The following is a 144179-nucleotide window of genomic DNA, read 5'->3' as shown; positions in this document are numbered from 1 at the left end:
CTTTGGCAGCACAAATTGCAAACTTTTTCAGTCTATTAAATTACCTGACTCATTTTTGACTGGTTTCTGCATGCTAGACTAAAAGTAGAGTTAACAAAGTCTTGGCTTTAAACAGAAAAATGAAGTCATAGTCTGGCCAGTCTATGAAACCCCCAACTCAGGAATCATGTTCTCCACAAGATACACTCTGCCTGCTGCTTCCATTGTTTGGAGAAGGGATGAGCCAGCCTCTTCTACACACATATGACCTTTTGTAGTTGTTCTTATAAAGTCCCCCATGCACCATAGATAGCTCTTGGCCAAATAAACAATTGTTAGCTGCCAGTAGCTATCTTTACCGCCTCCTCTATGCACAAGAGCATTTGGCTCTGCTCCTGTGTTCTCTATGAAAGAGCTTCTTACAGAAACCTCTGGTGGCAACTTACTTCTCTTAAGGACCCTTTACATTTAGCGATGCACCAGTGATCCCGACCACACAGGCAGATCTCACAGCGATGCAGCAGCGATACAGCGGTCGTTACTTACCTTTCAGACGCGGCGATCCTGACGTCCTCCTGTCCGCGTCCACGCGTCGCTCGTCGGCGCCAGCAGGAAGCCAGCAGGAAGCGCCCGACGAGAAATGGAGCTGCGCGATCAGCGATGGACAGCGGGGGAGCCGGTTGGAGGTAAGTATCACGCTAGCGATATCGCTGTTGCGTCACCAAATCGGTGATGCTTTAGCGATATTGTTAGCGATATCGCTATGTGTAAAACCCCCTTTAGAAACAAGAGGATCAGCAGTCAGGAGAGGGTCAGGAGGTCCCCATATATACTCGTCTGATTCCAACAATTCTCTCAAATTCGGTCAACATTAGCCTAATGTATATGTGGGCCTTTAGACCAATGCTTTGTTCTTCAAGAGTGCAACTGGGAGTTAAAGGGAACCTGTCACCTCTTTTTGCCGCTAGAAGATGCAGCCACTGCCTTTCAGGGCTTATCCACAGCATTCTATAATGCTGACCTGCAAGATAAGAAAAGTAAGTTTTATTATACTCACCCAGGTGGGTGGTTTGATGCGGTCCAGTCCCCATGGGTGTCGCAGGTCCGGGTCCTGCGCCTCCCATCTTAATGCAATGTCGTCCTCCTGCTTGCTTTGTATCACGCTCCTGCGCAGGTGTACTGATCTGCCCTGTTGAGATCACTTTTCCCAAAGTGGTATTCCAGTCAAATATTCCACCTGGAATTCTGTAAACATCTTCTTAGGTCCATCGGAGCACCACCAACAATGCCTGCCGGGCTGAGCTGGACAGATTCCCATTGCACCTAGCTGTCCTGAAGAGGGTGCTGTCCTTCCAGGCTCACCTACAGAGTAGCAACCCAAGCTCCCATCATCATAAAGCCATGCTACATTTAGGTGGTCCCCACAAAAAAGGACCCCTGGAACAATTCACTCAAACCCAACCTGACCGATCCATCAACCAAAGCTACCTGACAAAAGCCAGAATCAGGAAGATAGTAGATGAGGGGCAGTAGAGGTATGTCAATGACTGGCAGAACAAGATCAGCAGCTCTCAGAAACTGACCATGTACCAGAGTCTACAGAGAGACTACAGACTGGCTTCATATCTGAAGAAACTCTCGAACCACAGAGACTGCAAGATCCTGAGCCGGTATTGACTCAGTGCCCACAATCTGGCCATCAGGGTCGACCGACACAGACAGAGCTACAAGCCCAGGGAAGACAGACTGTGCCTACACTGTGACCTGGAGGCTCTGGAGGATGAGACTCACTTCCTGCTACACTGCACCAAATACTCAGAAGTGAGGGACACTCATCTCAGGAGACTATCTGATCTCTTCCCGGATTTCAGCTCCATGAAGGAGGAAGAGAAAACATATATCCTGCTGAGGAAGAAGAAAGCGCGGTGGAGATAGCAGCACAATATGTAAGCGCATGCCATAGGCTGCAAGAAAGACAGCCATGATATGCCATGGACTTCCTTAGCCCCCACCCTGTGCCCCATTCATCATTCCTACAGTCCCCTCCCATTATCCCCACAGTCCCTACTTCCTATTTCCTACTGTACGAGTGCTTTCGCAAAACCAACGTTTATTTGGTCCTGCCAATAAAGCTTCTTGAATTGAATAAATACCAGGATTGGGGACTTGTATATCAGGATGGGAGACATAAATACTAGGAAAGAGCCCAGGATGGGGGACATATCTACAAGGATCAAGGAAATATTTAGTAGGATGAGAGACATATACACCAGGATTGGGGACATGTATAATAAGGATTGAGAACATATACACCATGATGAAGGAAATATATAGCAGGATGGGGGACATATATACCATGAAGGGGACTCATATATGCCAGGATTAGGGGACATATACACTAGAAAGGGGCCCATGATTAGGGACATGTATATACTACAAAGGGGCACAGGATTAGGGGCATATATTCCAGGAAGGGGACCAGAGTGGGGGATATATATACCAGGATGAGGTTCATATATACCAGGAATGGGCCCCGGATTAGGGACATTAGCACAGGATGGGTGACAAACATGTATACATCTGACCAACATGCAGTAGGGGCTAAGGTACAAATTTTGCTCCAAATCTCATCGGACTCTAATTACATCACTGCTCCTCAGATTTACTGTTCTGCGTGAAAAAAAGTCTTTGACAAGCTCACCAGAAAGTCAATCTAGAAGGAGCTGATTTTCCAGTATAAAAAGGACAGCGTTATCATAAAATAAAGATTACTAAACCTGCACTTACTCAGTTACTTATTGAGCTGCAATAAGGCAGAGCCTGAAAGGTCACTTTAATTTTTGGCAATGTGGCCTCCTGAACTATATGATTGTCCCTGGCGTAGACTGAGATAAAAGGCTCCAAAAGACTAGAATGATATGCCACAGGCTATGTTTTCATCATGTTAGATCATACAGATAAAGGGAACTTGTCATGTAGAACATGCTGTCTGACAGCGTGCTATAGAGAAGGAAAAGCTGAGCAGAATGATTCATAACATTTTGAAAGATGATAATAATATTAATTATAATCTTTATTTATATAGCGCCAACATATTCCGCAGCGCTTTACAAATTAACAGTTTCAAACACAACAGTCAGAGGTAACAATTTTAACAATAATACAATGATTAAAGCAACATAAGACACCCCTGCTCCTGAGAGCTTACAATCTACAATGAGGTGGGGGAGATGCAGAGTACAGGTGTGTATTTACAGTGGTGTATTTACAATGATGGTCCGGCCATCATGAGGGAGTGGGGGATAGATAGAGATAGTGAATGGGCAACTCACGCACACTTACACATAAAATTATTATTATTATTATTATTATTATTATTATTATTATTTATTTATTGTTATAGCGCCATTTATTCCATGGCGCTTTACAAGTAAGGAGGGGTATACATAAAAACAAGTACAATAATGTTAAACAATACAAGTCATAACTGGTACAGGAGGAGAGAGGACCCTGCCCGCGAGGGCTCACAATCTACAAGGGATGGGTGATAATACAGTAGGCGAGGGTAGAGCTGGTCGTGCAGCGGTTTGGTCGATCGGTGGTTACTGCAGGTTGTAGGCTTGTCGGAAGAGGTGAGTCTTCAGGCTCTTTTTGAAGGTTTCGATGGTAGGTGAGAGTCTGATATGTTGTGGTAGAGTGTTCCAGAGTAGGGGTGATGCGCGAGAGAAATCTTGTATGCGATTGTGGGAAGAGGAGATAAGAGGGGAGTAGAGAAGGAGATCTTGTGAGGATCGGAGGTTGCGTGCAGGAAAGTACCGGGAGACGAGGTCACAGATGTATGGAGGAGACAGGTTGTGGATGGCTTTGTATGTCATGGTTAGGGTTTTGTAATGGAGTCTCTGGGCAATTGGGAGCCAGTGAAGGGATTGACAGAGAGGAGAAGCTGGGGAATAGCGGGGGGACAGGTGGATTAGTCGGGCAGCAGAGTTTAGAATAGATTGGAGGGGTGCGAGAGTGTTTGAGGGGAGGCCACAGAGCAGGAGGTTGCAGTAGTCAAGGCGAGAGATGATGAGGGCATGGACTAGGGTTTTTGCAGATTCTTGGGTGAGGAATGAACGGATTCGTGAAATATTTTTGAGTTGAAGTCGGCAGGAAGTGGAAAGGGCTTGGATATGTGGTTTGAAGGAGAGATTAGTGTCAAGGATTACTCCGAGGCAGCGAGCTTGTGGGACTGGGGAGAGTGGGCAGTCATTTACTGTAATTGATAGGTTCGTAGGGGGGGTCACATGAGATGGGGGAAAGATGATGAATTCCGTTTTGTCCATGTTGAGTTTCAGAAATCTAGCGGAGAAGAAGGATGAAATAGTGGACAGACATTGAGGGATTCTGGTTAGTAGGGAGGTGATATCTGGTCCAGAGATGTAGATTTGTGTGTCATCAGCGTAGAGATGATACTGAAAGCCATGAGATTCTATGAGCTGTCCCAGGCCAAAGGTATAAATAGAGAACAGCAGGGGCCCAAGGACTGAACCTTGTGGGACTCCGACAGATAGGGGGCGAGGTGAGGAGGTGGTGTGTGAGTGGGAGACGCTGAATGTCCGGTCTGTTAGGTATGATGAGATCCAGGATAGGGCCAAGTCTGTGATGCCGAGGGATGAGAGGGTCTGTAATAATAGGGAATGGTCCACTGTGTCAAAGGCAGCCGACAGGTCCAGGAGGAGGAGGACAGAGTAGTGTCGCTTGCTCTTGGCGGTTAAGAGGTCATTGGTGACCTTAGTAAGGGCAGTTTCAGTGGAGTGGTGTGACCGGAAGCCAGATTGTAAGCGGTCGAAGAGGGAGCAAGAAGAGAGATGGGAGGACAGTTCAAGGTAGACGTGTTGTTCCAGTAGCTTGGAGGCGTAGGGGAGAAGTGATATAGGGCGATAGCTAGATACAGAGGATGGGTCAAGAGAGGGCTTTTTGAGGATAGGTGTGATGGAGGCATGTTTAAAGCTTGAGGGGAAAACACCAGTTGTTAGTGATAGGTTGAAGAGATGGGTTAGGGTTGGGATGAAGACTGTGGTCAGGTTTGGTATGAAGTGGGATGGGATCGGGTCGAGTGCACAGGTGGTGAGATGTGATCTTGAGAGTAGAGTGGAGAGTCGATCTTCTGTAATGGTGGAGAAGTTGGTTTTGAAGGTGGAGGGCTGGGAAGTCGGGAGGAAGGGTTCTGGGGGTTGTTGACCAAAACTTTCTCTGATGTTATCAATCTTCTGCTTGAAGAATGAGGCAAAGTCTTCAGCTGAGATGAGTGGGGAGGGAGGAGGTGCTGGGGGGCGGAGGAGAGAATTGAAGGTGTTGAATAACTGTTTAGGGTTGTGAGACAGGGAGGATATGAGAGATGAGAAGTAGGTTTGTTTAGCTGTGGCGAGTGTGGTCTTGAAAGTAGTGAGGGACTGTTTGAATGCGATGAAGTGCTCGTTGGAGTGGGATCTTTTCCATCTGCGCTCAGCAGCCCTGGAAGCGCGCCTCAGCTCTTTGGTCAGGCTGGTGTGCCAGGGCTGTCTGTTGATTTTGCGAGCTTTGGTATGTGTAAGTGGGGCAGCGGATTCCAAAGCTACAGCTATTGTGGTGTTATATAGAGCGGCAGCGTCATCCGCATTGTGTAAGGAACTTATATCTGTGAGAGGGAGAAGGGATTCAGAGAATGAGTGTAGGTCAAGGTGTTTAAGATTTCTGCGAGGGTGTGAAAGTTTGTGGAGTGGGGATTGTAGACATGGAGTGAAGAGGGAAGAGAATGTGAGAAGGTTGTGGTCAGAGAGAGGAAGAGGTGAGTTAGAGAGGTTAGATAGGGAGCAGAGGCGGGTGAAGATGAGGTCCAGTGTGTGGCCATCTTTGTGGGTGGCTGTAGAAGACCATTGAGTGAGGCCGAAGGAGGAAGTGAGAGATAGGAGTTTAGTGGCAGCTGAGAGGGAAGTGTCAATGGGGATGTTGAAGTCGCCCATGATGATAGTAGGGATGTCCGCAGAAAGGAAATGAAGTAACCAGGTGGTGAAGTGGTCAAAGAAGGTGGTGGCTGGCCCTGGGGGGCGGTAGATGACAGCCAGCTAGAGGTTGGAGGGGGAGTAGATGCGCACAGAGTGCACCTCAAAGGAAGGGAGGGTAACAGAGGGTGGCAGTGGGATTGGGGTGAAGGAGCAGGTATCTGACAGGAGAAAACCAACTCCTCCACCATGTTTGCTGCTGGGGCGGGGGGTGTGAGAAAGGTGGAAGCCACCATATGAAAGTGCAGCAGGAGAGGCTGTGTCAGAAGGGGTGAGCCAGGTTTCGGTGATGGCGAGAAAGGAAAGTTTGGTAGTAACAAAAAGATCATGGATGTAGGAAAGCTTGTTGCAGACAGAGCGAGCGTTCCACAGAGCTCCTGTTAGTGGGACTGGGGAAGCGGGGGCTGGGTGAATGGGTATAAGGTTGGAGAGGTTACGGAAGGTTGTGATAGAGCGTGGATGGGAGGTAGAAATGACTGTGGGAATGTGGTGAGGAGGACCAGGATTTGGGGAGATATCACCAGCAGTGAGAAGGAGCAGAGAAAGTGTTAGCAGGTGGGAGCAGGAGAGGGCATGAGGGGGCTGTCTGTGTTTGGAGACAGAGGATTGTATGGTAAGGAACAATTTTGAGGCAGAGGTGAGGTGGATGGGGAGGATTGAAGAAGAGATGAACAGTTCCTTACTAGGAGTAGGGATTAGGGGAATTAGCAGAAAGTGAAGGATTATAGGGGTGAAAGTGAAAACAAACAGAAACATTGTTTTCAGTGACTGTGTACAGTTACCTTCAGTTCCCTTCTGGTTGTATTCTGGTTTTAATTCTTAAATTAATCTTCACACTTCTAGACCACACTTGTAGGAATCACACTGCAGACTGAAGTCTTTATGCAGACTTGTGCTCTGCAATATATGTACAACTAAGTGCAGTCAGGTGTGAAGCAGAGAGGAGTGGTCTCTACTCTTCTTGGTCAGACAATTAAGAGTGGACCAGATGCATATGATCAAGCCAGAGCAAACAAGGTCATAAATAACACTGGGGTAAGCTGGGGTTAGCTGAAAGGCATACCATGTGAATGCTAGGTGCAGAGGCAAGTCTATGTGCAAAGCTGGGTGATGCACTGTGTGCCCTTCATAGACAGACAGCAGGAGAGCAGGGTGGATGGACATACCATGTGAATGCTAGGTGCAGAGGCAAGTCTATGTGCAAAGCTGGGTGATGCACTGTGTGCCCTTCATAGACAGACAGCAGGAGAGCAGGAGAGCTGGGTGGATGGACATACCATGTGAATGCTAGGTGCAGAGGCAAGTCTATGTGCAAAGCTGGGTTATGCACTGTGTGCCCTTCATAGACAGACAGCAGGAGAGCAGGGTGGATGGACATACCATGTGAATGCTAGGTGCAGAGGCAAGTCTATGTGCAAAGCTGGGTGATGCACTGTGTGCCATTCATAGACAGACAGCAGGAGAGCTGGGTGGATGGACATACCATGTGAATGCTAGGTGCAGAGGCAAGTCTATGTGCAAAGCTGGGTGATGCACTGTGTGCCCTTCATAGACAGACAGCAGGAGAGCAGGGTGGATGGACATACCATGTGAATGCTAGGTGCAGAGGCAAGTCTATGTGCAAAGCTGGGTGATGCACTGTGTGCCCTTCATAGACAGACAGCAGGAGAGCAGGAGAGCTGGGTGGATGGACATACCATGTGAATGCTAGGTGCAGAGGCAAGTCTATGTGCAAAGCTGGGTGATGCACTGTGTGCCCTTCATAGACAGACAGCAGGAGAGCAGGAGAGCTGGGTGGATGGACATACCATGTGAATGCTAGGTGCAGAGGCAAGTCTATGTGCAAAGCTGGGTGATGCACTGTGTGCCCTTCATAGACAGACAGCAGGAGAGCAGGAGAGCTGGGTGGATGGACATACCTGTCGGAAGAATAGAGATGCTTGTTAGAGTGCGATGGTGGCAGGTAGCAGGGCACAGTCTGTATACATCCTTCTGGTTTTAATTCTTAAATTAATCTTCACACTTCTAGAACACACTTATAGAAATCACACTGCAGACTGAAGTCTTTATGCAGACTTGTGCTCTGCAATATATGTACAACTAAGTGCAGTCAGGTGTGAAGCAGAGAGGAGTGGTCTCTACTCTTCTTGGTCAGACAATTAAGAGTGGACCAGATGCATATGATCAAGCCAGAGCAAACAAGGTCATAAATAACACTGGGGTAAGCTGGGGTTAGCTGAAAGGCATACCATGTGAATGCTAGGTGCAGAGGCAAGTCTATGTGCAAAGCTGGGTGATGCACTGTGTGCCCTTCATAGACAGACAGCAGGAGAGCAGGAGAGCTGGGTGGATGGACATACCATGTGAATGCTAGGTGCAGAGGCAAGTCTATGTGCAAAGCTGAAATGACTTTCATTATGGAACGTGATAGGGTACTCTGAACAAATGTGTTTTGAGGGAGCGCCTAAAATTGTTCAAGTTGTGGCTGGTCCTAATTTCTTGGGGTAGAGCATTCCAGAGGCTTGGCGCAACGCGGGAGAAGTCTTGGAGTCGGGAGTGGGAGGTACGGATTAGTGCAGAGGTTAGTCAAAAGTCATTTGCAGAGCGCCGCGATCAGCTAGGTCGTTAGACAGAAAGGAGGGAGGAGATGTAATGGGGAGCTGCACCGTGGCGAGCTTTGTGGGTGAGAACAAGTACTTTGAATTGGATCCTATAATGAATGGGCAGCCAGTGTAGCGACTGGCGAAGAGCGGACACGTCTGAGTAACGATTAGCCAGATGGATGACCCTGGCTGCTGCATTAAGGATGGACTGGAGAGGGGAAAGTTGCGTGATGGGGAGGCCAATTAATAGAGAATTATAGTAGTCCAGGCGGGAGTGGATCAGGGCAACAGTGAGGGTTTTTGTTGTTTCCATGGTGAGAAAAGGGCGGATTCTAGAGATGTTCTTTAGGTGTAAGCGGTAGGAGCGGGCAAGAGATTGTATATGGGAGTGAAGGAGAGATTGTTGTCAAACATAACACCCAGACAGCGTGCTTGCTGCCGGGGTGTTATTATGGTGCCACCTACGGAGAGGGAAATGTCAGATTTAGGGACGTAGATGGCGGGTAAACGGCGGGAGTAGAAGAAGTTCAGTTTTGGAAATGTTGGGTTTCAGATAGAGAGCGAACATGATGTTGGAGACTGCGGACAGTCACTGGTGTTCTGTAGAACAGAGGGGGTAAGGTCAGGGGATGACATGGATAATTGTGTGTCATCAGCATAAAGATGGTACTGAAAGCCAAATCTGCTGATGGTCTGTCCAATTGGGGCCGTATAGAGGGAGAAGAGAAGGGGGCCAAGGAATGAGCCCTGAGGTACCCCAACAGTGAGAGGAAGAGAAAAGTGGAGCCAGTGAACAAGACTCCGATGGAGCGATCAGAAAGATAGGAAGAGAACTAGGAGAGAGCAGTGTCCTTAATGCCTAATGACTGGAGCCTAGAGAGTAGGAGATGTGGTCAACAGTGTTGAAAGCTGCAAAAAGGTCGAGAAGAATGAGCAGAGAGTGATCATCATTACTTTTAGTTGTCAGAAGGTCGTTGGTCACTTTGATTGATGAGTGCAGTTTCTGTCTAATGTAGGGGGAGGAAACCGGACTGTGAGGGGTCTAGGAGGGAGTGAGTGGAGAGGTAACGGGTAAGGCGGGAGTAAACCAGTCGCTCCAAAAGTTTAGAGATGAAGGGGAGATTGGAGACTGGTCTGAAGTTGTTTGTGCAGGATGGGTCTGTAAAGCACTGTGGTACATGATGGCGCTATATAAATGAGTAAAATAAATAAATAAATCAGACTTTGTAGAACTTTACATTTATTAACTGAATTTCCTACTCATCCTAGGCTTATGACTCCAGTTAGGGCACTACTCAGGGGCGTACCGTCAATAGTAGCAGACCACGCAGCTGCTATGGGGCCCGGACAGATGAGGGGGCCCAGATGGGTGAGGGGGTCCGCGACGGCCGCTGCGGTTTGGCAGCTGTGCTGACACAGTACTATCACCTTTAATTAAATGTAAGCGCCGGCCGCTGTATACCCCCTTGAAGCTCCCCTTTCCTTGTTTCCTGGTCAGCAGTTGGCTGAAGTCTCTGGCTGGATTTGCATAAGAACGCCACGCCTCCTGGCAGCCAGAGAGCAGCACACTTGCATTGCAGGAAGCAGAAAACATTCATGAGCCTCTCTCACTCAAGACGGTGAGCCCGGCTGGGGGTGGATTTTTTTTGTTAAATGTGTCCCCTCACTGTGCTGGCAGCCTGGCACTTTACATTTACAATGGCTCTGGCTGCACTTTGCACTTTATGGAGGGGGACCCGGCTGAATGCACTGTGGAGGGTGGAGGGGGCCATGCATGCACTGCAGGTGTGTGTGTGTGTGTTTACATATATATATATATATATATATACCACTGAGCCACCAATGATTTATTCTGCCTTGCTAAATGTCTGTGTTATATATATTGACAATCAATCAGCTACTTGTTGGCCAATAGCTGATAGCCCATTTTGGCATGTCTTATGCTCACAGGATGATCAGTATAGATTGTTTTGTGTGCATAGATTATTATTGTTCTCCGCAGCACATACTGGTTACAAAGAAGGATGTGTTACTGAGTGGGATTATTTTTAGGCCAGACTGAAAATCATTTTAGTGCAGTAGATATGAGTTCCTGGACAGTACTTGGACCCCTGTGCAGTATATATGAGTTCCTGGACAGTATTTGGGTCCCTGTGCAGTATATATGGGCTCCTGGACAGTATTTGGGCCCCTGTGCAGTATATATGGACTCCTGGACAGTATTTGGGCCCCTGTGCAGTATATATGAGTTCCTGGACAATACTTGGGCCCCTGTGCAGTATATATGGGCTCCTGGACAGTATTTGGGCCTCTGTGCAGTATATATGGGCTCCTGGACAGTATTTGGGCCCCTGTGCAGTACATATGGACTCCTGGACATTAGTTGGGCCCCAGTACAGTATGAGTTCCTGGACAGTATTTGGGCCTCTGTGCAGTATATATGGGCTCCTGGACAGTATTTGGGCCCCTGTGCAGTATATATGAGTTCCTGGACAGTATTTGGGCCCCTGTGCAGTATATATGGGCTCCTGGACAGTATTTGGGCCCCTGTGCAGTATATATGAGTTCCTGGACAGTACTTGGACCCCTGTGCAGTATATATGAGTTCCTGGACAGTATTTGGGCCCCTGTGCAGTATATATGAGTTCTTGGACAGTATTTGGGCCCCTGTGCAGTATATATGGGCTCCGGGACAGTATTTGGGCCCCTGTGCAGTATATATGGGCTCCTGGACAGTATTTGGGCCCCTGTGCAGTATATATGGGCTCCTGGACAGTATTTGGGCCCCTGTGCAGTATATATGAGCTCCAGGACAGTATTTGGGCCCCTGTGCAGTATATATGAGTTCCTGGACAGTATTTGGGCCCCTGTGCAGTATATATGAGTTCCTGGACAGTATTTGGGCCCCTGTGCAGTATATATGGGCTCCTGGACAGTATTTGGGCCCCTGTGCAGGATATATGAGTTCCTGGACAGTATTTGGGCCCCTGTGCAGTATATATGAGTTCCTGGACAGTATTTGGGCCCCTGTGCAATATATAAGGGCTGCTGGACAGTATTTGGGCCCCTGTGCAGTATATATGAGTTCCTGGACAGTATTTGGGCCCCTGTGCAGTATATATGAGCTCCAGGACAGTATTTGGGCCCCTGTGCAGTATATATGGGCTAATTGACAGTATTTGGGCCCCTGTGCAGTATATATGAGTTCCTGGGCAGTACTTGGGGCCCCTGTGCAGTATATATGGGCTCCTGGACAGTATTTGGGCCCCTGTGCAGTAAATATGAGCTCCTGGACAGTACTTGGGGCCCCTGTGCAGTATATATGGGCTGCTGGACAGTATTTGGGCCCCTGTGCAGTACATATGAGCTCCTGGACAGTATTTGGGCCCCTGTGTAGTATATATGGGCTCCTGGACAATATTTGGGCCCCTGTGCAGTATATATGGGCTCCTGGAGAGTATTTGGGCCCCTGTGCAGTATATATGGGCTCCTGGACAGTATTTGGGCCCCTGTGCAGTATATATGAGCTCCAGGACGGTATTTGGGCCCCTGTTCAGTTTATATGAGTTCCTGGACAGTATTTGGGCCCCTGTGCAGTATATATGAGTTCCTGGACAGTATTTGGGCCCCTGTGCAGTATATATGGGCTCCTGGACAGTATTTGGGCCCCTGTGCAGTATATATGAATTCCTGGACAGTATTTTGGCCCCTGTGCAGTATATATGAGCTCCTGGACAGTATTTGGGCCCCTGTGCAGTATATATGAGTTCCTGGACAGTATTTGGGCCCCTGTGCAGTATATATGAGTTCCTGGACAGTATTTGGCCCCTGTGCAGTATATATGAGTTCCTGGACAGTATTTGGGCCCCTGTGCAGTATATATGAGTTCCTGGACAGTATTTGGGCCCCTGTGCAGTATATATGAGTTCCTGGACAGTACTTGGACCCCTGTGCAGTATATATGAGTTCCTGGACAGTATTTGGGCCCCTGTGCAGTATATATGAGTTCCTGGACAGTATTTGGGCCCCTGTGCAGTATATATGGGCTCCTGGACAGTATTTGGGCCTCTGTTCAGTATATATGGGCTCCTGGACAGTATTTGGGCCCCTGTGCAGTACATATGGACTCCTGGACAGTATTTGGGCCCCAGTGCAGTATATATGAGTTCCTGGACAGTATTTGGGCCCCTGTGCAGTATATATGGGCTCCTGGACAGTATTTGGGCCTCTGTGCAGTATATATGGGCCCCTGGACAGTATTTGGGCCCCTGTGCAGTATATATGAGTTCCTGGACAGTACTTGGACCCCTGTGCAGTATATATGAGTTCAGGGACAGTATTTGGGGCCCTGTGCAGTATATATGAGTTCTTGGACAGTATTTGGGCCCCTGTGCAGTATATATGGGCTCCTGGACAGTATTTGGGCCCCTGTGCAGTATATATGGGCTCCTGGACAGTATTTGGGCCCCTGTGCAGTATATATGGGCTCCTGGACAGTATTTGGGCCCCTGTGCAGTATATATGAGCTCCAGGACAGTATTTGGGCCCCTGTGCAGTATATATGGGCTGCTGGACAGTATTTGGGCCCCTGTGCAGTATATATGAGTTCCTGGACAGTATTTGGGCCCCTGTGCAGTATATATGAGTTCCTGGACAGTATTTGGGCCCCTGTGCAATATATAAGGGCTCCTGGACAGTATTTGGGCCCCTGTGCAGTATATATGAGTTCCTGGACAGTATTTGGGCCCCTGTGCAATATATAAGGGCTTCTGGACAGTATTTGGGCCCCTATGCAGTATATATGAGTTCCTGGACAGTATTTGGGCCCCTGTGCAGTATATATGGGCTCCTGGACAGTATTTGGGCCCCTGTGCAGGATATATGAGTTCCTGGACAGTATTTGGGCCCCTGTGCAGTATATATGAGTTCCTGGACAGTATTTGGGCCCCTGTGCAATATATAAGGGCTGCTGGACAGTATTTGGGCCCCTGTGCAGTATATATGAGTTCCTGGACAGTATTTGGGCCCCTGTGCAGTATATATGAGCTCCAGGACAGTATTTGGGCCCCTGTGCAGTATATATGGGCTAATGGACAGTATTTGGGCCCCTGTGCAGTATATATGAGTTCCTGGGCAGTACTTGGGGCCCCTGTGCAGTATATATGGGCTCCTGGACAGTATTTGGGCCCCTGTGCAGTAAATATGAGCTCCTGGACAGTACTTGGGGCCCCTGTGCAGTATATATGGGCTGCTGGACAGTATTTGGGCCCCTGTGCAGTACATATGAGCTCCTGGACAGTATTTGGGCCCCTGTGTAGTATATATGGGCTCCTGGACAATATTTGGGCCCCTGTGCAGTATATATGGGCTCCTGGACAGTATTTGGGCCCCTGTGCAGTATATATGAGCTCCAGGACGGTATTTGGGCCCCTGTTCAGTTTATATGAGTTCCTGGACAGTATTTGGGCCCCTGTGCAGTATATATGAGTTCCTGGACAGTATTTGGGCCCCTGTGCAGTATATATGGGCTCCTGGACAGTATTTGGGCCCCTGTGCAGTATATATGAATTCCTGGACAGTATTTTGGCCCCTGTGCAGTATATATGAGCTCCTGGACAGTATTTGGGCCCCTGTGCAGTATATATGAGTTCCTGGACAGTATTTGGGCCCCTGTGCAGTATATATGAGTTCCTGGACAGTATTTGGCCCCTGTGCAGTATATATGAGTTCCTGGACAGTATTTGGGCCCCTGTGCAGTATATATGAGTTCCTGGACAGTATTTGGGCCCCTGTGCAGTATATATGAGTTCCTGGACAGTACTTGGACCCCTGTGCAGTATATATGAGTTCCTGGACAGTATTTGGGCCCCTGTGCAGTATATATGAGTTCCTGGACAGTATTTGGGCCCCTGTGCAGTATATATGGGCTCCTGGACAGTATTTGGGCCTCTGTTCAGTATATATGGGCTCCTGGACAGTATTTGGGCCCCTGTGCAGTACATATGGACTCCTGGACAGTATTTGGGCCCCAGTGCAGTATATATGAGTTCCTGGACAGTATTTGGGCCCCTGTGCAGTATATATGGGCTCCTGGACAGTATTTGGGCCTCTGTGCAGTATATATGGGCCCCTGGACAGTATTTGGGCCCCTGTGCAGTATATATGAGTTCCTGGACAGTACTTGGACCCCTGTGCAGTATATATGAGTTCAGGGACAGTATTTGGGCCTCTGTGCAGTATATATGAGTTCTTGGACAGTATTTGGGCCCCTGTGCAGTATATATGGGCTCCTGGACAGTATTTGGGCCCCTGTGCAGTATATATGGGCTCCTGGACAGTATTTGGGCCCCTGTGCAGTATATATGGGCTCCTGGACAGTATTTGGGCCCCTGTGCAGTATATATGAGCTCCAGGACAGTATTTGGGCCCCTGTGCAGTATATATGGGCTGCTGGACAGTATTTGGGCCCCTGTGCAGTATATATGAGTTCCTGGACAGTATTTGGGCCCCTGTGCAGTATATATGAGTTCCTGGACAGTATTTGGGCCCCTGTGCAATATATAAGGGCTCCTGGACAGTATTTGGGCCCCTGTGCAGTATATATGAGTTCCTGGACAGTATTTGGCCCCTGTGCAGTATATATGAGTTCCTGGACAGTATTTGGGCCCCTGTGCAGTATATATGAGTTCCTGGACAGTATTTGGGCCCCTGTGCAGTATATAGGAGTTCCTGGACAGTATTTGGGCCCCTGTGCAGTATATATGGGCTCCTGGACAGTATTTGGGCCCCTGTGCAGTATATATGGGCTCCTGGACAGTATTTGGGCCCCTGTGCAGTATATATGGGCTCCTGGACAGTATTTGGGCCCCTGTGCAGTATATATGAGCTCCAGGACAGTATTTGGGCCCCTGTGCAGTATATATGGGCTGCTGGACAGTATTTGGGCCCCTGTGCAGTATATATGAGTTCCTGGACAGTATTTGGGCCCCTGTGCAGTATATATGAGTTCCTGGACAGTATTTGGGCCCCTGTGCAATATATAAGGGCTCCTGGACAGTATTTGGGCCCCTGTGCAGTATATATGAGTTCCTGGACAGTATTTGGGCCCCTGTGCAGTATATATGAGCTCCAGGACAGTATTTGGGCCCCTGTGCAGTATATATGAGCTCCAGGACAGTATTTGGGCCAATGTGCAGTATAAATGGGCTGCTGGACAGTATTTGGGCCCCTGTGTAGTATATATGAGTTCCTGGGCAGTACTTGGGGCCCCTGTGCAGTACATATGGGCTCCTGGACAGGATTTGGGCCCCTGTGCAGTATATATGAGCTCCTGGACAGTACTTGGGGCCCCTGTGCAGTATATATGGGCTGCTGGACAGTATTTGGGCCCCTGTGCAGTATATATGAGCTCCAGGACAGTATTTGGGCCCCTGTGCAGTACATATGAGCTCCTGGACAGTATTTGGGCCCCTGTGTAGTATATATGGGCTCCTGGACAATATTTGGGCCCCTGTGCAGTATATATGGGCTCCTGGACAGTATTTGGGCCCCTGTGCAGTATATATGAGCTCCAGGACGGTATTTGGGCCCCTGTTCAGTTTATATGAGTTCCTGGACAGTATTTGGGCCCCTGTGCAGTATATATGAGTTCCTGGACAGTATTTGGGCCCCTGTGCAGTATATATGAGTTCCTGGAGAGTATTTGGCCCCCTGTGCAGTATATATGGGATCCTGGACAGTATTTGGGCCCCTGTGCAGTATATATGGGCTCCTGGAGAGTATTTGGGCCCCTGTGCAGTATATATGGGCTCCTGGACAGTATTTGGGCCCCTGTGTAGTATATATGGGCTCCTGGACAGTATTTGGGCCCCTGTGCAGTATATATGGACTCCTGGACAGTATTTGGGCCCCTGTGCAGTATATATGAGTTCCTGGACAGTATTTGGGCCCCTGTGCAGTATATATGGGCTCCTGGACAGTATTTGGGCCCCTGTGCAGTATATATGGGCTCCTGGACAGTATTTGGGCCCCTGTGCAGTATATATGAGCTCCAGGACAGTATTTGGGCCCCTGTGCAGTATATATGGGCTGCTGGACAGTATTTGGGCCCCTGTGCAGTATATATGAGTTCCTGGACAGTATTTGGGCCCCTGTGCAGTATATATGGGCTCCTGGACAGTATTTGGGCCCCTGTGCAGTATATATGGGCTCCTGGACAGTATTTGGGCCCCTGTGCAGTATATATGAGCTCCAGGACAGTATTTGGGCCCCTGTGCAGTATATATGGACTGCTGGACAGTATTTGGGCCCCTGTGCAGTATATATGAGTTCCTGGACAGTATTTGGGCCCCTGTGCAGTATATATGAGTTCCTGGACAGTATTTGGGCCCCTGTGCAATATATAAGGGCTCCTGTACAGTATTTGGGCCCCTGTGCAGTATATATGAATTCCTGGACAGTATTTGGGCCCCTGTGCAGTACATATGAGCTCCTGGACAGTATTTGGGCCACTTTGCAGTATATATGAATTCCTGGACAGTATTTGGGCCCCTGTGCAGTACATATGAGCTCCTGGACAGTATTTGGACACCTGTGCAGTATATATGAGCTCCTGAACAGTACTTGGACCCCTGTGCAGTATATATGAGTTCCTGGAGAGTATTTGGGCCCCTGTGCAGTATATATGAGTTCCTGGACAGTATTTGGGCCCCTGTGCAGTATATATGGGCTTCTGGAGAGTATTTGGGCCCCTGTGCAGTATATATGGACTCCTGGACAGTATTTGGGCCCCTGTGCAGTATATATGGGCTCCTGGACAGTATTTGGGCCCCTGTGTAGTATATATGGGCTCCTGGACAGTATTTGGGCCCCTGTGCAGTATATATGGACTCCTGGACAGTATTTGGGCCCCTGTGCAGTATATATGAGTTCCTGGACAGTATTTGGGCCCCTGTGCAGTATATATGGGCTCCTGGACAGTATTTGGGCCCCTGTGCAGTATATATGAGCTCCAGGACAGTATTTGGGCCCCTGTGCAGTATATATGGGCTTCTGGAGAGTATTTGGGCCCCTGTGCAGTATATATGGACTCCTGGACAGTATTTGGGCCCCTGTGCAGTATATATGGGTTCCTGGACAGTATTTGGGCCCCTGTGTAGTATATATGGGCTCCTGGACAGTATTTGGGCCCCTGTGCAGTATATATGAGCTCCTGGACAGTATTTGGGCCCCTGTGCAGTATATATGGGCTTCTGGAGAGTATTTGGGCCCCTGTGCAGTATATATGGACTCCTGGACAGTATTTGGGCCCCTGTGCAGTATATATGGGTTCCTGGACAGTATTTGGGCCCCTGTGTAGTATATATGGGCTCCTGGACAGTATTTGGGCCCCTGTGCAGTATATATGAGCTCCTGGACAGTATTTGGGCCCCTGTGCAGTATATATGAGTTCCTGGACAGTATTTGGGCCCCTGTGCAGTATATATGGGCTCCTGGACAGTATTTGGACCCCTGTGCAGTATATATGAGCTCCTGGACAGTATTTAGACCCCTGTGTAGTATATATGGGCTCCTGGACAGTATTTGGGCCCCTGTGCAGTATATATGAGTTCCTGGACAGTACTTGGGCCCCTGTGCAGTATATATGAGTTCCTGGACAGTACTTGGGCCCCTGTGCAGTATATATGAGTTCCTGGACAGCTCTTGGGCCCCTGTGTAGTATATATGGGCTCCTGGACAGTATTTGGGCCCCTGTGCAGTATATATGAGTTCCTGGACAGTTCTTGGGCCCCTGTGCAGTATATATGAGCTCCTTCCATTTTGACTTTTACAAGGAATATATCAAATTGGATGTAAGTGTTTTACTTTTTCTTTTACTCAAATGAGAAAAAAATCAAAGACTAGCTATAAAATTAATTGTTTGACCTATAACATGCATGCCTGGAGTTAAGAGCACCCATTCAGACTTTTGCTATGGGGCCCCATGATTTCTATGTACGCTCCTGGCGCTACTTACTTATTGACAGAGCATCAGAGATAGCTGTCACTCACAAAAAGGACCACCCAATGGACTCCTCTGCCCACAATGTGCAGGGATTTAAGTAAATTACAAACTCTACAGAATCTTTCCTCTTAAAACTACACTAACCTACTGAGTAAATATTGCTTTATAACATAAAATTGATAAATCATATTGCATCATTAATGTGACAGGTTCCCTAAGGTATGAAATGTATACTACACATAAGAGGTGATTACAAATAAGAGGGCATTATATGTTTTTGATGGTTGCATATGATGGATACATTATGTGAAGCACACATTTAGCTCTGGTGTAATTAAGAGTCAATTAACAGAAACATTTATTAAATGTGAAAGTCAAAATTTAGTGATGTGACTTTTTTTTGTAAAATCAACATCTGATATTCAACTAACTGCAATGTATTCCCTACATTTTCAAATTAATCTGCTGCCTTTGTCCTTATGTTTTATGCCCATTGTTTTGGTCTAAAGAATTAATTCTGTTTATCTTAAAATCTATCTGGGGTCTTGTTCGCATACTGGGTGTTTGCCACGTTTTTTTCTCTGCACTTTTTTTTTGCCACAGAAAAATACATTTTACAGTACCAGAAAAGTTCATCTAGATTTCTGAAATCTCGTGCATATGCTGATTCTTTTTTCTTGCGGCAGCATGGCGATTCTTTTAGTGTTTCTCACCCATTCAAATTAATGGAGAAAAATGCAAGCAAAAACACATCAAAAAATGCATAAAAACTCATAGTCTATAAGGGGCAGTCCTGGCAGGTATTACTGAAGACCTACCCAAAAGATAGGCCATCAAGATCAGATCGGTGGAATCCGACACCCACCAGCCAAATGTAAATGTTGATTGGATCTACTAAAAGCTGCATATTAGCTCCTAATCTCTTAGTAAAACACTCATTTATGATCTTTTCTGCAGCATAAAAGATCTTAGTTCTCGGCGGTGCACTGTCTTGTGTATACAGGACTAGTACTGTTGAGAAGTATGGCAGCTTTGCTCACTGAGCGGTCTACTTTGGTCTGTCTGTATAAAGGGGCATTCAAAGAACCGCTGATTGGTAAAAGTTTACCAATCGATGGTTGTATCATGCCGTTGGTCGATCTGTGTGAATGTAGCCTTAGAAGGCAGCGTTAGGCCGCATGTATATGTTGAGTAATTGGTGCGTTTTTTTACCTTAGTATTTGTCAGCCAAAACCAGGAGTGGAACAGACAGAGGAAAAGCATAATAGAAACACGTTACCACGTGGTCGTTGCCGAGGACTCTAGGGCAACGGTGTCCTGGCCTCCCCTCACATAGACATGACAGCTTCCTGTCAGCATACCTGCATCTCCATTCTTCTCAGGGCTTTCTGTAATGCGCTGCACGTTCTCTTCAGACAAAGTGGAACAAACAGAGTCACAGTCCTGTTCAACTTTAACAAAAACAGCTTTACTCATTTTTGTACATAGCACATCCATTTTCCTTACAGCGGTTGCCTCAGATTCTACTGTGCACAATTCTGTCACTTTCCCTATGCTCTCAATGCCTTTCTTCAGAATATCTCCGGGACGTCCCATCCCGTTCAGCATCACAGCATCCTCTCTGTCCAGCTTCACCATTTTTTGGAGTTTCCCTGTCTGTTTCGCACCAGACAAAAGGGCATCTGCCCACTTAGCAAACTGCCTCATAATGAGCGATCTGTGCTGCCGTACTGCTGCCAAATGTCTCACTACCATCTGTAGTGTAGTCATCTGCACTGCTATGTTCTATGCTGCTGTGAACTGTGCGGCTGTGTTCTGCGCCGCTGTGTTCTGCAGTGTTGTCATCTGTGGCTCTCAGGCCCTGGAAGGCTGGGCCCGTGTCTTTAACGTTACAGACCTGACTGCCCTGTCAGGGCACTCCTGCCCAACTGATTCAAATCTCAGATGTTCCTCAGCTTAACGCTGCATGCTCCCTGCGTCCCCTATCTTTATCACTGGGGGCGCAGGCCGTGCGCAGTATGCATTTGGCGGCGCATGCGCCTTTTTGACAGTGCGCCGGCGCAACCAAACTGCAGCAGGTTGCGTTTGGCGCAGGTCGGCGCACCGTCAAAAGGACGCATGCGCCGCCAAACGCATACTGCGCATGGCCTGCGCCCCCAGTGATAAAGATAGGGGACGCAGGGCGCATGCAGCGTCATGCGCCGGTAGGCGGAGCTACTGGCGGAGGCGCGGCAGGGGGCGGGGCTTAGCTGCGGCCGTGAGCAGGCCGTCGCTGCGCTCAAAAACGCTAGTGTGAAACTAGCCTAAGGTGTGCCACCCTAATACTTAGAGAGGACCACAGTGGAACATAAAAAGGGTATTGACCTGAGCTGCAGTCAATGCTTTTCATTCCTGGTGGACACCAATGCCCCTGCATAGGCAGACTACTACCATAGAGGGACGAGGTTTACCATATCAGAGGGAAGCATAGAAAGTTATTTTGGCTTGTGAACAATTTTTCTAAAAACCCTAACCTCTGTTTCACGGCATTGGTACCTCTGAGTAATGAAATAATGATTCATTCAAAACTTCATTGCTGTATACTTATAATTCAACTGTTTTCTCCAAGCCACGTAGCACATCGCCTGTCTTTGTGTTCACATCAATGGTTGTCAAGAATATCCCCAAATTTTGCCATTTAGTCCTAGGTACATGATGGCTTTCCACAGTTCTTATTCTATCTAGCCATTTTAACAGAAATTACGTCTTTTTAGCAGTCTAATCCAGAAAATGAACTGTAAAAGTTTTCTTAGAACATTTTCCAATGTAAGCAGTTCCACTACCAAAGCTGTTAAAGAGATTCTCATTTGCAAATAGTGGAAAGTAATAAACAAGTGTACAAAAGCTGTCCCTTGTGAGATCTGTCATTGAAATAACACAGTCAGGGGTGTGTGCCCTCCGAGCCAGGGAGACATCTCACTCTGCACATTGTCAGTAATATGCCAGCTCTGGTTCTGGCTGCACAAGGCTCACACAGTTTGTCTTTGTCTCCAGCTGTTCAATCACAGGTTATAGAATCTTAGATCCACATGTTTATACCGCTCGTCTATAACACATATGGATGTTTGATATTTACACCGCAGATAAGCACATGAGGTCAACTTCTTAGGTATTACTGCCTTAAAGGGGTTGTCCAGTCGAAATCGATAAATTTGCAGTCACTCTGAGTGACTTCAAATTTGTGAATTCCCCGTCGATAGAAAGCGAAAGTGTAGTACCCTGCGATGGCCACTATCAAAAGACGGCCAGTTCCTCAAGTGAGTACTCCAGTCAGTGCCCGCTGACACTTATAACAGCGGTTTCGGCGGGGCTGCCGGGCGTCAGTCCCCGACCGATCAGATATTCGCAGTTTGTGGGCGAAAACTTTTCTATGTGCTGCAACTAATCAAGATGTTTATTGAGGAAAACATCCAATGGCTTGGATATTTTTACCTTGTGTTACTTGCCAATATCATGGAGAGTTGCCTCAAGAAAGCATGGATTTAAAGGAGTGATGCATGGGATTCTATCACAAGAAATATTAAAATAATCTTTTTATTGGTGATTTCCCCAGTAACTAAGTCTGGTACATTAGTAGGCCAAGTTACAAGGGAATCACACCCTACTACCAACACGGCAGAGCTGACTGAGTCTGTGTCGACCTAACATCTCTTGCTCTTTCCCTGTAGATGTAGATTCAGTGATCACATGATCACTGGGTCCAGAGGAGGAAGCACTGTCAATGCTATTGCTTGCTATTCTGTTTACGCAAGCACTGTGTATACAAAGATCAAGAAGGTAAACATGGCAATAAAACATGTTTATCTGCTCCCTGACAATTCTGGCTGTGTCTGACAGCCGGCATCCCGCTCTCACAGCTGCACGATCTTGTATAAGCCGCATAGACAGCATTGTTATTTTAGAACATCAGTGCAGAGTACAATGAACAGTGCCCAGATGTTTACAGCTTATAGGCAATTCCGAAGTACCGTAGTTAAAGGGAAGGTAATATAATGTTATTAACTGGCAGATATAGGGTTACTCTGCAGGCTAATAGTGTTATGATGGTGCTAAGCCGCTGTTCTGAAAGTGCGTCACCCATGAAAACATTAACTTTATTCTTCCCAGTAAGCACCAACTTTCAATAACATAGGTGTGCCAGCATGGCTACAGTCATAGCTCTCTACACTGTGACAGACAGCTATAGGCACGGCCTAGTATTTTGACTAACAGCCACCTCTGTGTTGATGTACTGCTGAGCAAGCTGTCAGTCAAAGTGCTGGGTTATGCTGAGAGCCGTCATGCACAGTAAAGTGCAGTGGCGTAACTGCAAAGTTATGGGCCCCGGTGCAAACTTTCAAATGGGGGCACCCCCCCATGCCAAAATACACGCACATCTCCGCTTCATACACCTCGTACACGTGCGGCTCCGCTCCGCACACCTCGTACACACGTGGCTCCGCACACCTCATACACACGTGGCTCCGCACACCATGTACACACACGGCTCCGCTCCGTACACCTCGTACACACACTGCTCCACTCCGTACACCTCGTACACACACGGCTGCGCCCCGTACACCTCGTACACATACGGCTGCGCTCCGTACACCTCATACACACACGGCTCCGCTCCGTACACCTCGTACACACACGGCTCTGCTTCGTACACCTTGTACACGCACGGCTCTGCTCCGTACATCTCGTACACACACGGCTCCACTCCGTATACATTGTACACACGCGGTTCTGCTTCGTACACCTCGTACACGCACGGCTCCGCTCCATACACCTCGTATACACACGGTTCTGCTTCGTACACCTCGTACATGCATGGCTCCGCTCCGTACACCTCGTACACGCTCGGCCCCACTCCGTACACATTGTACATGCACGGCTCCGCTATGTACACATTGTACACACATGGCTCCGCTCCGTACACTTTGTACATGCACGGCTCCGCTCCGTACACATTGTACATGCACGGCTCCGCTCCGTGCACATTGTACACGCACGGCTGCACTCAGTACACATTGTACATACACGGCTGCACTCCGTATACATTGTACACACATGGCTGCGCTCCGTACACATTGTACACAAACGGCTGCGCTCCGTACACATACGGCTGCGCTCCGTACACATTGTACACACACGGCTGCGCTCCGTACACATTGTACACACATGGATCCACTCCTTACACATTGTACACCCACGACTCCGCTCCGTACACATTGTACATGCATGGCTCTGCTCCGTACACATTGTACACACGCGGCTCCGCTCCTTACACATTGTACACACGTGGCTCCGCTCCTTACACATTGTACACACGTGGCTCCGCTCCTTACACATTGTACACACACGACTCCGCTCCGTACACATTGTACATGCATGGCTCTGCTCCGTACACATTGTACACACGCGGCTCCGCTCCTTACACATTGTACACACGTGGCTCCGCTCCTTACACATTGTACACACGTGGCTCCGCTCCTTACACATTGTCCACACGCGGCTCCGCTCCTTACACATTGTACACGCATGGCTCCGCTCCGTACACATTGTACACGCATGGCTCTGCTCCTTACACATTGTACACACACTGCTCCGCTCCGTACACATTGTACACACACGGCTCCGCTCCGTACACATTGTACACACGCGACTCCGCTCCTTACACATTGTACACACGCGGCTCCGCTTCTTACACATTGTACACACGCGGCTCCGCTCTTTACACGTAAACATGCGGCTCCGCTCCGTACACCTCGTACACACATGGCTCCGCTCCGTACACCTCGTACACACACGGCTCCGCTCCATACACCTCGTACACACACGGCTCAGCTCCGTACACCTCGTACACACATGGCTCCGCTCCGTACACCTCATACACACACGGCTCCGCTTCGTACACCTCGTACACACACGGCTCTGCTTCGTACACCTTGAACACGCACACGGCTCTGCTCCGTACACCTCGTACATGCACGGCTCCACTCCGTACACATTGTACACTCACGGCTCCTCTACATACACATTGTACACGCATGGCTCCGCTCCGTACACATTGTACATGCACGGCTCCGCTCCGTACACATTGTACACGCACGGCTGCGCTCCGTGCACATTGTACACGCACGGCTGCGCTCCGTACACATTGTACACGCACGGCTGCGCTCCGTATACATTGTACACACATGGCTGCGCTCCGTACACATTGTACACAAATGGCTGCGCTCCGTACACATTGTACACAAATGGCTGCGCTCCGTACACATTGTACACACACGGCTGCGCTCCGTACACATTGTACACACACGGCTCCGCTCCTTACACATTGTACACACACGACTCCGCTCCGTACACATTGTACACGCATGGCTCCGCTCCTTACACATTGTACACACGGTTCCGCTCCGTACACATTGTACACACACGGCTCCGCTCCGTACACACTGTACACACGCGACTCCGCTCCTTACACATTGTACACACGCGGCTCCGCTTCTTACACATTGTACACACGCGGCTCCACTCCTTACACATTGTACACACACGACTCCGCTCCGTACACATTGTACACGCACGGCTGCGCTCCGTGCACATTGTACACACACGGCTGCGCTCCGTACACATTGTACACACACGGCTGCGCTCCGTACACATTGTACACACACGGCTGCGCTCCGTACACATTGTACACAAATGGCTGCGCTCCGTACACATTGTACACACACGGCTGCGCTCCGTACACATTGTACACACACGGCTCCGCTCCTTACACATTGTACACACACGACTCCGCTCCGTACACATTGTACACGCATGGCTCCGCTCCTTACACATTGTACACACGGTTCCGCTCCGTACACATTGTACACACACGGCTCCGCTCCGTACACACTGTACACACGCGACTCCGCTCCTTACACATTGTACACACCCGGCTCCGCTTCTTACACATTGTACACACGCGGCTCCACTCTTTACACATTGTACACACACGACTCCGCTCCGTACACATTGTACACGCATGGCTCCGCTCCGTACACATTGTACACGCACGGCTGCGCTCCGTGCACATTGTACACGCACGGCTGCGCTCCGTGCACATTGTACACGCACGGCTGCGCTCCGTACACATTGTACACGCACGGCTGCGCTCCGTATACATTGTACACACACGGCTGCGCTCCGTACACATTGTACACGCACGGCTGCACTCCGTATACATTGTACACACACGGCTGCGCTCCGTACACATTGTACACAAATGGCTGCGCTCCGTACACATTGTACACACACGGCTGCGCTCCGTACACATTGTACACACACGGCTCTACTCCTTACACATTGTACACACACGACTCCGCTCCGTACACATTGTACACGCATGGCTCCGCTCCTTACACATTGTACACACGGTTCCGCTCCGTACACATTGTACACACACGGCTCCGCTCCGTACACACTGTACACACGCGACTCCGCTCCTTACACATTGTACACACGCGGCTCCGCTTCTTACACATTGTACACACGCAGCTCCGCTCCTTACACATTGTACACACGCGGCTCCGCTACTTACACATTGTAAACATGCGGCTCCGCTCTGTACACATGTGGCTCCACTCCGTACACCTCGTACACACATGGCTCCGCTCCGTACACCTCGTACACACACGGCTCCGCTCAATACAGCTCGTACACACACGGCTCAGCTCCGTACACCTCGTACACACATGGCTCCGCTCCGTACAGCTTATACACACACGGCTCCGCTCCGTACACCTCATACACACACGGCTCTGCTTCGTACACCATGTACACGCACGGCTCTGCTCCGTACACCTCGTACACGCACGGCTCCACTCCGTACACATTGTACACACACGGTTCTGCTTCGTACACCTCGTACACGCACGGCTCCGCTCCGTACACCTTGTACACACACAGCTCTGCTCCATACACCTCGTACACATACGGTTCTGCTTCGTACACCTCATACATGCATGGCTCCGCTCCGTACACCTCGTGCACGCACGGCTCCGCTCCGTACACCTCGTACACGCACGGCTCCGCTCTGTACGCATTGTACACTCACGGCTCCGCTCCGTACACACTGTACACGCATGGCTCCGCTCCGTACACATTGTACATGCATGGCTCCGCTCCGTACACATTGTACACGCACGGCTCCGCTCCGTGCACATTGTACACACAGCTGCGCTCCGTGCACATTGTACACACAGCTGCGCTCCGTGCACATTGTACACACAGCTGCGCTCCGTACACATTGTACACACACGACTCCACTCCGTACACATTGTACATGCATGCCTCTGCTCCGTACACATTGTACACACACAGCTCCGCTCCTTACACATTGTACACACACGGCTCCGCTCCTTACATGTTGTAAACATGCGGCTCCGCTCTGTACACATGCGGCTCCGCTCCGTACACCTCGTACACACACGGCTCCGCTCCGTACACCTCGTACACACACGGCTCCGCTCCATACACCTCGTACACACGGCTCAGCTCTGTACACCTCGTACACACATGGCTCCGCTCCGTACACCTCATACACACACAGCTCTGCTACATCCACCCTAAAAAACCCCTCGACCTCACACATAAAGTACCCTCATCCAGCACTATGACAACCAGCACAGCAGAGTCCTGCAGACATGGAGGCTCCTGATCATGTGACCCCTGACTCCTCCCCTCCTGTGACCTGATCACAGGTCCTGTGCACACAGAACAGCTGCCTTTCCCCTGCACTCCATGTTCCATGTGACTGGTCACTAAGAGGGGTCGGCAGCAGGTCTCAACCTCCATCACCTGAGACACTGGGGGGTGGAGTGCAGAGCTCAGGGGGAGGGGAGGAATAACCGAGTCCATGCTGGAGGAGGAGGCGCAGGAGGTAATGGAAGCCCAGGTCCCACATGGCTGCTTCTTTGCTGGACTCGGTGGGCCCCCAATCACTCCGGGGCCCTGTCGCAGCTGCGACCCCTGCGACCTCAGTAGTTACTCCCCTGGTAAAGTGAACTATGACAGTAGCCACACTGACACGCTTGTATGACTGAAAGCCAGCGGCTCCTAGGACGAATAAACTTCCTTCTCTACCAAGTGCCGCACTTTCAGTATAGCAACAGAGCACCTTCTTAATGTGATTAACCTGCTGATTAACCCTATATCTACAGGTTAATACCATTGTCCTTCCTGACAGGTTCCCTTTAAGGCCCCCATAGACTTTAAGACAAGCTAACCATTGAATGTGAACAGGGGCTTCCAGAATTTCAAATGGCAGTTGATTTTGAGGAAGATAAGCATCAGGCAATTTGAATTCAAACACACTTATACTATTTTTCCTGGGGTGAGGCTGCTGCTTAGATTTCCAGAATTTAACTACAATCACATCATTTTAAGAAACAAGTAAGACTATAGACACCTTTTCCCCCTCATGTTTAAGGGACGTTTCACTCAGAGTTCTTTTCTGCTAGAAAAATCTGTTGTGGAAACCTAAAGTGTTTTTGGTACTTCTTTGGTACTGTTTTTATATGAGATATTTCTTTCTAATTCTGAGTAATTCAAATATTAAATGGGAACTGCACATTCAACAAACTATGTAATACATTTTATAAGAGAAATCTTCTTTCTTTTCCATATATAAGTCACTTCTTTCCAGGGAGCATAACTATAACTATAGTAGGGGCAGAGGTTGCATTGACACTGGGGCCTGGAACCAAGACGGGGCCGAAATGGCTCCTTTAACCCATATGAGAAGTCCATCATTAAGAAAGACCCATGATAATTGGGGGGCCCTGTTGGAGATTTTGCACTGGGTCCCACAAGTTTAAAGTCACACCACTGCTTCTTCCTCTCCACTCTGTCTCCTGAACTAACTATACACTCTGGAAAAAAAACAGCTCAAATATATCTTGTTCAAATAAGACAGATCGCCAGCTCCCAATGGTTTCATTGCACACATCCCATAATCATACTTTTCTATTGAGAGGGGAGAGTGAGGAGAAGTCAGGAGCAGAGAGAGGAAACAGGCAGAGGGAGACACAGAAAGGTTGTGCTGAACTTTCTAATATAAAGAGCTGGATTCACATCACTGATCACTACTGCTGTATAAATTGTGCTGCTTGTCTGTGTACTAAAGAAGAAATGAACAGGAATCCACCTCTGTGTATAGGTGACAGCATAGCAGCTAGTGTCCTCCCACTATCTCAGAGTGGATTGCAAATTAGAGATAGTAGGCATAAACGAAAATGCAGAATACAAGTGATAAAATGACCCAAAATACTGTTATTCCCCATGATTCTCATCGTCACACAATAAGAGAAAAAAGAATGGATCTACCTGTGGCAAAACATTTTTGTATGATGGACCACAACACCAGGGATATGAAATTACTGGTATTGAAAGGTAACTTCACATCTCAGAGAGAGAGAAGAGTCTGTGAGTATAAATTTATGACGACCTTTGACACTCTCAATGCTGGAATGAATGTGTTGCATGGATTTATGTCTTTTTACATCAATTAAGGAATTTGCTCCTAAGACCTTGTGGGGGCATCACAACACATTAGGAGACCCCAATCAGAGGACAATAAAACATCCGGACTCCTTATCTATGAACTGGAGCAATATTTATGTTTCTCCCTCTTCCATAATCATAATTCTGCTTCACTTCACTTGTCTCATCTATTGCATTTTTTCTGTGCTGTATTGTGCATAAATATGTGACCCTTCAGATTTTGTATTAGTCTAGCCTGATGAAGAGCCCTGAGTAGTCTCGAAAGCTTGCAATGTGTTACCATCTTTTCAGTTAGCCATTAAAAGGTATCAACCACTGAGGACTCTCAATTCTGAATATTTTTGTTATTCCCCATGAGCACTTTTGTTGAAATCAGTACAAAGTTTATTTAAAGCAAAATTTAAGTCTTTGGGTGGATTTTGGTATAGAATCTGCTCCAAAATCATTGTTAAAAATCTCTGTGTGAACATAGGCTAAAATTATTTAAATACAGTTTATAATTATGGGAATGTTTTTACCCAGTTGTTACCATTTTGTTCTGTGCCTTTTCCCTGCCTTGTCATTTGGTTCACATAGTCTTCTAATCATGTTCCTAGACTTTTCTCTTTGGCAGTTACAAGACTTCAGATAAGTGCCAATTAGATCACGGAATCAGTCTCCAGCTAATGATATCCAGACAATGTTAAACTGTCGGTAACATAAATGTGCAAGGAAATGGTTAGTTACATAGCCCTGTTCACATTTGTTCTTCAATAGCTGTAGGTACTGCTGTGATAACCGCTTTTGGGCTAGACTTGTTAAGAAATGCTAAGGATTAACTTTAGGAGTTTAACACATTAGCCAAATAAGATGTTCCATTGTGTGACGTCATTAACATTATAATGGATTTGAAATCCTTAGTTCAATTGAGAATTACATATAGTCCCAAAAATGGATGACCAGAGTAAATAGTAAGAGAGCCGTTCACCTTGAAGACAAAAATGTGCTGATTTTTAATCCAAAATATATTATCAAATAGTATCTCCGTAATTTTCAGGACTTTTTTTCTGTTTCTGAAAGGGATTGTCTGGCCTTAAGTTACAAGTCTGTAGTCACGTTATGTGACTGCAGACTTGTGAATCATCACATTGCATGCACTGCACGCTGTGAAGATTCTCCGGTGTCAGCACTGGGAGCGATATGTATACTTCCGGCCATAGGCGGATTATAATGAGAGCAATCTGGGCTACTGCCAGGGGCTCCGAGTGGGCCCATCACCAGATTACCCTTAATATAATATTTTGCCGCCATCTGCAGCACACATATCCCAGCAGGATTTCCTGGCTATGTGCTGCAGACTAAGCTGGGTCACATCACAGCTCCAGGGGAGCTCCCGTCACTTCTGCTGTGCCAGCGTGATGACGTCATCGCGCTAGTATGTACGCACTTGCCAGACCAGAAGTCGAGCCTCAGGGATCACAGCAGAGCACCAGGGGAACAGGAGCGAGGTGAGTATGTCTGCATGTCTTTTTTTAGTAACATATATACAGGAGGCTATATAGGGGCTCACATTGTAAACAGGAGGCTATACGGGGGGTCTCACTGTATATAGGAGGTTATGTGTGGGTTTATGCTGTATATAGGAGCCTATGTGTGGGCTCATGCTGTATTTAGGATGCTATATTGGGGCTCATACTGTATACAGGAGGCTATATAGGGGCTCACACTGTATACAGGAGGTTACATAGGGGATTACACTGTATTTAGGAGACTATACAGGGGCTCACACTGTATACAGGAGGCTATATAGGGGCTCACACTGTATACAGGAGGCTATATAGGGGCTCACATTGTATACAGGAGGCTATATGGGGCTAATACTGTATACAGGCAGCTATGTGCGGGCTCATACTGTATGTAGGTAGGTATGTGGGGGTTCATACAGTATGTAGGGGCTGTGTGTGGATTCATACTGTATGTAGAGATGTAGAGGGCTGTGTGGACTCATATTGTATGTAGGGGGCTATGTGGGGACATATTCCCTGGGCCTGTGAGCTGTTATTTTCATTGCAGTACGTCTTATGATCTTCTTTTCTTGTCCTGATTGAAAGAATTCCCTGATAAAACCCTGAATGATCAAAAGAGGATGGAAACGCGTAGGGAGAAGATGCCATTAAGCTAAGTACATACCTGTTCAGGCCATATAGGATATATATATATATATATATATAGGATAGCCCACCTCCATAGAAACATGACTATGAAGGAGATGGATGTTTTGTGGTTTTAATCGCACTGCCACTTGACCGGCCATTTATGAATTTATGATCTGATGGGGTATTCTTTGCGTGACATGACATCTTACAGTATATGTTTCTTATTGGACTATATTAGGTTTTTTTTTCTGGTCAGAGTGTTTAAAATTCTTGATTATACTGTATATATACTGCTCAAAAAAATAAAGGGAACACTTAACAACCCCTATAAAAGAGTGGTACTGCAGGGGGTGACCACAAACCATTTCTCTGTTCTTGTTAGGCATTGGGTTCCTACAGCTGCACAGCAGTAATACCAAGCTTTGCCTTCGGCAGTCTCCCATTCCTCTCCGGCCACAGTGGCGCCTGCTCAGTAGACTCGTCGATCCTGACACTCTGCTCACACCAGCATTGTGGGTTTGGTTGCTAATGCCACCTCTGGTCCAGCTATAGCAACGCATGCTGGTCAGCAGCGTACAACTCCAGGGACTAAGTCCCCCTTTTGGTCCACTGAGCATGCCCGTGGGACGATCTCTCATTGGAGATCGGAGGTCACATGTTCAGGTCCTTCTCCAGCTCGGATTGGACCATCAGGAAGGTCCCGGAAGGACGCTGCTATAAAAGGTTTGCATGGCCGCCCCGCCATGCGTTATGATAGACATTAGTTCTAAAGTTTATAGTGGTGTGTGTGATGATGGATGTATGAGACAGGTGAATGACTCATTAAGAAACCCCTTCCCTATGATACGTGTGGTAGTAGGGTTTAGAGATGTTAGGGCTGGCAGAACGCACCTAATTATAAAATAATAGTAGGTGCGTTCGCAGCCCGGGGTCCACCGTGCAGAGGTGGTACACTGCTGCTAAGTAATGGCGGAAGAATTAAGCTGTGTGAAACCAGTCACACGTGGGTTACGTCACCCAATGTGAACAGGGCAAACTCTGTTACTGCACAGAGCCGCACCACCGCTGAAAGTAGATGCCGGAGCCTGTTAACTCACAGAGCCCGGCCAAAAGCGCGCAGTGTACGGCCACAGAACTCTACCCCAAGGACATGGGGTTAGAGTCCTTCTAGGCCCACTGAACGCACGGCGTCGCAGCCGTGAGCGCCGCTATAGACGCTGGCTATGAAGCACATGCACTGAGGCGTGCCGAGTCCCTGGTGAGGCCAGATGCCTGACTCAACCTCAGACCTACCTATGCCTAAGCCTGGGCGCTAGCAGGCTAGGCTGCACAACACATGCGTACCAAGGGTAGGGGTTTCTTAATGAGTCATTCACCAGAGACATTCATACGTGCATACATCACTCACTCCACATAGTCTGTAAATACAGTCTATACTAGCGCATGAGCGAGCGGCCATGCGAACCTTTTATAGCCACAGGCGTCCGGGACCTTCCTGGCTTCTCGGATGGGCCAATCCGAACGCGAGCAGGACCTGAGCACGTGACCCTCGATCTCCAATGGGAGATCACTCCACGGGCATGCTCAGTGGCCCGACATGAGGACTTAATGTAGTCCCTGGAGAATCTCGCTGCTGAGCAGCATGCATTGTCATAGCTGTGCCAGAGGTGGCAGCAGCAAGCAAACCCACGGAGTTGGCCTGGGCAGAGCGCCAGGACCGACGAATCTGCTGAGCAGGCTCCACTGTGGCCGAAGAAGAATGGGAGACCACTGGGTGCAAGGCTCTGGATTCCTGCTGTGCAGTGGCAGGAACCCGATGCCTAACAAGAGGTTAGAGTCAGCACTTAGTACTGGCGCTGCAGTGCATTCAGCTCTCTCATCCGTGGGCGCCAGTCAGCACAGGCATCACATTACATGCTCAGAGCAGTAAGTTAATGCTTGCTGCACCCTGTGGCGTTTAACAGGGCACAGCATTCCTGAGGGAACTTTCCCTGGCTCCGCAGTAGCGGTTCCAGGTGCTAGTAAGTCTAGAGGGGCATGCTTCTCGTGTCTCAGAAGCAGTGTCTTGTGACCTCACTCTAGTGCTCCTCTAGCCATAGCCTGTGAGGTTTAACAGTGGCTACCTGCCGGTGTCAAGCGGGCACTTTACTACTTGCTGTCTGTTATTGTATAGCAGTATACCATCTCTGCACAGTGGACCCCGGGTGGTGATCACACCTTTTCATAATTTATATTTGGGGTGATCCACAAGCCCTAACAGTTGTCATCCTTTTTGGCTGTAGTTTTAGTCACTTTTGCATTTTGTCATTGCTCTCATATCATTCAGTGATATCTAGGATGTGTTATTGTGTAGTGTTCCCTTTATTTTTTTTTTGAGCAATATATATATATATATATATATATATATATGTATGTATGTATATATCCCTCAACCCACGAGTATCTATATTGTATATATTTATATATGTTCATTACATATTATCTGATCACCTAAAGATGAATCCTGGTCAGTCAGAGTAGTGGTCGGGCTACATAGGGGCAGTCAGCAAGAGCGGGGGCATCATGGCATTTCAACTAAAGGGGGTTTTGCACTAAGCGATATCGCTAGCAATATCGCTAAAACGTCACCGGTTTTGTGACGTTATAGCGATATTGCTAGCGATATCGCTATATGTGATACTTACCAACGACCCGCTCCCCCGCTGTCCATCGCTGATCGCGCGAGATTGAGCGGCTCCATTTCTCATCGTCAGCTTCCTGCCGGGCTTCCTGCTGTGTCAGACGAGCGACGCGTGGAGGCGGGCGGGAGGACGTCAGGATCGCTGTGTGTGAAAGGTGAGTATCGTGCGCTGCGTCACTGCTGCATCGCTGTGAGGTCTTTCTGTGTGAAAGCTCACTAGCGATCATTTAGCAATGCACCAGCGATCCTGACCGGGTCGGATCGCTGATGCATCGCTAAATGTAAAAGGGCCTTTAGGATGCCATCCTCTGCTGTCAGGAAGGGAATTGTGAAGGGCAAAACTAGTCCCTATTTTCCCTCATGTCTATTCTTTTTTTACATCACTGTTTTTCTCTGGAGATGTGTGTGCATTTATATCTTTTTTTGTTATGGTTTACATGTAAATGGGCCTCATAGATTGATCGCTTTGGTTGTTGATTGAGGGGGCTGTGTGGGGGCTCATATTGTATGTAGGGTGCTATGTGGTGGGTCATACTGTATATAGGGGGATGTCAGAATACTTAATTCTGCTCGGGCTTTCGGGCTTACATGCTACAGGATGGTGGGGAAGGAGAGAGTAGGTTGGTGGGTTGCAGCAGTTCCGGTGTTGGTTGAGGTGATATCTCCAGTAGTGGTGAGAAGGTACAGTAGCTGGGTCATTGCAGGCTGTAGACTTTCTTGAAGAGGTGGGTTGTCAGGTTCCATCTGAAGGATCTGAATGTGGTTGATAGTCGGACATGTTGGGGCAAAGAATTCCAGAGGATGGGGGTTATTCGGGAGAAGTCTTGGAGGCGGTTGGGTGTGGAGCGAATAAGTGTGGAGGAGAGGAGGTCTTGGGATGACCGTAGATTACGTGAGGGAAGGTATCGGGAGATTAGTTCAGAGACATATGGAGGAGACAGGTTATAGATGGCCTCAGGGGTGGATTAAGGGTAGCCAGGGCCCGGGGCAGTTCAGACTCTGTGGGCCCCCCTCGTCACGTGACGGGGGTCACGAATCGTAGAGCCACACTCTACATAGAGAATAATGGGGCCTCCAGCACCAACCTCCACCCGCAGAGCCGCACTCCACATAGAGAATAATGGAGCCTCCAGCACCGACCTCCACCTGCAGAGCCCCACTCCACATAGAGAATAATGGGGCCTCCAGCACCGACCTCCACCTGCAGAGCCCCACTCCACATAGAGAATAATGGGGCCTTCAGCACCGACCTCCACCCGCAGAGCCGCACTCCACATAGAGAATAATGGAGCCTCCAGCACCGACCTCCACCTGCAGAGCCGCACTCCACATAGAGAATAATGGGGCCTTCAGCACCGACCTCCACCCGCAGAGCCCCACTCCACTTAGAGAATAATGGAGCCTCCAGCACCGACCTCCACCTGCAGAGCCGCACTCCACATAGAGAATAATGGGGCCTCCAGCACCGACCTCCACCCGCAGAGCCCCACTCCACATAGAGAATAATGGAGCCTCCAGCACCGACCTCCACCCACACTCCACATAGAGAATAATGGGGCCTCCAGCACCGACCTCCACCCGCAGAGCCGCACTCCACATAGAGAATAATGGGGCCTCCAGCACCGACCTCCACCCGCAGAGCCGCACTCCACATAGAGAATAATGGAGCCTCCAGCACCGACCTCCACCCGCAGAGCCGCACTCCACATAGAGAATAATGGAGCCTCCAGCACCGACCTCCACCCGCACTCCACATAGAGAATAATGGAGCCTCCAGCACCGACCTCCACCCGCAGAGCCGCACTCCACATAGAGAATAATGGGGCCTCCAGCACCGACCTCCACCCGCAGAGCCGCACTCCACATAGAGAATAATGGAGCCTCCGGCACCGACCTCCACCCGCAGAGCCCCACTCCACATAGAGAATAATGGAGCCTCCAGCACCGACCTCCACCCGCAGAGCCGCACTCCACAGAGAATAATGCGGCCTCCAGCACCGACCTCCACCCGCAGAGCCGCACTCCACATAGAGAATAATGGGGCCTCCAGCACCGACCTCCACCCGCAGAGCCACACTCCACATAGAGAATAATGGAGCCTCCAGCACCGACCTCCACCTGCAGAGCCCCACTCCACATAGAGAATAATGGAGCCTCCAGCACCGACCTCCACCCGCAGAGCCGCACTCCATATAGAGAATAATGGAGCCTCCAGCACCGACCTCCACCCGCAGAGCCGCACTCCATATAGAGAATAATGGAGCCTCCAGCACCGACCTCCACCCGCAGAGCCGCACTCCACAGAGAGAATAATGGAGCCTCCAGCACCGACCTCCACCTGCAGAGCCACACTCCACATAGAGAATAATGGGGCCTCCAGCACCGACCTCCACCTGCAGAGCCCCACTCCACATAGAGAATAATGGGGCCTTCAGCACCGACCTCCACCCGCAGAGCCGCACTCCACGTAGAGAATAATGGGGCCTCCAGCACCGACCTCCACCTGCAGAGCCGCACTCCACATAGAGAATAATGGGGCCTTCAGCACCGACCTCCACCCGCAGAGCCCCACTCCACATAGAGAATAATGGAGCCTCCAGCACCGACCTCCACCTGCAGAGCCGCACTCCACATAGAGAATAATGGGGCCTCCAGCACCGACCTCCACCCGCAGAGCCCCACTCCACATAGAGAATAATGGGGCCTCCAGCACCGACCTCCACCTGCAGAGCCACACTCCATATAGAGAATAATGGAGCCTCCAGCACCGACCTCCACCCGCACTCCACATAGAGAATAATGGGGCCTCCAGCACCGACCTCCACCCGCAGAGCCGCACTCCACATAGAGAATAATGGGGCCTCCAGCACCGACCTCCACCCGCAGAGCCGCACTCCACATAGAGAATAATGGAGCCTCCAGCACCGACCTCCACCCGCAGAGCCGCACTCCACATAGAGAATAATGGAGCCTCCAGCACCGACCTCCACCCGCACTCCACATAGAGAATAATGGAGCCTCCAGCACCGACCTCCACCCGCAGAGCCGCACTCCACATAGAGAATAATGGGGCCTCCAGCACCGACCTCCACCCGCAGAGCCTCACTCCACATAGAGAATAATGGAGCCTCCGGCACCGACCTCCACCCGCAGAGCCCCACTCCACATAGAGAATAATGGAGCCTCCAGCACCGACCTCCACCCGCAGAGCCGCACTCCACAGAGAATAATGCGGCCTCCAGCACCGACCTCCACCCGCAGAGCCGCACTCCACATAGAGAATAATGGGGCCTCCAGCACCGACCTCCACCCGCAGAGCCACACTCCACATAGAGAATAATGGAGCCTCCAGCACCGACCTCCACCTGCAGAGCCGCACTCCACATAGAGAATAATGGAGCCTCCGGCACCGACCTCCACCCGCAGAGCCCCACTCCACATAGAGAATAATGGAGCCTCCAGCACCGACCTCCACCCGCAGAGCCGCACTCCACAGAGAATAATGCGGCCTCCAGCACCGACCTCCACCCGCAGAGCCGCACTCCACATAGAGAATAATGGGGCCTCCAGCACCGACCTCCACCCGCAGAGCCACACTCCACATAGAGAATAATGGAGCCTCCAGCACCGACCTCCACCTGCAGAGCCCCACTCCACATAGAGAATAATGGAGCCTCCAGCACCGACCTCCACCCGCAGAGCCGCACTCCATATAGAGAATAATGGAGCCTCCAGCACCGACCTCCACCCGCAGAGCCGCACTCCATATAGAGAATAATGGAGCCTCCAGCACCGACCTCCACAGAGAGAATAATGGAGCCTCCAGCACCGACCTCCACCTGCAGAGCCACACTCCACATAGAGAATAATGGGGCCTCCAGCACCGACCTCCACCCGCAGAGCCGCACTCCACATAGAGAATAATGGAGCCTCCAGCACCGACCTCCACCCGCACTCCACATAGAGAATAATGGAGCCTCCGGCACCGACCTCCACCCGCAGAGCCCCACTCCACATAGAGAATAATGGAGCCTCCAGCACCGACCTCCACCCGCAGAGCCGCACTCAACAGAGAATAATGCGGCCTCCAGCACCGACCTCCACCCGCAGAGCCGCACTCCACATAGAGAATAATGGGGCCTCCAGCACCGACCTCCACCCGCAGAGCCACACTCCACATAGAGAATAATGGAGCCTCCAGCACCGACCTCCACCCGCACTCCACATAGAGAATAATGGAGCCTCCAGCACCGACCTCCACCCGCAGAGCCGCACTCCACATAGAGAATAATGGAGCCTCCAGCACCGACCTCCACCCGCAGAGCCCCACTCCACATAGAGAATAATGGAGCCTCCAGCACCGACCTCCACCCGCAGAGCCGCACTCCACATAGAGAATAATGGAGCCTCCAGCACCGACCTCCACCCGCAGAGCCCCACTCCACATAGAGAATAATGGAGCCTCCAGCACCGACCTCCACCCGCAGAGCCGCACTCCACATAGAGAATAATGGAGCCTCCAGCACCGACCTCCACCCACAGAGCCGCACTCCACATAGAGAATAATGGAGCCTCCAGCACCGACCTCCACCCGCAGAGCCCCACTCCACATAGAGAATAATGGAGCCTCCAGCACCGACCTCCACCCGCAGAGCCGCACTCCACATAGAGAATAATGGAGCCTCCAGCACCGACCTCCACCCACAGAGCCGCACTCCACATAGAGAATAATGGAGCCTCCAGCACCGACCTCCACCCGCAGAGCCGCACTCCACATAGAGAATAATGGGGCCTCCAGCACCGACCTCCACCCGCAGAGCCGCACTCCACATAGAGAATAATGGGGCCTCCAGCACCGACCTCCACCCGCAAAGCCGCACTCCACATACATGGCTGCTCTCAGTGCTCTGTGCTGTGCGCACAGGACCTGTGATGAGGTCACAGGAGGGGAGGAGACAGGGGTCACATGATCGCAGGCCCTGACACCTTACCTCCTGTGATCTCATCACAAGCCTTTGCACGCTACCAGCAGCATCAGCGTTCACGCTACTTGTAGATGCTGCTGGTAGCAGAGCACATAATGCCGCCCCCACGGTCACTCACTTTTAGGTGGGGAGAAGATGGAGTGCCATTGCAGCAGCCAGGAGGAATGTGGTGGGGGCCCCCTTAGAAGCTCTTGTGGTGGGGGCCCCGGGGCTGAAGCCCCGCCTGCCCTGCCTATAATCCGGCCCTGCGCGGTGGCGGATTATAATGGGGCAATTTACTGGCCTGGGCTGTGGGCCCCTTAACCCCACTGGGCCCGGGGCAACTGCCCAAATTGACCTCATTATAATCCGCCACTGGATGGCCTTGTAGGTCAGTATTAGCAATTTGAACTGGATACGCTGAGGGAATGGAAGCCAGTGAAGAGATTTGCAGAGGGGAGAAGCGGAGGAGTAGCGAGGAGAGAGATGAATTAGTCAGGCAGCAGAGTTAAGGATGGACTGGAGAGGTGCGAGGGTGTTAGCAGGGAGACCACAGAAAAGGATGTTGCAGTAGTCGAGTCTGGAGATGATGAGGGCGTGCACAAGCATTTTAGTAGATTGAGGGTTGAGGAAAGGACGGATTCTGGAAATATTTTTGAGCTGGAGGCGACAGGAGGTAGAAAGAGCTTGGATGTGCGGTTTAAAGGAGAGGGCAGAATCAAGGGTTACCCCGAGGCAGCGGACTTCTGGTACTGGGGAAAGCGTGATGTCATTAATTGTGATAGATAGGTCAGGTAAGGAAGATCTGTGAGATGGAGGAAAGATGATGAGTTCAGATTTGTCCACATTGAGCTTGAGATTCCAAGGCACCAGAGAAAATAGGGGTAAAACATAACCTTTATTCCATCCTTAAAAATCACATTCTGAAATACCATTGAGGTAGACAAGTGAAGCAACGTTTCTGCCCAAAAGGGCCTTTTTCAGGCCAGAAGTACAACAAAAACTACAGCCATTAAATTTTTTTGGAATAAAGTTTATGTTTTGTTCCTATTCTCTTTTGTGCCTCTGAATCTTGGATTTTCTATGGCTTTGGACCTTGTGGGGGGGTCTAACCGAATCAGCACAGAGCAACCAGTGGTGCATGAGAATCACTCTTGGACTAGGTATGCTACACGACTGGTTACATGTTAAATTATAGGTAGAGAACTGTTAAGGGACGACTGTAAACTGTTACTCATTTATGTGATTATTACAATTTTAGGTTCATCCATTTAGATCTGAGTCTGGGTTACAATTCACAATCCCCCTCCAGTCTTAGCTAATAATGATCTTTGTATAGGGCACCGATGCTGCTGATCACTAAGTGACCAGCCACAGAGAGGAGGAAATAAGAATAGCCTAGAGGTCTTCATCCATCTCTGCTAATGGTTAGGTATAGTAGGATCACTTGGCCTGCAAGGATTACATTTCAGATCTTAAGTAATAATCACTAAATGACAGCTGCCCACAGGCAGGAAACGATAATACATTTTCCATCATGGAGAACAGATTTTAGGAGAGGAGCATGTTAGGTGAGTTAGTATTCCTGTAATAATCTGGATGACTCTAACATGTGGTGGAAAAAACACACCTTCTGTCTGCAAGAAAAGCTTCCTTTAAAGGCCACACACCTGTGACTTCTTGTGTTGAGATGCTAGACCGTAGTTAATAACAAGGTCACAGACTGTAGCCTCTAGCTGCAGGTAGCCAACATGTCTGGACAGGAGAGTTGTAGCCTATGTGACATACATAAGAATCTATACCAAGATGTGACGTCCCTTATCTTTTATCTTAAAGGCCCCGTCACACATTACGACTCACCAGCGATCCTGATAATGATATCAACGTGTCAGGATCGCTGGTAATCCCAGAGAAGCCCAGGACTTTTATTTGGTCGCTGGTCTCCCGCTGGCCAGCATGCATCGCTGCGTGTGACAGGCGGGAGACCAGCGATCTGCTGGTAACTAACTAACGTACACATCGGGTATCCAAGGGACGTGCGTCCCTTGGATACCCGATGTGTACGTTAGTTACCAGCTGATCGCTGGTCTCCAGCCTGTCACACGCAGCGATGCATGCTGGCCAGCGGGAGACCAGCGAACAAAGAAAAGTCCTGGGCTTTCCTACAGCGATCAGCGATACCAGCAGGGGGGCCGGTCGCTGATCGCTGTCACACACAGCGATCTCGCTGGTGAGATCGCTGTTGTGTCACAAAACTTGTGACTCAGCAGCGATCTCGCTAGCGAGATCACTATGTGTCACGGGGTCTTTACTCATCGCTGATGGTAAACATTGTTTATCTCAATGATTTCCCATTCCTAAAAGAGTTTTATGAGATCGGAAAATAGTGTCTGCTTCTTTGTAGACACAGCATTTCGTATGACCTAAATGTGGCCGGCTGCAGACACAGACAATGAATAAGAGCAGCACAGAACTCGCGTCATCCAACGGCTTTGAGCTGACCATAGAAATTACATCTATGACTGCATTTTTCTTTCCAATGATTTTTATTGAATTTGTAAAAATATAACAAGTAACAATATTTAAAGGGATAAAAGGTAAATACAAAAGAAGGGTGGGAAAGGATTAAGGGTAAGTAGGGGGAAAGGATGGTATATTTTGCATTTTTGATCCAAACACCTACAATATTTATAAAATTGAACATATAGACAATTGTCATACAGGTTAAAAAATATCTAGAAGTAAAAATATAACAAAAAAACAAATATAACAACGCCATGCTATTTTACAACACAATGTTTGTACAATGAACTTAAAGGGAATCTGACAGCAGGTTTTTATCTGAGAGCAGCATGACGTAGAGGCAGAGAGCTTGATTCCAAGGATGTATCATTACTGGACTGTTTGGTGCAGTTTTGATAGAATCCTTGTTTTCTCTGTTTGCAGATGTAATGTTACGCATCTGCCCCGACTCAGCAGGGCTTCATCACCTTCTGCTATGGCGCTGCTATCTGCTGTGCTACACGCCGGGTTTTGCCATTGGCCAAGTGTGCTCCCATGTGATTATCAGTCTAGGTCTACATAAGGCCCACTAAATCAACATATGTCCAAATAATAACTTCACATAACAATATCAAACTATCCCGTATATGTGAATACAGGACTAAGAATAGATCCCAAGATATATAAAAACAATTTTATTCCATGCTTTTTTTAAAAAATACAACAAAAATAAAAAAGCAAAAATGCCGTATATGGGGACGCAAGAGCACACCTGTATAGTAATCCTTATAGGGCTTATAATAACAACAGTCCAAAAATATAAACATGAATACAGGGAATTACATAATAATATTCATATGCAGATATGCAATTATCCTCATAGCATGTAAAAGTCAAAGAACAGTGTCCAACAAATGCTAATATACAGCTGACGAGGAGCAGATAAAAATGACGAGATCGCTATGTGTGATGGGGCCCTTACAAGAAATCTATGTACAGGAGATCACTCTGCTCTAATCCTGTTACCAGTCTGATGCATTTATGTGTTAATTAATAAGACATCTCTGCTGGAAGTATTGTAGGTGATAATGTATGCAGGCGGTCTGCTCACCCTGCAGCCCCCTGTTCACACCACAGGGAATATCAGAGTTCCACAAGACTCAGCACTTAAAGGGGGTTTTACACATAGCGATATCGCTAGCAATATCGCTAAAACGTCACTGATTTTGGTGCGTTATAGCGATATTGCTAGCGATATCGCTATGTGTGATACTTACCTCCGACCGGCTCCCCCGCTGTCCATCGCTGATCGCGCGAGATCGGGCGGCTCCATTTCTCGTCGTCATCTTTCTGCTGTGTGAGACGAGCGACGCGTGGAGGCGGGCGGGAGGACGTCAGGATCGCTGAGTGTGAAAGGTGAGTATCGTCCGCTGCGTCGCTGCTGCATCGCTGCGAGGTCTTTCTGTGTGAAAGCTCACTAGCGATCATTTAGCGATGCACCAGCGATACTGACCAGGTCGGATCGCCGGTCAGATCGCTGGTGCATCGCTAAATGTAAAAGGGCCATAAGAGCTAATGTAAGGAAAGGCTGGAATGAATATTCCTTACCTCCGGACCAGGGCAAATAAATATCCAAGATCATTTCTAAGACAATAATGAGTATAAAAACAAATTGTGCTTAGATGAGATTTGTTTAATGTGAAGACTTCATTATTAGCGCTAGTATGAAATTATATGAAGCAGTATGCAAATGTAAGGCAGAGGAAAACTCTGGGTACATGATCTTGATGCCCAAGGGAAACATAACCTTCCAAAATGCTGCATTGTATGCGAAGCTGATATGAATTATTTTGCAGTCAGGTAAAGAAATAAAGTCAAAAACAGTAGAAAAAAAATTAATTTCTGCAAGTATTTTTATGTTCCATTTTAAGGTAGTTCATTTAATGGTTAATTTATGCCCTAAAAATGAATCCACAAATTATCCAATCCACAGAAATGCCGTATAAGCGTACATTATGTGACATACAACAGGACTATAGCTCAAACAATGAAACTAATATTCTACTATAATCTTCAAGAGCTTATTTATAGACACGGGCCGATTTATCATTTGACTACTTTTTGTTAAGACACAAATAACACACAGTATGACAAACGTGCATGAATACCCTGTTGTAAAATATATGTAACAGTAAACAGCAAGTGCTAGTAAAAGATGATAACAAACACAGGTTATTTAGTTGATACGTTTTTTGCAAAAAAAAATGTATGCTAAAGGGCATGTCACACTAAGAGATATCGCTAGCAATACCGCTATAACTAGTGACGTTATAGCGATATTGCTAGCGATATCGCTGCATGTGATACTTACCTCCGACCGGCTCCCCCGCTGGTTATCGCTGATTGCGCGAGAACGTTCAGGACTGCTTCTCGTCGTCAGCTTCCTGCGGCGCTTCCTGCTGTGACGACGAGCGACGCGTGGAGCCGGGCGGGAGGACGCAGGATCGCCTAGTGTGACAGGTAAGTAGCGACCCCCGTCCCCAGCGATGTCGCTAGTGAGATCTGCCTGTGTGGCAGCTCACTAGCGACCACTTAGCGATGTACCAGCGATCCTGACCGCATCATATCGCTGGTCGGGATCGCTGGTACATCGCTAAGTGTGACAGTACCTTAAGCCACTCCACCACGTCACGGTAACCCTTCACAGAGCAGTCCTATCTAATGTATTTAAAACCTGATCATGTGAACAATACCTTCTTAATCTATTTTTTTTAAGTAACTTTCTTGTCCTGACTTTTCACAGACTCAAAGCTGCTTTTTTCTATCTTTTGCTTTGTTTGCGATTTTTTTACCAGACATGACTTTTATTGTTTAAGATAACTGCACTTGCTTTTTTTATGCATACCCCTCCTCACATGTAAAGCCATGGAATAAATGGCGCTAAAATAATTAAACATAATAATTATAACCATTTTTATTAAAAAGAAGGTGCAAAAATATTGATGAATCAGAGCAACAAAGTATTGAATCAGTCACTTCCAGAAGAATCAGGCGCTATTTTCCTAATTACATGGCAGACGGACGCTCCTTTTATGTGTCACAGTCTTTGCTTTGGCTCACTAATTTGCACCCAATATTGAGTGTGAGATGCTATAGACACCAATGACTTTAGTTCAAGAAAATCTATTTTTACACCTGCGAACATCTGATGATTAGGTAAAAAACATCTCCATTCATTTCACTAACTTTTACCCATTTTCCAGTACACTGGTAAATTGACTGGTGTCATTCAAAAAGTACAACTCGTCCCACAACAAACAAGCCCTGATATGTTTATGTGGACAAAAAATTTAAAAAGATAAGGCTTTGGGAAGAAGTGAAGGAAAAAATGAAAACACAAAAATAGAAATTGGCCACGTCGTGAACGGGCAATAAATTTGGCAAATATTATGAATTGTTTTCTACAAACTGTTTATTTACCCAATTTGTAAAAATTGAGAATTTGTAAAAAGAATCTAAATGCAATGGTCTTCTTTTATCAATATAACCCATTTTTCCACATATTTGCACAGAAAGAGAAAATTATTGCACATAATTAGAAAAGAGGATTTTATTTTATTTTTTCAGAAACAACAGAGTACAAGCTGAGCAGTGACTGATTGCTATGGGCAAAACAGTTTCACTGGTCAACAGTTTTGATAAATCTGCCCCTATGAGACTCATACAGTGGGGCAAAAAAGTATTTAGTCAGTCAGCAATAGTGCAAGTTCCACCACTTAAAAAGATGAGAGGCGTCTGTAATTTACATCATAGGTAGACCTCAACTATGGGAGACAAACTGAGAAAAAAAAATCCAGAAAATCACATTGTCTGTTTTTTTTTCATTTTATTTGCATATTATGATGGAAAATAAGTATTTGGTCAGAAACAAAATTTCATCTCAATACTTTGTGATATATCCTTTGTTGGCAATGACAGAGGTCAAACGTTTTCTGTAAGTCTTCACAAGGTTGCCACACACTGTTGTTGGTATGTTGGCCCATTCCTCCATGCAGATCTCCTCTAGAGCAGTGATGTTTTTGGCTTTTCGCTTGGCAACACGGACTTTCAACTCCCTCCAAAGGTTTTCTATAGGGTTGAGATCTGGAGACTGGCTAGGCCACTCCAGGACCTTGAAATGCTTCTTACGAAGCCACTCCTTCGTTGCCCTGGCGGTGTGCTTTGGATCATTGTCATGTTGAAAGACCCAGCCACGTTTCATCTGCAATGCCCTTGCTGATGGAAGGAGGTTTGCACTCAAAATCTCACGATACATGGCCCCATTCATTCTTTCATGTACCCGGATCAGTCGTCCTGGCCCCTTTGCAGAGAAACAGCCCCAAAGCATGATGTTTCCACCACCATGCTTTACAGTAGGTATGGTGTTTGATGGATGCAACTCAATATTCTTTTTCCTCCAAACACGACAAGTTGTGTTTCCACCAAACAGTTCCAGTTTGGTTTCATCAGACCATAGGACATTCTCCCAAAACTCCTCTGGATCATCCAAATGCTCTCTAGCAAACTTCAGACGGGCCCGGACATGTACAGGCTTAAGCAGTGGGACACGTCTGGCACTGCAGGATCTGAGTCCATGGTGGCGTAGTGTGTTACTTATGGTAGGCCTTGTTACATTGGTCCCAGCTCTCTGCAGTTCATTCACTAGGTCCCCCCGCGTGGTTCTGGGATTTTTGCTCACCGTTCTTGTGGTCATTCTGACCCCACGGGGTGGGATTTTGCGTGGAGCACCAGATCGAGGGAGATTATCAGTGGTCTTGTATGTCTTCCATTTTCTAATTATTGCTCCCAAAGTTGATTTCTTCACTCCAAGCTGGTTGGCTATTGCAGATTCAGTCTTCCCAGCCTGGTGCAGGGCTACAATTTTGTTTCTGGTGTCCTTTGACAGCTCTTTGGTCTTCACCATAGTGGAGTTTGGAGTCAGACTGTTTGAGGGTGTGCACAGGTGTCTTTTTATACTGATAACAAGTTTAAACAAGTGCCATTACTACAGGTAATGAGTGGAGGAAAGAGGAGACTCTTAAAGAAGAAGTTACAGGTCTGTGAGAGCCAGAAATCTTGATTGCTTGTTTCTGACCAAATACTTATTTTCCACCATAATATGCAAATAAAATGAAAAAAAAACAGACAATGTGATTTTCTGGATTTTTTTTTCTCAGTTTGTCTCCCATAGTTGAGGTCTACCTATGATGTAAATTACAGACGCCTCTCATCTTTTTAAGTGGTGGAACTTGCACTATTGCTGACTGACTAAATACTTTTTTGCCCCACTGTATATCCCAAACTGTCTAGCAATAAAACTGTTTTTGTTTCCCATAGAAATAGGCAGAGCTCAGATTTTATTTTTCCAATGCAGTTCAAGAAAGAAAAGCTGAGCGAAAAAATCAGATGTATCAGTTCTTGGTAGAATTGTGGGGTAAAACTGTTTGAAATTCCACAAAATTCTTTGCGAACCTCGTAGCTGAGCAAAAGGTTTGCAAATTTTGTTGCTTATACACCAGTTCCTAGCCAACTACAACTTTTGAAAAGAGAGAGGGGTTTTGCCAGTAGGAAACATGGACTAATGTGGCCAACAAATTAATTGTAATATATGCCACAAAACTGACGAAAATGTTAACAGATATGTACATCACTCCTGGAGTACATTTTATGCTGGTGCACAGCAACTGAAAGATGGTCCAAATTCATTAATCGGTGCACAACTCTCAGTGAATTTTGTATATGTTACTTCGACTCTTCCAAGACTCTTCCAAGCAGAGATGAGCGGATCGATCTGCAGAGGATCGAATGCGAGCCGAATTTCCTGAAATCCGCACAAATTTAATTCATACAAATTCAAACATTTTGAGATCCGGTTGCAGTTTGTCAAAAAAAAAAAAAACCCTGCCTGGCACAATTTCAAAGATTGCTGAAACATCAGGGAGTGGGCTATCATTATTTTGCATTGTTGAGTAGGATTCACCATAATGCCCTCCAGCTACGACACCTTATGGATTATCATGCCTTTCGCAGTGGTGGTCAGTACTTACAACATCACAGCTCAGCGGTTCATAAAGTTTGTATGACAGAGTTCCATCTCCAGAGTCACAGAGTAAGTCTTTCTCTTCTGTAGAGTGCAAACTCTTATGATTGGCTTGGTCTTCTCTCTCTCTCTCCTGTAGCGTGCAAGCTCTTATGGTCAGCAAGGTCCTCTTTCTCTCTCACCTGTAAAGTGTAAGCTCTCATGGTCAGCGGGATCGTCTTTCTCTCTCACCTATACAATGTAAGCTCTCATGGTCAGCATGGTCCTCTTTCACTCTCCCATATAGTATAAGCCCCCATGGTCAGCGGGATCCTCTCTCTCACCTATAGAGTGTAAGCTCTCATGGTCAGCAGGGTCCTCTTTTTCTCTCCCGTATAGTGTAAGCTCTCATGTTCAGTGGGATCCTCTCTCTCTTTCGCCTATAGAATGTAAGCTCGCATGGTCAGCAGGGTCTTCTTTCTCTCTCCCATATAGTGTAAGCTCTCATAGTCAGCGGGATCCTATCTCTCTCACCTGTAGAGTGTAAGCTCTCATGGTCAGCAGGGTCCTCTTTCACTCTCCCGTATAGTGTTAACTCTCATGGTCAGCGGGATCCTCTCCTTTAGAGTGTAAGCTCTCATGATCAGCTTGGCCTTCTCTTTTTCTCCTGTATAGTGTAAGCTATTATGGTCAGCAGGGTCCTCTTTCGCTCTCCTGTAGAGAATAAGCTCTTATGATCAGCGGAGTCCTCTCTCTCTTGCCTGTAGAGTGTAAGCTCTTATGGTCAGTGTGGTCCTTTCTCTGACTCTTTCCTTATAACTCTAGTTAAAAAAGACAATGTTTGATAAATGTAGTCCATAGCATTTTGATACATACACTGTCCTTTTTTTGCCCCATTTGCAGCAATGTGTAAGTCTGACAGAATTCTGGCACATTAGTTTAGTAATCACCCGGGCAGCAGCTGATCTGTGATGTTGACCGTGATGACCCGAACATCCTTTCGAGGAGACCCTTATGTTGTTTGAGTATAAACAGGGGGAAGAATAATTAAATTCATGATAGCACCTTGGAAGAAATCTCAAAGGCTCCTCTTCACACCTGTCACACACTACACCCTGGAAGACTAGGAAATTCACAAAAGATGTATTTTTGGTTCTTACCGTAAAATCTCTTTCTTGGAGCCTTCAGTGGGGGACACAGATTACCATGGGGTGTATGCTGCTGCTGCTAGGAGGCTGACACTATGCAAAACAAGAAAATTAGCTCCTCCCCGGCAGTATACACCCACCGACAGGCACCAAGTACTTCAGTTGGTGAGAAAGCAGTAGGAGAAGCAACCAAAAACTCTGAACATATGTACCAACCCAACAAGGGACTCAAAGACCCAACACGGCACAACTTAAACAGGGAGGGTGCTTTGTCCCCCAATGAAGGCTCCAAGAAAGAGATTTTACGGTAAGAACCAAAAATCCATCTTTCTTTATCGCCTTATTGGGGGACACAGATTACCATGGGACGTTCCAAAGTAGTCCCAAGGGCGGGAACAGCAATAAAGGAACGAAAGAACAGGAAGGGCTTAGGTCAGCCGGCGCGCCACCGCCGCCTGCAGAACCTTCCTACCAACAACTGCATCAGACGAGGCCTGGGTATGAACCCTGTAGAACCTCACAAACGTGTGCAAAGACGACCAGGTCACGGCCCTGCAAATTTGTAAGGCCGAAGCCTGGTGTCGAACGGCCCACGAAGCTGCCACAGCCCGGGTGGAGTGAGCTCTCACTCCTGGAGGGGGCCATTTTTCCTGAAGACGGTACGCTTCCAGAATGGTAGAACGAATCCAGCGAGCGATCGTGGATTTGGATGCCGGAAGCCCTTTCCGGCGACCTTCAGAGATGACCAGCAAGGAATCGGACTGACGAAGTGAAGCGGTCCTGGCGAGATAGACACGCAAGGCTCTAACTACATCCAGTTTGTGGAGTGACTTCTCAAGAGGGTGAGAAGGAGCAGGACAAAAAGATGGGAGAACGATATCCTCATTAATGTGGAAAGAGAATACCACCTTTGGAAGAAAAGAAGGAACGGGCCTGAGGACGACCTTATCCTGATGGAGAATAAGGTAAGGGGAACGACATGATAAGGACGCCAACTCAGAAACTCTTCTGATGGATGTAATGGCAATCAAAAAGGTTACCTTTCATGAGAGAAGGGATAAAGGAATGTCCTGGATAGGCTCAAACGGCGCCTTTTGGAGAGCGTTAAGGACGAGATTGAGGTCCCACGGGTCTATCGGCGAATGATGAGGAGGAGCCTCATGGGAGACCTCTTGGAGAAAGGTCTTAACCTGCGATAAGGAAGCGAGCTCTCTTTGGAAGAGGATAGACAGAGCGGAGACCTGGCCCTTGAGGGTACTGAGGGACAGACCCGCATCTAAGCCAGACTGGAGAAAACCAAGTATAGATGGAATGGAAAATGACATTGGAAAGACTTTTTGATCGTCGCACCAACGGAAAAAAGCCTTCCAGTACCTATGGTAAATGTGGGAAGAGGCTGGTTTTCTGGCTCTGATCATAGTCTGAATGACCTGGTTAGACAAACCTGATTCTCTCAGGATCGCGGCCTCAACGGCCATGCCGTTAAACTCAGAGACTGAGAATTCTCGTGGTAAAGGGGGCCTTGCGAGAGAAGATCAGGACAGTCTGGAAGCCTCCAGGGGATGTCCGCGAGCATGTTCACCAGCTCCGCGTACCAAGGCCGTCTTGGCCAGTTCGGAGCCACCAGAATCACTGGGATGCCTTCTGATTTTATCTTCTTGACCACTCTTGGGATCAAGGCAAGAGGCGGAAACAGATAAGGAAGTTGGTACTGGGACCACGGAATTACTAGGGCGTCGCAAGCGACGGCTAGAGGGTCCCTGGACCTGGCTACGAAGCGCGGGACCTTGTGGTTCATCCGAGATGCCATGAGATCGACATCCGGTGAGTCCCAGCGCTGGCATATCTGATTGAAGACTGAGGGATGAGGAGCCTATTCGCCTGATGCTAGGCCTTGACGACTCAGGAAGTCGGCTGCCCAATTTTCCACCCCTGGAATGTGAACGGCGGAGATCGCCAGAACTTAACGTTCTGCCCAGCGCAATATCTTTGCCACTTCTGACATCACTTGCCTGCTGCGCGTGCCGCCCTGGTGGTTTATGTACGCCACAGCCGTGGCGTTGTCCGATTGAATGCAGACTGGCTTGCCCACGAGGAGAGGCTGCCAGTGGAAAAGGGCAAGGAAGATTGCTCTGATCTCCAGAAGATTGATGGGAAGGAGAGCTTCCTGGGAATTCCAGCGTCCTTGGGCCATTTTCTGATGGAAAACCGCACCCCATCCTAGAAGGCTGGCATCGGGGGTGATGACTTGCCACTGAAGCGGAAGAAAAGACCTCCCTTGTAGAACCGACGCTGGCATTGCCCACCAAGTCAGGGATTGCCTCACTCTGAGAGGAAGGAGAATGGGGCGGTCCAGAGACAATGTGGTTTTGTCCCAGGCTGAGAGAAGAGACAGCTGGAGGGGTCGAAGGTGAAATTGTGCAAAGGGCACTTCTTCCATGGAAGCTACCATCTTCCCCAGAACCTTCATGCAGGCTCGAAGGGGAATGGGCATTGGCCGTTTTAGGATTCGGATTCCCTTGGAAAGGGCCGCAAATTTTTCCCTCGGAAGAAACACCCGGACTAGATTTGTGTCGAATTCCATGCCCAAGAAGGTCAGACACTGAGTGGGGCTCAGCATGGACTTCTCTTTGTTAACTATCCATCTGAGACGTGCAAGAGTATCCAGAGTTATGTGAAGACTTTGAAGGCAGTCTCGGCGGGACGACCCCTTGATCAATAGATCGTCCAAATAAGGGATAATGAGGATCCCCCTGGAACGCAGAATGGCCATGGCTGTTGCCATCACCTTCGTGAAGACACGGGGAGCGGAAGCTAGGCCGAAGGGTAGGGCAGTGAACTGGTAGTGATTTTCCTGAATCGCAAAGCGAAGATATTTCTGATGTTGCAAACAAACAGGGATGTGAAGATAGGCATCCCGTATGTCCCCCTAGAGGCGGGGGCCCGGTCTTGCTGGGCAGATCTGTCTGTGGAAGAAAGGGAATGAAAGGGCCTAAACGGCCAAAAACCTTTTCTTTTGAAAAAACGTTTAGGTCGAGACTGGGGGAGAGAGAAGTGCTTTTACCACCAGTGGCATCGGAAATTATCTGATCCAGCTTGGCTCCAAAAAGCCTAGAACCATGGAATGCCAGGCTGGTGAGCGACTTCTTAGAGGTGGTATCTGCATTCCATGACTTAAGCCAAAGGACCCAGCGTATGGCTACTATGTTGCTGTTAGCCCTTGCTACGCAACCAGCCGCGTCCAAGGAGGCGCCCAAAAGGTATTTTCCCACACGATTAATTTGATCCGTTAAATCTGCCAGGTCGTCTTGAGGAGTTGCTACTAAGATGCCCTTGCGAAGAATTTTGGCCCAAGCTGAAATGACTTTCGCCACCCAGGCGGAGGCGAAGATAGGACAGAGGGAGGCGCCGGATGCCTCAAAAATTGACTTAGCCAGCGATTCTATCTGCCTGTCTGTTGGATCTTTAAGCGATTCCCTGTCTGGAAGGGATAGAACCGTCTTAGAGGCAATACGGGAAACTGGGGGATCCACTTCGGGGGCCTTACTCCATTTTGTGAGCAGGTCCGCATCAAAGGGGTACAGGACATCTAAATACCTGCGGCCTGAGAAACGTTGCTCAGGGTGCTCCCAGTGTTTGGATAGAGCAGTATCGAACTCTTTGTGATTGGGAAAGGTTCGAGGTGGAGGCCTTGCTCGTTTAAAGAGGACAGCACCTTCCTGAGGGGGCTCTTTATCCTGCTTAATTTTGAGGGTTTCGAAGATAGCCGAAATTAGACTATCAACCATGTCCCGTGTTTTAGATCGTTGTCTGCTTCTGAATCAGATTCCAATTGGGAATCATTGTCTGACCTAAGGTCGTTTTCTGAGGAAGGAGCTGGAGAAGAAAACCTGGGCGAAGCAGAAAGACCTTGTGAGCTGGAAGATGAGCCAGAGCGAGCGCGCTTCCTAGAACTCCTGTCCGGTCTGTCCCTCTGAAGGTCGCGGTCAGGTGCAGACGTCTCGCCGTGAGAGGCGGTCGGCACACAGATGGCTGTAGATAGCTGCGGTAAACATTCTAAGACCTGGACCAGGGACTGAGAGACTTTAGTTAGATCAGAAACCGACTAAGACATTGCCACGGCCCACTCTGGGGGAGGTGGAGAGCTCTCATTTCGGGCCTCAGTGTGCTCCTGAGGGGCCGACATAGTAGAAGGACTGCAGGACGGGCAGAAAGGAGACGACTGACCTGATGCCCACTTCTTTTTACAACGCGCACAGGCATAGTGAATAGCTGTGGGTCTAGAACAGAAAGCCCTTGCAGGGTTAGGCATATGTGTAGAGTGCGACAGAATGTCCGCACGAAACAGAGGGGAAACTGCCGCAGGGAGCTAATTGGAGCCTCAGGAATATATCAGAGCAGAGCCTACCAAGGTTCAGATGTGCAGCCAGGACGCCGCTGTGTCCCCCAAGCAGAGATCCGAAGCAGAGAGAGAAACGCTCTTCTAGGAAGACAGAAAGACGATAGCGGTGGGCAGAGCTTAGCGGCTGAGCTGCGTGATTGGATGAAACTGCGGGATGGGCGCGGCTAAAAAGGAAAGACAGGCAGCGGTGAGTGAAATCTAGCCCTGTGATAGGTTAATAAAGGGCGCAAAAAGAGCGCGCGCAGAACGAGGAGGCTTTCAAAATGAAAGTGAAAGTAAAACTCACCGATTTCCATCCGAGACTCTCATGTCCTACGGTGCCCCCGGGACCGCGAGGCTGCAGGAATACTGAAGTACTGGGGACAACACTGCCTGCGGCCCCTGTTATCGAAACCCCCACAGAGGTGAGCGATGTGGCCCCCGCTGCCGGGAAGAAAGACGCGCACCTGAAGGAAAAGGGGGCGGGAGTTTCAAAACAGGGACGTGTAGAGGGCAGCAACACACGCCAACCCCGATAGCTTCAATGTGGAACGATACCGGGTGGGAAATTCAAACGGGGGCCGAAATACTGGCTACCAGAGGCGCCTGTAGGGGTTTCTGCCAGGCTAGAGAAGTCGGTCTGTCCATTCTTGAATGCAGGGCTGGAGGGAACATTCATCCAGCTTACCTGAAAATCCTGAAGAGGATAACCGCAGGGGCCCTCGGGTAGAGGCCGCTGGGAGAGAAGGTCCTCTGTACCCGCACCATGTCTGTCTGGTGCAGAAGACGGCGCCAACCTCTTGCTGGAATGAGAATGTCACCGCCGGTGATCACCATCTTCCTCTCAGCCCTGTCCCGGGAGAGGGGTGAGGAGGGGAATTGGCAGGACCACCACCTGTATCAGCCCATAGCACTCGACGGTGATATGGGAAAAGGTCCTGCCTGCGGGCCTGAGAGTTGCGATGTGGGAAACACCACATTGCTCGCTCTGCCGCCTAATATTGGAAAGCAGGATGAACTTACACCCTGTTTCCTGATGTTGAATCTGAAAAATTGAAAAGAGAAAGATTAATACACACAACTAAAGGGAAAAAAAAGGAATCATTAATTACGGATCTGGGGAGATCCCGGTCCGCCTCCTACAGACACTAAGCACAAACTGGGGTACTTGGTGCCTGTCGGTGGGTGTATACTGCCAGGGAGGAGCTAATTTTCTTGTTTTGCATAGTGTCAGCCTCCTAGCAGTAGCAGCATATACCCCATGGTAATCTGTGTCCCCCAATAAAGCGATAAAGAAAGTGGGATCAGTAACCTAAGAAAATGAGATAGCACTGGAGTAGCAATTAAGAACGTTTTCATTGTTGAAAATATCTTTAGGGTTAGTGTAGATGTTTTTCCTCTATATGTTTTATTTGTACAAAAATGGAAAGAGATTACAAGATTATACGTAATTGAGCCTTATTTTTCCCATTTGTTGGAATACAGTCCATTTTGCCAAACATGCAGACGTAATGAATCTAAAAACATGTCCTTTTTACATAGTCCTACTCAGTTTTTAGCCTATAAAAGGTACATTCCAAATAAAAGTAAGAAAACCTCAATTAAACAGTGTCCATAAGACCAACTTGACTTCCCACGTGCCGAAGAGTTTTTGTTAACAGTGTTTTATAGCTTCATATAAAAAGTGGATAAAATTAGAGCACATGTTATTCTTTCCCGTTGTAAAATTCTGTTGTTTTTTTTTAAATATGATTGTGACAGAGAGACAGTTCTTATAGTAAAATTTACTAATGATCTATCTATAAATTACTACTATTAATAATGTCCAAAATTACGTGTACAAATAATGTGCAGGGCTCTTTCACACTTCCGTTTTTGACAATCAGTCAAGATCCGCCAATTTTGAAAAAAAACGGATCCGCCATTTTTCTTTGCGGATCCGTTTTTTTCCCCATTGACTTTCATTATTGGCGGATCCTGACTGAATGCCGTCCGTTGCATCCGTTTTTGTGAGGATCCGCCACAATGTTAGTGTCCGTCAACATCCTCAGAGATTTCCAAACGGAGCTTGCAACGTTTTTTTGGCCGGCGGATCCTCCAGACACTGAATTAACCCCAAATTCTGTCTGGGTGCCGGACAAAAAAATTCTCTCTCTCCTCTCTCTCCTCTCTCTCCTCTCTCCCCTTCCCGGCCAGCGGTTCCTTTAAATTTCCTCATTTTCAGGATCCGTCAAAAAACGGATCCTGTGCCATCCGTTCACATCAGTTGAGAACGGATCCGCTTGTCTGCCTTTTTGGCGGATTGTAACTGATGCAAATAACTGAAGTGTGAAAGAGGCTTAAGTAAAAAGTATGTCCTTTGTTGAGGCACAATTAAGCTATGTGCACACGCTGCGGATTCTGCTGCGGATCCGCTGCGGATTTGACCTTTGCGGATCCGCAGCAGTTCCGCAGCCAGTGTACAGCACAATGTAAGTCTATGTGATTTGCAATCCGCTGTGCACATGCTGCGGTTTTTAAACTGCGGAAAAGCTGCGGTTTTGAATCTGCAGAAAGAATTGACATGCCATTCTGCGGATTCCGCTGCGGTTTGCCACCTAGTCCATTGTCCAGGTGTCAAACCGCTGGGGAAAACCGCAGGCCAATCCGCAGGTAAAACCACAGGTCACTTTACCTGCGGTTTTACATGCGGATCCGCATATACAAATCCACGGGTAAATCCGCAGCGTGTGCACATAGCCTTAAAAAACAATTTAAAAAAAAATATAATGTCAGACAAAAAGGTAAATAGCTAGGCGATCAGAAACCTGTCATTCAAATTCTTTACATTATGATAAGTGGCAATGACAATCTGCATCTCTGTATTCAGGACGGATACTCAAAAAGATATACAGTTGTGTGAAAAAGTGTTTGCCCCTTCCTGATTTCCTATTCTTTTGCATGTTTGTCACACTTAAATGTTTCAGATCACCAAACAAATTTAAATATTAGACAAAGATAACACAAGTAACCACAAAATGCAGTTTTTAAATGAAGGTCTTTATTATTAAGGGAAAAAGAAATCCAAACCCACAGGGCCGTGTGAAAATGTGATTGCCCCCTAAACCTAATATCTGGTTGGGCCACCCTTAGCAGCAACAACTGCAATCATGTGTTTGCAATAACTGATAATTAGTCGTTTACAATACTCTAAAGGAATTTTGGCCCACTCATGTTTACAGAATTGTTGTAATTCAGCCACACTGGAGGGTTTACGAGCATGAAACACCTTTTTAAATTCATGCCACAGCATCTTAATCGGATTAAGGTCAGGAATTTGATTAGGCCATGCCAAAGACTTAATTTTGCATTTCTTAAGTCATTAGTGTGTTTTGGATCATTGTCCCACTGCATAACCCTAGTGTACTTCAACTTGAGGTCATGAATAGATGGCTGGTCCTTCTTCTTCAGGATTTTTTGGTAGACCACAGAAATCATGGTTCCATTTACCACAGCAAGTTTTCCAGATCCTGAAGCAGCAAAACAACCCCAGACCATCACACTACTACCACCATATTTTACTGTTAGTATGATGTTCCTTTTCTGAAATGCAGTGTTGTTTCTACGCCGATGTAATGGGACATACATCTTCCAAAAAGTTCATTTTTTTCTTGGCAGTCCACAGAGTATTCTTCCAAAAGTTTTAGGGATCATCAAGATGTTTTTTGACAAAGCTGAGACAAGCCTTTATATTCTTATTGCTCAGCGGTGGTTTTAGTTTTGGAACTCTGTCATGCAGGTCATTTTTGCCCAGCCTCCTTCTTATGGTGGAGTCATGAACACTGACCTTAACTGAGACAATGAGGTCTGCAGTTCTTTGGATGCTGTTGAGGGGTTTTTTTGTGACATTTTGGATGAGTTGTTGCTGGATTTTTGGGGTAATTTTGGTGGCTGGCCACTCCTGGATTGGTTCACCACTGTTAAATGTTTTCTCCATTTATGTATAATGGCTCTCACTGTAGTTCGCTGGAGTCCCAAAGCTTTTGAAATGGCTTTGTAACCTTTTCCACACTGATAGATCTCAATTACTTTCTCATTTGTTCCAGAATTTCCACCTTTTATGTCTCGATACAGGTAGAGAATCCCATTTGTGGCTCCATAAATTAATAAAGTAGGAGCTACAATGGGGAATATTATTAATGTCCTTCATTGTGTAAGTAATAGTGTCCACTATTCTGGCTCCCATAAAGTAATATTAGTTGCCAATTGGCACCACACAGTAATAATGTCCCCCACTTGCTACTATAAACTAATAATGTATGTCCCCTTCCTGTAATAATTGCACCCCTTCTTTAACCCCTTTACTCCCAAGGGTGCTTTGCATGTTAATGCCTGGGCCAATTTTTACAATTCTGACAACTGTCCCTTTATGAGGTAATAACTCTGAAACGCTTCCATGGATCCCGGTGATTCTGACATTGTTTTCTCATGACATATTGTACTTCATGTTAGTGGTAAAATTTCATTCGTATAACTTGCATTTATTTGTGAAAAAAAAATGAAAATTTGGCGAAAATTTTGAAAATTTCACAATTTTCCAACTTTGAATTTTATGCTCTTAAACCACAGAGATATGGCACACAAAAAACTTAATAAGTAACATTCCCCACATGTTTACTTTACATCAGCACAATTTGGGAACCAACATTTTTTTTTGTTAGGAAGTTATAAGGGTTAAAAGTTGACCAGCGATTTCTCATTTTTACAAAACGATTTTGTTTTTAGGGACCACATCACATTTGAAGTCACTTTGAGGGGTCTATATGATAGAAAATACCCAAAAGTGACACCATTCTAAAAATTGCACCCCTCAAGGTGCTCAAAACCACATTCAAGAAGTTTATTAACCCTTCAGGTGCATCACAGGAATTTTTTGAATGTTTAAAAAAATGAACATTTAACTTTTTTTCACAAAAAAAATTACTTCAGGTTCAATTTTTTTATTTTACCAAGGGTAACAGGAGAAATTAGACTGCAAAATGTATTGTGCAATTTGTCCTGACTACGCTGATACCTGATATGTGGGGGGGAACCACTGTTTGGATGCATGGCAGAGCTCAGAATGGAAGGAGCGCTGTTTGACTTTTTCACTGCAAAATTGGCTGGAATTCAGATTGCATGTCATGTCACGTTTGGAGAGCCCCTGATGTCCTAAACAGTGGAAACCCCCCACAAGTGACCCCATTTTGGAAACTAGACCCTCCCAAGGAACTTATCTAGATATGTGGTGAGCACTTTGAACCCCCAAGGGCTTCACAGAAGTTTATAACGTACAGCCGTACAGTTAAAAAATCATATTTTTTCCACAAAAATGATCTTTTCACCCCCAATTTTTATTTTCCCAAGGGTAACAGGACCCCAAAAGTTACTGTGCAATTTGTCCTGAGTATGCTGATCCCATATGTGGGGGTAAACCACTATTTGGGCGCATGGCAGAGCTCGGAAGGGAAGCAGCACCATTTGACTTTTTTGGCTGGAATTGAGATCGGACGCCATGTCGTGTTTGGAAAGCCCTGATGTGCCCAAACAGTGGAAACCCCCAATTCTAACTCCAATCCTAACCCCAACACACCCCTAACCCTAATCTCAGCCCTAACCCTAATGGGAAAATGGAAATAAATACTTTTTTTAATTTTATTATTTTTCCCTAACTAAGGGGGTGATAGCGGGGGGTTTGATTTACTATTTATGGCGGTTTTTATGTTTGGCAGCTGTCACACGCTAAAAGATGCTTTTATTGTAAAAATAGTTTATGCATCACCACATATTGAGAGCTATAATTTTCCGTATTTTGACCCACCGAGTCATGTGAGGTCTTATTTTTTGCAGGACGAGTTGACGTTTCTATTGGTATCCTTTTCGGGCATGTGACTTTTTTGATCGCTTTTTATTCCGGTCTTTGGGATGCAGAATGAAAAAAAAACCCCAGCGTTTCATGAATTTCTATTGGGGGTGCGCTTACTCCGCGTACGGTAAAATTGATAAAGCGGTTTTATTCTTCGGGTCAGTACGGTTACAGCGATACCTCATTTAGGTTTTTTTATGTTTTGGCGCTTTTATGCTATGAAAACAATTTTATACAAAAAATTATTATTTTTGCTTCGCTTTATTCTACGAGCTATGACTTTTATATTTTTTCGCTGATGATGCTGTGTGGCAGCTCGTTTTTTGTGGAACAAGATGACGTTTTCAGCGGTACCATGGTTATTTATGTCCGTCTTTTTGATCGCGCGTTATTGCACTTTTTGTTCGGCAGAATGATGATAAAGCATTATTTTTTACTTCGTTTTTTATTTGTATTTTTTAAGGGGTTCAATAAAGGGGTTAACTAGTGGTACAGGTTTATAGGGCGGGTTGTTATGGACGCGGCGATACCAAATATATGTACTTTTATTGTTTTTTGTTTTTTTTATTTTCAAAAAATGAATTTATTAGGGAATATTTTTTTTAAAATTTATTTAGCAATTTTTTATAAATTATTTTTACACTTTTTTTAAAAAACTTTATTACACTGTCCCAGGGGGGACATCACTGTCATGTGACAGATCGCTGATCTGACACATCACAGATCGCTGTGACAGATCAGCGATCTGACACAGGCGCTGCACAGGCTTCCTCATGCCTGCGCTCTGCAGGCAGTGAGGAAACCGCCTCCCTGCAGGCCCCCGGAGGTCCCCGCCGCCATAATGGATCCGGGGACCAGCAGGGAAAGAGGCCCCCCGCAGCAGCACTGCACATCGCGCTGCTGTGGGGATCACAGGGAAGCACGGAGGGAGCCCCAGTACACTGCGATCTTGTTTGATTGCGGTGTGCCAGGGGTTAACGTGCCGGGGGCAGTCCGTGACCGCCCCTGACACATAGTGCCGGGTGTCAGCTGTGATAAGAAGCTGACACCCGGCCGCGATTAGCGGCACTCCCCAAGGGATGACCCCTAATCGCTATGACGTACCATTCCGTCCTTGGGACTTAGGTCCCAGGTCACATGGACGGAATAGTATGTCTAATGTAGGAAAGGGGTTAATAATATTGACTCTACTGTAATAATATCCTCATCCTGAGCCCCTTCCGCTAATAATTCCCCTCCATCTTGGACACCTTCCTGTTAAAATGTCACCCATCCTGGCCCCCTTCCTGTAATGATATCCCCCGTCCAGGGCCCCTTGGTTGATACTGGGTTTAGTGTGCATTAATTTGATTATTCCAAACCCTCTACCATTCTTAGGCTATGTGCACACGTTGCAGAATTCCCGCGGAAATTTCCACGGGAATTCCTGAATTCCATTCCGCGGGAAATATGCGAGCAAATCGCATTTTAATTTCCGCCTATTTCCCGCGAAAAAACTAGCGATTTGCAAGCGTAATTAGCTGTTCTGTATTCTCAGAGCAATGACTGAACCCGACCCTATGACTGTAGCTGGATGCTGGCAGGGAGAATAAAGTTAACGGCTGCAATTTTTATTATACTTCTAGCTTGAAAAAGGCCCCTTTTGGCCGAAACGTTGATTCACTCATCTATCTCAACTGTATTTCACCATGGATTTTTAAGGATGGAATAAAGGTTATTTTTATCCCTATTTTCTCTAGTGCCTCGGAAGCTTGGATTTTTTTCTGCCTCATAACGTAAAGACAGATACCTTGATTCCAGCAATGTGTCACTTACTGGGCTGCTTACTTTGTTTTGATCAGCTGTTTTATCAGCAGAATATCATTAGAGGACTAGTGGCATGTAAAAGTTGAGCACCCCTGGTCAGAATTATGGTTATTTTGATCAGTTAAGCAAGTTGAAGATGAAATGATCTCTAAAAGGCCTAAATTGAAAGATGACTCATTTACTTTATGTTCTAGGCAAAAAAAATTGTATTTTTTTACATTTTAAAAATTACATAAAGGATAATGGGCACATGCAAAAGTTCTGGGACCCTTAGAGATTAGTGACCTCAGGTAACATTGACCAAGGTTTCAGACCTTAATTAGCCTGTTAGGGTTATGACTTGTTCACCATCATTGCTGGGGAAGGTCAGGTGATGCAAATTTCCCAGATTTATAAAAACCCAGTCTCCTCTAAACTTATACCAAAAAACAGCAGCCATAGGTTCTTCTGAGCAGTGGCCTAGCACTCTGAAAATGAAGAAGGTGGAGTCCCACAAAGTAGGAGAAGGCTATAAGAAGATAGCAGAGCATTGTCAAGTTGCCCTTTCCACAGTTCGAAATGTATTTAATAAATGGCAGTTAACAGGAACAGTAGAGGTCAAGATAAGGTCTGGAAGACCAAGCAAAAATTCAGTGAGCTGCTCATAGGATTTCTAGAGAGGCAAATCAGAACCCTCGCTTTACTGCAAAAGACTTTCAGAATGATTTTGCAGACTCTGATGGTGTGTTAAATTGTTATATTGTTCAGAGACATTTGCAAAAATATGGATATGGATTTCATGGAAGACTCAACTGAAGAAAACCTCTCCTGCATCCTCACCATATAATTCAGCATCAGACGTATGCAAAGGAACATCTAAACAAGCCTGATGCATTTTGGAAACAAGTCCTGTGGACTGAAGAAGTTAGAATAGAAATCTTTGGCCACAGTGATCACAGGTACAGTATGTTTGGAGAAAAAAGGTAATGAATTTCAGGAAAAGAACATCTCTCCAACCATTAAGCATGGGGGAGGATCAGACTGGCTTTGGGGTTGTCTTGCAGCCAATAGCACAGGGAACATTTCACAGGTAGAAGGAAGAATGGATTCAATGAAATTTCAACAAATTCTTAATGCAAATATAACACCATGTGTAAAAAAAAAAAAAAAAAAAAAAGCTGAAGTTGAAAAGAGGATGGCATCTACAAATAGATAATGATCCTAAACACACGTCAAATTCCACAATAGACTACCTAAGAAGGCGCAAGCAGAAGGTTTTACAATGGCCCTCACAGTCCTCTGATCTGGACATCATTGAAAATCTCTGGCTAGACCTCAAAATAGCAGCGCATGCAAGACGTCTGAGGAATCTCACACAACTGGAAGAATTTTCCAAGGAAGAATGAAAGAAAATTGAAAGACTCTTGGCTGGCTACAAAAAGTGTTTACAAGCTGTGATACTTTCAAAACTTTCCACTAGGTACTAACCATGCAGGGTGCCTAAACTTTTGCATCGGACCATTTTCCTTTTTGTTATTTTTAAAACGTAAATGAAGAAAATATATCTAAAATATTGCCTAAAATACAAAGTAAATGTGTCATCTTTAACTTTAGCCCTTTTAGAGTGCAATTCATCATTAGCTTGCGTAATAGTTAACAATTAGAGTAATTTCGACTAGGGATGATCAAACTTTTACATGCCACTGTAGTTCTCCATATTCATGAGCTCAGTACAACTCCACCCCACCACTGTATGTCTGCTTTCTGCCTATGCACAGTGTAAATAGAAAGCTGACCATCAGTGATGTGGGCAGGGTTATATATATATATATATATATATATATATATATATATATATATATATATAAGAAAATTGTGTCTGTGTGTGTATAACCAACCGATCTCGAAGCATCTTTCATTTCACCAGAGCTGTTTAAAAGAAGCTGAGCTGTGATTGGTTGCTATGAGCAGGCTCGGACTGGCCCATAGGGTAACAGGGGAATCCCCTGGTGGGCCCCTGTGCAGATCTGGGCCCCCAACCCCACTGTATGGGCAGTGCTTGGCATAATTCACTTGATTCACTCTGTACAGAAAAAAGCAGCGTTTCATCATTCATTAACCAAACTACCCAGTTTATTATTATATAGAGCTATAGGTAAATTTGTGAACCAGGGTAGTTTAATATTTGTATGCTGGTAAAAAGTGGGCCCCCAAAGTCAATGTTACTGGTGGGCCCTTGGCACCCCAGTCCGCCACTGGCTATGAGCAACAGTTTTTCTAGCAACCAATCACTGAGCTTCTTTCATTTCACCAGAGCAGTTTAAAAGAAGCTGAGCTGTGATTGGTTGCTATGAGCAACAGTTTTCCCACTCCACGACAACACCTCAGCAGACACTGACCGGGTGGGAGAAATCTAGCATCCCTGGAAACATAAGCTCCCATCCATTGTCTGCCCCCCAGAAAGGAGCACATGACAGAAATGGATCTGGCTGACAGGATGATGTAGGATATTAGGGGTAGTAGTCCGGTGGCTTTGACTGACGGGATGATGTGGGATATTAGGGGTATTAGTCCTGTGGCTCTGGCTGACGGGACGATGTGGGATAATAGGGGTAGTAGTCCGGTGGCTCTGGCTGACGGGATGATGTGGGATAATAGGGGTAGTAGTCCGGTAGCTCTGGCTGATGGGATGATGTGTGATATTAGGGGTAGTAGTCCGGTGGCTCTGGCTGACGGGACGATGTGGGATAATAGGGGTAGTAGTCCGGTGGCTCTGGCTGATGGGATGATGTAGGATATTAGGGGTAGTAGTCCTGTGGCTCTGGCTGACGGGATGATGTGGGATATTAGGGGTAGTAGTCCAGTAGCTCTGGCTAACGGGACGATGTGGGATAATAGGGGTAGTAGTCTGGTGGCTCTGGCTGACAGGACGATGTGGGATATTAGGGGTAGTAGTCCGGTGGCTCTGGCTGACAGGACGATGTGGGATATTAGGGGTAGTAGTCCGGTGGCTCTGGCTGACAGGATGATGTGGGATATTAGGGGGGAGTAGTCCGGTGGCTCTGGCTGACGGGATGATGTGGGATATTAGGGGGAGTAGACTGGTGGCTCTGGCTGACGGGATGATGTGGGATATTAGGGGGAGTAGTCCGGTGGCTCTGACTGACAAGATGATGTGGGATATTAGGGGGGAGTAGTCCGGTGGCTCTGGCTGACAGGATGATGTGGGATATTAGGGGGGAGTAGTCCGGTGGCTCTGGCTGACGGGATGATGTGGGATATTAGGGGGAGTAGACTGGTGGCTCTGGCTGACAGGATGATGTGGGATATTAGGGGTAGTAGTCCAGTGGCTCTGGCTGACGGGATGATGTGGGATATTAGGGGGGAGTAGTCCGGTGGCTCTGGCTGACGGGATGATGTGGGATATTAGGGGGAGTAGACTGGTGGCTCTGGCTGACAGGATGATGTGGGATATTAGGGGGAGTAGTCCGGTGGCTCTGGCTGACAGGATGATGTGGGATATTAGGGGGGGAGTAGTCCGGTGGCTCTGGCTGATGGGATGATGTGGGATATTAGGGGGAGTAGACTGGTGGCTCTGGCTGACAGGATGATGTGGGATATTAGGGGTAGTAGTCCGGTGGCTCTGACTGACAAGATGATGTGGGATATTAGGGGGAGTAGTCCAGTGGCTCTGGCTGACGGGATGATGTGGGATATTAGGGTGAGTAGACTGGTGGCTCTGGCTGACGGGATGATGTGGGATATTAGGGGGAGTAGTCCGGTGGCTCTGGCTGACAGGATGATGTGGGATATTAGGGGTAGTAGTCCAGTGGCTCTGGCTGACGGGATGATGTGGGATATTAGGGGTAGTAGTCCGGTGGCTCTGACTGACAAGATGATGTGGGATATTAGGGGGAGTAGTCCGGTGGCTCTGGCTGACGGGATGATGTGGGATATTAGGGGTAGTAGTCCGGTGGCTCTGACTGACGGGATGATGTGGGATATTAGGGGGAGTAGTCCGGTGGCTCTGGCTGACGGGATGATGTGGGATATTAGGGGTAGTAGTCCGGTGGCTCTGACTGACAAGATGATGTGGGATATTAGGGGTAGTAGTCCGGTGGCTCTGACTGACAAGATGATGTGGGATATTAGGGGGAGTAGTCCGGTGGCTCTGGCTGACGGGATGATGTGGGATATTAGGGGGAGTAGTCCGGTGGCTCTGGCTGACAAGATGATGTGGGATATTAGGGGTAGTAGTCCGGTGGCTCTGGCTGACGGGATGATGTGGGATATTAGGGGGAGTAGTCCGGTGGCTCTGGCTGACGGGATGATGTGGGATATTAGGGGGAGTAGACTGGTGGCTCTGGCTGACGTGGGATATTATAGTGAATGTGGCCATGCGGAGTGGGCGGGGCTATACATTCAGCATTATATCTATATATAGATATAATCATTATATTTTGTTATAACTAACCACAGTTAGTTACTCTGCCCGGGCTCTTCAGCTAGTATATATATCTATCAGCATTCAGAGAACTGCTAGATCTGCAGCAGATAACGTGATTTTAGCAAAACGGCATCAGCCAAGATAATTATTGGAATTAAGGTCTCCTTCCGCATCCTGCTTCACACAGATGGGGCAGCAAAAACCTGGTGACAAATTCCCTTTAAACACGTACAGCCCTGATCGGTGGTAGGTGGACATCCCCTTTAATCATATACAACATGCTTGCTGAAAAATTGCCTTGAAAATGGCAAATGAGTGAATGTTACCGCTTTCTGTACTAATTATTACAGCAGTGAAATGGTTCTCAATAAAGGAGCCACAATCCTAACGCAAATAGATGAGCAGTCCTATAGAAAGCGAAAACTGGAGCCGCCGACTGCACAGCACCGCTATGAGCGCGGCGCAGCCTCTCCCACTCCAGCCGCATCGGGCACACACTGCGCTGAACGCGCCTCCCACCGCTTATATAGCAGACACAAACTCCGCCCCCGGTGACGACACCACCTGGAATAGACCAATGGTAGCAGTGCAGTGTGTTTGGCGAGCGCCCCCGGGTCTCCTCCGCAGTGTGTGTATATATATACAGCGCGGCCGCTCTCCGCTCTCTATCGCTGGCCGCCCGGAGCCGTTATCTGCCCGTTGTCTCCGCATCCTCCCGCCTGTCGGTGCTCCTCGCTTGCTCTTTCTTTTAGCTTTTCAGCCTGGGAAATGCGCCAGTAACCGGCTGCTGCTAACTCGACCATTGGTTACCTGTCTCCTTACATCGCCATCAAGATGACCCGGGGACCCTTAACCGGGCTGCTCCTGACCCTGTGCGTTAGCGCTGCGGTGCAAGCCGCGCCGTCTGAGCGGAGCAAAAGTCGCAGACAGGCACAGCAACAGCTACCGCTGCAACCGATCGTCGCCGCGGACCCCAGTCAGAGTAAGGATCGCATGTGATGTCTTTGTTTTGTGCATGGTCGGCAATGATTTGTGTAATGCGTGGGATGTAGATGTGTGCACTGCTTTGTCCTATGAGGTGGCCGCACACTGGGCGACCTGCGCCCCATCAGGTATCATTATTAGGTGGCCACATACTGGGTGACCTGCACCTCGTCAGGTATCATTATTAGGTGGGTACACACTGGGCGACCTGCACCCCGTCAGGTATCATTATTAGGTGGGTACACACTGGGCGACCTGCACCTCATCAGGTATCATTATTAGGTGGGTACACACTGGGCGACCTGCACCTCATCAGGTATCATTATTAGGTGGGTACACACTGGGCGACCTGCGCCCCATCAGGTATCATTATTAGGTGGGTACACACTGGGCGACCTGCACCCCGTCAGGTATCATTATTAGGTGACCACACACTGGGTGACCTGCACCCCGTCAGGTATCATTATTAGGTGACCACACACTGGGTGACCTGCACCCCGTCAGGTATCATTATTAGGTGGCCACACACTGGGCGACCTGCACCCCGTCAGGTATCATTATTAGGTGGGTACACACTGGGTGACCTGCGCCCCATCAGGTATCATTATTAGGTGGCCACATACTGGGTGACCTGCACCTCGTCAGGTATTATTATTAGGTGGGTACACACTGGGCGACCTGCACCTCATCAGGTATCATTATTAGGTGGGTACACACTGGGCGACCTGCACCTCATCAGGTATCATTATTAGGTGGGTACACACTGGGCGACCTGCGCCCCATCAGGTATCATTATTAGGTGGGTACACACTGGGCGACCTGCACCCCATCAGGTATCATTATTAGGTGGGTACACACTGGGCGACCTGCACCCCGTCAGGTATCATTATTAGGTGGCCACACACTGGGCGACCTGCACCTCATCAGGTATCATTATTAGGTGACCATACACTGGGCGACCTGCACCCCGTCAGGTATCATTATTAGGTGACCACATACTGGGCGACCTGCACCCCGTCAGGTATCATTATTAGGTGACCACATACTGGGCGACCTGCACCCCGTCAGGTATCATTATTAGGTGACCACATACTGGGCGACCTGCACCCCGTCAGGTATCATTATTAGGTGACCACATACTGGGCGACCTGCACCCCGTCAGGTATCATTATTAGGTGGCCACATACTGGGCGACCTGCACCCCGTCAGGTATCATTATTAGGTGGCCACATACTGGGCGACCTGCACCCCGTCGGGTATCATTATTAGGTGACCATACACTGGGCGACCTGCACCCCGTCAGGTATCATTATTAGGTGACCATACACTGGGCGACCTGCACCCCATCCGGTATCATTATTAGGTGACCACACACTGGGCGACCTGCACCTCGTCAGGTATCATTATTAGGTGGCCATACACTGGGCGACTTGCACCCCGTCAGGTATCATTATTAGGTGGGTACACACTGGGCGACCTGCGCCCCATCAGGTATCATTATTAGGTGGCCACATACTGGGTGACCTGCACCTCGTCAGGTATTATTATTAGGTGGGTACACACTGGGCGACCTGCACCCCGTCAGGTATCATTATTAGGTGGGTACACACTGGGCGACCTGCACCTCATCAGGTATCATTATTAGGTGGGTACACACTGGGCGACCTGCACCTCATCAGGTATCATTATTAGGTGGGTACACACTGGGCGACCTGCGCCCCATCAGGTATCATTATTAGGTGGGTACACACTGGGCGACCTGCACCCCGTCAGGTATCATTATTAGGTGACCACACACTGGGTGACCTGCACCCCGTCAGGTATCATTATTAGGTGACCACACACTGGGTGACCTGCACCCCGTCAGGTATCATTATTAGGTGGCCACACACTGGGCGACCTGCACCCCGTCAGGTATCATTATTAGGTGGGTACACACTGGGTGACCTGCGCCCCATCAGGTATCATTATTAGGTGGCCACATACTGGGTGACCTGCACCTCGTCAGGTATTATTATTAGGTGGGTACACACTGGGCGACCTGCACCTCATCAGGTATCATTATTAGGTGGGTACACACTGGGCGACCTGCACCTCATCAGGTATCATTATTAGGTGGGTACACACTGGGCGACCTGCGCCCCATCAGGTATCATTATTAGGTGGGTACACACTGGGCGACCTGCACCCCATCAGGTATCATTATTAGGTGGGTACACACTGGGCGACCTGCACCCCGTCAGGTATCATTATTAGGTGGCCACACACTGGGCGACCTGCACCTCATCAGGTATCATTATTAGGTGACCATACACTGGGCGACCTGCACCCCGTCAGGTATCATTATTAGGTGACCACATACTGGGCGACCTGCACCCCGTCAGGTATCATTATTAGGTGACCACATACTGGGCGACCTGCACCCCGTCAGGTATCATTATTAGGTGACCACATACTGGGCGACCTGCACCCCGTCAGGTATCATTATTAGGTGACCACATACTGGGCGACCTGCACCCCGTCAGGTATCATTATTAGGTGGCCACATACTGGGCGACCTGCACCCCGTCAGGTATCATTATTAGGTGGCCACATACTGGGCGACCTGCACCCCGTCGGGTATCATTATTAGGTGACCATACACTGGGCGACCTGCACCCCGTCAGGTATCATTATTAGGTGACCATACACTGGGCGACCTGCACCCCATCCGGTATCATTATTAGGTGACCACACACTGGGCGACCTGCACCTCGTCAGGTATCATTATTAGGTGGCCATACACTGGGCGACTTGCACCCCGTCAGGTATCATTATTAGGTGGCCACATACTGGGCGACCTGCACCCCGTCAGGTATCATTATTAGGTGACCATACACTGGGCGACCTGCACCCCGTCAGGTATCATTATTAGGTGACCATACACTGGGCGACCTGCACCCCATCCGGTATCATTATTAGGTGACCACATACTGGGCGACCTGCACCCCGTCAGGTATCATTATTAGGTGACCATACACTGGGCGACCTGCACCCCGTCAGGTATCATTATTAGGTGACCATACACTGGGCGATCTGCACCCCGTCAGGTATCATTATTAGGTGACCACATAATGGGCGACCTGCACCCCGTCAAGTATCATTATTAGGTGGCCGCACACTGGGCGACCTGCACCCCATCAGGTATCATTATTAGGTGGCCGCACACTGGGCGACCTGCACCCCATCAGGTATCATTATTAGGTGGCCGCACACTGGGCGACCTGCACCCCATCAGGTATCATTATTAGGTGGCCACACACTGGGCGACCTGCACCCCATCAGGTATCATTATTAGGTGGCCACACACTGGGTGACCTGCACCCCATCAGGTATCATTATTAGGTGGCCACACACTGGGCGACCTGCACCTCGTCAGGTATCATTATTAGGTGGCCATACACTGGGCGACTTGCACCCCGTCAGGTATCATTATTAGGTGGCCACATACATGTTCCCCACAATGGACAGATGTGTCAGCACTGCTTGCCCAGGGCCATAATCACAGGGGATCATCTGTTACTGTGTGTGGCCAACTTTGATATTTGGGTGAAGCTCCATAAAGTGATCAGACCGGAGAATAATCCGATCTGTAGAAACAATGGGGCAGGCAAGTCAGCAGTGCCTAGATCCAATGCTCCTAGAAGTCTGCAGCTGGCATATAACTTTTTGGGTTGTCTTCTATGAATGTCTATGGAATACCTTATTGTCTGAAACCAAAAAACCCCACAGTGGATCTGGAGAACTGCTACAGTCTACAATCATTTGTCCTCTCCCCTTTGTGACTAGTCAGACTCATTGGGGGCACTCAGAATTTTACAGGGTCCCATGTTGGTGACACGCCTTGGTGTGTGAGCGGTGGTCTCTGATGTTCCGTAGCCCAGTGTCTGGCGGTGTATTCCTGCCACACCTGGAGCTTTTTCCCCTAATTGTAATTACATATAAACTTTCTAAATAAACCTCTGTTCTTTGTTTTGTCTCTTGACGGACCGTTGTTTCCTCTTCCTCAGACAAAACTTTTGTTCTAAGCAAGGATATTTTAGTAGTGAGTTATAAAAATATACAGGCTATCCTAAAATCCTTCTGTCACCGTTGTCAATGATGGGGTACAGGCTGTCCCCACGTGTGTTTTTTTTTTTTTTTTTTTTTAATCAAAATTGAAATACAAAGTTGAAAGGCTTATGCTTCCCCACCCCCCAGACATATTAAATGGCTGCCATTCTGGCTGTCTCTCCCATACACCTGAGCGCTCATTTGGTTGAGATCTCCTGTGCTCCCTATGACATCTTTGCCACTTTCACTTTTTCCGGTGTCTTTCCGCCGGAACAACAGTGTTCAGCAGCCCAAAATTCTCCCCCAAAAACCAGTTGGTGAGTGCCCCCATACAGACTCTTGGCTGATCCCATCGATATCGGTGGGTGCGGTCAATGTGTGTATGGGGGTGCTTTAGACTCTGTTAAAGCACAATTACAGTATTTCATTTTGTTTTTTAAAGCGTGGTGGAATAGGGCTACTAATCTAGCTTCCATGTTCGTAGTCTTAGGCCAGGATCACACACGTGAAAAACACGACCAAGTCTCACATGTTAATACCCGGCACTGCCGCTGGCAATCGGATCGGAGTGTGCGGCTGCATAGCAATACGTGCAGGTTCCGCTCCCGAGTGCCGGGTATTAACATGCGAGACTCGGCCATGTTTCTCACGTGTGTGATCCTGGCCTTATACTTGCCATCTGCTGTCTTCATCTCTTCCCAGAGCCGCTCCAGTTCCGTGCCACCAGTCACAAGTTCTGAATGATAGTCTATGAGAACCTCGTTCCGGCTCTCATAGACTTTACATTAAGTTGTGACTTCTGGATCGCCCATCAAACATTGGAGGGATCCAGCAGATCACATACTGCTGAAGACCAACCAGGGCGTCACTGATAACAGAGGAAGACAGCAGCTTTTCAGTATGACTAGAAGCAGGGAACTTGGATTAGTGACATCACTTCAGCCATAAAAATAAAAACCCGCTGTAATGGTGCTGTAACATATTCGCGTTAGGATCGAATAAAAGGAATAAGTTATCCGTTTCTTTGGTCATACTAGGGGGAGCAAGGATTATGAGGTCGATTTTTAGAACGCATAGAAAGAAAATCACAATTCTAGAACATTTTATTCTATTCTAAAAAAGAAAAAAGGTCAACTCTATTACAATTGGTGGGGTTTCTCTGCTTCGGTTTAGATTATTCGCACAGTGGATCAGCTGTTGTGTTTTACGCACAGATGAATGGCATGTGTGGACCAACATGTCAACAGAACCTAGTCTTGTCCCTTTTGTACTTGTTCTAATTGGATCCAGTAATTGTTTTAGCAATTCTAAAACCTGGTGTTAAATGTGCCACTTTTAGTTTATTGAAAGCCAATCTCGTTTTGGTGCTCTCTTGTTGACTTACGGGATTATTAGCTGTTGTCTTGGCATGCACGTGTTAATGGCACATTTGTGTGGTTTCTTGCTTTATTTCTCTTTGCCTTTGTTGGCCATTTTGCCAAGTGTTTGATGTTGTACATGGTACGTTTAGAATACGTGAGGCATATCTGATATGCATGAAACCCCAAAAACTGATGGATCTAAAGTTTTCTCCACTTCTGACCTTAATTGGAAGTATTCCTTGTTTTTAGTTTGAGTAGACATTGCCGTAGATTTGGTACGCCTAAACTCTATTCCCTGTCTGACTCCTTGTCTAAAAGTCCTATTTGTAAAATCTGGACCCTCATGTGGTACCTAGATTGATAGGAACATTTGTGTTACACTTTGCAGGACCAAAAACTGGGCTTTACATGGACAACCCATTGATCCCAATGTGAATTGTGTGATTTCTTTCACCTGTGGTGGCGCTGCAGGAGAATGTGGACTTGCTGTTGGGTCTTCCCACAGGTTCTAGTGGGATGGACTGATCCTTATCTTATCTTGGGGGATAACTTCATTTTCTTTTCCCAACCTAGCCTCAGCTTTCACTGTTAATAGCAGTAAAGCTCACAGAGATCTTTTCGGTCAGATGTATAAATGACCATCTGCTCCCATTAGTCCTATAAGGTGTCATTGTGTTTGTCTAGTGTGCTGAAGAATACTTGTGTAATGAGCAAAAGATTGACACCTTAATGGCAGGGTGTAGGGTTTTGCCAACATTTGTGTTTCTGGCTTCAAAGGATCAGTTCCGAAAAACAGATACATTCCATGGAAGATTGAAGGAGTCTGTTTATGTTTCCTGTGCCAAAAAAAAACCTCCAAAGAAGAACAGCAGGCCATGACACACCTTGATGGAGCATGCTTTGGTGTATGATGAAGTTGCTTCCTTGGAATTATGTTGGTGTTTTGGAAACCAGAAGCTTTCATGTAGCTTCTTTTCAATGAAGAGTGGCCAGGCTCATTCTGGCTTGCCTTCACTTTATAGTCCCAGGGTTGGAGCCCTCTAAGGCCATGTGCACACGTTGCGTGTTTGAGGTTTTTTACCGCTGTATTTCTAATCCAAAACCACACAAAGATGAAAAAATACAGAAGTGGTGACATCTTTCTATTATACTTTTCCTCTGATTGTTCCTCTCCTGGATTTGACACACAAAGGGGTAAAAGACTCGCCAAATACTTAACGTGTGCACGTGACCTTAGGGTTTTGTCTCTTGGACCTTTCTTTTATGGCTTCTCTAATCGAAATGCCAGTATGCCTCTAACCTAAATTGCCAATTACGAGCTCTAAACGGTCATTATACTTTATCCAAAAATTCCACCGTTTATTCTACAACGAGGTTTGCAAAGACAACGGCGAAAGAAAAAGGAGCTTTCATCCAAAGAAGTGTACAATAATGCATTATATAGTAGTCAAATCCTTTGTGCTCTGGCCACTTATCTTTTACGAAGTGTCTCTGTTCTGCCACTTTTGACCATGATGGGCTAGAAATAGATTTAACTACTCATGTATGGCTTTTATCTGTCTGGCACAGAATTGTTGGCACGTTCCCTGCGGTTTACTTGTCATAACACACATTTACGAAGTGTGATTGTTCTCCGAGGAACTCTGGATGGCTAATTAGCTTGTATTTCAAAATATTATTGTGTTTCTATTATAAATGATGGCTTTTTTAGAACATTGGTTTCTAGTGGGGTAGGCGAGACCGATGTAAGATATAATCTAGTAAATGCTGAACAATGTGCGAGACGATGCCAGCGGTGGCTAACATCATAGCCTGCTTTGTCCTCTGTCCTGCCGTTTGCTTTGTATGGCCTGAAGCGAAGTATAAAGTGCTGCCTCGGTCTCGCTCCTTTTGTGCCTTTTTATAAAGCAGTTTAAGTTGTAATTACAGAGCAAGTTCTGGGATTCTAGGGCTTCCTTCCCTTTGTTTTCCTAGTCCTGCGTCTGTCACCTCTTTATACTGTATGTCCAAAGTAATAAGCAACTACAGTACAATTCCTAATCTATCGTTCAGGAGTAAAAAATGACGGTTTAGTATCAGGTTCTAAACTAGATGGGAATTTTTATCTCAATCCCTTCCAATTTTTGTAGCCTTAAAATAAAAAATTCCTGCAAATCTAAAAGCGGCCAGAATTATTGTCATCCAAAGGGCTCTGAATTCAGAGGGACTAGCGAGCCATATAATGTGGTCAATGTAACTCAGGGAAGGATTGAGCTGTCTGCCAGTAGGAGCGTAGTAGTAGTATTTTATATAGTGCCAACATGTTCCACAGCGCTTTACAATTCAACAGTTCATTGTTCTTATTTGGCCATGGAGTAACCATTGGCCAAATAAGCGCGCAGCCTTATTTCTGTAGAGAATGATTGCACGCCTCAGCTGACCATGCGCTCTGCCGCTTCATTAAGACTTCGACAAGAGTGACGGTGCTCTTGTGATCCTCTGGGTTCTTACTTGGATCTCCAACGATTTACAAGTTATCGCTTTTTTTTTTATTAAGTATGGCCCTAAATCATCAGTGTTTTACGTTTAAAAAGTCTTTAAAACTTGCTGCTTTTGACGTTGTTACCAGTTTTCAGCAGCTCCAGCAAATGTGGGTGTAAGCGGGACAAAGCGTGCCATCTCCTGGACACCAAATTCCTCAAAAGTGACAGCGTTTCTGACCCCAAAAATGTTACTCTAGTCAATGACTGGAGTAACTTATTTGGCAAGGTGCATGAAGGTGTGCGCTCTTAATGAATTTGGCGCAGCTTGTTCCTGCACTCCCACCATTAAGAATGCCAGTGTTAATGAATCGGGGCCCATGTCTCGTTTTCAACTGTGTTGTACAGATCCCCATGAACGTTAATAGCTGAGTCTTTGATTTGCAAAGCGAATGAGAATAGGACGTGCTCTGGATCACATGGATCCATTTTTAAACTAATGTGCGTATGGCTCAATGACACGCTATGGACCCATGCGCTGTAAGTCTAAAAATATAAATTGACCTCTTGGAAGTGTACAATGGTAGTAGGACTGTAGCCTAAAGCATGGAGATATAACAGGCACTTCTATTAATGGGTACTGGTAAGGCAAGGTTCTCTTCATATTTAGGCCATGTCAATTGCTCCATTGGAGCTTCTATATAAAGCCATGAAAAACCAAATTCTGGCACATCCACCTACTGGGCCATTGTCTTCAATGAAGCAGACTGAGTGACCTAATTTTTGGCAGTGTCTGTCTTTTTGAGGTGGGCTCAAAAAATGCACTCAATCAACTGTCTGTGCCCACCTTAAGAACTCAGGCACTGCCGAAATTGAGGTCGGGCAGTACAAAGTGATGCCATCTGCTTCATTCAAGATTGACTACCGTAATTATTCTTGCTTATATAGCTCCTTAATTCCACAGTGCTTTACCGACATTATCGGCACTGTCCCCATTGGGGCTCACAATCTAAATGACCCATCATTATGTCTTTGGAGTTGGGGAGGGGAACATACAGACTCCTTGCAGAAGTTATCATTGGTGGGATTGAACCCAGGACCCCAGTGCTGTAAGGCTGCACTCCTAACCTCTGAGCCACTGCACCAGTCCTAGAGTGGAGTGGGTCTGGCGATGAGCAGTTTTATGACCTGCCTATTTCATTAGTAGGCCTCTTAAGGAATCGGGCACCTCTGACTGCACAACGACCCTCAACAAGACCGGTGTGAATAACTCTGGTCTTGATAAATCTGGACCATTGTCTTTGTTTAGTTCTTTTTTTTAAAAAAAAAAAAACTTTGCTTATTTGGATTATTCTTTCACAATTGAAGATTAGTTTATAGGCAGGAAATTGTTTTAATTTGTTACAAAAATAGCAGACTTTAAATTTAAAGTGACGCGGTCAGGACAATTTTTTTATATGGAACCAGTGGTATGAATGTACAGTTACTTGTTCCCCAATAAACATTTTTTTCTTTATTGTTTTTTAAAGATCCGATGTGCCAGTCAGAGTAATGTAATGTTGAAATCGGGCAGAAAGTGCGGTGTGGGAATCGGGGCTCATGGGCTGCTTCTTCCAAGTGCTTTGGCGTTCCTCTAATGTGCTTTCAACATGATTTACATGTGGCTTCTATACTAGATTTTCACTGATCTCAAAAAAATAAAAATTTTCATTGAGGGGACAAGCGCCTCTGCAGGCAGGTCACTAGCTTGTGTCTAAAAATGGGCTTTATACCTTTAGGTAAATGTATGAGCCAATATTAATAATTGGATCAAAGTTATGGTACTTTTGCGCCGTAGAATTGATGGTGAGATTTCTATAGAAGGATAGCTGATCGTTCTATGGAATATGTAATTTGAAAAAAAAAAAAAATGAATGATGGCTTGTACCCTTTTGTTCTTCTTTCTTTGTACTTTGCATTTCTTCTGGTATGAAACAAATACTATGGCTAAAGATAAATGGAAAGGAGGATCAAAGACTTCCTATAGGAATCTGGACATTTTTGTTTATACCAATTATTCGGGGGATCCTGGCCGCTCTGACCAGCAGTGATGTTCTGGAAGGAAGGATGGCTGCTAAGATCTTATGGACACAGATGAGTAAACCTGGCTATACACATGACTTGTATAGCCCAGATCTGGTCACTCTCCCATGTGAAATGGGTTTCCAGTAGTCCTTTGTTGGTACATGTCAGGATGGAAGGGAGACTGGTCATATTAGCATGCCCGTTCCTTTGTTCTCAGATGTATGTTGGAGGCATTGATCTTACAATTCCTATATTTCAATGCAGATCTGTATTGTAGACTTGGTACCATGGGCTTATAGTTTCGTTGAGAAGGGCGTTATTTAGTTAGTTGTGCTTATAAAAATTGCTTGCAAGGACGCTGTGTATATATCGCACTGTGTGTTTTTTTTGCTTTGGGTCTTTGTGATGCTTTAGTAATATTGTATATGAACCGGCAAGTAACTGGCAATTATTAGTTTACAACACCCCCTTGTTCCTATTACTATGGTTTTGCATGGCAGTACACTTGTGAGCGTTTTTCCAGCAGAAAATGCTTTGGAAAACTACCGACAATGGCTTTTCCTGAAACAACTTTTTTTTTTTTTTTTTTTTTTTTGGATAATTGCTTCTAGAAATAGTGACACCTGAGAATGGTCTGATCATTTCTAAGCCCACTTGGAAGCCTGAAGCGGTTGAAAGAAGCTCCTAAAAACTGAACATGTGCTCAGCAAGCCATTTTGAAATTGCAGTGCATATGTTAATTCTTTTGATCATTTCTTTGGCTTTTTTTTTTTTTTTGGACCGGTTCCGGAGACACCATTGCACATACAAAACTAGAGTTGTTCACAGGTAGGGTATCTTGTAAAAGTAATGTGAAAAAAGTGATTAAGTCGGAAGAGCCAAGACCAAATTCCAGAATATTTCACCTGCATCGTAATGTCAGGTTTTCGCACACATTTATTTTCGATATGACTGGATTTCTGGTTTAATAGGAGTTCATAAATCTAGTGAAACTGAAGTCGTCTTGCGATGTGTAATGTCAGCGTGCTAATAAAATGCAGATGACGGTGATCTGACTATACGAGGTTATGTATTCCGCTGGGATCAAATGCCGATGTCTGAAAAGATTCATTTGAGCTCCGTCAACATACCAGACATGACCTTACAGAGAGCCGGGGCCCAAGGAATAGGGTCTGTAGATTCATGTGCTTGATTGCGTGGACGACCGTGCATACCTGTTTCATATTACACCATACCTCGAATTTTCAGATCTGTAGATAAATGACTTGCCCAATTCTCATGATCATGCTTGTTAGTAACACCATCGTATACGCTGTAACTCCATAATGACTGACCCTAACCATGACATACAAAGCCATCCACAACCGGTCTCCTCCATACATCTGTGACCTCGTCTCCTGGTACTTTCCTGCACGCAACCTCCGATCCTCACAAGATCTCCTTCTCTACTCCCCTCTTATCTCCTCTTCCCACAATCGCATACAAGATTTCTCTCGCGCATCACCCCTACTCTGGAACTCTCTACCACAACATATCAGACTCTCACCTACCATCGAAACCTTCAAAAAGAGCCTGAAGACCCACCTCTTCCGACAAGCCTATAACTTGCAGTAACCACCGATCGACCAAACCGCTGCACGACCAGCTCTACCCTCGCCTACTGTATCCTCACCCATCCCTTGTAGATTGTGAGCCTTCGCGGGCAGGGTCCTCTCTCCTCCTGTACCAGTTATGACTTGTATTGTTTAACATTATTGTACTTGTTTTATGTATACCCCTCCTTACATGTAAAGTGCCATGGAATAAATGGCGCTATAATAATAATGGCGGTGGAAAAATGCCAAATTGCCACAATAGTCGAGAAAATGAGTAAAAAAAATGGCGGCAGAGCTTTACATGAAAAAACCACATGGATGTCAACCGCCAACCTGGAACTTGCACCAGTTTGCAGTAAAATTGCACGTCTTCAGAGTTCATTATGGTGGCTGCTATGTGGAAATCATTTGTAGTTGGTAATCCTTTATCTGCATTGATTCTGGAATTTGCAACTAATGTGATTTCCAGATTAAAATGTACTTTGTTAGGGAAGGTGTAAACAACTGAATGTTTTCCATCTGGGAGACCATCCGATTATGGTAAATCCCTCTCTGATCCGCTTTTGTTGGGTATGGAGATTTCAGTCTGACCGTGAAGATAGAACCGACCTTGGCTTTCATCCAAGTGCGGCCCAATGTTTTCCACGGACCCGAATGGGCGAGTGCCATCTGAGGCTAATTGTGCACGCTAAGCAGTTTGTTTTTCTCCTTTTCTTTTTCTTCTTTCCCTCCGACCACTTGGTCTGAGGAAAAAATCAAACATGCGCTGCCTCATTGTATAACATTGGTCCAAGTGCGATACAATGTTTTCCATGAACCCAAAGACTTGAATGGGTGAGTGCCATTGTAGGGTTTACAATTCTGTCTTGAGTATTTCAAGCCCAGTGCCTAAATTCACTCCACATATGGCAATTATATTCAGTAGGACTGTATGAAACGTCCAAAAAATTTCTGCACCAGACATAATATATACCAGGAGAGTTGCGTATGACTGTCAAACCTGTGTGTGTGTATTGTTCTGATCATGGTTATAAATCACAAAATAAATGAAGGTAACTTTATTTCACAGGGGGATGTCATGACAATGGACAGTATTATAATATTGGGCAGCAGTGGGAACGGACTTACCTGGGCAACATGTTGGTGTGTACCTGCTATGGAGGTGGTAAAGGCTTCAATTGTGAGAGCAAACCAGAAGGTAGGTATGCAACAAAATCCACCTTTTGGGTTTGCATGTGTGGCAGCCATGACGGTCTCTATTTATGTAGACAGGCCCATTTTTTTTTTTTTTTTTATCACTGCTCTTTGATACAAAATGGTGTTGATCGATGTTTGAAAATTGCATCCCCTTCGTTCTGCCTTGAAATGGTTGGGTAGACTGCATAGTAACTTGCGACACTACATGACATGGTCTTTTTCCTAAACAGCTGAAGAAACTTGCTTTGACAAGTACACCGGTGGAACGTATCGCGTTGGCCAAACCTATGAGCGACCAAAAGACAACATGATCTGGGACTGTACCTGCATTGGAGCTGGGCGAGGGAGGATCAGCTGCACCATTGCAAGTAATGGCCTTTTCTATTCTACCTGTGTGTGTGTGTGTGTGTGTGTGTGTGTGTGTGTGTGTGTGTGTGTGTGTGTGTTTTTTTTTTTTTTTTTTTTCCATTGTATGGGTTGCTGATAATTAACCATTTGTCCGTCTGGCTGCGTGCAAATACATGTAAAGGTATTCCTGTGACACTTGCCAATTATTTTGCTTTGTATAGCCATAAGCATGAAGGTGTTAATGTAATAAGTCAAGTGCTGACACCAGATGTTCACTATAGGGGGATGGCGCTCCAATGTCTGTTTAATCCACAGCCAGAAAGTGCAAGAATGTAAAACTAAACTTAAGGCGCGTCGTTCAGTGTTTAGTGAGGGTTTTTTTTATTTTTCAAATCTCTTGTGCATGTTGATAAAGTTTAGTGGTCTCTCTCCCCCCCCCCCCCCCCCCAAAAAAAAAAAAGCCAATTTTAACTTTCTAAGGTTTTTGTACCAAAAATGTGACAGAAACTGATACCTGCTTTTTATTGCACGTTCCCATTGTTTCCTGTGGGTGGAAAACGCTGCAAATATCGTGGAAAAAAAGTGACCTGCTGCAGTTTTCCAAATCTGTCAGCAAAATAAACCAAGCTGTGTGCATGAGTTTTCTGAAAACTCGTAATAGAGTTTTAAGGCACTGTAAAACGCAGCTGAAAACTTGCATGAAAAAAAATCTGCAAAAAAACGCAAAGTGTGAAAATGGCCTTATGTAGGGTGAGAATTTTAAGTCCGGACATGCAGTGACTTGTGTGCAGAGTTCAGTGCTTCCTGCAGCTCTGTGATGCCACTTATCTAGCGGATAAACATTTACTCTAAAGCTTAGTGGTCCTTCTTATACAAGCCTTTGTTCGATAACTAATAGAGGATACATTTACATGGTGGATTTTTCCCTGGAATTTGCAGCCTGAACTCCTGCGGGGTCCACACCTGGATTAGGTTCATTCAGTGGGGCGAACGTGCCGGTGGCTACTGCCTGTAAACGGTTTAAAGAAGTGCAGGCAATTATTGAAGCGCTTTATGACTTAGCAGCCATATAAATGTCATTTTTGACTTCCTGTTAAAAACTATATGAGGCTGTCACTAAAACTGGATGATATATTTTTTGGCACCAAATAATGCAATTTTGTCCCAACTTTGTTTAACTTATTCTAACTACAATGGTTACGGTAGTAAATTACGTCTGACCGGTTTTGTCTTCCTATTCGTTTTCTTATGTCACCGTTTTCGAAAGTCCATCCTACGATAACTGCTAATATTGTCTTCCCCGGTGCAAGGAATTGTCAGTGCATGTCTAACTGAAGTTTCCTTGTAGACCGCTGTCACGAGGGTGGACAGTCCTACAAGATTGGAGACAACTGGCGCAGACCTCACGAAACTGGCGGCTACATGTTGGAGTGTGTATGCCTTGGTAATAACAAAGGAGAATGGACATGTAAACCCGTAGGTAAGAATATGGAAGATATGCATGGGTCACACTGTTAAAAATTTGCAAGATAAATAATTATATATCTAATATTTTTTAAGTAAATGAAGTAATTAAGAGATTAAACCATTCCTTTTAATCAGAATTGGCGTTTGCTAATGTATTTTACAGTCATTACAACACCGCTGGGTCAAACTTTTTTGAATTCCCTATTTTCACCCGTTCTTAAGAACTGTTCTTTTGATAAGTAAATGTCTAAAATGTCACTTTTGTTTTGTTTAGCTGAGAGATGTTACGATAATACAGCGGGCACATCTTATGTGGTGGGACAGACCTGGGAGAAGCCTTACCAGGGATGGATGATGGTGGATTGCACATGTTTGGGAGAAGGAAGCGGTCGCATTACTTGCAGTTCTAGAAGTAAGTATTGTTTTGAGGGAGGCTTTACGGTAGTATTTTAGTAGTCGGTCGGCGAATCTGAATTTGCCAGATTTGTAACCTATTCGTGCCGAATTTGTTTGACCATCGTTTCCCAACATTCTCGCTCATTTCTACTCCCATTGATTCCAATGACGTCCGGCGAATACAAAATTAACCACCGATTGTAATCGGAACCGAATTTTGAAAAATTCACTCAACTCTATAGTTAACAGATGGTAATCTATCTTTGCATTAAGAAATGTTCTGCTTTTTAATATCTGCGCCTTCCTGCCAATTTCTGCAAGAAAAACTACCTTTTTTTGAAAAAAAAAAACCATTTTTTTTTACAGTGGTGTATATGGCGCCTACCAATTCCTAAGGGTGCACTGCACAATTTTTGAACTTTTTTTTTTTTTTTTCCTACCCCTATCCCAATAAACCGGCATTGTAAACAGGTTTTCGGCTTTTGAACACCTGACTAAAGGCCCCGTTACACACAACTATGTCCCAGCGATCCCACCAACGATCCGACATGGATGGGATCGCTGGGACATCGTTAGGCTGATCGCTGGTGAGCTGTCACATAGACAGCCCCTCCAGCGATCAGGACCAGCGAGCAAGCTGGTTTCTAATGTAAACATCGGGTATCCAGGAGCCGTGGACGCCGAAATCGTGTACGCCGATTTCCAAGGTAAACAGTGGTTATCAAAGAGCCGCGGCTCCTGGATACCCGATGTTTACATTAGTGCTCGACGCTGGTTTCTATCAGCAATACCCGGCAGGGGGGGGCGGTCCTGATCCCCGTCACACACAGCGATCTCGCTGGCAAGATCGCTGTGGCGTCACAAAATGTGTGTGGCTGTGTGTGACGGGGCCTTAACATGCAAAGCTGCTTATTCATCAGATGAAATGATCTTTTGGCCAGCTTGTTTTAATGTTTAGAGCATTGTCCAATGTAGAGTAGAGAACAACGCTGAAAACAATGACCGCTTTACCCACAGAACCATCTATGATGTGATCTGTCTGTGCACATGGGACGTGCGGTCGGCCTGTCTAATCAGATAGGCGTTTATTTAATACAGCAAACCAGGTGGTGTAAATCCACTGTAAAGGGGGTTTTACACATAGCGATATCGCTGTAACGTCACCGATTTGGTGACGCAGCAGCAATATTGCTAGCGATATCGCTATGTGTGATACTTGCCTCCGACCGGCTCCCCTGCTGTCCATCGCTGATCGCGCAGCTCCATTTCTCGCCGGGCGCTTCCTGCTGGCGCCGACGAGCGACGCGTTGACACAGACGGGAGGACGTCAGGATCGCCTCGTCTGAAAGGTAAGTAACGACCGCTGTATCGCTGCTGCGTCGCTGGTGAGATCTGCCTGTGTGGCAGCTCACTAGCGACCATTTAGCGATGCACCAGCGATCCTGACCGCGTCATATCGCTGGTCGGGATCGCTGGTGCATCACTAAATGTAAAGGGGCCTTTACACTACACAGATTATCACCGTTTACATTAGTCGTCCCTGCCTCCCCTGGTGCTCACAATCTAATTTCTTCTCTTAGAAAAGCGCACAGGCCAATTTCCTTGCACAAAAACAGGGAGACCATGCTAAATGCTGGAGTATATTCCATTAATTTGGAAAGTAAAGTTTAAAATCCTTCCCCCTTTGCAGTACACAGTTTCACAAGTATTTGCTAAATATCAGACACAATCACCCATCCGATTATGTAGCTTTTCGTGTTCTTGTGTATGACGCTGCACTTTTCTAGCCGGCTGTGGAATTCTTCTTATCTAAGAGTTTTCCGGTACCATTTGGAAACCATTTACAGTGATCGCTATTTCCTGGGAATGTAGATGACCTTAGCATCTTCAGACTGTGTCTTCATTATGATAATTGGGATTGTCTAGTGAAATACATGCCCTCCAGTAGGTTCCCAAACAAACTGCCAGCAATTCTCATACTTTACTACCACAAATTATCACATTCCTGTTGAAGATTACTGTCAAAAGACAAATTATTGGTTAGGAAAGTTCAGAAAATACATTGCCTTGAGTGGGAATGAAATATCGAAGTAGACTACAAAGTGGCATACCAAAGTGCCACTCCAAAGACATACTGATAGGGAATTTAGATTGTGAGCCCCATCGGGGACAGTGATGATGTGTGCAAACTGTAAAAGCGCTGCGGAATATGTTAGCGCTATATAAAAATAACGATTATTATTAAGTGATGTGGCAGAAAAACATTATAGTACTAATATTGACTGTACGCGGGTGTATACCGTATTTTATATATTTTATATACACGTGTACTATACTGTGTGTGTGTGTGTGTGTGTGTGTGTGTGTGTGTGTGTGTGTGTGTGTAATCAATTTTTTGTGTATACATACTGTGGTAGAGCGCCTTACTCGGCTGCTCATGGAGGTAGACACTGGAACGCTGTCTCTTTAAATTTTCCACTGGTTTATTTAGGTATAGCATAAACCAGGACATGGTTAGCTACATAACAACCTTTCTGGCCTAACAGAAAATCCCTCTTGCTTAGGAAACAGACATAGGAAAAAAAAAAGTTCCAACTTTCCTTTATTTTCTTACACCGCTCTGAGATCACATCTACAGACACCCAAACACTAATAACCCAGAAGGCTATGTATTTATCCTCTGGACTCCACCCTGGGGTGGAGATATGTTGAACAACCTCCCACCCACTCTACAGCTGTCCAGTCAACCTAGCCCTAAACATGGCTGATTAACCCCTCTCAGCATTTGGTGTTCTGGAGCATTTTCTAGGTTCATATCACTGAGGCTAACATCGGTGATGCATATCTCCCCTCCAGTACTTTGCCAGTGACTTTGTCATGATACATACACACCCTATATAATGTGTGTGTGATAAAGAAATATATTAGTGTGTGTGTATATATTGTATAGTGTTATCATTTTAGTATTCATGTCCTACTTTTGTATATAGATAGGTGTAATGATCAAGAAACCAGAACCTCCTACAGGATTGGAGATACTTGGACTAAGACCGATCCCAGAGGCAACTTGTTGCAGTGTATCTGTACAGGCAATGGCCGTGGGGAATGGAAGTGCGAGAGACATTCTTCCTTACAAACATCTGGTATTGGTGAGTTGAATTCATTTATTTTTTTTAAATGTCTAATTGATCTAACTATTGTGGACCATTCAGATACTATCGCACACTAGCAATATTTTATGGTTTGCCTAAATTGTACAGACTTGATTGGTGTTTGACTTTTCATACAAGAAACCAGGCAGTACAGGAGTTTCTTTTGCAGAGATTGAACATGCGATGACCTTCTCTGAGGAAAGCCGTCGGACCCCCATACACAACCCTGGGCCCACCGGTCCAACTCAATGTGTATTCGGCAGACTTTTCTCCAGTGTGTATGGGGCCTTTACAGAACACATACCACGCTGTTCATACACATTTAGTGGTGTTTTCGGATTTTGAAAATATGAAAAGAGAAAAAATCTTATGCTTACTGTTTTGTTTTTCTGCAGTGGTTGATACTGGTATAAAGGCACTGACTCCTCTGGCAAATATTGATCTTGAGCACTGCGCGACCGATAGTGGAGTCCAGTATTCGGTGGGCATGAAGTGGGTCAAAACACAGGGTAGCCAGCAACAGATCTGCACTTGCCTGGGCAACGGCGTCAGCTGTGAGGAAAGTGGTGAGTGAAGGTGCTACAAATAAAAAAATATAAATTTAAAAAATGAAAACAAAATATATGTATATAGATACTGGGATGCTGAAGAACTATTTAACATCCTGATTTTTGTCTTTTCAAACAGTTGCAGTTGGGACATATGGTGGCAATTCTAACAATGAGCCTTGTGCAATCCCATTCATACATGATGGCAGAACCTACTATTCGTGTACGACCGAAGGCCGGCAAGATGGAAAACTCTGGTGTGCAACTACATCGAACTATGACGAAGACAAGAAATATTCCTTCTGCACAGAACAACGTGGTGAGCCAATAGCGATGGGAGCATTAGTTGGTGAATTATAGAACCAGACAAGACGTTTTCTTGTGTATGAAATATTGCCTCATTATTTTCTGTTGGTAATTAACGCTGGCAGTTGACCATTCCAAAGTGGCGCCCTGACAGGCTTTAATTTTCAGGAACCAGAGTGCACTTCAATTTTTAAGGAAACTCAGTTTTTATGATATGATTGCCTAGTAGAGCAGTAATTTTATTTTTTTTTTTTTTCCCTTCTTTAGTCCTGGTTCAGACAAGAGGCGGTAATTCAAATGGGGCCATCTGTCACTTCCCCTTCCTGTACAACAACCGCAATTACACAGACTGTACCTCAGAGGGCCGCCGCGACAATATGAAGTGGTGCGGGACGACTCTTGACTACGACGTAGACCAGAAATTTGGCTTCTGTCCTATGGCCGGTGAGGATCTTTTCTTAAAAATGTCTTTGGGTATCCTTTTATTATATAAATTGTCCCTGGTGTTTGTGTGTGGGTTGTTTTTTTTTTTTTGTTTTGTTTTTTTTTAGATATGTGTCGTACAGCGAATGGTGGTATTGCATGTCCTGTGTGGGCCTGCCAAGAATAAATGTGGTGTACTGTACTTATTTTCCTATGTTCCTATGTATAGCAAACTAACCACATGACGGACCTTAGCATTCATAACTTGTGGTGACTTTATTTTTCTCTTTCATTATAGCTCATGAAGAAATCTGTACCACCAATGAAGGCGTTATGTACCGTATCGGAGATCAGTGGGATAAAATGCATAACTTGGGTCACATGATGCGGTGTACATGTGTTGGCAATGGCCGCGGAGAGTGGAACTGCATTGCATATTCACAGCTCAAAGGTACGGGATCAATTTTGGATTCAGTGATTAAGGCTTACTCTATACTTTTTTTTTTTTTTTTTGCCTTATTTTGTACAAGAATTTCAGTTTTTATTAAGGTGTATTCATTTATATATGTTTTAATGGGGTCGTCCACTAATTGGACAACCCCTTCTCATTCCTTATGTTTGGCCCTGTTACAATAAAAACACCCATCCTAAACTGTGGTATCGGCACTCAGTCCCGGTGCTTGCGTGAGGCCGTGAAGTCACATTGAGCTCTGCACCCAATCAGCACCTGCTTCGCTGTCCAAGCCTTCAGAGTAATTGACCATCAGCAGGAGGTCAGGGCTGCGGCTGCCCTCGCTTCCTTTTAACGGGACCAAACCTTGTGAATGAGAAGAGGATTCCTAGTAGTGAACAGCCCCTTTAAAGTCATGCCGTAAAAAAATGCAAGCTGCATGCATTATATGACGAAAAACCTCATTCTTGTTAGTTGAACAGAGCATGTCTGCTCCGTTTCCTTCTTCCCGCCGTAGTTTTTCTTCTATTTGTAGTGAATTGATGCCATATTCCTTATATTCACTTTTCAGTATGCCAAGATGCACATTACTTAGGAGTCTAGACTCTGAACTCAGAGTTATAAAAGCCTTCTTAGAAGTGTTCATAATAAAAAATATCTGGCAGAATTATTTATTTTCTTTATTTTATTACTGAGAAATTCAAGCTGGATAGCTTGGCGTAATGTTCTGTGTGTGTGTATGTGTGTGTGTGTGTGTGTGTGTGTGTGTGTGTATATATATATATATATATATATATATATATATATATATATATATATATAGTACCAAATTGCTGTGTTAATATGACAAACGCGGTTTATTCACTAGAGCAGTGTTCCCCAACTCCAGTCCTCAAGAACCACCAACAGGTCATGTTTTCAGGATTTCCTTAGTATTGCCTAGGTGATAATTGCATTACCAGGACAGGCAAGAATTCCATCACCTGGGCAATACTAAGGAAATCCTGAAAACACGACCTGTTGGTGGCTCTTGAGGACCGAAGTTGGGGAACACTGCACTAGAGCCTTTTGTTGAGCAAAGCATTTGAAATGTACAAGGGCGTAAATGGTATCCTGTGACTTGCTGTGATTTATTTTTATTCTTATGATTGTCATTTTCTCTTTGCCTTGTGTTACAGACCAGTGTATAGTGGATGGTGTCACTTATGATGTTAATCAGTCTTTCAACAAATATCATGAAGAGGGACACTTGATGAACTGCACGTGCTTTGGTCAGGGACGTGGCCGATGGAAGTGCGATGCTGTGGGTATGTAACTTTTGGTGCTTCATAGGCTAAATGGAAATCTCCATGTGGTGTTCTATGAAATTTACCCTAAGGCCAGTTTCACTCATGCAGACAATTATGGTCCAGATTGGCCGTGGGTCTTCTGACCTGTACACTATTGCCTTATATATGCCTTTTGGCTTTCTATGTACCCAAGCAGTGATGTAACTTGAAGCTTGTGGGCCCTAATGCAAAATTATCAATAGACCTAACTATCGGGTCTGTAATAGAATTGGTCTTCTTGGATGGACCAAAGTGACCATTTGATCGTTATAGGACCACAGCATGTTCCGACTAATGTCCTAAATCCCCTATTTCCACTTCTTCCTGTGTGATCTTCTTCTTTCTAGATATACTGTAATTGCACTACTTAATAGTCCTGAGCTAAATCCCTTAAATGATGTCTCTGTGCTACTGGGGGTGGATGAGGGCAAACGCTGCGATAAGATCTCATCTGTTTATTCAATCGGTGCTTGCTAAACCCTGTGGATTTTCATCTGTTTTCTTTGGCCAGCATTCAATGAGTTGATGTCTCTCAGGGCACAGTTCACATAAAATGCTAAAGCTCACTGTATGAAGTTCTTTTTATATTTCTGAGTAAAATCTTCACGTTCTCAATTGACCAGAAAATTGTCATTTGTTTTTTTTTTTTTTTTACTATACTCTTAAGAGCATGAAGTAGACTCTTAAGTTCTCCATACAGATTAGATGTATATAGACTGACCACGCTGAATTCAGCAGGACTGGCCAAAGATCTAACGTGTTTGGGGCGCCTCCCAACTCTGTGCAGTCAGGAGGATTGTGGAGTGGGCAATTGGATTTTAAGTGCTGTATCTTTTTTTTTTTTTTTTTTTTTTTTTTTTTTTATCGGATTGGTGCTGGATCCACTCTAATGGATGATTAAAGAACATAGCCTAAAAACATATGCATGATCACACGTGTACTGAGTGGTCAGTAGAGGTCATTTTTGGCTGATAACTATCTAATGTTTATGGCCGGCCCTCGACACTGTGTAGAAAGATTGTGAGGAACCTCCCTCTGACAGCCTAATGGGGGCATGTGGACAGGGGTTGTCTTCAAGCGACAATCCCACTAATTCTGTCTATGAAGAAACTATACAGATGTGCTGAAAATATTGACTTGCTTGGCTTTTTATCACATTACAGATCAATGCCAAGAGACTGAAACGCGAAACTTCTATCAGATTGGGGATTCTTGGGAGAAAAATGTAAATGGAGTCAGCTACCAATGTTATTGCTATGGCAATGGAATAGGTGAATGGCATTGCCAACCTCGTTCTTTCCCAGGTTAGTGAGAACACTTTATTTGTAATTTGCACTAAGCCATGCAGTCTTAGCCCCCTCATGATAATATTTGTATGTTACAGCACACCAATCCTTCCATCTTGTATTTTACTGACTTTGTAGCAAACTGATCTCAGTGTGTGGGATGCTGCAACTAATGAACAAAGTTCAGGTCAATGTCCCACCGTGACCAACTTTGCAATAGTCAGTAATTCCAGGAATAAACAAAATTCCGAACAAGAGCTGCTACCCTTGGTTTTATTCAAGCAGAACAATAAGTCAGCTATTAGGATTTTGATATCCAGAATGGACAAGAGTAGAATGAAGTCAGCGAAGATGGCAAAGGATGATGTCTTCCCCCTTTATAAAATGGAATGATTTTAAATTTCTCTTCCAATCTTATACTAATCTTTTTTTATAAAATATCTACCATAGATGTTATGTTTTTAAGACATTGGTAGAGCCATTAAGCAAATAACACTATAGCAATGTGTTTGTAAAAATGAAAAAAAAGCATATAAAGGAAGTAATAACTTGGGACGTGCTGTATAGATATACCTTTAACACAGAATGTTGTGCAAGACTCTGACATTTAGACCTTGTATGTGACTCGATAGTTCGCCCCTTGTTCTGTCCAATGTTTCTACAGCTATGCTTATCCCAAGGACACTGCCTACTTGTCATACAGTTGGTCAGATGAAAAAAGAGAAAATTATATTGATCTTTTAGTACGTTCAGATTGTATCTTTTAAGTTGAAATACTAAAAGCAAAAGATGCATTCAATATTAACTGGATTCCATAAAACTAATACAAAACTAAAATTATCATTTTTGATTTTTTTTTTTTTTTTTTTTCCCTTTTCTTATTCCCTTATCTATTAAAGGCATCCACACACATTAGACTAATGTCGTGTATAGTGGCCTCCCTACTGTCCCCCGATAGATCATGATGGAGGAATCGGGCATGTTTGGTTTACAAGAAAGGAGCAAGATGTTCCGTATTAAGAACATATGTTTTCATAAACCCTTTTATTATGGTTTTCAGAAAACCTGTGTCCGCCGGCGCAGTTTGCTGTTAATAACAATGTGCTGCACGCAGTCTCCCAGGGACCAGCACAAAGTTCTTGCTGCTCCCGGCGTCTGTCATTTGCAGCTCTGAAGTCACCGATTGCGCAGCAGCTGATCATTGAGCTCAGCGTCTCCACCTGTGTGAACAGTGAAATCCGCTGAACTCGCTGCTTCGCTGTAGCCCTGTCGATGCGTCAAACTGAACTCTGCGGCTTGTGCCGTCCACACGGGGAGAGACAGAGAGCTCAGAGATTGGCTGCAGCGCTACCAATGTGATGAGGGCTGCATACAACACCCGACACCAGGAGCAGTCGTGACTCTGAGCTAGACCCAGAGAGGATGAGTAAAACACACCCTTCTACAATTTATTATATATGTGAGGGAGAAATATAGAACGGACGCACGTTGTTTAGTGAAAGCTTTGTTCTCTACAAATAACCGGTCAGGAGAGAAGAGTACTACTAAAGGGGTTTTCCCACTAACCAGTTTTTTTTTTTTTTTTTCTCCAACCAAAAGAACTTAAAACAAGCAATAATAGCTTCCACAATTGGATGTGTTTAAATAAAATATTCCTGTGCTGAGATAATCTTATGTATGTGCCCCTGCTGTGCACTGTGTAATGGTTGTGTCTGACCGTGCAGGGACATGGTGTGATCATACCACATCTCCTGGGCAGGGGAGGAAGCAAAAGAGCATACAGACAGGACAACATGGGATCACAGCTGATTCTTAGTAAAACACTTCCCTGCCTGTTTTAAAACAATATTTTATCTCAAAGAATTACCGTATTTGCAATCCCATGCTGTAATGTCTGTATATTCCCCACACACACACCCCTGCCCAGTAGCTGGGGTGTGATCAGAACAATGTCCCTGCACGGTCAGGCACAGCCATTACACAGTACACAGCAGGGGCACATTTATAGGATTATCTCAGCACAGGGACATTTTATTTGAACACATCCAATTTTGGAAATTATTATTATTCCAAGATCTATTGATTAAAGTGAACTTTTGTTTGTGAGAAAACCCCTTTAAGAATAAATAATTGCCGTCCAAAAGTTGGCTTGGGAGAATAAAGGTTTCATCATACATTGGGTTCTCTTGTGAGTTTAGATTGTAGGATTATTTATGTCCCGTTTTCTTCTGTTAAATAATGTGCAATTCCAATTTCTTTAACAGCTGGAGCTGGACCTGTACAAGTAATAATCACAGAAAATGCTAACCACCCCAACTCGCACCCTATTCAGTGGACTGCTCCACAGCAATCGCACATCAAGCAGTACGTCCTGCGCTGGAAACCTGTAAGTCTCACTAAACCAATAAACACAATTTTACTTAAATACAATGGAAGTTGTATCTTCTGTAGACTTCCTGTTATTAATAAACTAATAGGAATATAAATATTAAAAGGAAACGGTCACCTGTTTTTCCCCATATAATGTAGGTCTTAGTGGTGCTGGCCCTATGTGACAGCATTCTAGAATGCTGTATATATGCCCCCCGGTGAGCTCCGCATAACACAAAGCTTTTATTCTACTCGGCTACAGTGCGGTCTGGTCTTGATATGGAGCCTCCTTTCTTCTTGCGATAGCCGTCCTACACAGTGTCCCCCATCGCGCCCGTGTGTAGGAGCACTACTCTCTGCCCATAGCAAAGTACATGTGCAGGTAAAGACCAAAGAGTGCCAGCACATGCAGACTACAGTACTGTGCTCTTCCCTCGTCTCAAGCTTTCTAAATAAGTCAAGCTGTTAAAAGGAGTGACAAGATTATTCTTCTGTCGTTTACCACTCAGAAAATGCTCTATATCTTACAATATAGGTCATTGGGAACACTCCAAATATGCCCAGATGTCTTTTGAGAGTTTTTCCATCGATGTTGCTTAAAAAGAAGCCCTCTCAGCTTCTTCCTTCAACCAAGGGGGCAAAAAAAGGCCTGGATGACACACAGAAAAAAACAATCACAAACAAACTTGGGAAAACTCTCCATAAAGGAATTGAATCAACACAACATAAGCTTAAAGGGGTATTTTCATATTCAAAATCCTATCCCAATATGTAGTAGGTGTAATAATATGAGCAAATACCTCCAATTAGAAATGTAGTATAGTTTTTCTAATTCCTTATGTCTTTTGCCTTATGTGCAGGCAATGCAGGACCTTATGTATCCATGGTTACAACCACTAGCAACTAGCAAACTGTCACTTCATCAGTGGTTGTAACCATGGATACCTAACATCCTGTAATGCCTGCACATGATGAAAGAGCCATCGCACATCAAAAAAAACTATACTACATTACTAATTGGAGGTATTTGCTCATGTTATTGCTATAATCTCAGCATGTGTGCTCAAGTTTAAAAAGTTGCATACAGATAGCCAAATAGAAATTCCTCCAAAAACTCCCCAAAAATTGGTGTATTTCCTGAAGTGGCTTCCAATTGAAAAACGCATTCCTGAATGCCTTGAAAATATCCATCTGCACATAGCTGTTGGAAATACCAGTGACTGGGCAAGCAGTTTCTGCATTTTTAGATTTTCCAAGATTAGAACATGGAGTCTGGTCAGCTGAGTTTCTACTGAAGCAAGATTTCCTGGCTTTTTTTATGCCAGATTTTTTTTGTTGTTTAAGCTTCTAATTTTTGCCTATTTGCCTTTCTTAGAAACATAGACAAGGTCCCTGGAAACAAGCAACCATTCCTGGACACCTAAATTCCTACACCATTTCTGGCCTGAAACCAGGCGTGCTTTATGAGGGACAACTGGTCAGTGTCCTCCAGTATGGACAGAAGGAGGTTACCAGATTTGACTTCACTACCACCTCTACCACACTGGGAGGTAAGGACTACATTCGCTTATAATCACTCTTGGGCCGCCTTCATATGTACGTGTAGCATCTGTTTTTACATGTACCGGAGACACGTATCCACACGTAACTGTTAAATCATATGGTGAGCTACACATGTTTTACACTGACCACTTGTCCACTTTTTGATAGACCATGTGTCCATTTGAACCACACGTATACATGTGCGTTTTTTCTGGCAGCATGGAAGACAAGGGCCAATACAATGCAATGGTTCCGTGTAAATGCATACAGCACACGCACCTGTGTGACAAGTACCAGAATAAAATGCATTCAAGAAATTCCTGTGGCTTTTTTTTTTTTTTTTTTTTTTTGTGTTGAAGATGTGTAAAGATAATGGATAAATATCCATCAGATATATAATTTGTGCTTTGCATGTGTAGCTTATTGTACGTGTATTAACCAAATGAGTAAGAAACAATGACGTTGGGAACCCTTTTCATGTTTGCTAACCAGCAAAACTAAAGCATAGAGCTGATATTATCAGGCTGGGAAGGTTCCTGGTTATTCTGGCCCTTTGCCTTGGCTCTTCCTGGTGCGTTGGCAACCGGGGTAATGGTGCTTGGTCGATGTCAGCTGTGAATTGTCAAAAAACACTGCTACATCAAGCCCTGGTGTTAGTAATAGAGAGGTGTCTGAGTTTACCCCCCCCCCCCCATTACTAACCCAGTAGTAAAGAAACACAAATAAAAACATACTGTTTTGAAATACTCCCCCCCCCCACATTTTCCCTGGTTCACCACTTTACTAAAGAAAAACCATCCCACACAGGTCAGACGTAGTCCCGCTAATTGGCTGTCCAAGGCCTGTGGAGGCATGTTCTGAAGCTCTAGAAGTTTTGCAAACAACCACTTCTGGGTCACTCAGCGCTGCATGAGACCCTGCGACTCTGAAGAGCGGTAATTTTCCCCCTCGTCAGACGTTCCGGGTCACGACGGATCTATGTATTATCTTTGCACAATATATTTTCCAGTATTTCTACGGTGTTTTTAAATTACAGTGAACAGACAAAATAAACCTCTAAACTACAAAACTAGAGTGGGGTAATGAGAGAGGGATGTAAGGGAAAACAAAATTTTAATAGTGAGGGAAAGGAAAAGAATAATAGGGAAAGCAACAAGTAAACACAAATAAACTGTATTCAAGAAATTCCTTTTTATTCCGGTATGTGGCACACGGATGGCCAACTGGAAACCACACATAACACAAATGGCCCTTTTTCTTAAAAAAAAAAAAAAAAAAATTTGTGAACGGGGCCTTCTGATATATATATATATATATATATATATATATATATATATATATATATATATATATATATATACTGTGCGTATACATACATACATACATACATACATACCTTAAGGTTGCGTTAAAAAAAATAAAAAAAAAATCTAAGGGTCACGATGACAATTGGACGTGAAATTCATTGATATTTTTTTTTTTTTCATTAGCTTTACACAAAGAGGCAAGTAATCATCAAAAAGAATTAGGTAATTTACACCTCTCAGCCAAGGAGTTGCTCTTTTATAAACCTGACACCTAAGTTAGCTCTTATCTAGACATTTGGTTTGTAGCTTTAAGGCTTAGGGTCCCGTTGCACATAGCGACGCTCCAGCGATCCCGACAACGATTCGACCAGGTAAGGATCGCTGGTACGTCGCTAGTAAGCTGTCAAACAGGCAGATCTGCTCAACGACGCAGCAACAATACGGCGATCCATAGAACGACCTCGGCGGTTGTTGGGACCTTGTCACACAGCAGCTATTCTGACGACGCAGACCTCGATAGGCGTGCTTCAGCGTTGCCTTTTCCACGCCCCTCTGCTCCAATTGGTGGCCACTACTGCGCTATCACTACGCGGTTTGCTTCAGCTTCCCTGTCCGAGTCGCTAGTGCGCTATTTATTCGTGGATCCACAATCACTGTCATGGGGACACCCGACTATTATAACTGTACATATTAAATGTTATGATTGCATATAATTGATAGCTGAACTATAAAGGGAAAAGCTACAAAGATCCTAATTTGAGACCACCAATCGGAGCTGAGGGGGCGTTGAAAAGACAAGGCAAAATGACACCTGCGTCCATGAGTTCTGAGGTCGCTCGTCGTTGTTATGGTGTGAAACACAGCAATGCATGCTGGCCAGCGGGACACCAATTATCAAAAAATGGCCTAGGACATTTGAGCATTATCAGCGGGGGGCCGGTCGCCGCTATGTGTCACACGTAGCGAGATTGCTGGCGAGGTCGCTGTTGCGTCACAAAACCTGTGACGTTTCAGCAATCTCGCTAACAATCTCGCTATGTGTGAAGTACCCTTTAGACTGCTTCAAAGAACCAAAAAATGGGTTTTCACACTTTTGAGGCTATGTGCCCACGTTAGCGTTTTAAACGCTCAGAAAATCGGACTTCTTCCCAGAAACCGCGCGTTTTTGATGCGTTTTTTTTTCTGCGCAGTTTCTGAGAGCATTGGAAATAGCTAAAAATGCAGAAAATGAGCATGCTGCGCTTTCTGAGCGGTTAAAAACGCGTGCATTGGCACAAAAAGCCAAAAATGCATTAAACTTAATGGGAAGCTTATTTTAAGCGTTTCTGAAGCGTCTGATCCGACACACGCTTCAAAAACGCTTAAAAAAGCAACGTGGGCACACAGCCTTAATATTTGGACACAGAATGTTTTTGTTAAATAGTTTTACCATATTAACTCCACACAACAAACAAGAAGTGTAGTCATATTGTTAAAATCGACTAATATACATTCCATTCTTTTGTAATAAATGGTTCTTCTTAAATCTGAGAGAGAAAATGTGAATGGTCACTAGAAACTGTACCTGGAGTAATAGAATTGGTGTTTTATCTGTGGGTTGTGTTTTTTTTTTTTTTTTTTGTTTTTTTTTCTGAATTTCTATAAAGTGCAGCCTACAACATAACTGATTATATGCTTCATATAAATGAAACCTCTTTATTTTAAGGTCCAACACAAACCGGAGAAACCACTCGCCTTCCGCCACTGGTGGCCACTTCAGAGTCTGTGACGGAGATCACCTCTAGCAGCTTTGTGATCTCTTGGGTCTCTGCCTCTGATACAGTCTCTGGATTCCGTGTTGAATATGAGCTTAGCGAGGAGGGAGAAGAGAAGCGATATTTGGGTAAGTGGCTGTTATTTCTGTCTGAGTGTCATTGCTGGACTAGTAGTGTGAAGAGTTCTTCACTGACATATCTTACTTTCAAGATAGTTTAAAAAGGCCTGTGTTTTGTTTTTTGTTTGCGGGGGAGAGATGGATGAAGTATAAAAATTCATGAATATTTGGTTAAGTAACTCTTTGGAATGTTCTCTGATCGTAGTGATGGCACCGTTCATGTACATACCATCAGCAGTATGTGTTTCTTATACATGAGCTGCAAAGGGTCATTCGTTTCTTATAAAAAAAATATTAAAATATTAAAATATTAAAGTATATCTTTAGTCTTTGCTCATCCTCTGCTTGTCTCTTGTGGGTTCCCAAATGTGGTTGGATTTATTTTTTTTTCCTTTCATATTGCCAACACATTCCTTATTACTATATAGTCAGCATTTACATCCTTATTCATTTGTAGCCCGGGACAATAAATTTAGGTTTTCATTAGACTAACTGGCCATGCACCGTTGAAAAGAAACCTGATGATCTACCTCTTACCACAAGCCTACTAACTGCAGTAACCCCCGTTCCATCATACCGCTGCATGACCTGCTCTACCCTCATCTACTGTATCCCCACCCATCCCTTGTAGACTGTGAACCTTCACGGGCAGGGTCCTCTCTCCTCCTTGACCAGTCGGTAACTCGTATTGTTTAAGATTACTGTACTTACTTGACTTCATTATGTATACCCCTTTTCACATGTAGAGGTCCATGGAATAAATGGCTTATTATTGTAGTCTCTACTAAATGTTAAAAACATGGATATGTATACTTTGCTCGTAGATTATTGGAACTGTGTTGACTTGACATGCATTCAGTGGCCCAATAGTCCAGATATGCAGCCGTTTTTAGAAGTCTTTTTTTTAAAAAAAAAAAAAAAAAACACAATTGCCATTTGGAGGTTCCCACTTTTTTAGGCCAGTGATTTGTATGCCTGGTTGACTGTGGTTGGTACTACATTTGGGACAAGCCGCGGTACCAGGACAGTCTATCACGTCAACAATAAAGGATATTGGGCACTGTCAAAAGTGCTGAGGCACCTTTATGAATCTGATTGTTTGGTGAAGTCTAATCCCTATGAATCATTTCTTGGTCATAATTAGGATGGGCTAGCAATGTTTGGAATTCAGGAGAACGTCTTTTTAAGAGAAGAATATTTTCCTATAGAAAGTATTTCTTTACTCATGAAAACTTTATTTATTTTTCATTGTAGATCTTCCGAAAACTACTACATCTGTTAACATCCCAGACTTGCTGCCTGGCCGAAAATACAACATCAATGTGTATGAGATTACTCAGGAGGGTGAACAGAGCCTAATTTTGTCCACATCTCAGACAACTGGTGAGTATGACCACCCATGTAATGTAGTGCAAACTGTAGGAAAACGAAGCGCAAATGGGGTCTCATCCCACGTTATACAGTATGCAATTTTGATCAAAAACTGCTCACCTGGTGGTGTAGAGACAAGGCTTATATGTCAGCTGCCGCAGATCCAAAGGCCGGCTAGCGACCTAATAGGAGCTATCATCAAGGAAGATTGTGGACTATATCCGCGCTGCCAGACAATTTAGGATGCAAAACAAGGTTAAAAGACAGTGGTTTATTCAACGTCATATATGACTTCTTCCTCAGGAAATACCACAAAAACAGTCTGCTTGATGATAGCACCCATGTAATGTGAAAGATGGTTCTACCAATATTATGAGAACTTCATTCATTTTTATCTTGTTCCTTAGCCCCCGACAGTCCCCCAGACTATACCATTGAACATGTTGATGACACTTCTATTGAAATCACCTGGACCAAACCTCAAGCTCCTATCACAGGTGAGACCTTTGCCGCCGGTTTGCTACCCATAGTTTACAGTAGCCTTTGATACCTGCTTAGTAAGGATTAATTGGGGTTTCTTACTTCCTTAGGCTACAGAATTATCTACGCTCCTACTGTCGAAGGCGCTAGCACAGAGCTTATCCTGCCAGACACAGCAACTTCCGTGACTCTCACCGACCTCTTTCCTGGTGTTGAATACAACATTACAATTTATGCTGTAGAGGACAGCCAAGAAAGTGCCCCTATAGTCTTCCAAAAGGAAACCACAGGGACCCCACAAACGGGTAAACTGCACATCATGAATACTTTTGTTGGTTGTAATTTTGCGTCTGCTCAGGGCTAGCAACTCTAGACCAGATATTCCAGCAGCGTTTGTGTGTGTGTGTGTGTGTGTGTGTGTGTGTATGTGTATGTATGTAAATGTATATATCTCTAGATTGCCAGGAACAACATGCAAATATCCCTGTTCAAAGTTTATTTTTGATGTATTGAAAGTAAACCTCCTAGGCTTTACTAATTCTGCCTAAATTTACAAAATAAATATATGTGTGTATGTGTATATAATATAATTATTTTTTTTTTTTTTTTTTTTTTTTTTTTCTTCAATGCTCAGCGCCTTAAGGAACTTAAGGCAGTCGGCCAGATATAATACAGATGCACTAACACTCCTCCTTCGTCTCCTGTCCATGTGGGTGGTGAATAAATGTCTGGAGGAGCAGAAGGATTTTATTCTATTGGCTCACATGGCGAGAGAAATAGAAAAACATTCATGTTACATGGAATATTTTTTTAACTTTATGCCAGAGCAGAAAGACATAGGCGTGCTGCCTTGGCTCTGAATTTACAGTTAATCTAGTGTATGGAAAGCTACTTAATGGCCGGAGAGCCTGGATTATTCCTAAATGGAGATTTTTCAAAATTGTGTTTACATAAACTGAAATTATGATGTTTGATAACTTTTTGAAACTTTGCTTTTTTTTTTTTTTATCTCCACATTTACAACCAGTATCACATAGAGGGCAATGAGTATGCTTAATGATTAAGTGATGTTTTTCCTTTGCATTTTTTTTATGCAGTGATTGTTCCATCACCCACTGAACTGCAGTTACTTGAAGCATCTGATGTAAAGATCGTAATCTCATGGAACGCCCCACCAAGTGATGTTTCTGGGTACCGTGTTGTGGTGGCACCAAGCAGTTCTCCAGATCAAGAGCCTTACACCCTACCAGTCAGCAGAAGCACTTTTGCAGAACTTATCAATTTGCGTCCTGGAACCAACTACAGATTTAAAGTTTATGCTGTCAGTCGTGGACAAGAGAGCGAGCCACTTGTGGGCGAGTTTCCAACTAGTAAGTTTATTATTTTGAGTAGTTATTTATACGTTATATATAAACACTCGACAAATGCTCATTTAGGTGTCTCTAAATTTTTCACATCTAGAATTGGATTCTCCTCGCGATTTGAACTTTGAGGACTTGACGGAATCTTCAGTCCTTATCGTCTGGACCGCTCCTCGTTCTCAGATAGGTCGCTACCTTCTTTCACTGGGTCAGACCCGTGGAGGTCAACCTACTCAGTTTAATGTGAATTCCCCTGCAACAAGTTATAAAATTAAAAACTTGCAACCTGGCACTGAGTACACCGTCTCTCTGATTGCCCTAAAAGGAAACCAGCAAAGTAACCCAACTACTGGAATATTCTCAACCTGTAAGTATAAAAGATGAATAAAATACATTTTTATTATATCTAAAGTAGTTTATTGTCTAATAAAACTATTCTGTTTATAACTTTTATTTACGGTACTTGCTTATATAGCGCCATTAGTTTCCACAGCTCTATAGAGACATCATCATTGTCCCCAACAATCTGCATTTCCTATCTGTATGTCTTTCGAGTATGGCAGAAAACCCAATAACTCCTTGGTGGGCTTTGAACCCAGGACCCCAGTTCTGCAAAGCAACAGTGCTGCTAACCACTGAGCCACCATGCTGCATCTACCATTCTATTTCTCCCTGAAGCTGCATGTCTTACTAGTGTTTTCTATCCTTCAGACCCATATAACTGTTCATAAATCTGAATGTTTAGTTAGAAAAGCTTGGTTCAGTATTAATCCAATAAGCCTTTCTAGGCAAACCGCAAGGCATCCTCTGTACCTGGGCTATGAATCCGTTACACACCTCTTCTATCTTACTCCTGCTACATATATGCAGCAATGAAGGGTTAAACCAGATAGTATTCTAGGAATGTATCACTGTCCAGCTAGGAAATCTCCATACTCTTTCTTGTGTCCTCTTACTAGACTTGCACATTACACTTTTCATTTCTAATTTTCTTCTTTTCAGTTTGATGTTTTGCATGTAGTGATATAAAAACACCACTTGACTGTTCTTCAAATAGCTGAGTGGGTTACGGATTTGCCTGGCCTGTTGGATGTGAAAAGCAAAGCGGAATATTTTGTGATCTTGGCAGCGATTGAGTAACCACTTCAAGTGGTCAGCCGGATGTAGGTTCAAGCGAATAAGGCCTTGTTGAACTAACCTCATGAGACTCATAAGAGGGGTCTGGATCACAGACTCTGAGAACAGACTGCAGTAAACATCCTGTACAATCCCCTTGGGCTTAATCTGTGTGGCGGATTTATATAGGCATAGCTATAGAGAGTGTGGAAAAAGAGTGTAAATTTCCCTGAATACCTATATCTTTACACTTTGTCCTGGCTTTTTTTTTCCCCATTTGTAGTGGAACCTGTGGGATCAATCCCTCCTTACAGCACTGAAGTTACAGAGACCACCATAGTCATTACTTGGACTCCTGTCCCCAGGATTGGATTTAAGGTAACAGACTGCAGCTTATCTCCGTCCATGTTTGTTCCCAACAAGTATCCACATGACACGTGAATGAGGTCCTCTTCACAAAATAACACTTATACTGACCTCCGCTTTGGGCGCTGTTCCAGCGGTGTCGACACTTGAGTCAAAATGTGAAGTCACGCGATCTCTGCCCCCAATCGGTGTTTGCTTCTCTCTTTCCGACTTCAGACGAATCGGACATCAAGCGGAAACCAAATCTATGGCTGGCTGCTCACTTAATCTTTATGTTTGATACATCTGAAGGCGGGGAGAGTAAAGCTGACACCGGTTGGAGCGCAGAGATCACTTGACCTCTCAATGTGACGCAAGTGCTGACACTGTTGGAAAGTGATGTTGCTTTACTAGGAGCAAGCATGCTAATTGAGAGAGTGTCATCTGAGTAGTGGACAACTCCTTGTAACTGTGTTATTTTGATTCATAAGCTAAAATTTATCCATTAAGCTGTATATGTCAAGAAAAGTTCATACCCTATATGCTTAATGAAGGCCTGTGAGTCAAGTATGTTTTTTTATTTTTTAACGAACTGTAGTGGAATGTGCGTTTAATTGTGAGGCTTTCCAGTCTACTCAATGTGATGGGGCATATATCCTAATCTACCATGGTTCTGTTCTGCCCTTAGTGACAAAGTAGCACTGCTAAGTCCACATTAACACTTCTGGCTTTTTATTTATTTTTTATTTCACTATCCGCAAAAAGAAAATTTTATATCTTTTGGAAGTTGAAAGTATCCTATGCCAAGACATTCATGTCACACAACCGATAAACTACTGAAATACCTGAATTGGTGGTCTATAAAATCTGATATAATTAATATTATAATATATCCTTTTTTTTTTTTTTTTACCATGCTTTCATTTAGGAGGGTGGTGAGTATTCTTTGATACTGGGCTTTGTTCCATGCAACAAAACTTATCGGCTTTAACTTTGTGTAATTTCATTTTACTAGTTGGATGTACGTCCAAGCCAAGGCGGTGAAGCGCCCAGAGAAGTTATCTCCGAGTCCGGCAGCATTGTCATCTCTGGCCTGACCCCAGGTGTTGAGTACACCTACAGTATCTCTGTTCTAAAGGATGGTGAAGAAAGTGAATCTCCTATCACAAAGTCTGTGGTGACACGTAAGGATAAGTGATTTCTTTATATACTGTATTTGTTTTAGCCTTGTTTTTTTGCAATGTAAATGTAATTTTGTTCCTTTCATTTGTAACAGCCCTCTCTCCTCCAACAAACTTGCGCATCCAGCCAAGTCCAGATTCTATTACTTTGACAGTCTACTGGGACAGAAGTACATCTCCAGGTAATGGCTTTAGCTATATCTGTCTGGAATCCTCTATTTTAAAGTTATTTAATTTATAGAATATCCACAGTTTATTCCATAAATAACAGATGGTGGACCTGTATATTGAAAGACGTGGGATCCCCTAACCCCTGTTGGTAACTCAAAGCAACCGCTTGCGGTCTTGTGTGCTTCCCTCTAATAACCCGTGTTGGTGCTCTAGAAAATGTTAGCTTTTTGTGTAACACCCTTGGACTTTTTAATGGAAAAATGGCACGGTTGAACACGGTTTGCATCTTTAAGGCCAAGTTCACCTGTTCGTATTTGCGTCTTACAATACATGATGTAACATGCATGACATATATGCCCTATTTGTTTGAAATAAGGACCCCCATCAGAATTGCTGGTTTGGTCAACAAATTGGATGATACATTGAACAGAGCGGTGTGTGTGTGTGGTTTTTTTTTTTTTTTTTTTTTTTTTTTATTTTATTTGCTCTGCAAATTAAATGATTGTGAGAGGCTACATGGCTATGTATATCTCATTTTAGTGTGGGAAAATAAGTATTTGATACAATGCCAATTTTTGAACGTTTTCCCACCTACAAAGAATGGAGAGGTCTGTAATTTTTATCGTAGGTACACCTCCACTCTGAGTCAGAATCTAAAAATCAAAACCAGAAATTCAAATTATGATTTTTACATAATTTAAATTGCATTGTTTTGCATGAAATAAGTATTTGATCACCTACCAACCAGCAAGAATTCTGGCTCACAGACCTGTTAGTTTTCCTTTAAGAAGTTCTCCTACTCTGCACTAATTACCTGTATTAATTGCACTTGTTTGAATTCGTCATCTGTATAAAAGACCCTTGTCCACACTTGATCACACTCCAACTTCATCATGGCCAAGACCAAAGAGCTGTCTAAAGACACCAGGGATAAAATTGTAGACCTGCACAAGGCTTGGCTACAGGACAATAGGCAAGCAGCTTGGTGAGAAGGAAACAACTGTTGGTGCCATTATTAGAAAATGGAAAAACACTACATGAGTGTTTGTAGGAAGAAAAAGGAGTACAACATCCAAAAACACTGTCCCAACTGAGAAGCATGGTGGGGGGAAACATCATACTTTGGGGTGCTTTTCTGTAAAGGGGACAAGACGACTGCACCATAGTGAAGGGAATATGGATGGGGTCATGCATCAAGAGATTTTGGCCAACAACCTCCTTCTGTCAGTAATAGCATTGAAGATGGGTCATGGCTGGGTGATTCAGCATGACAATGATCCGAAACACACAGCCAGGGCAACTAAGGAGAGGCTCCATAAGAAGCATTTCAAGATTCTGGAGTGTCCATGCCAGTCTCCAGACCTGAACCCAATAGAAGATCTCTGGTGGGAGCTAAAACTCCATGTTGCCCAGTGACAGTGTCAATATCGCACTGTCTGTTGTGCTCAACTTGTAATTGCTCTGCAGTGAGATAAGAGCAGAGCAATCACTACATCTCTCAGAGGTGTAGCCCAGAACAGGCAGGCTGCGCTAAGCTATGGTGGGGGCATATTCTTTCTTTTTCTGTATTGCTGCCCTCTCATGATTGGTCAGCATCCTACAGGGAGACGTACACTCCCCCAGTGAAAACTGTCAAATAACTTTTTTTTTTTTTTTTATACTTTAGCTGGATGTTAACTCATTTTGTGCCACATACTTTGTTTGTTAATATCTGCAACTGAGAGACTATTTAAAAAAAAGTTTGTTCTAGTTGGCAGCCTGTATTACACTGTCCAAGGTCTGAGATCCTTTGACTTCTGAATACAGTAGGTGAGGTTCCTTTGGATATGCCAACTGTGCTTATTTTGAAAATGAGGGGTATTTTGTGTTTCTATTTTAGGTGATCTCTGTAAAGGCGGATTCTAAGGAAAATAAGGCAACTAAAATGATGTTTTGCTGTTTTCTCCTTAGGCGTCACTGGGTACAGAATAAGCTCCTCTCCCACGGATAGGCAGCAAGGATACCCCACTGAGGAGGATGTTGATGCAAGGCAGACCTCTTTCACCTTTGAGAGCCTTAGTCCTGGCGTGGAATATAATATCAGTGTCTATGCAGTAAAGGGAGATGAAGAGAGTTCTCCCCTTTCCAAAATTGTTACTCAAGGTAATTCTGAGATATTTAGTCTTTTTTTTTGTTTCTTTACAATTTGAGGTATCGGCTAATGGGATTGATGAATTTGTCTCTTAACAAACCATTTCTTGCATCTACCTCACTGCTTTCAGCACACTGCTATAAAATTATATTCTCAAATGGTTTTGAACAGTCAGCCATGAGCACATGTAATACACAGACCTGATGGTCGAAGTCTTCATGGTCGTAGCTTCTTAATGAGCACTTGATATGCAAGTTGCTGACAAATACAATGTCTCCTTTACCGCGTTTTGTTTGTAGAATTTGGTTTGCGTAGATAATTGATGGAGTCCAACTTATTAACAAGTGACTATGTTCTTGACCACACTACTACTTTCCAGAAATTCTAATTCACTCCATTTTTATATTTGCATTTCTATATGGCCTTGTGTTATAGTGCTGGCTATGCAAGATGCACTTTTTTTGTCATTTTTACCTCACAAGCTACATATTTATCTAAATGTGTTGGTTATACTTTGTATATATTTCTTCTGTGTTTTAAGGCTGACTCCACCTTTTTAAAACTAAATGGAAAAAGTATTAAGCCTGGAAACAGTGCAGAAAACCAAAATTGCCGCCACCATCAAGACCATACCTCATAGGTGGACAAACCTTACCATTCTGGAGCCAAAGTCTGCACTTTTAAAGGCACAGTCAAACGGCCGTATAAAAGGGACCGAGATTGGAACTCGGTTCAGACTGGCTGGCGGCTCTCTCGACCCTCGCTTTAAGACTGGCTGCTCTTTCATGACCCAAATGTGACAGCTGCAGAGCAATACAAATGGCTGTCGCGCTCTGGTTAGGAGAACCTCCAGCAAGTCCATGTAATGCATTTTGATCTCTGTCTACTTTATACGACCATCTGACTGTCCGAATTGTAATGTCTGACATCTCAGAAGTGGAAATAGTTGTTTTTAGGTGGACTTGTCCTTTAAGCATTAGTTTCTACCTTACTAATATTTGCCGTTGCAGCTTTACCATTGCTATAGGATTGACTGCACTGCTCCAAGCCAAAACATGCCAATGTGTGTCTGGAGACTTTGATATGTCACAGTCCTAGCTGTAGTTGCAAATGTGGATGACCTCTTTAAATTCTAGCATTCACTTGTATGATGACACCTAATGGTGCAGCAGAACATACACTGCAAATAATGGTGGTCAGTCCGTTTACCGGCTAATTCTTGGGCTATTCGCCTTCACATGTAGACACGGTTTAACCGTGTGTGTTCAGCCTCACCATGGCGTCTCTCCCTAGAAGCCTTTTAGGAATATAGTCCTACCTTCTGTAAAGTCTAGTAGTAGGTAGGGAGCGCTAAGACTAAAACTATATACCGTAGGTGTTTTCTAGCCATCACACAATTTGTCAGTGGGTGCAAATGATTAAATGGACACTATTGCACCTTTTATGGATGATTGATTGCATTTAGAAAACTCCTCTTTAGTCATTGATGCAGTTTTTCACATTTATCTATAGACGTTCTATTACCAATCTGATTCCAGTTGGAAATACACTGCATTAGTCAAAACCTGCTATTTGCTATAAAATGTATTCTGCAAAACCAATTGCTTACAAAGTACAGTATATTGGTTGCACATGGTGATTACATGTGTATATTGGGCTGTGGGTACTACCTGATCAAGCTTTGCAAATCTTAAGCATCAATTCCATTCAGTTTTAATTTGACTCCGACACACTTTGAGTATCAATTGCTTTTCTAGTAATTACCTGTAATTGTGTGCAATCCTTGACTGACTTGCTTTGCTTCCTTTCTTGCATCCACCAATTTTTGCTTTTCTTGACATGCATCGCCCTGCCAGAAATTCCCCAGCTCACTGATCTAAAGTTTGTCGACGTAACCGACACGAGCATTGATCTGAGGTGGACTCCCATTAAGTCCCCCACCATTATTGGCTACCGAGTCACGGTGGTTGCTGCTGGAGAGTCTGTCCCCATCTACGAAGAATTTGTGCACCCCTCAGAGGGGTATTACAAGGTCTCAGGATTGGAGCCCGGCATTGACTATGAGATCAGCGTGATAACACTCATTAACGGCGGAGAGAGTGCCCCGACCACAATCGTGCAACAAACCGGTGATTGTACACTCCTTGCAAATTTGCGAAGGCAGGGCTCTATGTGCTCACCAGCAGGACAGGCACAGGGAAATGGGTTTCTTGCCTAGTTTGAGGTCATCGGGTTTAGCTAAAATTTTAGAATTATTTGACCACTTGATGATGTTTGGTCTTGGCATAAAAAAAATTATTGTAAATCAATCGGCACCACACCTGTGGTTTAACCAAAGATTGTCATGATTTAGTATTGCCTTAGCCTTGTTTTTATGTGTTGTCTATCCATGCTGGTGATCCACCTAGAGCTTTGTCCACTGTCAGCAATGCATGAAACGTTGATAGTTCTGGCTGCAGCTTGGGTTTTGGTCCAGTTTTCTGGAATAATTTAGTTTATACATCGCTTTGGTTTTCAATTTAGATTTCATATTTACAGTGTAGTATATGCCATAAGAAAAAAAGAATCTTCTCTCACTTGTATAGCACAGACCCTTTCACAAGTTGCTGATAGTAATTGAAATTGATACACGTAAGGGGCATAGCTAGGCTTTTATTTCACGTAAGGTACAAATTGGGGTCACTGCTCCAACCCAGCCCACATAGGGTACTGGGAAGCCCCTACACTTACAACATAACGTATTAAATAAAAAAAGGGGGGGGAACTGCAAAAAAAAACCCCTCTATTAATATGGGTAGATCCACATAGAAGCCATCACTCATGATTAAACACATGAGTGGCAAAGAGCAGCAACAAAAATAATTAAAAATGGTAGAGAATGGATGTGCATCTAATTGGGCGAAGATAGTTTCTGACCTTTGTGATCCTTGTTAGATATTTTTAATTTTTGTTGCTGCTCTTTTGACATTCATGTTTTTAGTCTGAAAAATAAGCATAATTTTTTGGGGGGAAATATTAAAAGTGCTAGCTTTTTACATGGATCTACCCATAATATATTCCAATAAATAAACGCTCTGATCGAATCAAAATGGATCACATTACAACCTACTATTATGGACAAGGCTTGGTTCAAATTTATACAGGGCATTCTGAATGTATATGCCTAAATTGTATTCTGGTGTATATGGTGGCATACCTATAGACCAAAATGGGCAGGACCTGGTAAAAAAGCTAATTTACTGCAAACACCCTGCAGTAAATATATAGCAATACTGCATGAAAAGAACATGGGGTACTTGATTAACATTTTAATAAAAAAAAAAGCCATCCCACCACATCAAGGTGACCCTATTTGGGACAGTCCTAGCCTCTTGTATTAAAACCTTAGTGATGTAAATGTGAATAAGGCCCAACTAATGGACACCCTTCACATTTACATCATTTGACATATGGTAAGGTTTTAATACTAGAGGTTAGGAGCGACCCAAATAGGGTCACCATGAAGTAGTGGGATAGCTTTTATGTGTTGTTTTTTTTGTTTTTTTTTTATCAAAATTATATTAACTAAGTATCCTGTTATTTTCATGCAGTATTGCTATTGTACTGCAGGGTATTTGCAACATTTTTTTCTACACCAAAGATGAAAAACAAAATTAACAAAGGAAGAGTTGATACTGTTTTGAGGGCAAAGAGCCATCACATAAAGTATTGATTTGATTTTACATTTTTTATTTTATTCAATTTGCATTTAGATAATAAAAATAACACTTCAGTTTTTGAAAATATCTTACTTTGAAGCATTTTTTAAAATCACCTGCCTAAAACTTTTGCACAGTACTGTAACTTCAGAAATATGGACTTAATTATTTTTTTTATTAAAGTAAACCACATGCAAAAAAGTTTTGGGGTAGATTGAGGTGGTTGGACATTTTTTGGATTGTATAGTCACTCTACTGTAAAAAACTAATTGTGCAAACATTTTTAGTAAGGAAGAAAAAAAAAAAAAAGATTGCTGTTTAATCAGTGTATTGACGTCAAATGTCAAACTGATGCTGCATCAGTTTGACATTTGACGTCAATACACTGATTAAGCAGCAATCTTTTTTTTCTTTTTTTTTTTTTTTTTTCTTCCTTACTAAAAATGTTTGCACAATTAGTTTTTTACAGTAGAGTGACTATACAATCCAAAAAATGTCCAACCACCTCAATCTACCCCAAAACTTTTTTATGATGTCGCATCTATAGGGGGATAGTACTTTTAGACCTCAATATAAAGAAATCCAGCGAGAATTACTTTTAAACTAATATTTAGGCAATACTCTTAGCATTACTATTATGTTAGTAATATAAGTGATGCTAATAAAATATTGAGGTGCGTGGTCATTGGAATGACTTTGTAACTTTCTTTTTCGTTGTTGCACACTCTTAGCTGTGCCACCCCCAACGCACTTGCGCTTCACCAACACTGGCTCTGACACAATGCGCGTCACTTGGGCGCCGCCAACATCCATCGCGCTTTCCAGTTTTATTGTGCGCTTCTTTCCCGTGAAGAAACCAGATGACATCACTGAGCTGACCATTTCTCCATCTGACAACATGGTTGTCCTAACAAGTAAGATTGCACCTTTGGGATGGATTTTGAGATTTGGCAAGACTAATGACTAGTGATGAGCGAATGCGCTCACATAAGGTATTCTCCACCATGATCTGGTGCTAACAGAGTGTCTTCAGCGTGCTCAAAAAAAATGTTTGCATCCCCACAGCTGCATGTCTCGTGGATGTTCGACAGCCGCTACATATGCAGGGATTGTCTGTTAGAGGCTGTCTAACATCTGCGGGGACTCAAACATATTTTTCGAGCATGTCAAAGAGATTCTTAGCACATGAGCATGCTCTGATAACACCTTATCCCAGCAAGTTCGCTCATCACTACTACGAACCGTGGCTTTTCCCTGTCTTCTATTTATAGTGTAGAGATTTTGTATCTAATTGTCCAGTATGAATATTTGCACACTTTAATCTGCTACTTTAATCTGTTTTGGTTCTTGTTTTAAATTTTTTTTTTTTTTTTCTGTCTTTTGAAGATCTGTTGCCATTTACTGAGTATCAGGTCAATGTTCACTCTGTTTATGAAGAAAGAGAGAGCACTGAGCTGTCTGGAGTGCACAGAACAAGTAAGTATTTTGCATGATGGACTTAGAAACATAGTTTTAATAGTTGATTTTGTTTTGGAAGTTCCTTAACTTAATGTGTAGCCCAATATTGCAAAACATTTGTTTGAGAGAAGAAGGGAAAAAAAAAAAAAATATATATATCAAATTTGCTGAGTGAAGCTTCTATAGGGTCTTGATTTTCACATCAAAACATGTTTGTTTCCGTCCTGGCCCTGGAGCGAAATGCTGGTACCATAACACATACTGTGGTCCCTTTTGATCAAATCTCTTATGGAATAAAATTCTTGGACAAACTTCCTATAGTTTGAATAATTTGGACCCTTTTCATCAAAGCAATTTCTGTTGTAATTGCTGTGGAAGGTTGCAAAATTTTGGTGCAACTTGGAGTTACGGCAAAATATTGCAACTTTTGGCATTTCCACGCTAGCTTCTCCCAGCTAGGCCAGAATTGTGGAAGAAGCTGTGGCTTTCTCTATGCCACAAATCGCTTCACCAAGAGACTGAAATAAAATCTATGGCAAGGCGCACCACTTATGAGACTTGAATGAGTCGGGAGCATCTGACTCACATGTCCCCCTCATCAAAACCACGAAAATTGCGAGTCTTAATGAATCAAGGCCAATATGTGTCTTCCAGGTAAAGAGTAGAATAAAAGATATTCTACATATGCTTTTCCGTTGAGTTTGGATCCAGAAGTGACCCTCTTGAATAGTCCATGTTTACACGTAGGATCAGCGTCGGACTGGAACACCTTGGGCCCACCAGAGAAAATCATTCTTGGGGCCCACTATGTAGCTGCATAGAGTTAAATACCAGACCACCAATTATGCGGTAAAACACACTAATATCCGGGTATAATATAAGGTTGTACATGTCTTAATTATGTAGCAGGAGTTGGGGTAGCCCCCTCATAGAATATAAAGCAGCCCCCTCACATAGTATAATGCAGCCATCTCATAGAATATAATACTGCCCCCCTCATAGGGTATAATGCACCCCCTCATAGGGTATAATGCACCCCCTCATAGGGTATAATGCACCCCCTCATAGGGTATAATGCACCCCCTCATAGGGTATAATGCACCCCCTCATAGGGTATAATGCCCCCCTCATAGGGTATAATACTGCCCCCCTCATAGGGTATAATACTGCCCCCCTCATAGGGTATAATACTGCCCCCCTCATAGGGTATAATACTGCCCCCCTCATAGGGTATAATACTGCCCCCCTCATAGGGTGCAATGCACCCCCTCATAGGGAATAATGCTGCCCCCTCATAGGGTATAATACTGCCCCCCTCATAGGGTATAATACTGCCCCCCTCATAGGGTATAATACTGCCCCCCTCATAGGGTATAATACTGCCCCCCTCATAGGGTATAATACTGCCCCCCTTATAGGGTATAATGCTGCCTCCTCATAGGGTATAATACTGCCCCCCTCATAGGGTATAATACTGCCCCCCTCATAGGGTATAATACTGCCCCCCTCATAGAATATAATACTGCCCCCCTCATAGGGTATAATACTGCCCCCCCTCATAGGGAATAATGCACCCCCTCATAGAATATAATACTGCCCTCCTCATAGGGTATAATACTGCCCCCCTCATAGGGAATAATGCACCCCCTCATAGGGTATAATACTGCCCCCCTCATAGGGTATAATACTGCCCCCCTCATAGGGTATAATACTGCCCCCCTCATAGGGTATAATACTGCCCCCCTCATAGGGTATAATGCTGCCCCCCTCATAGGGTATAATACTGCCCCCCTCATAGGGTATAATACTGCCCCCCTCATAGGGTATAATTCTATATAGATATATAGATATAGAGTTAGATAGAAATAGATAGAAAGATAGATGTAGAAATAGATAGATATAGAGATAGATAGTAGATAATGGATAGAGATAGATAGAGATAGATAGAGATAGAAAGATAGATAGATAGAGATAGAAAGATAGATAGATAGAGATAGAAAGATAGATAGATAGAGATAGATATAGAAAGATAGATAGATAGAGATAGATAGAGATAGATAGAGATAGAAAGATAGATAGAAAATAGATAATGGATAGATAGATATAGAGATAGAAAGATAGATAGAAAATAGATGATAGATATAGAGATAGATAGCTATAGATAGAAAGATATATAGATAGATATATAGATAGAGATATACAGATATAATAATAATAATAATAATAATAATAATAATAATAATATAGACATATATATATATATAGAGATAAATATATTATTATTATTATTATTATTTATTGTTATAGCGCCATTTATTCCATGGCGCTTTACATGTGAGGGGGGTATACATAAAAACAAGTACAATAATCTTAAACAATACAAGTCATAACTGGTACAGGAGGAGAGAGGACCCTGCCCGCGAGGGCTCACAATCTTCAAGGGATGGGTGATAATACAGTAGGCGAGGGTAGAGCTGGTCGTGCAGCGGTTTGGTCGATCGGTGGTTACTGCAGGTTATAGGCTTGTCGGAAGAGGTGGGTCTTCAGGCTCTTTTTGAAGGTTTCGATGGTAGGTGAGAGTCTGATATGTTGTGGTAGAGAGTTCCAGAGTAGGGGTGATGCGCGAGAGAAATCTTGTATGCGATTGTGGGAAGAGGAGATAAGAGGGGAGTAGAGAAGGAGATCTTGTGAGGATCGGAGGTTGCGTGCAGGAAAGTACCGGGAGACGAGGTCACAGATGTATGGAGGAGACAAGTTGTGGATGGCTTTGTATGTCATGGTTAGGGTTTTGTAATGGAGTCTCTGGGCAATTGGGAGCCAGTGAAGGGATTGACAGAGGGGAGAAGCTGGGGAATAGCGGGGGGACAGGTGGATTAGTCGGGCAGCAGAGTTTAGAATAGATTGGAGGGGTGCGAGAGTGTTTGAGGGGAGGCCGCAGAGCATGAGGTTGCAGTAGTCAAGGCGAGAGATGATGAGGGCATGGACTAGGGTTTTTGCAGATTCTTGGGTGAGGAATGAACGGATGCGTGAAATATTTTTGAGTTGAAGTCGGCAGGAAGTGGAAAGGGTTTGGATATGTGGTTTGAAGGAGAGATCAGCATCAAGGATTACTCCGAGGCAGCGAGCTTGTGGGACTGGGGAGAGTGGGCAGTCATTTACTGTAATTGATAGGTTCGTAGGGGGGGTCACGTGAGATGGGGGAAAGATGATGAATTCTGTTTTGTCCATGTTGAGTTTCAGATATCTAGTGGAGAAGAAGGATGAAATAGTGGACAGACATTGAGGGATTCTGGTTAGTAGGGAGGTGATATCTGGTCCAGAGATGTAGATCTGTGTGTCATCAGCATAAAGATGATACTGAAAGCCATGAGATTCTATGAGCTGTCCCAGGCCAAAGGTGTAAATAGAGAACAGCAGGGGCCCTAGGACTGAACCTTGTGGGACTCCGACAGATAGGGGGCGAGGTGAGGAGGTGGTGTGTGAGTGGGAGACGCTGAATGTCCGGTCTGTTAGGTATGATGAGATCCAGGAGAGGGCCAAGTCTGTGATGCCGAGGGATGAGAGGGTCTGTAATAATAGGGAATGGTCCACTGTGTCAAAGGCAGCCGACAGGTCCAGGAGGAGGAGGACAGAGTAGTGTCGCTTGCTCTTGGCAGTTAAGAGGTCATTGGTGACCTTAGTAAGGGCAGTTTCAGTGGAGTGGTGTGACCGGAAGCCAGATTGTAAGCGGTCGAAGAGGGAGCAAGAAGAGAGATGGGAGGACAGTTCAAGGTAGACGTGTTGTTCCAGTAGCTTGGAGGCGTATGGGAGAAGTGATATAGGGCGATAGCTAGATACAGAGGATGGGTCAAGAGAGGGCTTTTTGAGGATAGGTGTGATGGAGGCATGTTTAAAGCTTGAGGGGAAAACACCAGTTGTTAGTGATAGGTTGAAGAGATGGGTTAGGGTTGGGATGAAGACTGTGGTGAGGTTTGGGATGAAGTGGGATGGGATCGGGTCGAGTGCACAGGTGGTGAGATGTGATCTTGAGAGTAGAGTGGAGAGTCGATCTTCTGTAATGGTGGAGAAGTTGGTTTTGAAGGTGGAGGGCTGGGAAGTCGGGAGGAAGGGCTCTGGGGGTTGTTGACCAAAACTGTCCCTGATGTTATCAATTTTCTGCTTGAAAAATGAGGCAAAGTCTTCAGCTGAGATGAGTGGGGAGGGAGGAGGTGCTGGGGGGCGGAGGAGAGAATTGAAGGTGTTGAATAACTGTTTAGGGTTGTGAGACAGGGAGGATATGAGAGATGAGAAGTAGGTTTGTTTAGCTGTGGCGAGTGTGGTCTTGAAAGTAGTGAGGGACTGTTTGAATGCGATGAAATGCTCGTTGGAGTGGGATCTTTTCCATCTGCGCTCAGCAGCCCTGGAAGCTCGCCTCAGCTCTTTGGTCAGGCTGGTGTGCCAGGGCTGTCTGTTGATTTTGCGAGTTTTGGTATGTGTAAGTGGGGCAGCGGATTCCAAAGCTACAGCTATTGTGGTGTTATATAGAGCGGCAGCGTCATCCGCATTGTGTAAGGAACTTATATCTGTAAGAGGGAGGAGGGATTCGGAGAATGAGTGTAGGTCAAGGTGTTTAAGATTCCTGCGAGGGTGTGAAAGTGTGTGGGGTGGGGATTGTAGACATGGAGTGAAGAGGGAGGAGAATGTGAGCAGGTTGTGGTCAGAGAGAGGAAGAGGTGAGTTAGAGAGGTTAGATAGGGAGCAGAGGCGGGTGAAGATGAGGTCCAGTGTGTGGCCATCTTTGTGGGTGGCTGTAGAAGACCATTGAGTGAGGCCGAAGGAGGAAGTGAGAGATAGAAGTTTAGTGGCAGCTGAGAGGGAAGTGTCAATGGGGATGTTGAAGTCGCCCATGATGATAGTAGGGATGTCCACGGAAAGGAAATGAAGTAACCAGGTGGTGAAGTGGTCAAAGAAGGTGGTGGCTGGCCCTGGGGGGCGGTAGATGACAGCCAGTTGGAGGTTGGAGGGGGAGTAGATGCGCACAGAGTGCACCTCAAAGGAAGGGAGGGTAACAGAGGGTGGCAGTGGGATTGGGGTGAAGGAGCAGGTATCTGACAGGAGAAAACCAACTCCTCCACCATGTTTGCTGCTGGGGCGGGGGGTGTGAGAAAGGTGGAAGCCGCCATACGAAAGTGCAGCAGGAGAGGCTGTGTCAGAAGGGGTGAGCCAGGTTTCGGTGATGGCGAGGAAGGAGAGTTTGGTAGTAACAAAAAGATCATGGATGTAGGAAAGCTTGTTGCATATATATATAGATAGATGGCTATAAATAAAAATAGATATAGAGATAGATAGATATAGAGACAGATAGATATAGAGATAGATATAGAGATAATAGCTAGATATAGAGATATGTATAGAGATAGATAGATATAGAGTTAGAAAGATAGATATAGAGATAGCTAGATAGATGGATAGATATAGATAATAGAGATAATAGATATAACAGATAGATATAGAGATAGATATAGAGATAGATGGATAAAGAGAGAGAGATAGAGATAGATAGATAATGAGATATAGAGATAGATACAGAGATATAGTGTTAGATAGAAATATAGATATAGAGATAGATAGATATAGAGATAGATATGGATATAGAGATAACAGATATAGAGATAGATAGATAGATAGATAGATATAGAGATAGATAGATATAGATAGATATAGAGATAATATATAGATAGCTATAGAGAGAGAGATATAGAGATAGATAGATAGATATATATATATATATATATATATATATGAGATAGATAGATATAGATATAAAGATAGATAGAGATAGAGAGAGATAGATACAGAGATCGATAGATAGAGAGATAGATAGATACAGAGATCGATAGATAGAGAGATAGATAGATAAAGATAGATAATAAATATAGAGATAGATAGATAGAGATAGATAGATATAGAGATAGATAGACATAATAGATATAGAGATAGATGTAGAGATAGAATAGAAAGATAGATATAAAGATAGATAGATAGATATAGATAATAGATAGAGATAGATATAGAGATAGATAGATATAGATAATAGATAGAGATAGAAAGATAGAGAGATATATTGAGAAATAGAGATAGATAGATAGAGACAGAGCGAGAGAGATATAAAAAAAAAAAAACAAAACACAATACTCACCTCTCCTCCTCGCTCCCACGCTGATCCCGACTTCAGTGTCAGGAGCTGCCCCCTCTGCCAGACACACAGCGGGTGCGCGATGTAGTGACGTCATCGCGCACTAGCTGTGAGTCAGGAGCAGAGGGGACAGAGGGCGGCGCCGGCCCTGATGCAGAGCGGCTTACTGGGCTGGGGGCGGGGCCTCTGGGGGTGGAGACCTGAAATGATATTCACTGCTTCGCAGTGAATATTCATTTCTCTTTAGCAGCGGGGACAGGGGCTCCTGCCTCCTGACACCCGCTGCTACTCCGCTGGCAGGGGCCCCCATAGCAGCTGCATGGTGTGCGACACACCACTGGCTGGGGGCCCCTGGAGCAGCGGGGGCCCTAGGCAACTGCTGGCCCTGTATGCCTGCAGGTGCCAGGGCCCACCGGAGAATCCTCCGGTTCCCCGGTGGGCCAGTCCGACGCTGCGTAGGATTTAGGCATAGACTCTGGCAATACAAAGTAATTTATTTTACACCATTTACGTCTTCCTGTAAAAATCCTAATAAAATGGTAAAGTGCTTCAGACTTTCCTTAGTGTTGTGGATTTTACATCCATAAGTCACGGAATAGTTTTATTGAATTGCACTGTGGCTAATCTGTGTGCAGATCTGTCGGCCAGTTCATGAAGAAAATCTGAGTGTCAGTCTTTCTGATGCTTCTCTGAAAAATCCAGTGTGGTTGTGCCTATGGCAAATCTGTGCCATGTGAAGATGGCGTTAACGTTTCAATAGTACTTTTGGTGGGGAATGTCTGTCGGAAACGAGTTGCATGGATTAGTTGTGCACCATGGGAACTACTATGTAATTCATTAACCTAAAGACATCATTGATAATTTTTTTGGAAAATGTTTATTAACTTAGAAACTCTTATTTTTGTGCCCTTCGTGTAGCTTTGGACTCCCCAACAGGAATTGACTTTTCTGAAATCACTACCAACTCCTTTACTGTTCACTGGATTGCTCCTCGTGCTACCATTACCGGATATAAAGTCCTGTACCAGTTGGAGAGTGTAAGTGGTCATCCAAGAGTGGAAAGAATCCCACCATCTCGCAACTCAATCACCCTTACTAACCTCATCCCTGGCTCTGAGTATGTCGTGAGCATCATTGCTGTCAGTGGTTCTCAGGAGAGTACGCCTCTTGTAGGGCAACAAGCTACTGGTACGTGTTTGGATTTTTAGAACATTGCTGTATTTAATAATTTTTTTTTTTTTTTTTATCTTTCACAAAGTGTATAATTTCTGTTTTTTAGTGTCCGACATCCCAACTGATCTACAGGCAACATCTTCATCCCCTAATTCCATCACTGTTACCTGGGATGCACCTGCAGTCAATGTGCGTTACTATAGAATTACTGCCTCTGAGGACGGTAAGATTCCAATCAAGTGTCAAATCTTTTGTGATGCCTGACAAACCCGTACATCAATTTTTGTCTTATAAAATGTTTTAATTTTGCTCATTGCAGGAGGTCAGGGTCCAGTTCAGGAATTCACCGTGTCTGGAATTTCCAATACTGCAACTGTAAATAACCTGAAACCAGGCGTGAGCTACACGATTACTGTATACGCAGTCACCGGCCGAGGAGACAGTCCTGCAACCAGCAAACCCGTCACTATTATATACGCCACAGGTAGATTTGGTCTACCAAATATGCTACTTGGTGCTCTGATCTATGAAAAGCTCTATTGTGAGTGTGCAGTGGAGCGCCAAAAAATCATAAAGGGTTTTAAATGTAGTTTCTGCTTTTCTTTAAAAAAATAGGCGTGGAACAGCCCAAAGAGATGAAAGTCACTGAGGTCCAGGATGAAAGCATCCATGTAAGATGGACTCCACCTCCAGGCCCTGTCACTGGGTATAGAATCACTAGTGTACCCAAAAGTGGTCAGGGTGAGACCGTTTCACAAATTGTACCATCAGGTAAGATTTTAGTGCTGTAAAGTGTGTATGTATAGAGAGAGAATAACTTGAAAAAGGGTGGAAAAAAAAGCACCATATGTATATACAGTATTAAATATTCCTCTGCAAAATTGCTGTGGAAATACAGTAAAAAAGAAGGTACTTGGTGCATTGGCCAATATATGTGAGCCCAACTGCCATGTCAAGGCATCCTTCAGAAGTTGGGTCACTGTCCTGATGTGTCACCTCTCTTGGGCAAAATGCATCCAATTTAAGGGGCAGGAGATATACGGTATATAAAATATTGCGGTTTATTTTTACACTTCATTAATAAATGGTGACTTTTTACATACAAATAAGTGGTAAAAGTGACAATCTTGGAAAATGAAGCTTTCATGAAATGACCTCTCCAAGCTTTTCAAAATGTATTATTTTTCTTTATTTTAAATACTAACCCTACACTTCTTGTTTTTTGTTTTTTTTTTTTTACAGATCAAACTGAAATGACCATTGTGGGGCTTCAACCAACTGTAGAGTATGTGGTCAGCGTGTATGCCCAGGGAATAAATGGAGAGAGCGAGCCCCTTGTGGAAACTGCCGTTACCAGTGTGTATCCCCATTCTGTGTTTTTTTTTAATTTTTGGATATTTATTGAATAGCAGTTGTGCATGTTTCAGGATTTTTGGTGCTTTTCCTCCCCTTTTTTTTTTTTTTTTTGACATTCTCTAGACAGGGCTGATGGACGAAAACTATTTTGAACTGACATGGTCGGCAAAAACACCAGTAAATGCCTAGCCTACTGGACATTGCTTTTTACTAATTGCTTTTCGTAGTAATGCAGTAGTTTAAATCAGTTGCAGAAAGCAAATGCCTAAAATGCTTTTACCTCCTTAATTATCATTTAAGAAACAATTGCTTCATTTTTGCCGCCAGCTGATTTGCAAAATGCTAGTTCAGTAACTAACTGGAACAGTTTTTTTTTTTGTTTTTTTTTTCAGCAATTCTATATCTGGTGGTTTTAATCCGCATCTGCACTTTTTTAATTATTTAAATAGGGTTTCCTCTAGTTTGACATTCACAACCTGCGATTGTTGGGAGTCCGACCCTTGGCACCCCCAGCGATCAGCCATTGAAATAAACAATTTACTGTACAGAGCAGAACACCATAGCGCCATCATACTGTTTAGTGGCCGCTCCCGATGCTGCAGATCTGCTCCTTTTTTATCCATGCTTTACTGGCATTATTGAAAAATTGAGTAATATGATAAATTTCCTTTGACATGTCCAGTTAATAGACTGTTTTCTAGGATTTCACGTCCTAAAAACCAAACTGTTAATATACCTTTTTTTTAGGTTTCCTTCACACGTCCGTATTTAATCATTTTTTAATCGTATTTTTCATAGTGGATGAAGTAGTAAATACATTACTCAGTTTATCCTGTACTTTTCAATGTTCAGTACGGACTGTATACTGATGCCATTCATGTACTGTACGGGTTTGTCATGGACCCATAGATCTGTATCGGCCCTTGTCATCCATGCTGCCAGGAAAACAGACGTGTGAGCATTCCCATAAGTTATAATGGGTACTTGTGGGATCCGTGAAAACAAACTGATGCCACACGGACGTGTGAAGGAGGCCTCAGTGGGACATCTGAATAATTTTTTGCCAGCAGAATAGGGGTAATGCTATTTAGCAGCAGCCGACCCCTGTTATTCCTTGTCCCGCCTTGTGATTATTGGGGTTTTTGCGCATATTTTGGATTAATTGCTTTTACATGTAGGAAAATCGCTGATTATGGAAGGGGTGACCTGCTCACTGCCGGATGGTGGAGCATGGCACATACCGCCTGTGGATGAATCTGCTTCCTCTCTTGATGCTTTTCTTCTGCTGCTTATTTTTTTTGCTGCTAATTGCTTGTATGATTAATTTGCCTGACAGACGTTGACCGACCCAAGGGACTGACATTCCCAGAAGTGGGAGTGGATTCAATCAGACTGACTTGGGAGGTACCAGAAGGGCAGGTTACTGGTTATCGAGTGACCTACGCAAGCCCTGAGGATGGAGTCAGAGAGTTGTTTCCTGCGCCGGAGTCTGATGATGACACTGCAGAGCTGCACAGTCTCAGGCCGGGCACAGAGTACACTGTGAGCATCGTGGCATTGCACGATGACATGGAAAGCAAGCCCCTGATTGGAGTCCATAGTACAGGTATCCGGGACCCATGGCATGAACCTTGTGTCCACCTCTCATGTTGGCCTTCAATCCTCTGCATTGTCAATCACTTGATGATACCCATTTCTGTCTCACCACCTTCCATATCTTTTTCTTAGTCACTTTGTTTGCAAGAATTTCTTTAATGTTCACAGATAAACTGATATTTAGGGCAGCCAAGATGGTGAGGCTCTAAGTGTCTAAGGTGGTAGCTAAAATGTAGATGTAATTGACGTTGCACTGCATGCTGTTTTATGCATGTTCTTTTTTGTTTTTTTGTTTTTTTATTTCTTTTTAAAGACCTATATTAATAATTTGGTATTTGTTTTGTAGCAATACCTGCTCCAACAAATCTTCAGTTCTCTCAAGTGACCCCAACTGGCCTTACATTAAGCTGGCATGCACCCAATGTCCAGCTCACCGGGTACCGTGTGCGGGTGAATCCTAAGGACAAAACTGGGCCCATGAAAGAGATTGATTTGCCTGCTAGTACAACGGTCACCTCCATTACTGGCCTCATGGTGAGTTTCCACTGCTTACAAGGAAATTGCACTCATCAACTATACGTATATAACATGAGATTTACTTTTCTATCTCAAACACTTGCATACCAGGGCCAATATTATAGGAGGCCAGGAAACATAGACTGGAGGCAAAATAAGAGGTACCTAGAGGGAACTTGAGCGAGCATACCGATAAGGCTGGGGTCACACTAGATTATAGCATCGGATGTGATATGCTCATGATACTCATCCACGGTTATCGCCCTGCACAGTGCAGTTTGATTTTTCACACGCACCCATAGATTTGTATGGGTGCGAGAGATGCTGCCAATCACAGCATGCTGCAATTTTTATTTTTTTTATGTTGGCATGAGAAAATTAAACTGTAATCTGTACTGCTATATATATAGTATAACATTAGTGAGAGTGCTATCATATGAAACATTGGATAGCTCTCGTCTCAGTGAGAGTATGTGCACACGCTGCGGATCGGCAGCGGTTTTGGCCCTGCGGATCCGCAGCAGTTTCTGCTGCGGTGTACAGTACCATTAAAATCAACAAAAAACAAAAAACGCTGTGCACATGCTGCTGATTTTTCCACGCGGATTTGCTGCAGTTTCTAATCCGCAGCATGTCAATTCTTTGTGTGGATTCCGCAGCGGTTTTACACCTTCTCCATTGTACAGATGTCAAACCGCAGGCTAATCCGCAGATAAACTGCAGGTCTTTTGACCTGCGGATTTACCTTCGGATTTTGCAAAATCCGCAGCACGATCTGCAATGTGTGCACTTACCCTGATATGCCTGTCTGAGCGAGCCCTGACATAGACTCTATGCAGCTATTACCCTTCATTAAATTAGAGCCTGGGAACAGGTTGATCAATGCTTGTATAATCCCTATTCAGAAAGGCTATCACAGAGCATTGTCCTGCCTCTATACTGCATGCATGTTCTCGGCAGCACACTCTATGGGTATATGGGGTGTTGTGCTATCAAAAAACGATGACTTGGTGGCTTACATAAATGATCCAATCCCTAGTTGATTGGCAACACGTTTACCCATGCCAGTAATCAAGAAGAATCAATCCTAAGAATGCTCATTCCCGATCTTTGGACCCTGTAAAAGGGTAGGTGTAATAATCATACTCGCAAATGTCTCCAAGTAGAGATATAGTATAGTTTATACTGATTTGCTATGTGTTTCCTCATGTGCAGGCATTGCAGGACTTTAACCCCATAATGTCCATGCCCTGCTTTGATGAGGGCTCCGGCGCTGACCCCTTATCAAAGCCGGGACATGTCAGCTGTTTTGAAAAGCTGACATGTGCCCGCAATAGACGCAGGTGGAATCGCGATCCACCTGCACCTATTAACCTGTTAAACGCCGCTGCCGGGCCGGAAATGAGGTCATCGCTAAGCCCTGTCACGTGATTGGGGGTCAGTGATGCATTGGATAACAACCAGAGGTCTCTTGGAGACCTCTATGATTGTTGATGCCGCTTTGCTATGAGCGCCACCCGGTGGTCAGCGCTCATAGCTATGCAGTAATTCTGCTACATATGGGCGATCTGCTCATCGCCTATATGTAGCAGAGCCGATCAAGTATGGTATGCTTCTAGCCTCCCACGGAGGCTATTGAAGTATGACAAAAATAAATATTTTAAAAAATATGAAAAAAATAAAAATTTAAAATCACCCTCCTTTCGCCCTATTCAAAATAAAACCATAAAAAAAAATTACTCATACACATATTTGGTATCGCCGCGTTCAGAATCGCCCGATCTAGCAATAAAAAAAAAAGCATTAACCCGATCGCTAAACGGCGTAGCGAGAAAATAAATCAAAACCCCAGAATTACATTTTTTTTTCTTTTATCTCTGACAATACATTAAAATGCAGTAACGGGTGATCAAAAGAATGTGTCTGCATAAAAGTGGTATCATTAAAAATGTCAGCTCAGCACGCAAAAAATAAGCCCTCACCCGACCCCAGATCACGAAAAATGGAGACGCTACTGGTCTCGGAAAATGGTGTTGTGTTTTTTTGTTTTTTTTTTTAGCAAACTTTGGAATTTTTTTTCACCACTTAGATAAAAAAGAACCTAGACATGTTTGGTGTCTATGAACTCATAATGACCTGGCGAATCATAGTGGTGGGTCAGTTTTGGCATTTAGTGAACCTAGCAAAAAAGCCAAACAAGTGTGGGATTGCACTTTTTTGCAATTTCACCGCACTTGGAATTTTTTTCCCGTTTTGTAGTACACGACATGGTAAAATCGAGGGGGTTGTTCAAAAGTGCAACTCGTCCCGCAAAAAATAAGCCCTCACATGGCCATATTGACGGAAAAATAAAAAAGTTATGGCTCTGGGAAGAAGGGGAACGAAAAACAAAAACGCAAAAACGAAAATAACCCCGATCCTTAAGGGGTTAAGTATTCATGGTTATGACAACTCGCTGTCACTTTATCAGTGGTCGTAACCATGGATACCCAAGGACCTGCAATGCCTGGACATGAGGAAAGTGAAATGGCCAATCAGGAAAACTATACTACATTTCTAATTTGAGGCATTTGCGAATATTAAGCAAAATTCATTCTTTTCTGTGACAGCAAATCTATTTTCTATCTATCGGTGTTTTTACTTTATACGATGGTGATGAATATAGCTCGAACATATTCCACAGCACTTTACAGATTAACAGTTTCAAAACACCAGTCATAAGTATAAATACCACAAGGAGGCTATCAGTAATAAGGCTCATCCATTAGAGCAATAATCAAACCAAAAAAAGAAATGGAATCAAGAGCAATAAATAAAATATAAGATTTTTTTATTATCTAATATATAAAGCTCAAGTGTATGTCCGGGATTGGCATCCGCACCGTCGCAGCTACAGCCACAAAATTTGGCACAGTCACACGTCTGGACTCCGAGAGTGTCCTAAGCTATGTTGTGAGGTGAAATTTTAGCCTGCTCGTTCCAATTCACCAAACAATTTTGCCCCTGTCTACATACTGGGGAAACAGTGTGTGCGTATCAAGCCCCGCCCCTCATTATGATGTCATAATGGTTGCCATGGCGACGCTGATGTCATCATAGGTTGCAAGCCCCGCCGCTCATTATGATGTCATAATGGTTGACTATGGGATGGAGGATGTGTGATGGGTATATGGTCACTGGATTATGGGATGGCGGATATGTATGATGGGTATATGGGCACGGGACTATGGGATGGAGGATATGTATGATGGGTATATGGGCACGGGACTATGAGATGAAGTATGTGTGATGGGTATATGGGCACTCGACTATGGGATGGCGAATATGTATGATGGGTATATGGGCACGGGACTATGGGATGGCGAATATGTATGATGAGTATATGGGCATGGGACTATGGGATGGAGGATATGTATGATGGGTATATGGGCATGGGACTATGGGATGGAGCATGTGTGATGGGTATATGGGCACTCGACAATGGGATGGCGAATATGTATGATGGGTATATGGGCACGGGACTATGGGATGGCGAATATGTATGATGGGTATATGGGCACGGGACTATGGGATGGCGAATATGTATGATGGGTATATGGGCATGGGACTATGGGATGGAGAATATGTATGATGGGTATATGGGCATGGGACTATGGGATGGAGCATGTATGATGGGTATATGGGCACTCGACTATGGGATGGCGAATATGTATGATGGGTATATGGGCACGGGACTATGGGATGGAGGATAATTATAGTTTGTTATAACTAACCACAGTTAGTTACTATGCCCGGGCAGCGCCGGGCTCTTCAGCTAGTACTCAATAAGATACAATATGTAGAAAATTAGTATGGAAAAATACAAAATAAGGGAATCAGCGATATCCAATTACCACACATAGATTAGATTAGAATCCTGGTACAAATAATGTTTTCTAGGTAAAGGCAAAAAAATATAATCAACTCCCTCTTAATTATCTGTGAAATGCAGTGGCACACAGTACCTTTAATAAAGTGCATAGTGCATATAATATATAAATATGTAATCCTAAAATAGGAGTCTGAAGACCGCAGATAAAATAACCCACTGTCAGCCGACATAAAAGGAGCATAGGATGTTAGAGGGAAAACAGCCAATGATGTATAAATGCCTGAAAATCAGGCGCCCCCCGAAGAAGCGAAACGCGCGTAGGGGTCCTGCAGTCCACACTATGGATAGGTTGGTACTTGTTTATACAATATTGATTTTCAGGCATATATATAAAGGTACTGTGTGCCGCTGCATTTCACAGATAATTAAGAGGGAGTTGATTTATATTTTTTTGCCTTGACCTAGAAAACATTATTTGTACCAGGATTCTAATCTATGTGTGGTAATTGGATATCGCTGATTCCCTTTGTATTTTTCCATACTGATTTTCTACATATTGTATCTTATCTTATTGAGTATAATAAAAAATCTTATTTTATTTATTTCTCTTGATTCCATTTCTTTTTTTCGGTTTGACAAGTCATAAGTAACAGCGCTAACAATACAATAATTAAAGCAAAATAAGACGCCCCTGCTCGTGAGAGCTTACAATCTACAGGTGTGTATTTACAGTGATGGTCCAGCCATCTTGAGGGAGTGGGGGATAGATTGAGATAGTGAATGGGCAACTCACACTTCCACAAAGTTTCCTACCAAACTTCCTCAGAGCCTAACCTGATTCTTGCCATTTTAACAATAGGAAAGGCAAACTGATTTCAGCCAGTCTACAGCTGCAACTATATTGGAGCTAGTGTTCGTGAAATCATTCTTTATTGTCCCTTGTTCAAATATATTTATAGTTCCATATAAATCCATTAGATGTTTATAAACTTCAATATTGTATTGACTTTATTTTTTTTTTTATTCAACAGGTTGCTACTAAGTATGAAGTGCATGTATATGCTATTAAGAATGGACTGACGAGTCTCCCACTGCAAGGCACAATCTCTACCCTTGAAAGTAAGAATCAAGGCACTTTAAGCAGTCGTCACTCATCCCTTCTCAAATTCTCCGAAGCAGAGGACCGACCCCTCACTATCTGCTTTAGACTTCCTAATCCTGGGAGAATTTATTTTCCTATCACTGTTAAAACTTTTGTTCAATGACTGATTTTAATTAATTCTTAGATATAAGTCCACCTCGCCGTCCTCGTGTTACCGATGTTACAGAAACGACAGTCACCCTTACTTGGCGCACAAAGACCGAAACCATTACTGGCTTCCTGATTGAAGCAGTACCTGCTGGGGGTCAGACTCCTATTCAGAGGGTGATCAAACCTGACGTTAGAACCTACACGGTCACAGGTAATGTTGTATTGCTGATGAATCTTGGGGGGGCTTTGTGTAGAGTATGTTTGGCCTAATTTACTATAGAGCCTCAACTTCTCATGAGCTCTTTTTATATCTTAGGACTGCAGCCTGGCACAGACTACAAGATCTACCTGTACACCATCAATGACAATGCCCGCAGTTCCCCTGTCAGTGTAGATGTAGCAACAGGTAAGGGCCCTTTTACAGGAGCTGACCGGGGCTGTTAAATGACAACTGACCTGTTAACACAGGCTGACAACACCTCTATGTACACAGAACGCTCGTTGAAATGATCGTTCTGTGTGCAATAATTGAATGTTCTTGCCTGCTTAAAATGTACATCTGTTGCTCATTTTGCTGATTGTGGGCCTGTTTAGACACGCTGATAATTGTGAATGAGCTTTCCTAGGATAGCTTGTTTCCCCGATTATCAGCTTGTTTAAATGGACCTTCACAGTCTTGCATGATGAGCAATTTTGACATATAAATGCTAGAAAATAGAGTTGGTACAAATCTATTCTCACATACCATTCCATTGGCCACAACAGTCGGTTTGGGATCACTTGGGATATAGTTTCCCACAGTTGGGTTCAGTGAAGACTATTTTTTTGTTTGTCTCCACTGATATTATGTGATAATGGCCAATTTATAACAACAATATTGAGCCCTATGAAGCATTTTTCAAATCAGGATTGACAATGATTCATGCCCTATATGGAGATCATTTTGGACACTCTTTTCCATTACTGGGCTTTTATGATGCATATTATATTGCTGGGTACTGTCTCATGTCTTGTATGGCCATTGCTCTGGCGTGCAATAATAGATCTTGCTTGTCGAGCTTCTACTCTCAAAATAGGATGTGTTGATGGAACCACTTTGTGTGAATGAAACTATAGGGGTGATTTTAATACCAATTTTGGATGAATTTTTCCCAATAATAAAAATATGGTTTTATTTTACCTCGCATAGCAATATAAGTGTATCTTGATAATCGATGCTGTCTTTTGGATTATGCCCGAACTTGATTTCAGTCTTCTCTATTTGGGTTTACTGTTACATGCTCTTGCCTAGTATGCCACAGCTATCAAGTGTACAATATTTGAGATGTCTTGATTATAACCTATAATATTCGGTACATAACTTGTTTTCATAATTGCAACCCTTGATATCCGGCATAAAGTATTCTTGTATGACTACTATACAACTGTAGCCTAGGTGCTTTATTGGTAGTTCGCAAATGTTGGTGGTGACTATATTTCTACATATCTATCACATGTGCTAGCGCATAGCTTAGGGTATATGTCTTTTGTTTTTGTAGTGGTCTACTATCCATATATATTATTGGTATTTAGTTTCAATACTGTACCTCAATAAATTTATTGCGTGGATGTTTATGCGACATTCTTGATTATTTTCTTACGTGACTGGTATCCCTCTCTAGGGAGGAATGCATTTGAGAATCACTCTGTATTTTTTTTTTTTTTTTTTTATACTATCTCAATGTTGCTGTGTGCGGACGGAAGCGCAATAATGTGGCATTTGCTATAAACTTAATGGGGGGAAATGGTTTTCTTCCTATGGCACTAAGTCTGTGTGTGGACTCATGCGCAGTAACTAAATTATTATATCTTTATAATCTTAACGCATGTACATGCTATGCATGTCTTGGGGTATGGGTCATTCTCTGTGTAGGGACCTACTATGCATAGATGTTATTTTTATTCAGTCGAAACATTTTGCCTCAATAAACATATTGCGAGGATATTTATGCCGCACTTTTGACTATCTATATATTTGTGTGATTAGCGCTCCTCCTTAGTGAGGTGTATATACCTGATGACACTTTCTGAATGCTCCTGTGCGCAGACACGTGTGACAAAGCGGTATCGCTATAAACTTAAATGGGAGAAACGATTCTCTTCCCATGACATTATTTTTGTGTATGGATGCATGCGCAATAACTTAGTATCACTCAATATCTTAATGTGCGGATGCATATGTAATAATGCGGTATCGCCATAAATTCAGTGGGAGAAATGACTCTCTTCCTATGACATTATTTCTTTGTGTGGACGCATGCGCAGTAATGCGGTATCGCTACCAGCTGAATGTCTGAAATGACCTTCCTCTTAGGGTATGTGCACACGCTGCGGATTCCGCTGAGTTTCTGCAGCTGTTTTGGCCGCTGCGGACCCGCAGCAGTTTTAGCTGCGGTGTACAGTACCATTCAAATGAATGGTAAAAAAAAAAAACCCGCTGTGTAGACGTTGCGGAAAAATCCGCGCGGATTTGCTGCGGTTTTGAAACCGCAGAAAGAAGTGACATGTCAATTCTTTCTGCGGAATCCGCAGCGGGTTCCCATCTCCACAATTGTGGAGATGGTGAATCCGCAGGACCAAACCGCAGTCAAAACCGCAGATAATCCGTGCGGATTAATCCGCAGCGTCTGCACACACCCTCAGGGTGTAAACTGGGTATATGTAATGGTAACTCCTGCGCAGGCGCACTAGCCTATTTTGGTCACAGCTGCTCAAATGACCTTCTTCTGCTGGAAGTGACGCTTGTGCGTGCCCCTGGGCTGTCATTGACTACTAAGCTCCGCCTCTCTCTACACGCGACCGCGCAGGTATTTACCGCAGCTGTCTCTTATTCTGTATTCTAGATAGCGTATATAATCTACGTCTTTCAGACCTTACCTTTAGCCCCTGACGAAGCTACCTTGCGGTAGCGACACGCGTCGGGCACTTCCACAGGCTCCCCCTTTCCTTGGTATGGTATAGCTGCTATGTGCTTAGCGCTTATGGTATACGCTACTTTGGAGGATGGTCACCTGGTTCTGAGCCCATTGCATTCAGTGCTCAGATGCACCTTTGTTTTTTACTTTCGTATTATGTCTTTTCACTGACTCACAGGGTAGTTTGATTATAGGTGCATTTCCTCAGTATATAGCAGCCTAATTCTGGTCTTACAGTGTTTCCATTTGGGTTCTACTCATATAACATAGTAACATAGTTTTGAAGGCTGAAGGAAGACCTTATGTCCATCTAGTTCAGCCTATTTTTAGTGCAGCTGTTCTGCATTGTTGATCCTGGGGAAGGCAAAAAACCCACAGAGTAGAAGCCAATTTTCTCCATAGGGAAAAAAATTCCTTCCCCTAAGCTGGGTCAACCATCACCTATAATATTATGCTATTCGTAACCTTCTATACACTGTTACTCACAAGAAAAGCATCCATTCCTTTCTTAAATTCATTCAGTGAGTTGGCCTTCACCACTTCCTCAGGAAGAGAATTCCAGAGCCTCACTGCTCTTACCATGAAGAACCCTCTTCTATGCTGGTGCAGAAATTGTCTTTCCTCCAAACGAAGAGAATGCCCCCTTGTTCTTGTCACAGTCCTTGGTACAAACAGTTCATTGGAGAGATCTCTGTATTGCCCTCTGATATACTTGTACATATATATTAAGTCTCCCCTAAGTCTTCTCTTTTCTAGAGTAAATAGACCTAATTTTGATAACCTTTCTGGGTATTGTAGTGAACCAACTCCATTTATCATTTTAGTAGCCCGCCTTTGAACCCTTTCAAGTTCAGTAATGTCTTTCTTGAGTATAATATGTATATGATATTTTTGATACAACATGATTCTGTCATTCATCTAATATATTGACCAGCTGTTTGTCTTTATCTACACTGTACAAGTGTGACAGGGGAGTCTTATAGGGTTATATTACTAACCCCATGGGTATACTATAATTGTCATGGTGTGACTTTTTAATGTTTTTAAATTGTGTTTTCCTCTGTCTGAAAATCAATAAAATTTGTATATTTAGTGATTTATTGTGGTGATCCCAGTGTTTGGTCAGTAGCTTTTTCTTTCTTTTACTGCATTATTGATCTGTACTGACTATTGGTGTATCCCTGTATTTATTGTTGGCGGTGCCCTCCTCAGCTTCACTATTGCACACAACAGTCGGTTTATGGCCGCTTCACTGGAGAGAGGGACAACGCGTCTTACCTGCTGATGTCCACGGCTCTTCTTTTGCTTGGCTGGCCTGAGGGCATCATCATGGTCCTTGTGTGACGCACATGTGATGTTGTACTAGGCTGGCTAATCAAAAGCGCCACAGATATCTGCAGGTAAGAGGCCGTTTTCCCTGTCCCGCCCAGCAGCCACAGACTGGCCAATTCCAGTAGTGAGTTGCGTTACCATTTCCTTCATTTTTTTTATATTGTCGATTTTTCTCATTTTAGAAACTTCTTAACTTTAAACTTTTATTTTACAGCTGTAGACAGTCCTTCCAATCTGCGCTTCCTGACCAGCACGCCCAACTCACTGTTATTCTCCTGGCAACCTCCTCGCTCCCGTATTACAGGATACATCATTAGGTATGAGAGAGTGGGTGGAGTGCCTAAAGAACATCAGCCTCGCCTTCCAGCAGGAAGCACTGAAGCCACCATCACTAGTGAGTACAACGTTGTCCTTATCACATGGTTCTTGGTGTCTTACTGCATGGTTCTCAAACTTGTTACTCCTACTGTAACATCCCGTTTCTTTGCACCCATTTTTTTTCGTATTTGTGTAATACATGGATATGTAGTGAAGAGGTGGAAATTGGTGCTGGACTCAACTGTATACATGTGTTGTGATTTTGTGTTTTTTTTTTTTTTTTTTTTTTTTTTTTTTTTTTAATTTTCTCCTTTTATCAGATTTGGAGCCTGATGTAGAATACATCATCTACGTCATTGCTGTAAGGAATAACCAAAAGAGTGAGCCTCTTATTGGCCGGAAGAAGACAGGTATTTCCACTTCGCCCTCTTCTGAATGTAGCGTAGATTCAGCTCTGTCATCCCCTTCATCAAAATACCATACATGCACTGTGGCCCCACCACCCTCAGACCTCTCCAAAAGTAGCACACACTTACTGTGGTGGGAATTGGCCAGTACTGCTGATTTATTTAAAGGGGTTGTCCCACGAACTAAAGTTCATTTTAAGCAATAGATCTCGGAATCATAATTTCCACAATTGGATGTGTTCCTGTGCCGATGTAATCTTATAAATGTGCCCCTGCTGTGTAATGGCCGTGTCTGACCATACCACAACTCCTGGGCAGGGAAGGAAGGAAAAGTGTACACAGACAGGACAGCATGGGATACAGCTTTTTTTCCCCAATGTTTACTGTAACTTTCCCATAGGCCCCCATCACCATGCCGAGACAAGTGTGTACATACCTGCATCTCGCATACCTTTTTTTTTTTTTTTTTTTTTTTTTTTTTTAAATTTTGTTTTACTCTGCTGCAGCATTTTAGAGAAAAACATACTGTAAAAACCGCCGCGGACCAAGACCATGCTATAGAATAGTCGGATAGGCAGGTCCCCAGCGGCAGGTCTCTGCATTTTGGTGGGAGTGGGTGATAATTAGCCCAAACACATGAAAATGCACCAAGATACTGTGAATAATCCAGATAATAGAGAGCTGCTTCCAGCGCATTGCAATTTGCACGCTTTCCGCCCCAACGATTTATCGCTTGTTGCGCTAATAGACTTAAGGCATAATCTGTGTGTTGATTTGTGACTGAATTAATCATAAATGATGGGTACCTATAATTAAAAGAAAAATGTTGTAATCTTGGACATATCGTATTTATGAGAACCAGACTTGTAGGAAACATGACTTAATCTCTATTCTCGTGAGAATAAGAAATTGTGACTACAATCACATTCAGTATTTGATCAGTATCTTACAACCGTATTTGTAAGCCAAAACCAGGAGTGGGTGATAAATCCAGAAGTGGTGACGTGTTTCTATTATACTTTACAACTGATTTTTCCACTCCTGGTTTTGGAAATATTGAGGTGAAATACTGACATTATATATTGATGGTGTGACCATAGCCTAATACACATTTTAACCTTGCAACAATATTGACACAAGCTTAATTCTGATGAAAGTTCTGTATTTAATGGTCGTATTTAACCATCTGTTTCCTTACAAATGTAATTGACACCTTGGGTTGAGGTTGCTCTTTAATTCAAAATTTCTCTTAATTTTTTGAAATTTGGCAACCCATGTATAAAGCTGAAATATTCTTGTAGCAAAAGTGCATAAGGTATTTGTGCCTCACTAAATATAGGAATGTTTCAACTTTCTTGGATTATGCAGTAGATTTAAAGTCTTTCTTTAATTTTCTCAGTACCATGTCTCCTACGCACAGATATGGAGACAGCAAATCATTGCCGCTGCCTGCTTTAACTAATGCTTTGCTTTTATTGCTCCTAACACTTTTTTTTGGCTAGACGAGATCCCTGTACTGGTAACCCTCCCTCACCCTGGCCAAGGCCCAGAAATCCTCGACGTTCCCTCTGAAGCCGAGAGAACTCCCTTTATTGCACAGACAACGTTTGACAATGGTAATGGTATCCAACTTCCAGGCTCTGTAAGACCGTCCAATCCAGCTCATGAAGGAAGGGTCGTTGAAGAACATGGCTTTAGAAGTCCCGTTGTGCCCACCACTGCTTCCCCTGTGAGACCAGGGCCATTTACACCAGAGAGGTACCCAGAAATTATTGACAGACACCATCTCCCAAGAGGAGATTTTGATGGGCCTTATCCGCATGCCTTTGGACCTCAGATCAATGAGACTGGAGTACAGGAGGTTTCCTCACACACCACAATTTCTTGGAGACCTCTTTTGGAGACCACTGAATATGTCATTTCTTGTCATCCTGTGGGGCAAGAAGAATCTCCGATTGAGGTAAAGTTGCTCAAATGTAGAAATATTTACTATATATTGTGTATATATAGAATGTTTTTGCCCTACCGAAGTACTTTCGGTTAAGTGTCAGTGTGTGAGCTAGCAAGACTATATGTTGCTTAATGCCATCAGGTGGCCACTGTGAAGTTCAGTTCTGCTGTGCTAATTGTGTAAAGTAAAACATACACATTTTATCGGGAACCTGTTGTGTTGTAAATAGTATCTGATCTGTAGAAAATGTTAGAGCAGGAGAACCTGATCAGATTTAAATACCTTTTTGTAAGAAAACTTTCAATAAAACTTTTATGTTCAATGAAATCCCTGGTGTATAGGAGTCCAATGTTCCTCCTTGTTTAGTGACAGCCTTCCTAGTACATGCAGAGATGGCTGTCAATCACTAGTAGCACCACAAACTAAAGCCAGGAATTTCAATGAATAAAATATGTAAAATACAAGTTATACTGAATCTTTTCCAACAAACCTATATATCATTCTGCTCAACCTCTCCTCTATATCCAGGCTGTCCACAAACTGGACTGCGTGTACAATGTGAGAGGTCATTTCTCACAGCAAAGCCATGAAAATTTATTTTAGTTGCGTTTTTTTTTTTTTTAATCACCACAAGGTGAAGTATAGCAACGTTTGGGGTAATGTATCCTTCATCAGGCTAGAGTCAGATATGTGTGGAATGTCCTTTTTGGACAAGGGAAGATCAAGTTGTACCTGTATATGAAGAGATGGAATCTTAGGGCTGACTAAGAATCCAGAGAGAAAGTGTTTGGAAATTGCGATTGACCATGGGAGAAGGGACCCAGTGGTAGAAAAAGCAGTTAATGTACTGTAGGGGAACAAGGTGTGACTTTCCACACATTCCACTCAAAGCCTGATGAAGGGTGCATCCCCTGAAATGTTGCTATTCTATATCTTGTGTGAATGAAATATATATAATCAAAAAAGTTCCTTTTTTGTGCCTATATTTGGTGTGCTATTCCTTTTCTTATGCTAGATCTAGTCGCAGATAACAAATTTGTATTTTTCTAACAGAGTGAATGATCATTTCTATAATGTTGTAGCCAGTGTTTGGCTGAGGGTCAGCCACAGAAAATTTCCTTAACTTATGTCTTAAATGTGTGACTTTCTATATAGTTCAGAGTTCCTGGAACATCTACTAGTGCAAGGTTAAACGGACTCACCCAAGGAATCACTTACAATATCATTGTGGAGGCACTTAAGGGATTAAATCGTCACAAGGTCTTGGAGGAATTGGTGACCATTAGTAATACTGGTAAGAACAATTGCTTATTCATTTTTTTTTTTTTTTAGTGTAATTTGTGTTCCGTGTGTAAAATCTTCCTCAAGAAAAATGACCAACTTTGCAAGAACATTTTATGACTTATCTTCTGCAAGTCCCGCATATAGCCCAGAGGTACACTTGCTATTCTGACAGATGGTAAAAACTACCTCACTAGAGATGAGTGGTGGAGCAGTTACATCAGTTGTCAATGACCTGCCAAATTGTACTTGGGCGTATGTAATGGAAATGCTGGGGATTCCAGCAGTAAAGAGGTAGATCGTATAACTACCATTTGGTGACCACTGACTATAGATGTAGCCACCGGACAAACAAAATGCTAATTTATTCACTCATCTCGGTCACTCAACTTTATGTCCATCTACTTGTTAAATATGTTTCAAGGTTCACAAATGTTTTACTTGTTTTGTGATTTAGGCATCATATTCTATCCATTAGTTGGGCTGTCTCACTTAATGCATTGTTCTGATAGATGTGCCTGAAAACGAACTTCAACCTGTTGAAGATACCTGTTATGACACATTCACTGGAACACATTACACAGTCGGACAGGAGTGGGAACGTATGTCCGAATCTGGATTTAAACTTTGGTGCACATGTCTGGGTTACGGAAGTGGACACTTCAGATGTGATTCATCAAGTGAGTATGATGCATTGTTTCTGTAGCCCTTTCTCAAGATTGAAGTACCACTACAGTGGGTTTTTTTTTTTTTGTTTTTTCTTAATTTTTTTCAGTGCTGGAATGGTGCTACTAAGGTAGAGTACCTGCACCTAATATTATACTCCTCAGCTGCCATCTTCATCTGTTCCTGGTGCCCCTGCCGTCCCACGCAGCCGTCTTGTGACCACAACCTCTGACTGATCGGAAGTCAGAGGTAACTGTCACAAGCTCTCAATGCAAGTATGAGAGCCTGAACAAAACTCTTAGACTTGCATTGAAAAGTGACTTCTGGCTTGCTGCAGCAAACACTGGAGGGATCCACCAGGTCACAAACTGCTGGAGCCAGAGCAGCGCTGATAAAAGATGATGGCGGCATGGAACTTGCACTAATAGCACCACTCCAGCGCTGCAATAAAAAAAAAATGCTGGAGTGGTTGTTTAACTCTGTCCCTCCTATTTTACAGTTGCATTGTTCTTAACTTTAATCTGCTAAAACATCCCTATTAGTGATGAGCCAATGTGCTGGGATAAGGTCTTATCCGAGCATGCACAGGTGCTAACCGAGTTTCTTTGGCGTGTTTGAATAATCTGTTAGATTGTGCGGCTGCATGTCTCGTGGCTGTTCTAACAAACAGGCAATCCCCTGCATGTGTTGCAGCTAGCAGCCGCGTAGTCTCTAAAAGGTTATTCGAGAATGCTGACGACACTCGGCACCCTATGATGCTCGGAAAAGACCTTATCCGAGCACATTCGCGCATCTCTAATTCCTATATAGCATGAAATCAACATTTGTCTTTTGGCACTTGGTGTGTGAAATATTTCCAAAAAACCATAGTCTGCATACAAAAAATCAAGAATTTGTGGCAAAATAAAGGCTTATTGATAGGATCCCATACCCACTGAACCTGGGACTCCCAGCTCTAAATCAATTTCTGTACTAGTTGGTAGTGTCACTTATACCATATATTTTATGGCCTATATAATCCATATGCCACAATGTTTGCAGTGTTTAAAGTCCCTTTTCTTCCCCACTTTTTCATCTTTGTTGGTTTTGTTCTTAGTCTGTTTTTGTTATGATTCTTAGAATGGTGCCATGACAATGGAATCAACCACAGGATTGGCGAGAAATGGGACCGCCATGGAGAAAATGGACAGATGATGAGCTGTACTTGTCTAGGAAATGGAAAGGGAGAATTCAAGTGTGAACCTCGTAAGTAGCGATACGTGTGATATATATACTCATTGAATAATATGTACCGTTTTTAGTGCAGTAGTGCAGTGATGCCTTTTATGTTGCCTTTTTAAAAAGGTAGCCTGCCTGCGGGAACCCTTATCAGGTGTAGCGGGCTTCTTAAAAACACTTTATTTTCTTTTTATAGACGAAGCCACTTGCTATGATGACGGAAAAATGTATAATGTTGGGGAGCAATGGCAAAAGGAATACTTGGGAGCCATCTGCTCTTGTACATGTTATGGAGGACAACAGGTATGTGCCTTGCATTCAGCATGTTTTCATTTGTGGTGGTTTGTCTTCTAGTTGTGAGGCGCTATGGCTCTGAATCATCTATAGGATTACGCCTATAGGATTGTGCCTTTTTGGCTTTTTCACACCACTTTTGCCACGTTCTGTCTAAATGAGCTGGGGCTGGACGCTGCAGCTCGTCTAATTCATGCACTGAGTGTAAGAACCTAAAGCAACACTCCCCAAGAAATCTGAAGTCTGAGTTGGTGTACATGTAAGGTGTAGGAAGTGGTCCACACTGGCCATTACGTTACATGTATGCCAACTTGGACTCCCAGTTTATTCCTTTTGGTTTTGCATTAGTTCTTGCACTTAGTGCTTGCAAGGGGTGTGGCCTCCCTTTATAGTGGGCATTACGTTTATATAGCTTCCTATTATTGGTTTTCCATAGTCAGGCCCCAGTCCTGCTCGGCCTTTATTCACATTGAGATAACTTTTGACACATGGTAAGGTTACTAGAGGCTAGGATCATCCTGATTTGGGCACACCTTGGCACTGGTGGGGTGGCGTTTTACACTTTTTTTTTTTTTTTTCCCCATCTCAAAAACTGTTTACTAAGTACTTTATTGTCTGTACAATTCCCCTCTATAATATAAAATGATGTGGATTATATTGGCGACCTAGAAATAAAATGATCATTCTTATCCAATGTTATTTATATGCACTATTGCTTTTTATTTAGTGCAGGGGTCATTTTGTTTCTATCTTAGGTTTTGTCTTATAGTTCCAGCAAAGTGCATGGGATTTATAGAAGTCTCTAGCCCTCCATTTTTTTATTTTTTTGTTTTTTTTTATTTTTTGTTATGTTGCATAAACTGACCTGCAGTGCATGTTTGAAATCCAGAACATGTCAACTTCTCTTGCGTGTACACTGAGTTTTATGTCCAGATTTTCCTAGTAGAATTGCATTAACGATGAAATGCAGGGAAGAAACACAATGTAATCCACACAAATGTATAAATAAATGTAGGTGATACCAGGAAGAATCACAAATAAAGCAGCTTTATTTAAAATGACGTGCCAAAAGTAAGCAAACCGTAGCACCAAAAATCACATGTAAAAAAAAAATAAAAAAATGGGGAAATAAAAACAATTCCGTATTTTGCGGACTAAGGTGCACTTTTTTTCCGCAAATTTGGAAGGAAAATGGGGGTGCATCTTGTAGTCCGAATGTAGTTTATAGGGGGGCAGCGGCAGTGGAGCCGGCAGGAGTAGGGTGATGCTGCAGGCCCTGGTCTGGGAGGAGTGGGGTGTCCTGTCAGGTGACATGAAAATGGCAGCGGCACAAGAAGTGTTGGCTCAGTGACGAGCCGAGATCTCTATCTGTGCATGCGCCGCCCCCCCGGTGGCCACTTTTCCCTTGAGTCCACCGCACAGGAAACCACAGAACTGTGGGGGCTCTGCCTTTCACAAAATGTCAGCAGAGACCCCCGCAGCACCACCAGGCACCCCCTCATCCCAGCCTGCATCAATGGTACCGGTAAGGTGTGTGTGTGTGTGTATATATGTGTGTATGTATGTGTGTGTATATATATATATATATATATATATATATATATATACATTGAGACACACCCCCTTCCCCCCCCCCCCCCCCAAATTTGAGGGGGGAAGTGCCTCTTATAATCCATAAATACGGTAAACTGATAGGACTTGATATAAGACCTCAGTGCATGTCAGACCAAATAAGAATCATGAGGTCAAAGGAACTGGCCATGGAGCTCAGAGACAGAATTGTGGTAAGGCACAGATCTGGCCAAGGTTACAAAAGAATTTCTGCCGTACTCAAGGTTCCTAAGAGCACAGTGTTTTCCATAATCCTTAAATGGAAGAAGTTTGGGACCACCAGAAGTCTTCTTAGACCTGGCCAGCCATCCTAACTGAGCAATTATGGAAGAGGAGCCTTGGTGAGAGAGGTAAAGAAGAACCCCAAGATCACTGTGGCTGAGCTCCACAGATGCAGTAGGGAGATGGAAGAAAGTTCCATAAAGTCAACTATCGCTGCAGCCCTCCACCAGTCGCGCCTTTATGGCAAAGTGGCCCGACAGAAGCCTCTCCTCAGTGCCAGACATATGAAAGCCTGCATAGCGTTTGATAAAAAAATCCCAGACTATGAGAAATAAGATTATCTGGTCTAATGAGATGAAGATAGACCTTTTTGGTGATAATTCTAAGTGGTATGTGTGGAGAAAACCAGGCACTGCTCATCACCTGCCCAATACAATCCCAACAGTGAAACATGGTCGTGGTGGCAACATCAGGCTATGGGGGTTTGTTTTTCAGCTGTAGGGACAGGATAACTGGTTGCAATTGAAGGAACCCTATATGAAGCCAAGTATCCTATCCTGGATGAAAACCTCTTCCAGATTGCTCTGGACCTCCGACTTGGCTGAAGGGTCACCTTCCAACAAGACAATTACCCTAAGCAAACAGCTAAAATAATAAATGAGTGGCTTCAGAACAACTCTGTGACCATTCTTGACTGGCCCAGCCAGAGCCCTGACCTAAACCCAAATGAGAATCTCTGGAGAGACCTGAAAATGGCTGTCCACCAACGTTCACCATCCAACGTGACGGAATTGGAGAGGATCTGCAAGGATGGATGGATGGCAAAGGATCCCCAAATCCAGGTGTGAAAAACTTGTATCGTTCCCAAGAAGACTCATGGCTGTACTAGCTGAAAAGAGTGCTTCTACTCAATACTGAGCAAAGGGTCTGAATACTTATGACCATGTGATATTTGTATTTTTTTTGTAATAAATTTGCAAAAATTTCTACATTTCTGTTTTTCAGTCAAGATGGGGTGCAGAGTGTATATTAATGAGAAAAAAAACGGTTTTGAATTTACCAAATGGCTGCAATGAAACAGACTGAAAAATTTTATAGGGGTCTGAATACTTTTTGTACCCACTCTATATATTCTTAGATGGTAATTTTAAGTACCTTTAAACTACAACTAAAGCTCCTCTACAGTATATGTTCTAAAAAATAAGTTTTAGCTCTTGGGAGATGGGTATGAAAAAAAGAAGCTGTCTCGCAGATCAGAACTGTAGCATGTGTTGTGTTTTACTAATCCTGCTTATTTCGACAGGGGTGGCGCTGTGATAACTGCAGAAGACCAGGTGCTGCTGTTGCCCCTGATACAACAGGTCACACGGTTTCCCAGTACACACAAAGATATCAGCAGAATTTGGTAAGTACCCGTGAGATTATGTAGCCGTTGGAAATATTTTATTCATGTGTATTTAACAAATTTATAGGGAGGCAGCAATTCTAGAGGAGGTTTGCTGAAAAAATTTCGTCTTCTGCTAATCCAATTTTGCAAATTAATTTTAGCATGTATACATCACGCTCTTATTCCAATAAATGTTTTCTAATAGGCACCCTGCCTCTCACTAACACCAAAGTCCTGGCTGGCTAGGGTTTATGTGCCGCTTTTCAAGTTGTATGGGTGCGCTAATTATGGTTTGTTTTTTTTTTTGTTTTTTTTTTCTTTCCCCTTCACTTTAAAATCACATAAATAACCATCATGATTTACTATCAATATCTTTATTTTTGTGATGGGATTATTGGTGCCATATATTGCTTGTAAACGAATAACTGCACTTTTTTTTTTTTTTTGAGTGCTATCCTTGCTTTTCGTGAATAGCCCTTATATCTTTTTTTTTTTTTTTTTTTGTAGTGGACAGAGTTGTTTGTGGGAAATGACAGATAATGTCCAACTGTTGGAACAAATTCTGCACTGAAAGTCTATGGGTCTATGAAATGAAGTCGGATAGCACTTGGATTCTGTCATAGTGCTGTCTATTTATCACAGACTAAGGCTAGTTTCACATTAGCGTTTGGAGCCGCAGCGGACGCTCGCCGTGAAGCTCCGCCCCCTGCCCCGCCTCCTCCAGTCAACTCCGCCTATGGGCGCATGCTGCTGCAAGCAGCCTGCGTACCCTACCTTTAGCATTGGGTACGCAGACCATGCGCAGGTATACTTTTGCCGCCGCATGTGTCCTTTTAACGGTGCGGCGATCGCACCAAAATGCAACACGTTACGTTTGGAGCAGGTCGCCACACCGTCAAATGGACACATGCCGTGGCAAAAGCATACCTGCGCATGGTCTGCATACCAAATGCTAAAAATAGGGTATGCAGGCCACATGCAGAAGCTTGCGTCCATAGGCGGAGCTGACCGGAGGAGGCGTGGCAGGGGGTGGAGCTTCACGGTGAGCATCCGCTGCGCCTCCAAACGCTAATGTGAAACCAGCCTAAAAGATGCAAGAAATAGAGTTTCTCTACCTTTTAAAAGAAAAACGAAAACACTAACCAAACTATTAGGAGAAAATCGGATGTGTGCACGAGCGCTTAGTTCTTGAGAGTTGACTGACTTATTGGTTGCCTGTGACTGCACATTTGTTTGAAAATTACCCCAAAAATTGAAGAATATTTAGAATTGAGAGTCCTCAGTGGTTGATACCACTGTGGCTTTCATGAACTATGAGAACTGAGTAACATCACGGCAAACTGTTCCCCTTATATTGAATGCTACATGGGAATCTACCCCCACTGTTAGGGCTCATCCACATGACTGTATTGTCCGTCTGCGTGCTGTCCATTGGGGAAAAAAAAACTGCACACTGACAAGTGAGAAAAAAAATTGTCTCAATTTTATGGATTAAGCTCTAACTTATTGTTTTTATGCTCGTGTGCATTTCTAGTTGTCTGCTCTGAGATCAATACCAGAGTGGTCCATTTAGTCCTGAGATTCTATGTGAACGTGAAAGCGATTTAATGCAATTATGAAAAAGTGTGATGTATAGTTCTTGATGATTAGAGTTTTGGGGTAGATATCTTTGTTTTTCTCCCCATGTTTGACCCCATTCCTTTTCTGTGGTTTTTGTAACCCTTTTCGTTCTCCTTTCGCAGAATGTGAAATGTCCCATTGAGTGTTTCCTTCCACTGGGTCTTCAAGCAGACACACAACATTCTGATCAGACCAAGAATTAAGAAGTCTTGTTAGACGAGCATGAGTGCGTTTATTGCTGACGTGGCGGAGCAGCAAAGTGGTGGCGGATGGACGCCTCCTCTGACTGGCAGATAACACAAATGCTTCGACGTTCATCTGAAGTACTTCCGTGCCATTCAGTATTCAATGATTGTAATTTTTGTTTTTATTTTTGCTTACTTTGATCTGGAAAACCAAAAGGGATATTGCTATTTTTAATACTGGGCGGTGTTACCATGTTGATCCTTTTAGGGAAAAATCCTGTGTGAAAGAGGGCCTTCTATGGGCCCTAAACGCCTGCAGTGTATTACTTTTGTTAATAGGCTACAGGGTGGGTTGATGTCAGTAGGTATGTTAGAAGGCCGCACGCCGTGGGACCAATTCTGCTTTTTTAATATTACCAATGCAGCGCCGATTGGCTGCTTCTGACACTGATGTCTTTTACCGTATGCACAATTTTTAATTCCTTTCTCCGCACAATCCTTACTAATACCTGACCTTCCTTCAGTGTTATTTATCAATGTCTGCTGCATCTTCTGAGGATTCATTCTACTTAACTATGGAAAGTAATTCTGGAAAGTAATTTTGAAAAATGGGAAGTGATGGCAATTGAATCTGATGTAATTATGGTTGGTGATGTTTTTATTTTTTTTTTTTATTTTTTTTTTTTATACCGTATGTGCCAAAGCTTTTACTACTGTGGAAAGATGACTCTTGTAATAAAAATCTTAAAAATCAGCGTCTTTAATTCAAGTGTATATAGTTTATTTTGCACTTGTTCTGTTCTTGGGTGGTTGTAATTCAGGCTCGGACTGGCCCATAGGATAATGGGAATCCCCCGGTGGGCCCCTGTGCAGATCTGGAGCCCCCATTCCCACTGTATGGGCAGTACTTGGCATAATTCACTTGATTCACTTTGTATAGAAAAAAGCAGCATCTCATCATTCATTACTCAAATTACCCAGTTCAATATTATATAGGTAAATTTGTCTATGAAGGTAATGTAATATTTTTATGCAGGTGAAAAGTGGGTTCCCCAAAGTCAATGTTACTGGTGGGCCCTTTGCACCCCAGTCTGACACTACAGGCTCACTGGGCATCTATATGATGACTCCAATGCCAGTCTCTTATAATAATCATTGCAAGAAACACACCAGTCAGGTATATGTACAAAATGTAGTGGTTCTGATTCAGCTAGATTGCGGTATGTGCTTATGGTGCGATCAATGTCAAGCAATGAGACTACAGAAATGTCATGCACACAGTTTTGTTTTGTTTTTGTTTTTCCCCCAGACTGAATTGGAAAATGGTAACATATCAATTCTTTCAGTGTTTTGCAGTAGTTTTTTTTGTTTTCCTTTTTAAACACTGAAAGCAATGAGTGCAAAAAAACGCTGCAAGAAGCACAGCCAACTTTATTAAACATGTATTATAGACAAATGACATATAATCTGCAGCAAAAAGGGGACAAAAACTGAACTTGGAAATTATAGGCCAGTGAGCTTAACCTCAACTGTGGGTAAAATCCTGGAGGGTTTTCTAAGAGATGCTATACTGGAGTATCTGAAGAAGAATAACCTCATGACCCAATATCGGTTTACAAGGGACCGTTCCTGTCAGACTAATAAGTGAAGAGGTAAGTTCCGGACTGGACCAAGGAAATGCAGTGGACGTGGTGAACATGGACTTTTCAAAAGCTTTTGATACGGTGCCACAAAAACGGTTGATACACATATTTTCCCCTATCCCCATTGTTCTCATTTTATGTAAGTGGGTTAAGAGCTGGCTCAGGGATAGGAAACAAAGGGTGGTTATTAATGGAGCACACTCGGACTGGGTCATGGTTAGCAGTGGGGTACCACAGGGGTCAGTATTGGGCCTGCTTTTTTAGCATTTACTAATGACCTTGTAGGGGGCATAGAGAGTAGAATTTCAATATCTGCATATGACACTAAACTCTGCAGGGTAATCAATACAGAGGAGGACAATTTTATATTACAGGAGGATTTCTGTAAACTATAAGCTTGGGCAGATAAATGGCAAAAGAGCTTTAATGGGGATAAATGTAAGGTCATGCACTTGGGTAGAACAAACAAGATGTATAATTATGTGCTTAATTGTAAAACACTGGGCAAAACTGTTACTGGAAAAGACCTGGGTGTATGGGTGGATGACAAACTCACATTTAGTGACCAGTGTCAGGCAGCTGCTGCAAAGGCAAATAAAATAATGGGATACATTAAAAGAGGCATAGATGCTCATGAGGAGAACATAATTTTACCTCTATACTAGTGCGACCACACTTACAATACTGTGTACAATTTTGGTCTCTGTTGCATAAGAAGGACATTGCTTAACTAAAGCTGGTGCAGAGAAGAGTGACCAAGGTCATTAGGGAACTGGGGGGGGGGTCTACAATACCAAGACAGGTTATTAAACTTGGGGTTATTTTGCTTGGAAAATCAAAGGCTTAGGGGTGATCTTATTACTATGTATAAATATATGCGGGGACAGTACAAAGACCTTTCTAATGATCATTTACTCTTAGACCTGGGACGGGGACAAGGGGGCATCCTCTACGTCTGGAGGAAAGAAGGTTTAAGCATACTCCCAGACGCGGATTCTTTACTGTAAGAGCAGTGAGACTATGGAACTCTCTGCCATGAGATGTTGTAATGAGTGATTCCCTACTAAAATTTAAGAAGGGACTGGATGCCTTTCTTGAAAAGTATAATATTACAGGGTATATACACTAGTTTCCTTGATATTGTGTTGATCCAGGGAGCTAGTCTGACTGCCGTATGTGGATTGGGAAGGACTTTTTTTTTTCCCCCCAATGTGAAGTTTACTGTTTGCCACATCAACATGTTAGGCTAGGATATGGGTTGAACTAGATGGACTTAAAGTCTTCCTTCAACCTTAATAACTGTTGCTAAAACCTGCTTTTTGTATGCATAATCTTTACTGCAAAGAGAGCAGGCTTTTCCTGCAGAAAAAAAAATGCAGCAAAACCACGTGTGAACTTGGATTAAGTTCAGGTCTTGCTGTCATCAAATGGCAGTTGAAATGTACCCATATTATAACCACCTGAAAGTGGGCTAGTTGTCTCGTTCCCATCTGACTCCTGTCATTTTGTACATTTATTTACACTATAAATTAAGGTCCTATGTACATGGTCGTCACTAAGCCCCATTGCAACGCTATAAATGAGTAATGCCATTATAGAATGGAGTACATGAGCCCTTGCCAAACTGGTGCAAAAGGTTATGCCACCTTGTCTGATCCTAGGCCTGAGCAGATGTGCCTTTAACAATGGTCTTTGTTGCCCATAACAGCCAATCATAGCACAGCTTTCATTTCTCAACCTGCTCTGTGGTAGCTAGGCAACGCATGGGCCAAAATAATGGTTGTTGTCCCTAGGCCTAAAACTACTATACCTTTTAAACCTAATCTAATACAGGACCTGTACACACAATAGATAATGGCTATAAGGACCTTGAATCAGTAAGCAATTTGATGGTCCTATAGAGAAGAAATAGAGCGGATGCCATACATGAGTGGCCATCGCTCCATTCAAACAGCTCAGTGGTATCTCCAGCATATTATCACGTAAGATGAGAATAACCCTGTAACACATGTCAATTATATGAGGTGCCATGGATAAGGGCATTCATATCTCAATGAGCTACTTTAGACTCGCCCACCTGTCCAGATCTAAGGGCGACTTTGATAAACCCAGGGCTGATCAGC

The 144179-nt window shown here is 44.4% G+C and overlaps 1 protein-coding gene across 5 annotated transcripts; it reads left to right on the top strand.

The window, feature by feature from the left end:
- Nucleotides 1-65819: 65819 nt before the first annotated feature.
- On the top strand, nt 65820-141167 carry FN1 (fibronectin 1). Of its 5 annotated transcripts, none has more exons than XM_073553226.1 (46): nt 65820-66149; nt 78792-78920; nt 79150-79287; nt 80616-80747; nt 81009-81146; nt 84121-84279; nt 84678-84848; nt 84970-85149; nt 85404-85580; nt 85858-86010; nt 87189-87317; nt 88502-88642; nt 90889-91010; nt 92370-92544; nt 95549-95725; nt 96971-97099; nt 97495-97584; nt 97678-97872; nt 98665-98937; nt 99029-99295; nt 100328-100422; nt 101405-101573; nt 101666-101752; nt 103692-103883; nt 105729-106001; nt 108302-108484; nt 108957-109046; nt 116122-116391; nt 116483-116599; nt 116696-116860; nt 116992-117147; nt 117619-117732; nt 119069-119338; nt 119675-119862; nt 124747-124834; nt 125002-125178; nt 125284-125373; nt 129468-129647; nt 129892-129981; nt 131616-131938; nt 133085-133223; nt 133723-133890; nt 134996-135121; nt 135291-135397; nt 138525-138626; nt 140351-141167. In XM_073553226.1, the coding sequence occupies exons 1-46, from the start codon at nt 66002-66004 to the stop codon at nt 140429-140431; spliced, it is 7263 nt and encodes a 2420-aa protein (XP_073409327.1). In that variant the 5' UTR covers nt 65820-66001; the 3' UTR covers nt 140432-141167. The 5 variants fall into 5 exon arrangements, with proteins under 5 accessions (XP_073409327.1, XP_073409326.1, XP_073409329.1 ...); XM_073553225.1 differs by having other exon boundaries at nt 131481-131938; XM_073553228.1 differs by lacking the exon at nt 105729-106001 and having other exon boundaries at nt 131481-131938.
- Nucleotides 141168-144179: the final 3012 nt, after the last annotated feature.

This window comes from Dendrobates tinctorius, unplaced genomic scaffold (assembly GCF_039654945.1).
Source record: "Dendrobates tinctorius isolate UK_male_01 unplaced genomic scaffold, ASM3965494v1 ptg000199l, whole genome shotgun sequence".
Lineage (NCBI taxonomy): Eukaryota > Metazoa > Chordata > Amphibia > Anura > Dendrobatidae > Dendrobates > Dendrobates tinctorius.
This window is presented reverse-complemented; position numbering and strand designations above follow the sequence as displayed.

What these genes read in the sequence shown, in the direction of transcription:
- FN1 (XM_073553225.1), top strand. Translation starts at nt 66,002, where the DNA reads ATGACCCGGGGACCCTTAACCGGGCTGCTCCTGACCCTGTGCGTTAGC. An exon ending in ACGTCCTGCGCTGGAAACCT is followed by an intron (nt 91,011 to 92,369) that starts GTAAGTCTCACT and finishes TGCCTTTCTTAG; the next exon opens with AAACATAGACAAGGTCCCTG. An exon ending in TACTGGAATATTCTCAACCT is followed by an intron (nt 99,296 to 100,327) that starts GTAAGTATAAAA and finishes CCCCATTTGTAG; the next exon opens with TGGAACCTGTGGGATCAATC.